Consider the following 144,179-nt stretch of genomic DNA (forward strand, 5'->3'; position numbering starts at 1 on the left):
GCACCTGTGTAGCCCTGCAGTGCTCTCTCTACTACTTTTCCATCAGGGAGCCAGCCATTCTCTGGCCATAGCCATTTGTACAGCTGCTTTCCCAGGCCACAACATCGACACAGCTCGTCATCAGTGCCCATATCCTGACTATCCTCTCTGTTCTCTGCATTATAATGAAAACTTCAAAAGTTTAGTTCCAGAAGTATGCTGACCAAAGTGACTGAAGTCCAGCAACGTAAACTCATTTTTCTGGATTTTTTTGCCACATATCAGATATAGAAATATTTAAGTCGTTTTGATTTTATATAACATCGCACAGAAATGTTGCATTCCTATAGAAATCTTCTTTCAATAATTCACATTGCTAATTCTGTTCTTCATAAAATTTAACTATCTGTTCTGGCAGAGAGAAAATTTTGGCTAACACCTGTCCCTGTGATAGCCAACGCACTTTAGAATGATAAGGCAAATCCACACTGTATACTCATCGTTCACCTTTACCATGTTATGAAGCTGATGATATTATGTTGCATTGCACGAATATAGTTAACAATACTTATAACTTGTTGCAAAGTGTCACTTAAAATAGTAGGTTTACCACAGATATTTGCTGATGCAAGATACACTGAAAAGAAATGAGGGCATCTGATCTGGCAATACTTTTTTATCTGTGCAATACACCCTTCCTGTTTTACTGTCATGGAAGATGCATTGTCTGTACATACACTCACTAAATTTACCAAATTCAGTTCAGCTTCATAATATTTATCTTGATAGTTGTTGAAGGTATCTATTCCCTGTGTTCTGTTCCCAAGAATGCCCAAAGAAAGTAATTCTTTGTAGCGAAAAAAAAAAAAAAAATCTTCTGTTACAACCTGATTGAATAAAATCTGCAAGGAGTCAGTCTATCAGTTGATTCATCCAAAGTGATTGAACAATATATATTTTCCTTTTGAAGCATTGTATGAATTTGTTCTCTTAAGTGAAAGGCTAATTAATCCACACTGCTGGTCCATTATGGTCCTTGAGAGAGGTAGTTGTTCATACTTTGAAATGTTATCAGGACCTAAGCATCCTACAACTTTGACAATGCATTGTTTCATAGCTTCTACATCAGTGAATGGCTTCCCGTTTTTCCCAAGTATATAAGCAACTTTATAAGTTGCTTCAGTGGCATTATTTCCAGATCTTATTGCTTCTTGAAAGAATTGTCTTTGCTTTTGCTTTTCATCTTTTAATTTCTGCAATACAACCTTTCAGGCCTCTCCCTCTAATTTAAAATATTTGTGGTCCTTATGAGAGTTACAATGTTGACGAGCATTGAATTTCTTTAATGTTGATATTGCAGCATCAGAAAATAAGCCAATCATCTTATCTTTGGCAGAAACAAGATAATATTACAATTCCCAATCCTAATTTTAAAAAATCTGTTTTATTCCTTCAGTGTTCTCTTGGTCTTCTTTGACATGATGGGCTATTAAGCAGATAGAATTTTAAAATACTGTCCAGTTGTGCAACTATTCACAAATTCAACTTCAAACAGAAACACAGTGCACCATTGTCAAAAGCTGATAACAGACTGGTATACTTGACCCCCATAAACTCTTGCCAACCAGCCTGGTGCAGTAGTGGTGCCAGTCAGGTGGAGGAAGTTCAAACTAAATCATGGGTGTAGCAGCCATCAATTTAGCCCTTATGGCTTTCTAATGTTCTAATTGTGCCGGTCAATCTGGTAGGATTAGTTCATTGAAACCTATTTTATTCTTTGGTATTTTAAATACATTCATGTTAAAATAAAAAATATATATATAAAAAAGATGAACAAAAATGTATTAATATTAATAAAAATAAAAGGATTTGTTCTGTAAAATTTGGATTCAGTATTAAGGCCACATTTAAGGACCCTGAAAGCCACATGTGGCCTGAAGGCCACAGGTTCCCCACCCCTGAGCTAGTAAAATCCTTGCCAAAATTCCTCAGACTCATGATTGCAGAAGTTGTGACACTATTAATCAATATATTCATGTCTCGACTAGGGGTCAGTGCTGTGAAACTTCGGCAAAATGATTTAGGTTAATTCCAGCCCTGGTGGAATTAAACCTTACAGCACACAATCCCACACCCAGTTACCAGAAGTCATGGTGCAGTGTACATCAAATCAGCCTCTAAAAATGCCCGTTAATGTGGCCCTAACTCATGATTTCACATTTTCCGTGTATAGTCATGCAACACTGAATGATGAGGATATGATCTGAGAAATTCATCCTTAAGCAATTTTGTTGTGTCATTGTGCAAACATCATAACAAACCTAGATGGCACAGCATGCTACACACTTATGCTATATGGTGTATGTAGCGTGCTGCTCATAGGCTACAAACCCGTGCCGCGTATTACTATACTGAATACTGTAGGCAGCTGTAACACAACAGTATTTGTTCATCTAAAGATATCTGACCATAGAAAAGGACAGTAAAAATATAGTATAAGAGACTTTTTTAAAAGGGTACACCTATACCCTTACAGGACTGGAAGTTGCTCTGGGTGAGTCAGCGAGTGAGTGGTGAGTGACTGTGAAGCCCTAGGATGTCATTGTACACTATCACAGATTTTATAAACACTGTACACTTAGGCTACAGTAAATTTATTTTTTTTAATTTTTTCATTCTTCAATAATAAACTAACCTTAACTTGCTATAACTTTTTTACTTTATAAACTTTTTAATTTTTTTATCTTTTTAACTTTTTTGTAATAACATTTAGCTTAAAACACATTGTACAGCTGCACAAAAATATTTTCTTTATATCCTCCTATATTTTTTTTCCTACTTTTAATGGTTTTTTTTTTTTTTTTTACTTTTTAAACTTTTTTATTAAAACCTCGTACACCAGCACACACATTAGCCTAGGCCTACACAGGGTCAGGGTAGTCTATATCACTGTCTTCCACCTCTACATCTTGTTTCACTCAGAGGTCTTAGGGGCAAAAACAGGCATGGAGTTGTCATCTCCTGTGATAACAATGCCTTCTTCTGGAATATCTCCTGAAGGACCTGCTTGAGGCTGTTTTACAGTTAACTTTTTTTTTATATAAGTAGAGGGAGTACACTCTAAAATAACAATAATAAGCATATAGCATAGTAAATACCCAAGCCAGTAACATAGTCATTTATTACCATTATCAAGTATTAAGTACTGTACATAATTGTATGTGCTAGACTTTTATACAACTGGCAGTGCAGTAGGTTTGTTTGCACTGGCATCACCACCAACATGTGAGTAATGCATTGTGCTACCACGTTATGATAGCTACTCGTCACTAGACAATAGGAACTTTTCAGCACCATTATAGTCTTACGGGACCACCATCTTATATGCAGTCTTTAGTTGACCAAAACTTTACTATGTAGCACACGACTTTTGTCTAAAATAATAGCAAAGAGAAGCTTTTGCCAGCTAAGACCATTTTGCAAATTAGCTCTACATTCACTGGGCCCTAGTACCTAAAAGGAAAATGTATTCTTAGGGATAGGGAGAGGACAGAGCTTGGAAACTGTTAATTCTCTTGGTCTCCCTCCCAAAGGGCCTGGATATTTTTCAAATTGTGGGTAATCCATGCTTGCTTGCCTAAGGCAGACCCACCCTCCTGAGGGATTTACAGACAAGACCATTAAGTGGTTCTGGTACTAAGACCTTTCGAACTGGGATAGGTAATTCCAGATGAGACTTCACATGTCCCCTAAAAGAGGCTCTAAAGTTATTAACACATAAAAGGACTTCTGGCCAGGACACCCTACCCCAACATGTCAATGCGTATCTAATGAAGCTGCCCACCCAATCCTGTTCTGGTATCCTGCAGCATAAATCCCAGCACTCCTTTTATTCTCAGATAGCCCATCCACCTCCCAGCCCAGCCCGGCCCAGAATAGCACAAATCAAAAAAATGTGGGATAGTTGTGAATCTTTGAACACCAGACATAGCGAATAACGCTTCAGGCCAAAAGTCAAATATTAATACAAAAAGACTAATAACTAACATGCTGAAAGTAAGCTACTAGGATATATTTTTAAAAAGAGGTTTGGGCATAAGAGTACATCTGGTTATAGATTACTAAAGTCCATTTGGTTATAAATTCTGGAAGCATAACCACTAACTCTGTCAGACCTTATCTTATTTTTAGGAAAAGGCAAGGAGTAGGGTCATTTATCTTTTAAGAAATGTAATGACTCAGGCAAGAGATGTGGGGAGCCATGTGTTCTACCCTGTTTTGTCTTCAAAGCGTCTTTCAGAAGAGCTGCGCATCGTCGCAGAATCAGGGGCTATGTGAAATCATGCCAGCAAGCAGAAATGAGCAAACACAGCTTCTTATGTTAGCTACTTTGTCTCACAAAAGTCAGAGAGATCATATCAAATGACCACATCCTAGATCTGGATGTTTAAGTGCTCCAAGGCCGATTCACTGGTTTCATCATTATGTTGAAGATGACTTATGAATAACCCATCAGAGAAAAAAATGCATGTAAGTTCAGTGGCTTAGAGCAATGGATCCATCGCTGTGGACCTCTCTGTCCACCATCCCAAGTATTGCTAGCCAAGAAAAAAGGTCCTAACAGTGGCTGCCTGAGAATGAGCCAATACCAGAGCAGAAGGACTTTCATATATAGTCTTTATCAGTCCATACAGCATGAGATTGAGTTGTTGCTGTCACAATAAGTCTTCAAAACCTGGAAAAAGGACACAGGGGCACAAAGGATAAGGACTGCAAAGAGCAACTAAAATCCACATATATGGTACACAGAGCAAGTGATGACCACTACTGTCCCAAACTCACTGTGTTCCAACCTTCTTTCCAGCTTTGCTGGTCACGAGTGCAAGCATCACACAGCACTTCTCATCAAGTCCAAATCTCTTTGCTATCTTTTCTGGGAAGGAAAGGAACAAGGATGAGCAGCAAAGCCAGCAAAGCACCCCTAAGCAGCAAAGCTAGTTTTTTCCAATAAGAATAGTAGATGGCAGCCATTGCCAGACTCTTTCCATCTAGGTTTCAACTGGTTGATGATTAAAGGCAGATACCATTTTTTGTGAAAGGGAAAAACCTGAGGTAAATAACCATGTGAGGCCCCATCTTGGAGAACCATCAGTCATGAGCCCTTTATAGGTAAAACCCAGATACTTTTAGGTGAAGCCAATCTTTTAGGTGAAGCCAATGGGTTTTTAAGAGCCTTCTCATGTCAAATTCCTTAAGAATCAAGATGAAGAAGAAAGACCCTGTAGAGCTAACTTTGCTCTCAGGGGCATGAGTTCTGCCTGAAGGCATTAACAAAATAGAGAAGGAGTGGTCCTGGGAGAGGTCAAGACTGAGGAAATGCCACCCTAAGCAGAGTTCTGTGACCTCTCAGAACCAGTTCAGAGATGGAGCAGCACACTACTAGGGTTGCCTACTTCCTCTCACCATCCTGAGCTTCTCAGGTACAGGACAGAGCATGGCCAAGGCTTAGTACTCAATGAAATTCAGAGAGGCTCATCCTTATTTGTATGTGCAGGGTAATAATAGATGACCCACTTGAGGAAAGAATATCTGAAAATGGTTGGGTATGTTGACTTCTTGCAAAGAAGCCCAAGAACTGGAGGCCAAATCTATTAGAGCTTGGAGAAATCAGACATATATAAACATCCTGATGAAATCATTTGCCACAATCTAGCATCTTCCTCTAGGAAACCAAGGAGAACTCCCTGGAATGACCCATTGGATCTTAGTTGGGGGAAACTTTTCCCAAGATGACAGAAAGTTATACCAACTAGTGTAACTGCTTCTTGATCCCTGAATACAGCTCGAATATCTGTTATTTGCCAGAAGAAGCTAAAGAGATAATGGATGAATTCTCACAGAAAGGCCCCCCCTATCCCTATTGATAAAGGGAGGGATTGGGTTAGGGGAATTTTGGTGTGGAATAAGACCCAGGTTCTGGTCTCAGATTGAGAAGTCCCATTAGTGTAATCTAGTGATCCTCATCAGGCACATCTCTCTCCCCAGAAACTGGGGTTGTGCCCTTCTAGCTAAACGGGGCCTAGAAGCACTAGTATATAGAAAGAGGTGGGATAACTCCATATAGGGCAATTTAATGGGGCTGCAAACAGTCCTTATGACAATATGTGGGGTGAGAAAGCTGCAAGATAATGATTCCTTGAGTGAGGAGATTGGCCTTTCTCCAGTTACGCTATTAATAAGCCTACTAAAGAATTCCATTAAGTTCTCCTCAATGAATGTTGACCCATTTTGGGATAAAGGGCTGGAAGCAGCAGGCATTTTTAGACTCCTGAGACTTCGTTTTGGTGCCTTTTTACCAGATCTGATACATCTCTCAAGGGGATTGGAAATTTAAGACCAGGAATTGGGCATTGCCAGCACCAGTCCTGGTAATCCATGTCCCCTTGGATAAGCCAGTGAGTTGCAACACCAAGTACTCTTTGATTTCTTTTTCTGCCCAGTGGGCTTAACTTCTGACAGATCCTTTTCCAGTTCCCCATCTTGAATCTAACCCAGGATTTAGCAGACATTTTATGTAAAGAACAAGATAGTAAGTATTTTTTGCCTTTGCAGACCATACAATGTCAGTGGGAACTCCTCAACTCTGCCATTGTAACATGAAAGAAAACATAGACAATATACAAATGAATATGGCTGTGTTCCAATAAAAGTTTGTTGACAAATAAACACAGATAATGGGCCACATTTGGCCTGTGAGCCATACTTTGCCAACTCCTGATTTTAACTATCCTCACTTCTAGACTCAGACCTGTCTGGGGCAATAATAGGTCTAATGTGGACAGGCCTGCATGGCCTAGCCATATGGGATAGTCTAGAACCCTTCTGAGCCCAAGTTCTCAGCAAGAAAAAGAATGAAGGCAGGTTGGCAAAGAGACATCAACTTCTCTAGCAGTTACCACAAGGCTTATCTTCTAGCCACGATGCTTGAGAATCTTAGAACAAGGTTTTTTCTCCCAATCTAAGACCTCCTGCTGCCCTGTAGATGGCCTCGTTTCTGAAACTACACAGTGAAAGCAACCATCTACTTCAGACAAACAGGTGGCCTAGTTAACCTCACAAGATGATAATCCTTAAACTCTGACATATGGATGCTAGACAAAGTGTGAGATTGTCTTATTTGTCATTTCTTTTAGTTTGAATTTGCCTAAAAGCAAAACCAGAAACAAGGACTAAGCTCTGAAGTCATGCCATTAGTTGATAAGATTATCTCCTGCACAGAGATACAGTAGTCTGGCAAATAACAAGACAATTCCCTGTGCATCAAGAAAAAACCAACCCTTGCAATTTACTAATAACTCCCAGGCCCACTCTCCTACTTGTTTAACTGCTTGCTCATCCAACTTTATTCATTTAAGGCTTGACCACCTAGCTTATTTTTCCCTTCCATCCTAAATCCTTCCATCCTTCTTGAAGGTTTCAACACACAAAATCCTGGTGACTCAATTCTCTGACTTTCTTACTTCCCAAGACTAAATACTTATTTGTCACTCTCATGGCCACATCCTAGACCTCACCACCTAGAACCACATGACTCTCAGAGCCCTGCATTCAGACAGTACCCCAACCCCAGCATCCAGTTCTTCCCACTTGCTCAGGTGAAAGGAGGGGCTACCATGGGCTGCAAGAGCCCCAGGGCAGGGATTCCTTCTCAGAGCCCATGCAAACCCCTTTTTATCCACGGATTCACTTTTACTCTTTAAAACACCCTTGGATATTTCTTTGAAAGCTGACAACACAGAGGAGGAAGGAGATTCTCTTAACTTTTGCTTTTGTTTGTTAATTTTGGGGTAGGGAGGGAATCCCAGTTGGCTTTTCCCTCAGGGCCACCTCTCCTAGGGTTGAAGGTGAAATCTGAGGAAAACTTTTTCAAAGTCTCTCTCCCAGGGAAAGGCTCTGGTCTTAGTCCTAGTCCCCAGGGGATGACTTTACCTACCTAGGTAGCCAAATGGAAAACACTGAAGGAGTTTAAAAAAATAAATAAATAAACACAACAAATACAGCTCACTTTATTCTTTCTCACACCTTTGTTTAGGGCAGACATAAATCATTCTTCTGCCCCTACTCCTTCCATTTTAAGACCGGTGTTGGCTGTGTCAGGCCTGTGCAACTCCAGCTCTGCACCTAAGAGGAACAATGAGCAGCCTAAGCCATGAGTTGTGTTCTGGCTATTCACAGAGATGTCTGCGCCTGTGCTCTGGAACATTCGTAAATACCCAGGGGACACAGACACCTAGCAGGGGACTAACTGGATGGAGAACATAGGAACTTAGACAAGATAATGGTTCACATATACAGTCATGTCTCAGCATCTGTGGGGGACTGGTTCCAGACTTCACCACCCAGTGCCAAAATCTGCAAATGCTCAAGTCCCTTATATAAAATGATGTCGTATTTGCACATGACCTATACACATCCTCCCACATATTTGAAATAATCTCTAGATTACTTATAAGGCCTAACACAATGGAAATACTATATAAATAATGATTGTACCGTACTGGGCTTTTTATTTGTGGATTCTTTTATTTCCCAAATATTTTCAATCTAAAGTTGGTTGAATCACCATTGATTGAATCCATAGATACAGAATCTGGAATCCACAGATTTGGAGGGCTGACTGCATTCTAAAGAAATGTATGTCTGTTTATATGCTTATTCTTGTGGAATTAAAAGTTTAATTCAAGCACTGTCTTCTAGACAACAGAAGATTAAATAAAGTACTTAATTTTCAGATCATCAACTGCTTTGATATTTTTATTTATGGCAGTAAATGTTTACCTCTTATAAGTCTGGCAGGTTTTTGGAGTCCTATTTTGAGATGTCTATGGAGTTTTTTAAAAAATGTCTTTTTGTGATAAAATTAGCATCCAAGTGTGAAGTTACAGTTTTATTAAAGACAAAAATTAAATTATTTCAAATGTGTTTCTAAGAAACTTAAAAGAAACCAAAGTTTTCATTATTCCATTTGTTTCAGTTTCAGAAGGCTAGCCTTGCTGAATTTCAAAATGCTTTGGGCATTAGTGGAAAAATGAAATAGCTCAAGTCTGATTTCCAGCTGTTTAATGCATTAAATTCTTAAGCACCACGTAACAAGTATCTGACTTCTTAAACTCTACTTTTATAGAAAACAAAAAGCATGACTATATTAAACGTATAATACTAAGAACAATGAAATGAAAATAGCTTTTTATATGCTTTGATATTCCCAATTTTTCTCATTTCTGTTTCTCAAAGCTTTTCTAGTTATGCTTGTTTATTTGAATTGAAAGCACAGGTCCTATGAACCTCTTACATCATACCTTGGATAGTGAACAACAACTATGAGCTTGATGCAAGTCTGATTTAGGCTGATTTTAATAGGCAATAAAGTCTTGGTTTTGTTTTCATCTACCTAACTATCTCCTGCTATTACATCAACATATGGCTTTCCAAACTCTTTCTTTATAACATCACAGAAAATCTATTTCAGAACCAACATAAGGATTGATTTCCCCTTACTTATAAGAAGATTCTCTGCACAATGACACAATGAGGACAGATGGCTAGAAATAGATCGAGGCAAGGCCAGCCATATATGAGCCTACATACTGCCTGCCCCACCCAGCTATGTCAGCAAAATGGACAGGGTTGAGAAGACCTGTGTTCAAATTCCAGTTCCTGTATGCATAAGTGGGATTGCTGTGGTTATATGACGGATTCGACTGTCTTCATCAGAAAAATGAGAACACCAAGTTCACAGGATTTTCGGACTACAGGAGATCCATGAATAATATTTAGCACAGCGTGAGATGCAAAGTAAACACTAAATGTTAGCTATGATGGAATATGCATAATTATGTATATGTGGATAAGTTATGTAAAATTAGAATAAGCTGTTTTCTTCTGACTATTCCCCAGCTCTAAACAAGTATTATCAATATGCCCTTCAACAAGGTTATAACAATGTACATTACAACAAAAGGATGAGTAAGCCCATTTCCCAGCTTCCCCGTATATAAACACTGAGCAGTGTTACCTCATGTAAATGCTGACGTTAGGTCTTAATTATCATGATGATTTATGAAATAATTTCATGTTTATTGACCACTTATGTCAACTGCTGTTCATACATTTTCCTATTTTATAAGGATGTTCTTTTCTTAGATTTTAGGATGCATCCTATATAAGGATAGAATCTGTCACTTGTTAAAATACTTTTTTTAGTTTCTCTCTTGTCTCTAATTTTGCTTATGATGTTTGGGGTGTATAAAAGCTTTAAATATTCAACTAATCAAATGAAATCTTTCTGCCTTTGAAATAAAAAGATTAACTCATATATTTGCCACATATTACTTTTGTTTTTTTAAATATATTTAATCAATCTGGAATTAATTTTTTTTTGAGACAGTTCCTCATTCTGTCACTGGGCTAGAGAGCAGTGATGTCATTATAGTTCATTACAACCTCAAACTTCTGCCTCAGCCTCCTGAGTAGCTGAGATTACAGGTACATGCCTGGCTAATTTTTCTATTTTTGGTAGATATAATCTCTCTTACTCAGGCTGTTCTTCAACTCCTGACCTCAAGCAATCCTCCCACCTCTGCCTTCCAGAGTGCTAGGATTACAGGTGAAACCCACTGCACCTGACCTGGAATTAATTTTTACACAATAAGATGTTCCTTTTTATGTTCAAATTTGTAGTCATTTTTCCCATTACCATTTATCCATCTGTCTCTTCTCCCACTGATATAAAACTCTAGTTTCCCATATTCTATATTACATATTTTTTTATCAATAGGATTCCTATTCTAATGAACTTTCTGTTTTCCTCATTATAATTTTTAATTGTCTAGCTTTATTGTAGTAGGCAGAATTCTAAGATGGCCTCCAAGATTTCTAGCACCTGATATGCACACACTTTCTCCCAGTTATTCAATTAAATACTAATCTATATACTGCTGTGAAGAGACATTACAGATGAAATGAGGGTCCCAAATCAGTTTACTCAGGTGGGCTGACCTAATCACATTAGCCCCTTAAAAGCAGCCAGTTTTCTCTGGCTGTTCTGGCTAGTCACAGAGGTGGAAGTTAGAGAGATGTGTTCTCGTTGGTGTGGAAGAAAGCAAATATCCCTCTATCAACCATGAAGCTTGTATTGTCTCAAAATCCTCCCCTACCCCCAGGGCGCATTGCTCATTAAGATAAGTGGGCTTTTCTACCTGCCACCTGTAGAATTTTTCCCACTAAACCCTATTTCCCATCTGCCAGGGAGGTGATGTGTGTCAGCAATACCTTTGTCCTCTTCACACACTGTTCCTGCATCGCCAAACCACTCTTGGTTCTCGCACCCATTACTCAACGTCATACAGCTGGGCTCCTTTGCATCGAGTCTTCCATTCAAAGTTCAGGATGTATGTTGCTATTTAGACTTGTTTATATTTTTCAGTAATGTTACTGAAAAAGTAACATTTTTCAGTAATGTTTCAGTAATGTTTTATAATTATTTTCAAATAGATCATTACTTGTTTTTAGCATACATCTAAGTACTATAGCTTTCAAAGCTCTTATGACTAAGTTAACTTTTTTTCTATTTATAACTAATCTATGCTGGCATAGAGAGAAGCTATTAGATCTGTGTGGTTTTTTTTCCTACAACCAGACACAGAGAGTTTACTGCCAATTAAGGTGTAAATGGATGAAAGAATAAAGCATTCACATCTTAAGCAGAACCATTTTAGCCATGCAAGTCCTCAGAACCTCAAAGAATGACCTATGATGTCATTCACACTATGGGCATATAGCACTGCTACCTTTTATGCCTGCTTCTAAGGCATGTGTGCTTGCTGTTGGGAGAATAGATAGCAAAAAATAAAAGAGAGAAAAAAGAACAGTTGCTCAAATCCCTTAACTTCTCCTAAGGGTCAGGTCACTTCATTTCTGGACATCTGAGGCTCAAAATTATTAACCAAAATATACCTTCTCCTTTGCAATGAGGTTTGAGATCTCTTAAAACTTTTAGAGCTTCTCACAAGGCATTCTGGAAGTCATTGTCCACTGCTGGTCACTCACAAGTCAAATATGTCTTCCCACTCCCAAGCCCCAAAAAATTAAAATCTCTTATTGCTCTCTGGATCTGTCTGTCCCTTAACATCCCAACATTTATTCCCATTCTTCTCTTGCCCTCATTGTTTCCATCATCTCCATAGCCTTTATTTAAGATGAGATAAAAATGTGGAGCTGCTAGACCTTGCAGTATCATAAGGGAGATTGCCTCAGTACAGGCTCAGCAAGGGTTTTAAGGCCCAGAATACAGACAATAGATGTGACTTGCTCAGTAGACTTGTAGATAAATTTGCCTTCTGGTCCCCATATCACTACAGGTATAAAAGGCAAGGAAACCACAGTTCTTTGTTCCTCCAACCTGACAGGCACCTTACTCCACTGCAAAGACACAGAACCTCACTGTGTGTCTGTGGGATGCATAGGAGGTTGTGGGGAACCATGTGTACTCACTGCATCACGTATATCCTGCTCATGATTTATTACTGTTTTGAGAGGATATCAAAGTGAAAACAACCATAAATGATGACCCTATTGTCATTTTTGCATCCCTGAACCAAATTAGAGTCTGTGTTCTGACCTAGCTTAGCCCTATTCTGGGTTCAGCTATCTCACTCTGACATCTATATCCTTTTAGGTCAATCCTCTTCCCACCTCATTTTTCAGCCACTTCTCCCTTCCTTTGTGCATTGGATAGCTGCTGACTCTGGACAAAGTACTTTGCTATTCAAAACTAATTCTTAATTGTTTCCTTTGTCTCTCTTATCAGTAACTGACACTCAGCCTGGCATGTGCCCTGCTGTTCTCTCCTGTGGAATCCTCACCATCCAACTCCTTCCAATTTAAGAGAAAAAGTAGAGAGCACCAGGTTGTGCCTAGAGTACATGTGGACCATGGATACGTCATTCTTTTTCCCCCAGCTTTCATGTGAAGTTCGTACCATTCCTATTGGTTTAATAAGAGTTAAGATACAGGTGTGTTTTAGAATGCAGCTGATCAGGATATACATGTACAGTAAATTTATTACAAATGAGAACAAAACTATTAACCATGATAAAATATGAAAACAGGAAAAACTTTATTTTGGCAGCAAAGTCTTATTACCTATATAATATTGTAGCATCACATAGAAATAGCAAATTTTTTAAACACTGTGTAGTTTATATATTAATCTGTACAAGAGTTATTTCTTGTAATTGTCTTCAACAGAAATTATCTATAGATTATATAATTAGTCATATAAAGTAAATATAGAAATAAATAAAATACTCTCCTCAATTTTCCTGACAACTTACTATGGTTTATATGTTTCAAAGATAAGGTAAAATCCTGTGAAATTACTATACATTTCAGGAAGACAAGTTATAATTCACTTAAGACAAATTTTTTATATATATTGTTAATATAGTTAGTAGTAAAAAGGAACAAGTCATATTTTCTTTTATAAAATGCTAAACAATTGAAGTTTGCTAATTAAACCCATAACATCTAAATGCCATCTATATTTAAACTTTAGTTAAATGTTTGAAACACTAAATAGAAAGACAAACTATATAAAACCTTCAATATAGTATCAAAAATAATTGTGGAAATTCCATTACAATTTAAAATGAGGTTACTTAAAATATGGATTATAAACTCTTCTAATTTTCATTGAAACAGATTTAATCTTGACAGGTGAGTTGTTTTTGGTCCATGTGCCCCATTGAATTCCAGTTGTAAGCAATTTTCCATGGAAGTGATGAATGCCATTTAGATTTGCTAGACCGCACTGGTTGAACCACCAGCCAGTGTTGTTATTGAGGTGACTGCAGCTCTTCGTGGAGTGACCATTGACCAGGCATGCAGGGTGACATCTGTCATTATCAACATCCAGTGTGCTGAAAGGCATTGCATTTTGATTATCTTCTTTTCTGAGGCCCCGGAATGCATCACCTGGGTAAAATATATATATATATTTTTAATGACTGAATTTAAAAGTAATTCCCATTATTTTAATCAACCATTACCAGCACATTAGGCAAAAGCATCGCACCCAGAAATAAGGTTTAAATTATTTTTCTATTGTGTATCATGTTAAAATCTGTCTTGCGGATTTCAATATGCCAAAATCTGGTGATAAATTCCTCAACATGACAGCATCTTTAAATGGATATTTGATATAAAAGTAACAATCCAAAATGGAAGTTTGACTGTGTAGACAAAATCAGATGATTTAGGCCCAAAATTATAATTGTAAGGGCCTGTCATATTTTGGGGAGACCAATATAGTAATTGATAAATTAGGAAAAGAAAATAATAGACACAGAAGTTTGACTGTGTAGACAAAATCAGATGATTTAGGCCCAAAATTATAATTGTAAGGGCCTGTCATATTTTGGGGAGACCAATATAGTAATTGATAAATTAGGAAAAGAAAATAATAGACACAGAGTAGGTTTTGATATCACTACCATTTATATCACTTTAGATAGAGAAGTATGAATGAAAGTAAAACTTCTACCTTTAAGAAACTTAGATTTATAGTTACAAAAGCTATTTGGATTTTTTAGGGGCCGTCAAGTGTATATAGAATACTTAATGGTCCCCCCCAAAAATTCAGCTATACTCCTGAGGTATGCCTTTTTTTCATGGTTCTTCACATGATATATGGACCAAATAAATGGATAGCAGGTAAGACAATACTATTTTTAAAGGGCTTACATTGGATGTTGTATATATGGTATCCTGATACTTACAATATTCCTGCAAAGATTAAGTATCTTTCCCAAGACAACCCAGTTAACTAAGTGGCAGGAGCAGGAGTCCTATTTTGTTTTATAAAGCTCCATAAAATTAAAAGAGTCTAGGTAAACCTAAAATACCACATTTCACCTGTACATGAACTTTGGCTAATATGATTGAAACACTAACTAAAAGAGAAGCTGCGTAAAATCTGTGGAGAAACCAAGGCCTGTGTTTGTTTCATATGCTTCTGAATGTTTGGCATCTCTTGTGATAAATCTTTCGAGGAGCCTGAAGAACTTCACTAGCAGTAGCAGCCTATCTTATATCCCAGCTCTGAGGATTATTAAAGTCTTTGACACTGCACTGCATGGGAAACAAAACACACACATTGCAGGGATTTGCAGAGCGTATATAATTTTTGACGTCCCACACAGTGTAATACCTTTCAAAAGTTGATATGAGAGAGACAAAACCTATGAGCATTGCCTAAATTGTGTGATCAGTCCACAGATACTCTCCAGCTTCAGAAGGATCAAACATCATATGGGCTCCTTAATGGCTTATATTTAACAACTCATGTTAAAATATATGCATAGTGCTATTTCCTAAAAAGAACAGTCTGCTAAATCTCAACCACCATGTTTTCTATGAGAGTATAGATGAAGAACATGACATTTCGTTTTCTCTGACTGAGAACCCAGAGAAATTTCTCTCGAGTTTTATAATCAGAAATATTTGCGTTTCTCACTAAACAACTGTGTTGCTCAAATGCTCAAATTTATATTTCTATTTTTGCTTCAAGCTCAAAAGTTCACCGGGCACAGTGGCTCACACCTGTAATCCTAGCACTCTGGGAGGCTGAGGCAGGAGGATCGCTCAAGGTCAGGAGTTCGAAACCAGCCTGAGGAAGAGCAAGACTCCATCTCTACTAAAAATAAAAAGAAATTAATTGGCCAACTAAAAATATATATAGAAAAAATTAGCCGGGCATGGTGGCACATGCCTATAGTCCTAGCTACTCAGGAGGCTGAGACAGCAGGATTGCTTGATCCCAGGAGTTGGAGGTTGCTGTGAGCTAGGCTGATGCCACAGCACTCTAGCAGGGACAACAGAGTGAGACTCTGTCTCAAAAAAAAAAAAAAATTCGTGGCCCACCTCTGCCACACACCCGACCACACTTAACCCTCTGGTTTTATTTATGTTTCTATCCTTGCATTCTGATGACAGCTTTTTATTTTATTATTTTGATTATATTATGTGAACAACAGTTAAAAGTTCCTTAACAACCTTGTTGGAAAAATGTAGGGTACACCATAGCAAAATCTGAGAGTTCTGCAATGAAAAAAGGTTTGCCACTATAAATTTTATCCTCCAATTAAATGCTTGTCATCTCTCAGAGAACCCCCACATAAACTTTTCCTAAAATAAAATGTTCCGTATCTTGATAGTTCTTTATACTTTTAGAAATGAAACATTAAAAATTGTATATTGTAACTCTTTAAAATTTTCCATATATATCAAAATTTGAATTTCACATTTTCACCTAATATCCCAAGACTAATCCTCTCAGATGTCACAGACTCCAACCATACCAGACAACTCTCTGCACCCTATAATTTTCCTCCTTCTATGCCTTGAGTCAAGCTGCTCCGTTTGCCAACATTCACATGCCAAATGCCTATCCATTCCTCCAAGCCCAGATCAGTGGTTCTCAACTGTAAGCCTGCTGACACATCCATCTGGCTCAGACTTACTGAATCAGACTCTACAGGAGTATGTACTTTCAAAAAGCTTCCCAGGTTGAATCTTACATTACCTCTTTGTTGAAAAATCTTTTCTGGTTTCAATTAATTAGAATCATTCTCACTCTCTCTTTGACCACCAAAGCTCTATCAATATGTGTTTTCAGTGTTAGTTATCGTCTCCTCTATATTGTGATCAGTTAAAAAGCTGGGAACATATATATATATATATATATATTTTTTTATTTCTAGCACTAAATACACATTTTGAACAAGTACCATGAACAACAACAACAGAGCGGTTGAATTTAGTATCTCTTAACTCAAATGACTAAATTTTAAGCATTAAAGTACAGATTTAATATCAAGTAGTTGGAAGTTCTAACAAATTAAATTTATTTCTAAATGAGTAGATGCATCAAAGTATAGTGAAAAGAATACTAAACTAGTTGTTCTGTCAACTTGGATTCTTGCCCTGGTTCAAGTGTGATAATTTGGGAATCTTGGGCAAGTCTCTTAATCTTTCAGATTTTTTCACCTGTAAAGTAAGAAGAATGGAGATCATCTCTAACATTCTAGGACTTCTAAATGTCAGCCTCTCTCAATTGAAAATGGGAATCATACCTTCCAAGCCTACTCACAGGTTCTCTATCCAAAGAATCCACTAGGATTATAGATGGCAAATTGTTTTAGAGCATTTCAAAATCATGAGGTGGCATAACAATCATAACAGAGTTTCTAAACTCAAGATCTGGCCAGCTTTCCCATTCCTAATCTTGCCTGCTATTAGTTATGTGTCATGTATCAAGAGAAATACATTATTTTTATCCTTATGTAATATCAACACAGTTATATTTCAATCTTCTGAATAATTTTAGAAATAAAAAACTTACCAGCATTTCCTGAATACTGTCCTAAGTGCATTTTAAAAAATCTTGTTTCATCTTCTAGCCAAAAATTATCATATGATGCATAAGCAAATGTGTCATCTTCAGATTTCAAAGCCACATACAGCATAAAACTGGTGTTTTTCTGATTTAGTATGTAAAAAATCTTTTTTAGTCCTAGCCAAAATTCTCCTGTAAAAAAAAATGCTTTATTTTAATATACTTTAATACAAATTAGAATAATCCTTTATTGTTGAATGTTTGGTCTTATTCAGTTATTCAATAACTTTGAGATGGCTTACATAAGTAATGAGAGGAGGGACTGGTTGACCTAGCTCAAATTATCAGTGTTTGACTAATTTACAGAAAAAAAAAAACAACCTTTCTATTTCTACTTCACTAGACTGGAGAAAATCAGGCCCTGTTTTATTTTTAACTCCCCAAATTAAATTCAAAAGTTCATTTAAAGTCTAAATTAAAAGTCAAGTTTTACCTTGAGGCATATCACCATAAAACCAGTGAAAATATTATGGCAGGTAACAAAATGTTAAGTACCAATAAATATTGGAGGCTTAACCTCCAAATCAACATCTCCTAAACAAACATTTTCTGAAAATGCTCAGTTGAAATTATCTTTTTCTGTCTTGGAGAACACTATCTGAACAAATGCTTCTTTGTTATAATGCAGCTTGTCAATTACCTGTGACTGGAGACATAATGTAGCAATACTGGAGTATCTCCAGGTTTAAGGTCAATAGTTCCAAGATGACTGTAGATCCAAGAAGAATTATAAAACTCCCTGATTCAGACAACATACTTCTTACATGCACATTCTAACCAATGGCTTTCTACCTCCCCCTGCCTACTATGGCTCCCTAAATGTATATCCACTCTGCAAGATACCCCTCTATTTGAATTATAAAATTACTGAAGGAATTAAGGGTCTAGTCAAAACAAACTTCAAGGAATTTGGGGAATAATGTGACAGCATTCAAACTCTTCAAACCATAGCTAGGATATTAAGTTCTTCTCCAGGACTCACTGGGGCATTTTAGTTTCACACCCACATAGAACTAAAAAGTATCCTGAAGAGGCACAAGAAGAAAATGGGCACAGTAAGACGGGTCCCTAGGGTCTGGCTAGTCTCATGCAGTCTGTAACACTTCAATTTAATGTCCCTGCCATCTCTCCCCTCCACCCCAACCTCAAATTGAAGATTTAACGATACATTTTCCTTAATCCCAGATATGTTTTTTAAAATACACCAGTACAAGGCATCCTCAGTTTGCATGAAGGATACCTGCCTGAAGACATTATGTCAAAACTCACATTGTTTCCCCATAGAAATAAGCATAAAGTATGGAAAATGACAAGTCAAAGCTCATATGTTGACCTATGACTACTTAAATTCAGGAGGAAGTACTCAGTGGAAAATTAAAGGTAATATTGAGAAAATACAAGTATATTAACTGGACTTCACAGCATGGCACTTATCTTGCTATAAGGCAAATGCCTCCTAAAATCATGGGCATGAGGCAGCATTTTTACCTCCAGAACTAACGCTGCCACTTACTAAATCTTTGGATGACATTATTATGGGAGGTTAAAGATTTTAAATTATAACAGCAGTAACTGTTAAAGTAACATAAAAATTACCAAAATCACCTGCAGAAGTTCTAGCTAACATAAAAATACTGCAGGGTACATAAATACTGGTGTTTCTCTTTACCAGCAGAAGTGATGTTGCATGTGGCAATAATGAATACAGATTTTTGCCATTCACCTGGAGTCATAATTTTCAAATTTGGAGCATAATGATCTTTATTGATGTTTTTATAAAACACTATGCTCAGTTCAAATAATTTGAATTTGCACATACATGTACCATGATTCTTCATTTCATTTGCTAATGTATACACAGCACACATATCAAGAACTGTAAGATCTATGAAAACACTGCCATTCAGTCTTTCATTCTACAAATAGTGTGAGTACCTGCCAGAATTCTGGTGGGTGCATAGTAAATACTTAATAAATACCCAATTTAGGCCGGGCACATTGGCTCACGCCTGTAATCCTAGCACTCTGGGAGGCCGAGGTGGGAGGATCTCTCAAGGTCAGGAGTTCGAAATCAGCCTGAGCAAGAGCGAGACCCCATCTCTACTAAAAATAGAAAGTAATTAATTGGCCAACTAAAAATATATAGACAAAATTAGCCGGGCATGATGGCATATGCCTGTAGTCCCAGCTATTTGGGAGGCTGAGGCAGAAGGATCGCTTGAGCCCAGGAATTGGAGGTTGCTGTGAGCTAGGCTGATGCCACAGCACTCTAGCTCAGGCAACAGAGTGAGACTCTGTCTCAAAAAAAAAATTTTTTTTTAAATACCTAATTTAGAATTTTCTATTAAAGCACATTTTAACAGATATCTAAAATTAAAGATTTCCAGATAATCAACTGAAGACCTACTTATTTAAAATAATTTGACATATGAAAAGAGGTTATTTAAGTCATATTTTGATATTTACAAGGATTTGTTATTTAATATTTTTACTAAAGATCTGACCAACAAAGACACAGTCTATGGATATAATACCAAAAAGAAGAAAAAAGTTAGAGCAGAAATGTATAATATTTGACCTAGAAGGTCGCCAAATCCATCCAGATAATCACACCACAACCTTTGGAAATCAATTATCCCATCAATCCTTTTCTGTATCACAGTCCATCCGCCTCCTCTGTAATCCATGTCGCACATTACCTAAAACAGGTCCAGAAAAGACCAAAATAATACACTATTATTTTTCTTATTTGATATTATAAAATTCATACTTCATCCTTAAGCCTAGAGAAAGAGAAGATACTTCCACTGAGTTTTCAGTGCAATTGTATATGCCATTAATTTATTAATATTTTCATATCTATAGAAATAATACTGTTTATTATAAAACAAACTTATAATTAACCTAATTACAGTCCCTGAATCAATCATTTTTAAAAATACATAAATATTTGCATTTTAAGGTTATCCTCTTATTCCTCAATTCTACAAATATTTTTCAGTTTAGTAATAAGAGTATTGGTCTGATGTGGCCAAGTAATGTTCTTTACAAATTAACTTTTTCTTTGAATTAAAATGCTGGATATTTTTTACAGTGTTAAATATGTTCATGGTATGGTCTTTGATTGCTCTTTTCTCCCACGTGCCTGGAAGGCCTGTGTTCAAACTGGCATTTTCAGACAGAAAGGAACAGTCTACACCCACTCAGCAGGTGCTCATAGGTGTTAACTGCCCAGAAGAGGACTCCTGGAGGGGAAGTCATAGAAGTGACACAGGGAAGAAATCAGAGCAATTCTCCATCAGGAACTTCCCACATGGAGACAGAGAAAGGCAGTGTGGAGGAGGAAGTTAGGGAACCAACACTTTCTCACAAAAGAGGTAATTATACAACCCACTCTTCACAAAATGTGAAGCTTTCCTTTTCCACATCCAGTTTGAAATCTGTAGGTGAAATAATTTAAGTAATTTTAAAATTATTTCCCACCTAATTTCCAATTTTGTGACACCTTGTCAATAGATTTTAAAAAAATAATGGTAGTAACTCTAAGAAGAGAAACTGGTAATACCTACTTAGAAAAAAGTTATTTTGTTGTGTAATAAATACTATAAATAAGGTATAATAAAAGTATCATAAACTTCTCTATGTACAAAGAAGTATTCAGAAAAATATATATTACAAATACACACACACATATATCACATCATTGTGCATAACCTCTAGTAGAAATTTCTACTAAATATCCTAGGATAAAACAACTAAAGATAGACATAAAAGTAATTGATTTCATCCATTTTAAGAATGCATCATCTTTTCAATCTGTCTTGCATGCCAATGAAAGGTTTTTCTAAATTATTAATTTCTCATATAATCACATAACATCATTTATCATCAAAAGAAGTTATACCTGTATATAGAAAGGGAAATCAAAATTATTTTTAGTAAACTCCAAGGCAAAGCACATCAATATTTTCTAATATTCATTAGCTAATTAAAGCAAGTATTTATATTTCATAATTCTATCTACTATATACTTCTATCTAGTATTAAAATAATATAAGATCTTGCACCAAATGACTTACTTTACCTTTTTCTTTTTTTAATAAATCCATTCTAACATTCTATAAATTATTTACTTTAAAGAGTATAACCATAGAAACTCAAATAGAAAAGTGAAAGATAGACTCTAGTTCTTTTATTGGTTCATGATTTGGGCATTAGAATTCTAGAAACGAAAATTTTGAAACTGGAAATTTTCCTAATTTATTTAAAATTTTCAGGAAAAATTTAAACATTAAAACAAAATTTTAATATAGATTAAATCAGTTGGATATTTATCTTATTTCACATAATAAGAGAAAACTTTACCTCAAATGGGTAACTAGATCCTTCTGGGTGGATTATATATAAACCACTTGGTGTTTTGGTGACAGAACCAATGGTATCTTTAATATCAGTGCAATCTAAACCTAGAAAAGTAAAATTAGTTATTTAGGATATTTTCAAGTGTATATTTAAGATTTAATCATTTTACTGTAGAGAATTGATAGTACTATCTGAAATTATCATGATTTCCATTAATAATATTATGATTTTAACTTCTTAGAAATGAAAAATGGTCACAATTTTAGAAATAAGTAGAAAATATAAGAAAGAACAGAGATTAAAGAATTTATGCTGCAATAAACCCTCACTAATAATAGATCACTGGTAGTGATTAGTGTTCTAAACTGTTTAAAAGTTTCATTTGGTATCAATACTTATTTAATATATTTTTAAATTATGCATTCTCTTCCCCAATAAATAATGCCCTTTGGGGAATCTAGGTTCATTGTAGACACCATAATGTGTAAAGAAAATCTATATGAATGAGGAGAAAACTGAAAGAAATAAATGGATTAACTACTATTAACACATCCTTGTCTACTCTAATCCAGACTTCAGAGACTGATGTATTGGGGACCGCTATTACCACAACCAAAGAGGGAAAGGAGAAATAATTTTCTTTACCAAGAAGAAATTATGCATGAGGCTATAGCTTACTTTGTTTACAATAATTAGAACTATAGCGCCCCATAATCACCTTCTAAGAAGCATCCATCTCCTCTGGATTGTAAACTTATGTATGTGAATATGGATATTCCATTTTCTGGGAGATACTCCACTCTGTAGCATCTTTTATAAATGTAACAAAATAAATCCAGCCCTTAGTGTCAATTATCCAAATGCCTAGCTTAGAATCCTAGTTCTACTCCTAACTACCTGAGAACCATGAACTAAGTTGCTTAACCCCTCAAAGCTTTATTTTCTTCATGTACTATCAGAATAATAATAATGCAACCTACTTCATAGTGTTATTCTGACAATTTACATGGTAAGCTATCACATAAAGCCTTTAGCACAGTGCCTAGCAACACAGATATGCAGACAATATTATCTACAAAAAGTCAGCTGTAAAAAATTATTTACTTTCCCCTTAATTTCCAGAAGACATAGATTGGTTCTGAATTGTTAAGAGACATTTTTATAATGGCTTTATGCTCACAGATAGGATAGAAGTTCACAGTGAAGAACTGATCTGGGTTGAAGTGTCTGCTTTGTCATTACCATCCATATAAATGTGAACAGATTTTCAATTTTCTGAGCTGGACATTCCTCATCTAATGATGACCATTATCATAACAAGCCTTTATATTGCTCTTCCTATGCATCAAGCAGTATTTTAAGAGTTTTTCTTTGTATTTGCCCATTTAATCCTCACATCAACTATATGAAGAAGGTACTATGAGTTTACTGATGAGGAAACTGACATCAAGGAAGCAGCAGATCAGAGATTTGAAGCCAGGCAGTCTGACATCAAAGTCTGTGCTCTTAATTAACTACCATGTTACACTACCTATATAGAGGTAGTTATAGGGAATAAATGAGATGCAATAACATAATTTTAAAACAACAAAATAACACGTGCCTGTCTTCCTACCTAGTATATAGAAGATTTTCAGGCACTGTTTATTTTCTTGCCTTTCTAAGAAAAACATAAATATCATATACTAGGGCCTCAATAACCTTTATTTGCTTGCAACATTTTGGTATGAATTCATATTTATAAGATGTATAGGGCATTTTTCTTAGAAGCCCAGGCCTCTATGAATTAATATGCTGTCCCTTAGAAAGTACAAAAAATGCTAACTTTTACTTTATTTTTGTCTTAAATTTCTTTTTCTCTTCAAACTTTATGTCCCAATTTGAAACCTTTCAAACATGTCAAAAAAACAAATTTATATAGGTGGGAGGAACTATGAAAGTTTCTTTTCTTCTACCTGAAGATGAATTATTAATAAAATATAAAGAATAAAGCTGCATAAAACTGTGCTATTTTCAACAGATTCAGGATATCTTTATATAGCCATGGCTTTTAAATGGTCAAAAATGTTTCCCATTTTAGGAAAGTACACATTATCTGTGGTATAATTTGCTTAATGCCAGGTATGAGTCCTCCAGTCTGTTAGAGAATAGTGAGCTGTATTTTTTCTACAAAACTTTTAAATGCACCAATCTGTCCAGGAAAATTTTAAGCAATAAAAGACTAATATGAAAAGGCTGAAATACCAATGTTCTCACCATGTGACTGAACTGGTCTGTGAGGAAAGGGATCCAGCTGTTTTCTAAAAACTTCTGAAGTCAGAAGGAGAACTCGATTCATGAGCTCATTAACCTAAACACACATATAACACACATGCACATTTAAGTAAATTTTATATTTGAACAAACCTCCTTTAGCTAAATTCTATAACTGTTTTCTCTAAGCCTCTTAAAAACCCGGCTCTGAAATGCATAAGGATGCCCATTTTGCTAGATTGAATCTGACTGCTTTAACAAAGAGTAAAGGCATAGCTAAAGAGCAATCATTAAATTCAATAGTGTCTGCCTCCCTATCATTAATTTTATCTGCCCCTGTTTCTGCATTTGGCAGCTGCTGCAAGGCTGATCTTCATACTTTGCCTGAACCATTGCTATAGTTTCTTATCTCCCCCTGTGGCTCTTCCTCAAGCCATCCTCCACACCAGCTGTCAATTGGATCATGGCATTTCCTTACTCAAACAAACACTTCAGTCTTCTTGGTGAGCCATGATTTAGCACCTGACTATCCTTTTAATTAGTTTTCCTTATAAACTCGCAACTTCATCAGCCATTCCACCCTTGCACCAGCTCCAAAAAGTTCCCCCCAAATGGAATGCCCTCCCCTCTTTACCCAACCTTTGTGAGTTTTAAAGAATTTATTCATTTTTCATGACTAGGTTAACAGGCCCTGTCATCTGGGAAGCTTTCTTGGACCTTAGGTTTCTCTTTTGTGTCATTCCAACAACCTCTACATTTTTTCTACATTTTTCCTCTCCACTAGACTGTATGCCCTTTGAGTGAAGGTCCATTGTTTTTATTACTTTTTGTTTGCCCTCAGGCAAACTAAATATGCACTAAATATGACTAATGAAGACGTTTAAATCACTTAAATCAAGTGATTTAATTGAAAAAAGGTTATACCTTCAGCTAACTACAGGTCAACATGCACATGCAATAGCAATACAATACTCGAAAATCCATACCTGATTAGATAAATAATCCAAGGAAGCTTGTTGTTCATCCATCATATTTCTTAGTAGTTTTTTGGTACTTCGTGTGTAGGAAACAATAGAATTTTGCAAATTTCCTTAACCATAATAAAAAGTGGCTGCTAAATATTATATTGTTATAAAAAAACAATTACAGTGAAAAATAATCAATGTTACATGATTTTGTATAAACATGTAAACAATAATATCTCAATTTAACTTAATTCTCAGAATTATATATTCTACAGATAGTATGTATTTTAACTCAGGATTAACCAAGAAACAATTGTTTCAATACTTTTTAATGAAAGTATGCTTCTTAATAATATAGATTACCCAAAATAATCTGTTATAATTAAGAGACATTATTCTGAGTGGAAATTCTCACTTTAAAAGGTGAAAAGTATAGACACAGGAGGTATAGGATTCATCAATTCTTACTATATAATAAAGTAAAAGGTAACAATTTCGTATCAGGTAAGTTAATTTTAAAAATAAATCTTTGTTTTAATCCTTTCTATTAACTATACATTTTTATATAATTAAGTTACTAACACATACATACACATACACATAATAAATCTTAGTCAAAGGTTTTAGTTAGTTGGTTTCTGACTGAACTTTTACTATACATTTTCCTTCATAAAAATGTTGTATTTTAATATAATATTTCTTATGGAAAATTTGTAAGAACAGTACAAAGAACGTTTTTTCCTGGGGCATTCGAGACCATGTTTCCATAATGTCCCATCGTCCCTACTATTTCAGTGTGTATTTCGTATACCAAACACATTCCCAACAACATGATCACCAAAATCAGGAAACATTGGCTACCTATATTCTCAGACCCTATACAAGTTTTACCCATAATAGCGATGACGTTCCCTACAACAAAAGGACCCACGTATTATTGCGTATGTTAGTCTTTAAAAATTTTATTTCTAAGTTTCTCTCCCGTGGCAGTGGAATCACATTAATAATTCTTGATATTTTAAATTCTACTTCACCCAGCTTCATTTCTCCTTTTTACTTTCAGTCTCTCACTTTCTATTCGCTTTTTCCTGGAGTAAGACATCTGTCGTAATGGGCCTAAAGCTGCACTACATTGGTTTGAGAAGCCTGAAATACTTGTGTTCCACATAGAGTTAATTACATTAAAGTGAGCTTTTTTTTAAATATACTTGCTGACCTAGGAGTAACAGTCCTGTAAGACCTGGAACAGATCATCAACTCCACCCTTTCTGATCCAACTTCTTCACCCATTCCCCACGTACATATATTAGACAATGAAAGTTACTGCAGTTACTAGTGTTTTTTTTTCAATTGAGCTTAAAACTTTTTATGTATTATGCTTAGCTGTATCAATTGGCTGTGAATTTGTTTTATACCTATTGTGTTAGTTATTCTAGTATTCAATACTAACAGTAGTTTTTTAGAATCCCCTCCACCCCCCAGCCCCACCAAAAAAAAAGAAAAAGAAACGAAGGTGAAATTACCTAGTGGCCAAATGAAAGTAAGAAAATAGCCCTAGCTGAATTGATGCGATACTACTATCAGTGTCCTCTGGTTTACCCCTTCTCTCTGTGGTCAGTTGATGTCACAGGGCTATATGGAAGAACGACACATTCATTTATCGAATATTTACTAAACATCCATTACATGCCAAACACACAAAGCTTCTGACCTAGGATGACCAGGATGTATGTAAAACAACTCAAACAAAAGCTGAAGTATATTTCTTCCATGTCTACCCTAGAAACAATAAATTGCATACCTTTATAATTATGGTTATTTTTAATACTTACTACACATGAAATGTTTTTCTTCTCGTGTAATTTTGGTTTTAACATCACATGATATCTCACAGTCTTCCTTATAAACAGTATCATTACTTTTACTTTCATTTTTCACATTAGGTTCATCTTCTACAATGTTAACGGCTGGAGAATCCTTTACGTTAAAAAATAGGAATAAGAAAAAATACTATGAAATACATAATATGGCCTAATATATAAGAAGAAGAAGATTGTAAGGAAAAGGTTAAATTTCAGGATATATGAGGCTGATCATTAGAAAAAATATTGAACTGGTTATTTCCACAAATAAACTTGTTGGATAAATAAAACCAGATGGATAAATTTATTCATTTCCTAGGTAACCGCTCACAGGACTATATTTGAAATATCAAAGTTTATAGAATAGCTTTTTATTTAAAGCAAAGTAATTCTTTTTACTACCAAATCAGATATTTCATTATCAAAGGTAAATTGGAAAATTGTGGGCTAGTTTTTAACGTAGGCCTGAAATTCCTTTAAAATTTTTTCATAAGAAATTTGTTAAGCATCAGTCCTCAGTTTATAGTTTCCTAAGTTTAAAAATAGTAACATTTAAGCAATGTCAATCTTTCTAAATAAACATTTTAATTGTTCCATTAATTTTATTTGGTAGCATAATTAATCACTTCAAACTTCTAATATATATCTCAAAAGCTAATCATGCTTCCCTAGCTAAAACAATATTGCTAAAATTCTTACCGTAGAATGATGCGCACAGTTACTTTGTATAGCTTCTCCACAAATAAAAATATATACATTTAAGAACAAGAGTAAGGCTTGGGGTGGAGACATCATACTTTTCTTGGATAAATGAAAACACTTCTTCAAATATCAGTCAGCTCTCTGTGGAAAGAACTACGGTGCATAGAGTCTTCAGTTAAAAACTTCTGGAAGGTTTACAACAAAAACAGAAGCCAATACTTACTAGTTTCCATGCCCTCGTTTGAAACAACACCCTTCATATAAAAAACAAGGTAGCCTCTAGAGATCCTGTCTTTTTAAAATCATATATATCCTTTTTATCACTTAAAGCCTGCATTATGAATCCAGGCTTTTGCAACATAGGAAATAAATAGATAGATAAATAGATAATAAATAAATAGATAAATAAATGATATAGGTAGATAAATAAAGCATGAATTTATAAATTCATCTAGTTTTTGTGAGTCAGATTTTTTCCCTTGGAAAAAAATACCTTTGATAATCTATACCTCAATAATTATGAACTGAGTTACACAAAAACAGTAAGGAAGTAGAAATGACTAATGGAGTAGGAAGAATATTACATTGGAATTATTTCCATAAAATGCTAAATAGAAATTTGGTCAATGCGGACATTCAAAGCAAATAATTCAGACTTAAAATATGCTTTTAAAATGCCAAATCTTTAGGACTCTAATTAATCTGTATGTTTTACAATTATATTGTTAAAACTGCAAAAATTCTGAACATAAGGGAAATGATGTTACTGAAAATGACAGCTCTCCGAAGGTTAACAGATCAATGTCTGTAATGAGTCTGCAAATTTCCCCTTAACAATGGCTCCTTCTCTTCATTCATGCCTAAGTCTTTATGATCCTGAAATTAACAGACAAAATAAACTTTACTGAGTCTTGCTTTTTATTCGATGTATTATTTTCTCCACCTCTTTCCTAGCCTGAGAACTGCAGGGCAAGGACCACACTATAGCTTTTACAGCAGTAGTATAATAACTGAAACACAATAGGCACTCAAATATTTACTTAATGAAGAACTATCTTAAGTTAATTGTCTATTCTCTAACTTTACTTCCTTACCACCTACCATTTAACCCAAACACTCTTCTCTCTTATTTACCAAATAACTTTCTCAGAGTTTCTCCAGTGAAGCAGTGAGGTGGCTGGGAGTGCTGGTTCTGAGACCAGTCCACCTGGTTTCAAGATTTATTTCACCACTCCCTTACTCTGGAAACTTGGGCAAAGTTACCTAATATTGCTACAGCTCAATTACCTTCTTTGTAGAACAGAAATTGTTTTATAGATTAAAATAATCTAATACATTCTATGTAAACACTTAGCACAGTATGTGAGGAAACAATAAGCATTCAAATGCTAGGTGGTGTCATCATCATTATTATTAATAACATTTCACTTGATCTATATGCAGTTAAACATTGCTGACAATATTGATGATGTGTATAATTTATATTAGGAGTAAATGACTATATATCTTTAATCTTAAATTTCTAATTGAATCTTATGAAATTGAAATGAAGATGGCAGAACTTTAGCAAATTTAAACTAGCCAGATGTTAAAATTCTTTGTTCTTTCACAGCTTGCCCAGAGACAAACTCAGGAAATTCTTATTTGAGCAAGAAAATGACAGAAGATGGAAAAAATAGCCTCAGCCAAGATAAAAGTAAAAGCACAAAAATTGTCCATCATAGGCTGCTATATGATTGCAAGGTTATGTTGAATTAAATAAGCAGGAAGCCATTGCCTAAGGCTGTCTCAGTAGTTTGAGTTCCTTTGTAGCAAACAGTCTAATTTAGGAGTATATGTTTTTTAACAAATAACTAGATTTCAGCCAATCACAGGCAGCCAACAACAGATCAGACCATGCCCGGATAAAGCAAATGCCCAGCTATAGCCAATTAGATGATTCCTCTACTTTGTTTCTGTGTTAGGCTTATAAAAGTTTGCTGCTCACACTGCCGGGTGGAGCTCTCTGAACCCCTTCTAGTTCTGAATGATATCCAATTCATGAATCTTTCTTTGCTCAATAACCTGTTCAATTTGTCTGAAGTATTTTTTAACATAGTATCCAAATTAAATAAGTTATGTGGAACATGCTTTGTAACCATAAAGTAACTGTTATTAGTTTCCTTTGTAAATAAAACATCACTACCAATTTATGAGACCATGTTAATGAAGTTGGGTGTCTAACAGGCATCTTGCATTTAACATGTTTAAAGCCTAACTCTTATTACTTCATCCACTCCTTACCTATTCCTCCCCATATTAATAAATGACAGCACCCTTTATCTAGTTGCTCCAGCTCCAAATTTGAAAGTCATATTTTGACTCTTTTTTTCCCTCACTTACCACAACCATCCATCAACACATCTTATTGGCTCAAAACTCAAGTTTTAAACACTTCTTGCCACCTCCATTGCTACCATCCTAGTCCAAGTCTTTGTCATCTTTCACCCAATCTGCTATGATAGTCTTCTCACTATCCTCATTGTTTCTAGTCTTATCCCTTTTAATCTAGTTTCCCCTGAAGCAGCTAGAGGATCCCTTAGATCATGCTACTCTCCTACTCAAAACTCTCCAATGGCTTTCCTTCCAGAGAAAGTTGGATTTTACATTAAGTCCTTGAATACAGTATGAGCCCCATTGAATCTGGGACATGTACTTCTCCACTTCCCCTACCTGATTCTATTCTAGCCATAGTGGACTTATTGCTATGCTTTCAACACCACAATATGATTCTGCTTTTAGAGCCTTTTGTATTGATAATTCCCTTTGCCTAAAATATTCTTCATCCAGATATTTGAATAGCAATCTCTTTCCTTCATTCAGATCTCTACCCTAGTTTCCCTTCCTCAGAGGCTTTTCCTGAGCACCCTATCTCAAATAGAACTGACATCAGTCTCAACACACTATTCTACTTTTCCCTGTAACACTTTTCACTACCGATTATATTCTAGTGAGGAAGAAAAACAATATAAACTTCATGAGCATAGTGACTTTGAAGTTTCATTCACCTAGAAAGTGCTTGGCATGTAGTAGATGTTCAATATGTATTTTCTTAACAAAAGAATTAATTATTTTATGGTTTTAAAGTATGAAAGGAAAAACACTTAATTCAGATAATATTTCCTAATAAAATATAGATATTTTAATGTAATATTCTTCTTTATTGCTTAAATCATATTTGCTTTTACTGACAAGAGATAACATCTATTAAATTCTCAAATTATCTATTATTCAAATGTTTAATCTTAAAGCCTTCTTTTAGAATGTAGGACTACACAACTTACATAGAATGTGGAAAATCTGCTTAATATTTTGAAGAAAGAAAGAAAGAAAGAATTTAAAGGTCAAAAAAATCCTGTGATAAAAAAATCTGGCAAATTTATGTTTAAAATTTCTTTTCTTCTTGGCCGTCTTTGTATAAAAACATTTTGCATAAAGAATGATTATAAAAGTAGGCATTTGTAGGCAACTGAGAAACAAAATTATGCTTCTTAATGCTAATATACCATGACACAAAGCAGTGAGGTGCCCAGGAGTTACAAGATATCAAACTAAAGCTAGAGTTTCCGGAAGGCTAAACATGCCTAAGTAGTCCAAACAGCAGCCACAATCTTCTCACTTTTATTTGCACTTTGTATTGCCCTACTTTGCTTGGATCAGCCCTGGAGAGACAGACATGTGATGATAGCAGTGGGAATAGAGTCAAGGCCAATGGCTGTGGCTAGCCCAGTTAAAAACTTGCCAAGATAGCAAATTGTCCAATCGTATATATTTAGCCTTTCTTTGTCAGGATTATATATTTTATTCTCTTGGCATGATCCCGAAGAAGACTTTATTATGTGTTTTAGGCTTTAAATCAAAACTGGATTTGTGTGGCACTTTAAAATCTCAGTCCCAAATCCACAGAGCCTTTGTCTCACACACTCCTCTGTCTGCCCAACTTGGACACCTCTTTACTGTTCCTTCTCCTCTGCTCAAGGATGCCCAGGTGACTAGGGCAGCCTCTGTCATCCAGTGACCTTCAGGTATTGAAAGATCGATAGGAAAGATGCCAGGACACCATGGAAGCTGGGAACAGAAATCTCCCAAGGGGGGCGACCAGGAAGGTGGACTAGAAGCAGGCTGCACTCGCCACTCTCAAGGAGAGGGTCAAAGGTTGCGGGTAGATGTTCACCTACAGAGGGACCATCTCAGAGAGAGCATTGTGGATCATCATAGAAGCCCTGAGACACCCAAAGCAGAGGAGAGAGGGGCAGGGTGATCCACTCAGCAACACTGTAAGGTACCTGGAGGAGGCGTCCACATGTGGGGAAAGGTTAGGGGAGATCCCCAGGACTCCACACTCCCCCAGTAGACACTGAAATCTGAGCTGCAGGGGGGCTACCCTGCCACGGCATGCCTCCCAACTGATCAGGGAGCTACTCAGAGCAGCAGCATTGTACCTATCAAAGAGTGGGCACAGTGGGGTCCCACTAGCTTCTGGTTCCAGGTTACTACAATAGATGCCAATCTGCACCCTCAGCCCCAGAGCACCCAGTCTGCAGAGGGGTTGGCTCCACAGCAGCCACCTCCCCATTATCTCTTCCAGGACAGGGAGGGACCGGGGAGTGCCAGCTCTCTCAGGTGCATTGTGACTGAGTGCCATGGATCTCCCCAACACCCCCCCAACCAGCTGCCACCCAGGGATCCAGGCAAAACAAGTGCTCACCAGGCTCCAGCATCTGCCACTGCCATCTGGCCATCTCCACAGTACTGCCAATGTCACCTGAGTAGCTCTGCAGCAGCTTCCATAGTTGGACTTGGTGGAGGGAGAGCTCCAGCCACTGTGGCCCTGCAGTGGGGCACCATGCATCTCCCCAGCCTCACCAGCCACTGGTGGGCCAGCCACTGCAGCCGAAGGAGCCATGCCATTGCTGGCTGCAGTCCCACAACCCACCCAGGTACTGACCAAAACCCCTGATCTGTCCAGGCACTCACCAAGGTCTCATGACTCACAGGCACCAACCAAGTTCCTGCGACCCACCACTGCCTGCAGTCTTGGAACACACCCAGGCACCTGGGAAGGTCTCATGACCTGCCCTGTCATTGGCTGCAGTACTGCAACATGCCCAAGTGCCCTCCAAGATCCCACAGCCCACCCAGGTGCTGGCCAATGTCCCATACCCACCCAGGCACCTGTCAAGGCCCCATAATACACCCAGGCAACTGCCAAGGTCCTGTGACCTGCACAGGGGCCTGCCAAGTTCTCATGACCCACCTATCCATGGGCTACATTCCTGTGACACATCCACCAGGGTCCCACACCTGACCGAGACCCACCAGGGTCCCACAACTTGACAAGTGCCACCCAAAGTAACACCACCCACCCTCATGGAGAGAGAATTGCCAGCCCCCTTTTCAAGCTTTCAACAGCAGCCTGGGAACCAACACACCAATCCAAATGAGTATCCCCCAGGACTGACATGGACTGTGACAACCACATGGAAACAGGGTGATGCAGGAGAACAGCTGCATTACAGGCTCTCAGTAGATCTGCCCCCTCCTCCTGCTGGATCAATCCTCCAGAGTAGGACAGCAAAGCATTAATTAGGGATTTCTCCTTCTTATTATGTTGCCAGCAAGGGAGAATAGGTGCACTGCAAAACTATCAGCCCTGAGCTGAGAGAAGAGTGTTCACATGAGAAGAAACCAGCAAAAGAATTCTAGTGACATGAAAATGTTGGACATCTAGCTAGTTGGACATCCCCAAAGGATTACAATAGATCCATAGCAACTGGCCCCAACCAAAAGGAAATTGCCAAAACGTCAGAAATAGAATTTAGATTATGGATGGCAAATATAATGAATGGAATTGAAGAGAAAGTTGCAAACCAAAACAAAGAAATCAAAAAAGTATTTCAGGACATGAATGAAAAACATCAAAAACTCACTAAAGAGGTACACAATATAAAAAAGGATATAACAGAACTTAAAGAAATGAAAGGGTCATTTAGGAAATTACAAAATACAGCAGAAAGTTTCAACAACAGGCTATATCTAGCAGAAGAAAGAATCCCAGTGCTTGAAGACAAGGCATTCGAACTCAGTCAGTCAGTCAAGGATGCAGGAAAAAGAATGAAGAAGAATTAACAGTAACTCAGAGAAATATGGGACTATGTGAAATGAGCCAATATATGAATTATAGGTCTCCCTTAGGGAGAAGAAGAAAAAACAAAAAGCATGGAAAACCTATTTGAGGGAATTATTGAGCAGAACTTCCCTGGGATTACCAGAGATTCAGATATCCAGATACAAGAAGATAACCAAACACTGGGAAGATTCATAGCAAATAGGACATCCTCAAGACACTTACTCATCAACCTGGTCACAATAAAAATGAGGGAGAAAATTCTACAAGCTGCAAGATGAAAACAACAACTAATTTACAAAGGAAAACTCATCAGATGAACAGCAGACTTCTCAGCAGAGACAATCCAGAAGGGATTGGGGCTCCATTTTTAAGCTTCTTAAACACAACAACTGCTGGCCCAGAAGTTTTTATCCTGCAAAACTAAGTTTCATGAATGAAGGAGAACTGAAGATTTTTCCAGACAAGCAAACACTAAGAGAATTAGTCACTACTAGCCTTCCCTGTAAGAAATGCTCAAAAGTACATTATGTATACAACAGCACAATAGATACTCACCAGAGTAAAAATATTTGAATGTTTTATCTCACAGATCTTATAAACCAATAGTACAAGACAAAAAACAAAACAATAAGGTATCATCAAACATGATGAACAGAACAGCATCCCACATATCAATACTAACACCCAACATGAACAGTTGAATGCCCCACTTAAAAGACACAGACTGGCTGAATGGATGAAAACACACAAATATTTGCTGTCTCCAAGAAACACATCTAAACCACAAGAACTCATAAAGATTCAAGGTGAAGAGATAGAACAAAATATTCCATGCAAATGGAAACCCAAAGCAAGCAGGTGTAGCTATTCTCATGTCAGATAAAATAAACTTAAAATTAAAAATAGTAATAAAAAACACAAATTACTGTACACAAATCAGCAGCATTTCTCTACACCAATAACAGTCAAGCTGAGAATCAAATCAAAGACTCAATATCCTTCACAATAGCTACAAAGAAAATAAAATACCTAGGAATATACTTAACCAAGGAGGTGAAAGATCTCTACAAGGAGAACTATAAAACACTGATGAAAGAAATTGCAGATAACATAAATAGAAAACATCCTCTGTGCATGGATTGGTAGAATCAACATCGTAAAAATTTCCATACTGCCTAAAGTGATTTACATATTCAATCCAATTCCATCAAAAATACCAACATCTTATTTTACAGACCTAAAGAAAAATAACCCTAAGCTTTCTTTGGAACCAAAAAGACCCTGAATAGCCAAAGCAATCCCAAGCAAAAAGAACAAATCTGGAGGCATCATATTACCTGACTTCAAATTACGCTACAAGGCTTTCATACCCAAAACAGCATGGTTCTGATATAAAAGTAGAGCCAGAGACCAATGGAACAGAATAGAGAACCCAGAAATTAAACCATCTACCTATAACCAACTGATCTTTGACAAAGCAGACAGCAACATACACTAGGGAAAGGATGCCCTATTAAATAAATGGTGCTGGGGAAATTGGATAGCCACATGCAGAAGAATGAAACAGGACCCCTATCTCTTGCCACATACAAAAATTAATTCAAAATGGATAAAAGGTTTCAATGTAAGGCACAAAACCATAATAATTCTAGAAGAAAACGTAAGAAAAACTCTTTTAGACATTGGCCTAGGCAAAAAATTTATGACTAAGACCCTACAGGCAAATACAGCAACAACAAAAATAAATAAATGGAACTTGATTAAATTAAAAGGCATCTGCACAGCAAAGGAAGTAATCAACACAGCAAATATACAACATACAGAATGGGAGAAAATATTCACAAACTATATATCTGACAATGGACTAATAACCAGAATCCACAAAGAACTCAAACAAATCAGCAAGAGAAAAAACAAACAATCTCATTAAAAAGTGGGCAAAAGACATGAACAGAAGAATCAGAAGATAGACAAATGGTCTAAAACATATGAAAAAATGCTCAATATCACCAATCATCAGGAAAATGCAAATTAAAACTACAACGAGAGACCACTTTACCCCTATCAGAACGGCTATTATTAAAAAGTCTGAAAACAACAGATGCTGGCGTGGATGCAGAGAGAAAAATCGCTTGTATCCTGTTGGTGGGACTGCAAATTAGTACAACCTATATGGAAAATAGTATGGAGATTACTGAAAGAAATAAATGTAGACCTACCATTCAATCCAGCAATCCTACTGCTTGGTATCTACCCAAAGGAAAGAAAGTCATTTTATCAAAAAGACATCTGCACTTGAATGTTTATCACAGTACACTTCACAATTGCAAAGATGCAGAACTAACCTAAGTGCCCATCAATTTATGAGTGGGTAAAAAAATGTAGTGTATATATACCATACCCAGCCATTAAAATGACTGAAATAATACCGTTTACAGCAACGTGGATGAAACTGGAGACCATTATCCCAAGTATCTCAGGAATGGAAAACCAAACACCATATGTTCTCACCCATAGGTGGGACATAAACTATGGGTAAATATGGCCACAAAGAGATATAAACCAAGAAAGGAGAAGGGCAGGAGGGTAAGTGTGAGATACAAACTTACCTACTGGGTACATGAACACTATTTTGATGATGGACACACCATCAACAGATGGGAAATCAACAGCCCTGATTTCTATGTAACAAAAACATTTGTATCCCCTTAATATTTTGAAAATTAAAAAATAAAAATAAAAAATCAGCCCCCAGAGCACTTTCCAATTTGAGCCATTGCATCCAAGTTTGCGAATATTATTTTAAATAGTTTCAACAGGAAAAGTTTATTATTTGAACTCTAAAAAAAATGAATAAATTGATTCACAAAGACAGAGACATTTAGTGGTGGGTGAATAATCTTTATTTGGTCTGTACATTCTGCCTCCAGGCTGGGAGTTTTTCCATAAAAAAAACTGGCTGAAATACAGTCAGAATTTTTATGTGCTTTTATACTGGGCTCCAACAAAAAATTGCAGACTTTTTCCAAATTTTCACTTGCATAGCCATTAAACCAGTGGCTCAAAAATCCATTTAATTTTCCATATTTCCTGAAACAATTTCAACACAATGATCTCTTTTGGCATATCTTCCGGGAGATTAGTAGGTTTGCTGTGCTGTCCATTTCCAGAATCTGGCAGCAAGGCAAATACCATTAGAAGCCTTTGAAATGTTGACCTTATAAGTAGAGCAAAGGCGAGGAAGTCGACTGCAGAGTGAATGGCAGAACCATCATCGAGGGGGTGCGAGAAAGCAGAAAAGGAAATTTTCCACTTCACAAAACTTTTTTTAAATGACGGTGTTCGGAGACAGTAATGCCCAAACCCCACAACGCGATTCGGTGGTTAAACAGCAAATCCAACTCCAAATTAACCCCCAATCGTTTCAGAATCTGCCCGCTGGCATTTGCCTGTGTCTGGGGACTTTGCATCTCACTATCTTTAGTCAGTCTCAGTACCCCCAGGAAAACACCCTCCTAAAAAGGGAGATAGGAGTGAATCAAATTATAACGCATAATTTTGCTCACTCCATCAAGGACGTAGGTCCCTTGGGACCTGGGTCCCTTGGGAGGCCGGGGTCTCTACCGGCCGGGGGCAGGACAGCTCCCAGAGGGCGGGGCCGCGGGTGCCTCCTATTGGCTGCCTCTGGCCCGGCCCCGCCCCTCCCGGCCCCGCCCCTCCCTCGAGTTTCCGTCGCCAAGGACGCGGCGTCGGTTGGTTGTCAAGATGGCGGTGGCGGGGTATCTGCTGACACCTTTGCTATTGCCAGGCAAGGTCGCCGCTGCCGCAGCTGCCATCACCACTACAGCCACCAGCGCCACAGCGCGGGAGCCAGGGCTGCCGCGGCCAACCCTTCTGTGCCGGTGACGCGAGGCCCGGGAGACGGAGTGTAGGGAGGGGCCGAGGAGGACGACGAACAGGAGGAGGAAGCCAGAGCTGCCATGAGGGAGGCGCTAGGGGCGAGCGGGGAGGCGGCGCTGAGGTGAAGGATGCTGGCGGAGAGGCCCGGAGCCCGGAGCGCGGTCACCGCACTGGGCACTGAATCCTCGGACACCCTCGACAGAGCCCCCCTCAGCCCTCGGGAGAGCGGCGGGCGTCACCGACCTGGCGCTTACCTGTATCCTTCCCAGTCTGTGGCTGCCCAGGTAGCGGAGTTAGAAGCGGGGCCCATCTTTGTTCCCGTTAGGTTTCCCATTACCACTGACGCAAGGTGATCGAAATTAGCAAGTCATCTTAGTGCGAATATTTGCTTTAACAAATGTTGCTCTCCTTAGACCTGAAATTATATCATTTTTCTCCTGATTCCATAGCCGCTTCCCCCACCACCTTGTTATCCCACTCTCATTCTTGGACTTCCTTGTAAAATTTTTGTGAATTGTAAAATACATCAACTGTGTATTCTATGGGGATTTTTTTTTTTTCTGCCTTCTGGAATTATGCCTTTATGTTCTTTGCTTACGTATTAACCACTTCCTGGCTAATCATGCTACTTGGAGAAAGAAATTGCACAAATAAGTAAAATGTTTTGCTGACGAGTCCGTCTTAACAGTTATCCTAGCATAGCCCTAAATCCATTTACCAGAGCTACTAAAGTCTAGCACACTTTGGTAATTTGTTTTGTTTTCCATCTCGTCCTAGTCTGTTGTCAGAGAGACAGCAGAGAGGAAATGAGAAGCAAGGGACCTGGACGCTTCACAATCTGGATTAGCTCTGATTTTTCCCTAAGAATTGGTCGTGCCCTCCTTTCATGTTGCTGTTGGTTGCATTTTAGAAAATTGAAAGACTGAAAGAGTTTTGTTATCAAAATATGTAAACCGTGTTTATTTCTTTAGAAAATGTTATGATAATTGGAATTTAACCTTAGTATTCTCAAAGGACTCGGGTGGTAGTGATGGTGCTATGTAATCATCATCTTCATTTCTGTCAGAGAATGGGGTGTCTTCTCTTTCCAAGTTAACCCCCATTTTCTTATCCCCATTGTCTCCAACTTCTGGGATATTCTTTATACTCGGTTACAATTTTTACAGCAAGTCAATAAACAATTTGTATTGAGTGTCTGCTCTTTGGAAGACACTGTTCTAGGTTCTAGGGATACAAATCTAGTAAGGAAGACAGGTATGTACAGAGCTTCACTAATGTTAAAATATCCCTCCTCAGATCATGCTTTCCTCAGGCTTCTATCCCTTCTTCTGTCTGTCTTTATTTTCTTTGGCCAAGTTATCAAAATAGTAGCCTGCAATAGTAGCTTCTAGTTCTTTCATATATTCATTATTAATCCTGTTCAATTTGGCTTTTGCCCTTGCTCCCCAAAACAGTCCCCCAAAAGATGTACTCTGAAATGAAGAGGGTCATTTTCTGCTTGAATTTAATTCTGCCCCCTTGATATTATATGTTCTTAGACACTGAATTCCTGTTCCACTGACCCTAATTTATCTCCAAATCTGAAAATAGGGAAGCATTGTAAATGCCTCACTGACTAAGTATATCTTTCCATCATTTTCATTATTTTATTTTTTGTAATTTATATGGTATGAAGTTTGATACAAATGGCAAAGAAAATATTTGTAAATAGAATTGAGCAATACATGGAATGAACACACCAAGTAGACTCTATTCCAAAGTTATAATGATGGCCTCCTATAAAGAAATACATTACTAAAAATATACTTAAACACCAAATATATAGTTAAAATTAGGCAAATTATAAATTATCACCTTAATAGATGACCAATAGACTTTAATAAAATCCATCTGCTTCAACTGCTCAATAACTTCTGCTTCAACTGCTCAGTAACTACTGCAGTCCTGCTTCTCTATTCCTTTATGCAAATAATAAAAATGCTGTCAGAGATAAATCACAAAACAATACAGACTGCACCACTAAAGATTGGATTGATGGTTTCCAGCTTCACCTAAACAGCAACCAAATTCTTTTTTGTTCCTCTTTGCCTCTGCCGATCTCTACCACCTCCCACCACACTCATTAAACGATTTTACCACTTCCTAAGACATGAATGCCATGAAATCCCCCCAAGTCCCTCCCAACAAGCAACTTAAACCCACATACTTCCACCCACCTGCCTTTTTTCGCCAGTTCGGTGATGGAATATTACTTTTACTGTAGGAAGTGAATCCATTCACTCGTGCCCTTATTTCCATCACCTCTCTTCTTAGTAACCCTGGATTATAAATCATCCCACCTTTCTTATAATTTACTTTCAATTTCTTTGATTACAAGAACCCTTTTAGCTATATTCTAATATCTACTATCTCCTTATTCTGACCTCTGAAAGAGTGGTCCATATTCACTGTCTCTGCCTTGAGTCACACCTTATACTACATTCCAAAAAAAAATTGAGCTCATAAAAAGGGTAAATATAAAATAAATATAAAATTGTAAAAACTGACAAAATGGAATTTCACATTTTTTGTGTGTTTAAAACTATAGTAACTTTACCTATTTAAGGGAAAGAAGAAATTTCAAAGGAAAAAATATTTGAAAGATAACAATTTAAACCATTAGTGTAAGGAGAAATTGTGTAATTAAATAAAACTTGAAATATCTGGGGAAAATGCTCACATAAACTGTGATAGAGGCTTAATATCTATATTGTTATACCTGTATGAACTTACTGAAATTGATGTTTTTTTAAATCAAGTCCTCAATGGATAAATGGCTAGTGACTCTGAACTAAGCATTCTCCAAGGAGAAAAAAATTAGTAATCAACATAGAAAGTATTCTATTTTGCTAACACATAAATAATAAAAAATAGTTTTCCACCTTGTCTTTCTAAAAGAAAGTACTACCCTGTGCTTATGAGGTTTTATATTTCTAATGGTATATAAACTTGTATAACCCCTTTAGAAACATTTATTTCCATAATGCATTAAGAGATGTAAAATGCATATGCTTTTTGTACTGTTATATCTACCTCAGAATTTTCTTCAAGGGAATCATGCAGCAGGCTTTAATTAAGCCATTACTGTATTCTAAGAACCATGCCAGGCATCAGAGTTATAGAAATGTAGAGGAGACACATGACATGCTCACAAAGTGTTATCAAGTCATCTGATGGAGGTTAGAAAAGGCTTCACAGGGAAGAAGTGCTTGAGGTTGTCCTGAAAGGATGAGTAGTTAGCCAAGCACTTGCCAGGATATAGTGGTATGATACATCATGGCTTGTTGTGTTAATAATTAGTATGGCTGGGCATAGGATTCATATAGAGAAATATGAGAAATAAAGTTGAAAAAACAAACCAGATTATAAAATGTTTTATATACAAGTCCAAGAAATTTGGAATTTTATCATGAAGGTGATAGGAAGCTTTTAGAGAACAATAAAAAATAAGAAACAGGCTGCATGCAGTGGCTCATGCCTATAATCCCATGCTTTGGAAGGCCAAGTGGGAGGATCACTTGAGGCCAGGAGTTCAAGACCAGCCTGGGCAACATAGGGAGATCCTTTCTCTACAAAAAAAAAAAATGTTTTAAAAATTACCTGGACATGATGGCTAGTGCCTATAATCCCTGCTACTAAGAAGACTGAGGTGGGAGGATCGCTTGAGGCCAAGTGGCATTGAGCAATGATTGTACTTCAGCCTGGGTGACAGAGTGAGACCCTTGGGGTGGGGAGTGGGGGCAGGGGATGAGAAACACAATCAAATTTCCATTTAGCTGGCTTTGTGGAGGTTCAAATAGGGGGTGGCCAGTTTAGCAGTGAGGAGCTGAATTAGAAGAGTGCTAAGGTAGTCCAGACAAGTGGATTTAAAGTGCCTGAGCCAAGACAGTGCAAGGTAGTATCGCGGAGGAGAAATAGAATCAAGATAGCTTTAATGGGTTTGGGGAGAAAATGGATTGTATAATGCATAATTATTTGTGGTGGTATTAATAACATATTTTAAACAACCTAATTGGAGAAGACTAAGTGAGGAGAGAAAGAGGTGAGGAGAAAGTAAGGCAGAATAGACTGTGCTTTTAAATTATAATCATTTGTTATTTACCCAATCCTACTTGGTTTAGTTTGGTTTGTTAATGTTAAGTATATAAAAATTACCTTCTTTTGGACAAGTATTTATCAGTGATTCTTAGGGAAATATCTTATCTTTACAATACAGCTCATGTAAGAACCAGAAATTTAACCAGCCATCTAATATTTTTTAAACTTGAACAGCATATTTGAAAAGATGCAAAGGCAGCAGCATTTTTTATAATTCAGCAGGCAAAATTTATACAATACTATTTTATACATATATAACAGGGAGTAATTTGATTAAATTTAAGACTATAGTCATCAGAACATTACAAACATTTGTGATTTTCTTTATGCTCTTGTGATGAGATCTCAAACATGTTGAACAAAGAACAGAATTTTCTCCACCTGCAGCATCGTCCATGCTAATCACAAGAGTCAAAGTAACTTCCCTCCCCACCCCCATGTTGCCCATGCATACCCTGAAAGGAAGTTGTGCTTTCCTTTACTCCTGAATTATGACTTTTAGTAGTAACTAGACATCTTGTTCAAATCTGGATCCTACTAAAGTACTCTATCAGAGAACTACAAGATAAATCTTTTCTTTTTGCTTCATTTTTATAAATTCTTCAAAAGAAAACTTTAAGTAAAAATATCATGTATTAGGATCTTTGTGTTGAAGTAGTCCAAAATTTTACAAAAAGTGAAAGTAAAATGAATTATGGCCTGTGGTATAAAAGTGGTTAAATAGCAACATAATTGAAAACAAATAAGCTTCCATTAGCAAAGATTTAAACAACCAAAAAATTCAAATAAACATGATTATTTTGAAATACATAATAATAGAGTTTCTTTATAATATTGATGCTGAAACACAATAGGATCCCGAAATTAACACATTTTGAATTAACAAATTATGTAAAGCATAATATATTGTTGAATGTATTTCTTGTATTCTGTTTTACCACTATTAATTTATGACATATAAAAAATTTTGACTAAATGCATCTCAAAGAGAATTTTGAATCTATTTTTGGGAAAAAAGTTTTTTAAGAAGTTATTCTAAAAAAGACAAGTAGTTATACCATATAATCCGTAACTTTAGTGGAATCTCATATGAATCTACATCTAATGTAAAATGGTGATTGAATTAACATTTTTTAAAAATTCAAAATTACTAAAAATATACAAATTTGATAAAGATATTCAATAACAATAGTTAAAACATATAAATTGGGAAAATCAATTAATAATATTAATACAAAACTGTTTATGGAAAGTTTCATTTTATATAGTAAATGTCAAATGAATAGATGATGATTAGGTTAAACAAAATATTCTTTTTCTTTTCTGGCAAACTTCTGGATAAATAGGTGACTGACTATGCATGATTTTCCTAGTTTTTTTTTTTTTTCCAACCAACAAGTAAATCACTAATAAGCTATGTTCATGTATATTCCAATTATATTGGTATTTTATTTTTTAAATATCTGAATGCGACTTTCACACTATAAAGGATCTATTGAAATGTTTACTTCATCCACTTTCTATTAGTGAAATATAACCTTCTTATTTCATTTTCTTATACACATGCCTAAGAAGGCAACTCAGATATCTGTGTAATGAATGGCAATATGCAGTCTCCTTATCTGAGCTCATGATTTCTAAAGTAAATGCTTTCCTCCCCGCTCCCTCCAGGGAAAGTGAGATATATCTTAGGTCCTAATACCAAGTCAGAATATTTTTACATAAAACATCTGTTGGTAGTACACCAAAAATGTGTACACATACTAATTGTTCCATAAAAATATCATTACATCATTTGCATGAGGTTGTAATTATATTTATCAGATAGCACTAACACTCATCCACTAAAGATGTAAACCATTGTTCTTAACTTATCATATCATTAGAGATATGAAAATCCACCTAGAGAAGAATTTAGAAGAAGAGCGCCAAATATTACTGCAGCAACAAAAAATATGTCGAAATCGAGCACGTAAATATTTTGTGGAGTCAAATAAGAGAAAAAAGTAAGTAACTATTTTATTCAGAGGTATAGAAATTCAAAGTCGATATACATTAATATTTTCTCTACTTTATAGCACTTTATGAACCTGTCATGACAGTGCTTTATCTGTAAAACACTAATCAAGATTCATGTGGCTTTATAAATTTTATTATTATTTTTCTATCTAAAGCATAAATATGGTGGTATATTGTCTAGTTCACTGACTGTGACCACAACAGCCATTTTTTGGTCACAAAACAGCTTATTACAGCGTCATTTACACTACTTAGGATCACTATAAAATGTGTTATCTTCTTTTTTATCATTTCATAATGAAGTAAAAAATTACCAATTAGTATTTAGTCTCTAATAGAATATAATTTGATTTTGATTTATTATTCACTTCTATATAATTTTTCTGTATGTGCCACCCTTATTAATTCAATCAGAAACATGGGGAAAATATAAATAATGGTAGAAATGTGATAAAAATAATTTTATCAATGACTACTAGAAAAAAGGAGTTTTCTAGTATAAACTAGAAACTATAATAAAGTAAATATACAGACTATTCAATGACTACTTTATATTTTTCAGGGTATTTTTAAATTATTATATTTGTTTTTGAGACAGGGCAGTTATGCCATTTTTTATTGTTGTTGCTACCTTGTCCATATTTCTGCAATACATGTACAGCAGAAAATCTCTAGAGTTTATTAACTACATCATTGGGCATATGTTGCAAATCCCATTTGGGGAATATAAAATTATTTACCTATAATTTTTTTGGCATTATATTTCTCTCTAAATTAACTCTTTTATTGTCTGATGTAGTTGAAATTATCTAAGGAAACTTTGTTTTGTTTTTGTTTTATAGGCATATATTTCTGTTTTTCTTTCACATAGACTTAGAAGTTCAGATGATAAGACAAAAGTCTTATGTAACTAACTGGCAGAATAAGACAGAATGGGGAAAATTGCCCATAGAAGAAGAGGAAGGACTACCAAATAACAGATGAGGGACAAGCACTTGGAAGGGTCACTAAAATCTATGATAAAAGATTCCTTAAATATTCTTAAGGCAGAGAAAATTATCTAGAGAATCAATGAAATAATTACTTCAATGAAATAATAAAGTATGAGCAGCTACATTATCTATTTATGAGAATATTGGAGCTTGGAGTTTCCCATAAAGCATGAAAAAAGTAGAATATACTTTAAACAGTAAGTCATATTTATCAATCCTCCACATACAGATATATACTATAAGTTAAAAAATATAAATAGATTCAAATAATCTATTTATAGATTTAAATATCCATGGAGAATACACTCATACTATATAAAGGAAATTAGAATATTTAGAAGTTATCTTTGACTAGAATGTCATAAAAGACAGTCATTTACTCACCCAACTAACATTTACTAGGAAATTCCAAGGTTTCATATTATGGAGGATAAAAAATAAGGGGTATGATCCCTGCTTTCAAATTACTAATAGTGAAGTAATAAAGGATGGTAATGCTATGTATTATAGTAAATACTACGATAGAGTCCTCTATGAGGTACTGTGGAAGTGCATCCCATAGATTTACAGGACAAGGAAAAATTCCTGGAATAGTACAGTCTTATTAGTTAACCAAGAGTTAGCTAGGGAAGATGAATAGGAAAAGTGTCATATTCAGAGAGAATAATACATGAAAAGGCCTAATATTATGAAATATAAGACAAAGGTTCTATGTGACTGATGCTTGGGCAAATATGGAAGAATATCAGATGTAGCTATAGAGTTGGTAAGAGACATATTATGAAATAACTTTTGTGCCAATCTAAAGAAATCAAACCTATCCTTAGATGCTGTTGAAGGAGTAAAAATCAGAGGAGTGTCAAGATCAGAATTACATTTTAGCTCATAGCAAAGAGGTAGAGGATGAATTAAAAGCACAGGCTGGAGCCAAAGAGTACAGTAGAAAGCTGTTATAATGTTCTAGGCAAGAAAATGGATATGAAGGTGGAGTTAGGATTGAGTAGGTAGAGTCAGGGGGAGTTGAGGATTAATTATAAGTGGTGCATAAAGAGCGTTGTCAGAAATTAAATACTTATACATTATGAAAACTTTGTTTTAACATTGTAATCTAAAGCTTTCTAAAATATAATGCACATTTCTATAATCTTTTATATAGATTATGATCAATGTGGTTTGATTTTTTTCATCATGCCCTGGAATCATTATTATGAACATCCATTCAATATTCTCTCTGTTATATTACTATATTGCCCTGGAGCTATTAAGCTTTAGTTTTCAATAAGTAGCTTCTAACAGGTCAGCTTGGTGAGTTCTTCTATTAAAGATTTTCTATCTTCTCCTTCACTGTTAGCTATAATTTTTCTTTTTTAAAATTAAACTCTTTATTTTGAGATAATTATAGATTCACAGGCAGTTGTAAAAAATAATACAGAGAGATTTCATAGACCCTTTACTCAATTTTCCCCATTGGTAACATCTTGCAAAACTATAGTACAGTATGAAAACCAAGATAATGGCATGTGTACAGTCAAGATACAGAACATTTCCATCACAACGAGGATCCCTTGTGTTGCCCTTTTATAGACACACCCACCTCCCTCCTACCCCTATGCCCTGGAAATCACTAATCCGTTGTTTCTCCATTTCTACAATTTTTTCCATTTCTAGATTGTTATATAAATAGGATTGATTATACCATATATAACCTGAGCTTCATTCAAGTTGTTGTATCAGTAGTTTTTTCTTCCTTGTTTCTGAGTATTATTCCATTATATGGATGCACCAGAGTTTGTTTAAGTATTGACCCATTGAGGACATCTGGGTTATTTCCAGTTTGGGGCTATTATAGAGTTGCTATAAACATCCATGTGTAGGTTTTTGTATGAACATATGTTTTTATTTCTCTGTGATAAATAACCATGAGTATTATGGCTTGGTTATAAGGTAGTTACATGTTTAGTGCTTTAAGAAAATGCCAACTGTTTTTCCGAGTGACTGTACCCACAGCAATGTAAGACTAATCCAGTTTTTCCATATCCTTACTAGCATTTGTTGTTGTCACTATTTTTTACTTTAGCTATTCCAATAGGTATGTATTAATTTGCATTCCCCTAATAGCTAATGATGTGAAATGTCTGTTCATGTGCTTATTTGCAATCTGTCTATCCTCTTTAGTGAAATTTCTCTTCACATTTTTTATCCATTTCTAATTGGATTATTTGCTCTTTTACTGTCGAGTTTTAAGAATTCTACATATATTCTAGATATTAGTGCTTTGTCAGGTATGTTGTTTGTAATTTCCTCTTAACCTGAAGATTGTCTTTTGATCTTCTTAATAGGCTCTTTCCCAGAGCAAAAGTTGTACATTTTCATAAAGTCCAGTTTATCAGTTTTTCTTTTTATGGACTATGCTTTTTAATGCCAGGTCTAAGAATCCTTCGTTTAGACTTAGATCCTGAGAACTTTCTTCTATGTTTTATCCTAAAAGTTTTATAGTTTTATGTTTTATAATTAAGTCTTTGATCAATTTTAAGTAAATTTTTGTATGAAGTGAGAGATGCAGGTCAAGGTTTTGGGGTTTTATTTGATTGTTTTGAGATTTTTTTTGTTTTTGTTTATGTGTTATGTGTGGTATTTTGCCTTTGTCCAATTGGTCCAGCATTCTTTGTTGAAAGGCTATCTTTCCTCCATGAATTGTTTCTGCACTCTTTCAAAAATCAGTTGGGCATATTGGTTTGTGTCTGTTTCTGTGTTCTGTATTCTGTTTGATTATATTTTGTGTCTTATTCCTCCATCAATACTACCCAATTTTGTTTACTATAGCTATTTATTATCTTCAAATCACAGAAGCTGATTCTTCCATTTTTTCTTTTTTAAAAAAATTGTGTTAGGTTTTCTAATATCTTTGTCTTTATATATAAAATTTAGAATAATCTCATCTAAATCTGCAAAAAATATTGCTGGAAGTTTGATAGGAATTGCATTACCTATATATCAATATGGGATGGGGAGAATTGACATCTTTACCATGTTGAGTCTCCTAATTAGTCTACTGAGTTTTGAATTTCAGTTATTTGTTTTTCAATTCTGAAATTTACATTTGATTCTTTATATTGATTCTTTAGATCTTTATTTTCTGAGACTTTCTATTTTTTCATTTGTAAACATGTTCTTAGTTGCTCATTGAAGCAATTTTGTTATGGCTGCTTTAAAATCTTTGTCAGATAATTCGAACATTTCCTTTGTCTTTGTGTTGGCATCTGTTAATTGTCTTTTTTCATTCAGTTTGAGATTTTCCTGGCTCTTAGAATGACAAGTGATTTTCTATTGAAACCTGAACATTTTCATATTATATTATGAGATTCTGCAACTTATTTAAATCTTTCACTTTAGCTAGCTGTTCTTTCTGACACAGCTCCAGCAGGGAAAGGAGGGAGGCAGCCTCACTACAGATAGATGAATGTAGAGGCCTAGGTTCATCCTCAGCTTCTGTGGACACCAGCGGGAAGGAGTAGGAGGATTCCTTATTACTGCTGAGCAGTAGTGGGAGTTCCAGCTTCTCACATGGTCTCCACTGACGCCACAGTGAGAGTGGCCTTATTACTGCTGAAGGCTGATGAAAGTCATGTCTCTCCACAAGCCTCCTCAGACACCACCCAAACCAGGAGAGGTAGGGGCACCTCTTACTGCTGGCTGGGTGAAAGTCAAGACTCCCTACATAGTCTCTCCTAATACCAGGGTGGGGAGAAGGCCTCATTACTACTAGGTGGGGATGAAAGCCCAGCTTTGTACTTAGCTTCTCTGACAGCATCCCTGCAGGAGGGTTGGGAGACCTTGTCTCAAGGGTGGAAAGGGTAGAAATCTAAGCTCCCCACTCAGTCTTTGCTGGCAAGATGGAGAAGGAACCACAGTATTTTTTCTGTGGTGTTTGGATGGAGTAGTAGGTTTATTGTCTAAGTTTTCTGTCTTGCTAACAAGCTGACCTTTCCTGGGGCTAGAGAGAGCAAGCTTTTAGTTGGGGCCATTTTTTGTCCATGCTTGTTGATGTTGTCAGGTTTTTTTCTTCTCCTCCAGTTGGGGATACAGGAAACAAAAAGAAAACCCAGAGAACGTAACCACCATGTCCTTCCTCAGGTCCAAAGTCCCTAGCTTAGACTCTTATAGTTTTATACATCTATATATACACACACAGAGTGAGTCCCTCAGTATCCATTGGGGATTCATTCCAGACCTCTATGGAGACAAAACTCCACAGGAGCTAAAGTCTCTTAAATATTAATAAAATGGTATAGTATTTGCATATAATTTATGTATATCCTACCATATAGTTTAAATTATCGCTAGATTATTTATAATACCTAATATGATATAAATACTATGTAAATAATGGTTATGCTATATTTTTATTTTTTATTGTTTATTGTTATTTTTTATTCTTTTTTTCCACCAAAATATTTTAAATCTGGGGTTGGTTGAAGTTGAATCTGCAGATGCAGAACTCATGGATATAGAAAACCAAAACTATATATATAATGTTCAGGGTTTTTAGTTATACTTAGTGGAAGAATAGCAAAAAGTATGGCTACCTCCATTTTCCCAGAAGCAGAACTTGTTTCTCTTTGTTGTTAGTATTTCTCTTTCTAGAGGCTCCTTCACCTTTTTAAAAAACATTTCTAATACATTATAACTTAGTAAATAGAGGATTTTGTTAAAACTGAATCTAAGATAGGAATAAATGTGAATAAGGACCTAAGGAACTTGCTTTTTTAAATGTATGTGCTTTAGTTACTTGATATTGACATGTTTATTTTGGCTGACACTTCAGTATTTAGAGAAATGCAGTGTTATTATATTTTCCTTGTATACATTACTAATTCTATATGGTAAATCAGAATATGGATCTTTGTTGCTTGAGTGTTTTCCCTTCCAACTGTATGTTAAGGGTCACTTGTGACTTTTCATTTATTTTCTTTTGCAGTCAAGTGAAAGACAATTTATTGTAAAATATTGTTTTTAATATAAACTTTTAAGATTTCAAATAATTTAAAGTCTTGGCAAGCACAGGTTTATAATCTGGCACACATGTTCTTTGCCAAGCAGTGTTTCACACTTGCTTTACTCAGTATTTTCTTGGGTTTAGTTTTATTTATTTATTTTTTTTTATTTTGGCATATTATGGGGGTACAGATTTTAAGGTTTCAATAAATGCCCATTTCCCCCCCTCCCCCCAAAAGTCTAAGTCTCCATCATGACCATCCCCCAGATGGTGCACATCTCACTCATTATGTATGTATATACCCGCCCCCCTCCCCCCTCCCACCTGCCCAATACCCTATTACTGTAGTACCTATGTGTCCACTTAGGTGCTACTCAGTTAATACCAGTTTTCTGGAGAATATATCTGGTGCTTGTTTTTCCATTCTTGGGATACTTCACTTAGTAGTATGGGTTCCAGCTCTAGCCAGGAAAATATAAGATGTGCTATATCACCATTGTTTCTTAGAGCTGAATAGTACTCCATGGTATACATATACCACATTTTATTAATCCATTCTTGGATTGATGGGCACTTGGGCTGTTTCCACAGCCTTGCAATTATGAATTGTGCTGCTATAAACATTCGAGTGCAGGTGTCTTTTTTGTAGAGTGTCACTGGATCATTTGGGTAGATGCCCAGCAATGGGATTGCTGGATCAAATGGTAGATTCACTTGTATCGCTTTAAGGTATCTCCAAATTGCTTTCCACAGAGGTTGAACTAGTTTGCAGTCCCACCAGCAGTGTAGGAGTGTTCCTCTCTCTCCGCAACCACGCCAGCATTTATTGTTTGGAGATTTTTTGATAAAGGCCATTCTCACTGGGGTTAAGTGATATCTCATTGTGGTTTTGATTTGCATTTCCCTGATGATTAGAGATGTTGAGCATTTCTTCATATGTTTGTTGGCCATTCTGTCTTCTTTAGAAAAATTTCTGTTCAAGTCCTTTGCCCACTTTTTAATGGGGTTATTTGATTTTTTCTTCCTAATTTTCGTGAGTTCTAAGTATATTCTAGTTATCAGTCCCTTATCGGATGCATAGGATGCAAAAATTTTCTCCCATTCTGTAGGTTGTCTGTTTACTTTCATGACTATTTCTTTGGCTGTGCAGAAGCTTTGTAGTTTGACCATGTCCCATTTATTTATTTTTGTTGCTGCTGTGATTGCCTTTGGGGACTTCTTCATAAACTCTTTGCCCAGGCCGATGTCTAGGAGAGTGTTTCCAACTTTTTCCTCTAGAGTTCTAATAGTTTCATATCTTAGGTTTAAGTCTGTTATCCAGTGTGAGTTGGTTTTTGTGAGAGGTGAAAGGTGTGGGTCCTGTTTTAGCCTTCTACAGGTGGCTATCCAGTTTTCCCAGCACCATTTATTGAAGAGAGATTCTTTTCCCCAGCGTATGTTTTTGTCTGCTTTGTCAAAGATGAGATGGCTATAAGAGGATGGTTTTATATCAGGATTCCCACATCTGTTCCACTGGTCAATATTCCTGTTTTTGTGCCAATACCATATTGTTTTAATTACTACAGCTTTGTAGTATAGTTTGATATCTGGCATATTAATGCCTCCCATTTTGTTTTTGTTGCCTAGAATTGCTCTTGATATTCGGGGTCTTCTTTGGTTCCATACGAAGCATAAAATTATTTTTTCTATATCTGTGAAGAATGCTGATGGGATTTTAATAGGTATTGCATTGAATCTGTAGATCAGTTTGGGTAGTATAGACATTTTGATGATATTGAGTCTGCCGATCCACGAGCATGGTATGGATTTCCATCTGTTTACATCCTCTGCTATTTCCTTCCTCAGTGTTTCATAGTTCTCCCTGTAGAGGTCTTTTACCTCTTTGGTTAAATATATTCCTAGGTACTTTAATTTCTTTGTTGCTATTGTGAAGGGAATTGAGTCTTTGATTTGGTTCTCAATTAGATTGTTGTTGGCGTATATGAATGCCTCTGATTTCTGTGTATTGTTTTGTATCCTGAGACTTTACTAAATTCATTGATCAGTTCCAGGAGTTTCTTGGTTGAATCCTTGGGGTTTTCTAGATACAATATCATATCATCAGCAAACAGTGAAAGTTTGATCTCTTCTGCCCCTATCTGGATACCTTTGATTCCATTTTCCTGTCTGATTGCTGTAGCCAAGACTTCCAGCACTATGTTGAACAGAAGTGGAGATAGTGGGCAGCCTTGTCTGGTTCCAGTTCTAAGTGGGAATGATTTCAATCTTTCCCCATTCAGTATGATGTTGGCTATGGGTCTGTCATATATGGCTTGTATCATTTTTAGGTATGTCCCTTCTATGCCTATTTTCTTAAGTGTTCATATCATGAAAGGGTGTTGAATTTTGTCAAAAGCTTTTTCTGCATCTATTGAAAGAATCATGTGGTCTTTGTTTTTGCTTCTGTTTATGTGGTGAATTGCATTTATAGATTTACGTATGTTGAACCATCCCTGCATCCCTGGGATGAAGCCCACTTGGTCGTGGTGGATTATTTTTTTGATAAGTGTCTGGATTCGGTTAGCTAAGATTTTGTTGAAAATTTTTGCATCTATATTCATTAGGGATATTGGTCTGTAGTTTTCTTTTTTTGTTGCATCCTTTCCTGGTTTTGGTATCAGAGTAATATTCGCTTCATAAAAGGTGTCGGGGAGGTTTCCGTTCTTCTCGATGTTGTGGAATAGTTTCTGCAAGATAGGTACTAGTTCTTCTTTGTAAGTATGGTAAAATTCAGGTGTGAAGCCATCTGGACCGGGACTTTTCTTTTTAGGGAGATTTTTAATTGCTGTTTCTATTTCAGCTGTTGAGATTGGTCTGTTCAGGGAATCTATTTCTTCCTGGTTGAGCCTAGGGAGGCTGTGTGTTTCTAGAAATTTGTCCATTTCCTCCACATTTTCCAGTTTGTGTGCATAAAGATTTTTGTAGTATTCATAAATTGTATCTTGTATCTCTTTGGGATCAGTTGTGATATCTCCTTTTTTATTCCTGATGGAGCTTATTAGAGATTTCTCTTTTCTGCTTTTCGTTAGCTTAGCCAATGGTGTGTCAATTTTGTTTATTTTTTCAAAGAACCAACTTTTTGTTTTATTAATCTCCTGAATAGCTTTCCTGTTTTCAATTTCGTTTAGTTCTGATTTGATCTTGTTGATTTCACTTCTTCTGCTGGGTTTGGGGTTGGTCTGTTCTTCTTTTTCCAGCTCTTTGTGTCGTTTCATTAGATTGTCTATTTGTGATCTTCTTGTCTTTTGGTTATAGGCATTTATGGAGATAAACTTTCCTCTCAGAACTGCTTTAGCTGTGTCCCAGAGGAGTTGATAACTTGTCTCTCCATTGTCGTTTTCTTCGTAGAAATTTTTTATTTCCGTCTTGATTTCTTCATTTACGAAGTAATCATTTAGTAGGAGGTTGTTTAATTTCCACGTTTTTGTGTAGAAATGTGAGTTTCTGTTAGGGTTGATTTCTAGTTTTATTCCACTGTGATCTGAGAAGGTACATGGTATGATTTCTATTTTTTTAAATTTCTTGAGATTTTCTTTGTGTCCTAGGATATGGTCAATCTTAGAGAATGTCCCGTGAGCTGATGAGAAGAACGTATATTCAGTGGATTTTGGGTAGAATGTTCTGTAGATGTCTGTCAGACCCAATTGTTCTAGAGTTTTGTTTAAGTCCATTATTTCTTTATTAATTTTCTGTTTGGAGGATCTGTCTCGTGCCGTCAGTGGGGTGTTGAAATCTCCGGCGATTATGGAGTTGCTATTAATCCATTTGCTTAGCTCCAGTAAGGTTTGCTTTATGAATCTGGGTGCACCTAAGTTGGGTGCATATATATTTAAAATTGTTATCTCTTCTTGTTGGACTGTGCCCTTCACCATTATATAATGACCCTCTTTGTCTTTTACTACTTTTGTTGGCTTAAAAACTAAATCGTCTGAAATTAGAACTGCCACACCAGCCTTCTTTTGGCTTCTATTTGCTTGGAATATTGATCTCCACCCTTTTATTTTTAGTCTATATGCATCCTTGCAGGTTAGATGTGTTTCCTGAAGACAGCATATACTTGGCCTGTATTTTCTTATCCATTCAGCCAGCCTATGTCTCTTGAGTGGAGAGTTTAAGCCATTCACATTTATTGAGAGAACTGATAGGTAAGGTAGATTACTGATCATTCTGTTGGGTTGGATATTGTTGCTATGATTTCTGTCTTGAGCCATTGTAATATCTGGCCTTTAATATTTTTGGGTTTTGGTTGTTTTTATATTCGTGGGTTATTATTATGATGTTCCGTGCATAACGCTGTTTTAAGCACTTCTTGTAGGGCTGGTCTTGTCTTGGTGAATTCTCTAAGCCTTTGCTTGTCTGAGAATGTTTTTATTTCTCCTTCATATACGAAGCTTAGTTTTGCAGGGAATAAGATTCTAGGCTGGGCATTGTTTTGTTTCAAAAGAGTGAGAATGGGGCCCCAGTCTCTCCTTGCTTGTAAAGTCTCATTAGAGAAGTCTGATGTTATTCGAATTGGCTTTCCCTTGTATGTTACTTGCTTCTTTTGTCTTACAGCTCTTAGAAGGGCCTCTTTAGTTGATACTTTGGTCAGTCTGATGACTGCATGTCGTGACGTCTTCCTGTTTGCGTTGAATCTCCCAGGGGTCCTCTGAGCTTCTTGAACTTGTATATCAAGATTTTGAGCAAGGCCTGGGAAATTTTCCTCTATTATATCTTCAAACAGCTTGTCCAACCCTTGAGTGTTGTCTTCTTCCCCTTCCTGCAACCCTATGACCCTCACATTAGGTTTCTTCACATAATCCCACAGCTCTTGTAGGCTTTGCTCTTTTCTCTTGTTTCTCTGCTCTATTTCTGTGACTGATTTATTTAATTGGAGGGTGTTATCTTCAAGCTCTGAGATTCTTTCTTCTGTTTCATCTACCCTGTTCTTGAGACTTTCCACTGTATTTTGTAGTTCCTTGAATTGATTCTTCATTTCCAGGAGTTCGGTTACACTTTTCTTCAATGTGTCTATTTCTTTTCTCATATCCTGGAGACTTTTTGTGGTTTCTTGGTGTTGGTTATTGAGTTGTTGTTGCAGCTGGGTGAGTGTTCTTATGTTCCACATACGAAATTCCTCTTCTGTCATATTGGTTGCCTGATTTTGGTCGGTGTCCGTTTCTAGGGGGCTGGTGCTCCTCTTTGGGGGTGTGTTTTCCGTTTGGTTCTTCATATTTCCTGAGTTCTTTCGCTGATTTCTTCCCATGTCGATCAGTTGTTGTTTCTTTCCTTAGGTTATTGTTTGGGTATTCACACACCTTGTTTAGTTTCTGAGGCGTTAGGTGGTGCCTGTGGGTGAAATTGGACCACTCCCTGTATATTGAGTCAGTGGGTGCTGTGGAAAGGCCTTGCCGCTGGTCTCCGGGCTGCTCCGGTGGTCTCAGCCTCCAGTTCTCCTCCGCAGCCTCCTCCCGTGGAGTCTCCCGGGGTCTCAGGTACCCCTCCTTCTGGCCCTTGTCCGCTGTATGCTCGTCTTCTTGCTTCTTTCCTCTAGTTTCTGCTAGAATCTGTCTTTTCTGCAGAGACCCTCTGTCTGGCGGTGTTATTCGTCCGCCATCTTCGGTAGTTTTTCGGGTTTAGTTTTATTTAGTATAGGCTGTCAGCATTATTGTTTGTAAAAAAATGGTATATTTTATTCCTAAAAACTATTTTTTCCTCCAATTGCATGTTTTAATTTAAAAGAATGATACTTTATTCCTACTTTTTATTTTTTTAATTTCTAATTATCTCAAAATATATTGAATTTTAAAGTTAAAATATTATCATATCTCTAAAAAGTTATAACTACCTAAATATGAAATATGGTTTCATGCAGAAAAAGAAGTGTATCATAAAAGGCAAACTCTTCAGTTGTACATATGTCTCTCGTGACTTCAGGTACTCTTAATACTAATACTTAGGTTCTATTGTTAAAGAAACCGTTGCTATGGTGGTTATTTGTTCACTTCTTAAAAGTATTTCCAACAGAAGGAAATGATTCCCCATAGCTGCAGACTCCTGGGAAACTATTAATAGAACAGTTTGGCATGTGACCATCATTTGATGAAGGGCTCGCTTTGAGCCAAGGTGTTCTACATGTTTCATGAGGCAGAACTACACATGTTAAACAGATCCTTCAAAAGTTGCTAAGGCAGACTGTGTTTCTTATGTGGAAAAGGCTAATGCCAGGGTTAATGGGAAGCAGCAACATACTCATCCAACTCTGAATTTTATAATGGTAAAGAAACTGTCTTTCTCATTTTTATCACCATTTCCTTCTATTCCCACAGCACTTACCACAGTGCCTGGCACATAACAGTATAAAAGGAACTCAGTAAATAGTCACTGAGTAAAGAAAGAGCTATAGTAATTATTGCTATAATTGCTTATTATAACTTTTTACTATTGGGCCTGTCATTGAGTTCAGGAGTGGAAACGTCTGCTTGTTGGTTACATTCCATACCTGATTTAATTTGACTTAACCTAGTACAGGCTTTATTTTCTGTGGTCCTGAAAAGTACTGAGTGAAATTATTATTACTTTCTGTTTACATTTTAGCCCAGAGAACAGGTCTACTATGGAACAATATGAAATGATAATGATGATAGTTTGTTATCAAAATGATTTTCTGATCATAACAAGGAACATACAACCTCTTAGCTTTGGAAATCCATCATTACTCATTGCCAAATTTTGCTGAATTGGTGGTATTTTCGCAAACATGCTAAGTTTTTTATTTCCAAACTCAAGGTCTTTGCATACTATTTCTTCTGCCTAAAACACTTTTTCCCCATCTTCTTTTACCCTTTACCCCTGTGTATTCTGAAATTTTTAGCTTAAATATTATGTCTCCAGAGAAATACTCCCTTTATCTAATTTAAAATGGGTTCCCCTGGTTCCCTATCTCAGACTAGAGTTTCTTTACTATCTAGCACTTATGACAATTTGTTTACTTGGTTTTGTTAGCTTGCCTCACTAGATAATAAGTAACAGTGTGGGCTATATCTGTTTTACTTAATGTTATATCACCACTAGATAAATTATTAAGTAAAAAAGATAAATAACTGCTTTTAAAAGTGCTTTGATTATATTTGAAGTTGACTAAGATCAAATATTCATTCAACAATTAATTTATTAAGCATTTACCAGGTACAAGGTAGTACCTGGAATTTCATCATATTAATACCAGGAATTCCAGAAATTAAAATTTTAGTCCATATGCTCAGTGAACTTAGAATATAATGGGGGAGACAGTTAAAATGCAATTAATTCTTCCATTCAACAATTTTATTGAGTGCCTGCTATGTTCTTTGTAATTTCAATGTCTAAAATTACAGAAGAAAACAAGAAGACTAACCTGTTTAATGTTTAATCAATCCAACTTGGTGGCCTGTCATTTTCTTGAACTTCACCTGTTCAGTGGCACTTCACCTCAGCTGTTACCAATTACTCCTCCACCTCCAGAATCTCAGTTTCAGGCATCTCAATCTCTGATCTATACCTCCTATCTTTCCATGTCACTTCCTGTAGTACCCTGAATCCAGCAATATTCTAAGACCCCACCAGATTTTGTAATCCATTTATTGTATCACCCTTTTTCTGTTCATCCCATCCCTCATATTCTCACTTCTGTTCAAACTGAGCTTCTTACTCCATGGTCTGTCATTATTTTTCTTTTGCATCTACCCTCAAATCCCTTGTAGTCAACCTCATAGCAACCACTGTTCTAATTTCTGTCATCAGAATTGATTTTGCCTGTTTTTGCATTTTTGTCTCTGACTTCCTTCTCTTAATGTTGAGATTCATCCATGCCATTACATTTGTCAGTAGTTCTTTTTTTTATTGCTGAGTGGTATTCCATTGTAAAAATGTATCATAATTTATTTATCCATTCTCCCATCGATGGACATTGGTTAGTTCTAATTGAGGGCTAGTAATAAAGCTGCTAGCTGAAAGATAATTCAAGCCAAAATGGTAAAACATGAGATTTCCTATGGAGGAAGTCTTTTTGTGGATGTATGTTTTCATTTCTTCTGAGCAAATAACTAAAAGTGGAATTGCTGAGTCTTCAAGTACGTGTATGTTTAACCATGTAAGAAGTAGTCAAACAGTTTTCCAGAAGGGCTGACTTTTTTTCCACAACACCAGCAATGCATGTAAGTTGCAGTGGTCTCATAACCTCCTAGTCAGTCTTAATTTTAGCCATATAGTAAGTATGAAATAGTTTTAATTTGCTTTTTCCTAACTGGCCATTCCTGTAATTTTTATGAAGTATCTTTTTAAATATTTCATCTATTTTTTTAAATTTTAAATTGAGTTGTCTTCTTCTTGTTGAATTGTAATATTTTTATGTATATGTTTTAGATACAAGTCCTTTGTCAGAAACATTAGTATTACGAGTATTGTCTTCTAACCTGTAGCTTGCCTTTCCATTTACTTAATGAAATCTTTAAAAGAGCTATCTTAAATTGTGATGAAGTACAGGTTATCAATTTTTTGTTCTATGGTTAGTGTTTTTTTATGTCTTCACTAAGACATTTTGTCTACCCCAAGGTCATGAATATAGTGTTCTTGTTTTCTTCTGGAAAGTTTATACTTTTAGATTTTAAGGTTTAGTTTTATCATTCATCTCAAATTATATGTGTGTGGTTTGATGTAAAGATTGAGGTTCATTTTTTGTATAAGTTTATCTAGTTGCTCCAACACTATTTGTTGAAAAATTCCTTTCTGCATTTAGAGGCTTTGGCACGTTTTTTGAAAATCAATTGACCATATATGTGAAGGTCTACTGTGCTCCGTGTTGTCTTCCATTGGTCTATTTACCCTTATTTCAATAATACACTGACTTGATTATTGTTGCATTATATCAGGAATTCTCAACAGCCTACTATTGACATTTTACATGATATAATTCTTCATTATGGGGGGCTGCCTTGTGGGAATTTTAGGATAAATTATAGGATGTTTAGCACCATCCTTGCCCTCTACCCACTAGCTACCAGTAGCACTTCCCAGTCCTGACAATTAAAAATGTCTCTAGAAGCCGGGCGCGGTGGCTCACGCCTGTAATCCTAGCACTTTGGGAGGCTGAGGCAGGCGGATTGCTCAAGGTCAGGAGTTCGAAACCAGCCTGAGCAAGAGCAAGACCCCGTCTCTACTATAAATAGAAAGAAATTAATTGGCCAACTAATATATATATATATAAATTAGCCGGGCATGGTGGCGCATGCCTGTAGTCCCAGCTACTCGGGAGGCTGAGGCAGCAGGATTGCTTGAGCCCAGGAGTTTGAGGTTGCTGTGAGCTAGGCTGACGCCACGGCACTCACTCTAGCCTGGGCAACAAGCGAGACTCTGTCTCAAAAAAAAAAAAAAAAAAAAATGTCTCTAGACATTGTCAAAGGTCCACTGAGGGAGAAGGAGCAAAACTTCCCCCAGTTGGGAACCACTTTTTTATAGTGAAATAAGGTACTGTGTTTCCTCCAATTTTGTTTGAATTCAAGATAATGTTGTGGCAGTGTGTACAGCTAGCGTTACAGCTCTTATTCATTTGACTAGGGAAAGAACCGAGCGGCACACGAAGAGTCAGAGAACAGCCTTTATTCTTCTACAGCAGGCTCAGTGCACCTAGTGTTATAGCTCTCTTCGTGTCTGCCAATGTTCCCTTGATGTTCTCCCCCTTCCTGCCTTTCTGCCCCTGCTTTTATACCCTTGGTAGGGCTCAAGAAGCGTCCAATCAACTATAAGCTTTAACATCCAATCAGCAACAAGCTTTAACATCCAATCAGCAACAAGCTTTAACATCCACCCAAAAACAGTGGGATTCAAAAATTACCCAATCAGGATCACGCCGGGAAACAGGCCAGCACGTGGGCCTGGGGCATTCCGGCATGCGGGGTCCCAGCAGCAGGCGGGTGTCCAGGGCGCAGCACTGGCCCCCGGAGATGCGGAACCACGGGGAGGTGGCAAGCGGCCGCGTCCTGGTGCCCTACATTTTCCACATCAATAATTTTGCCCATTCTAGGTATTTTTTGCTTTTCCATATAGATAAACCTGACTGGTTTTGGGTGGGATTATGTTGAATCTTATATAGATCAGTTTAAATAGAATTGATAATGATTTAAATTCAATTAACAATACTGAATCTTGCAATCCATGAACATAGCATACCTCTCCTTTTGCTCCCCTTTTTTGTTTGGGGTTTGTTTGTTTTGTTTAATTTATCTCAGCAACATTTTCTGGTTTTCAGTGTAGGGGTCTTACATGTCTTTTGTTACATGACTCCTAAATATTTTGTATTTTGTGATGCTATTATAAATGGTTTTGTTTAAATTTTTTTCTCAGCGTTTGTTGCTTAAAAGTTGAAAAACAAATGATGTTTCTGTATTGACCTTCTATTCTGACAACTTATTAAATTTACTCATTAATTCTAGGAGTTATTTGCAGCAGTTTCCTCATATTTCTAGTTTGTTGAGAGGTCTTATAATTAATTGTTCATTGAATATAGTCAAAAATTTTTTCTGCATCTATTTTGATGGTCACATAGCTTTTCTCCTTTTGTGTCAATATGGTGAAATATATTAATTTTGAATTGTTAACTTTACATTTCATGGATAATCCTCATTTGGTAATGATGTACGTTTTTCAATATATTGCTGGATTTTATTTGCTGAGGTTGATTATCCCTTGTCCAAAATGCTTGGGACCAGAAGTGTTTTGGATTTAGTATTTTTTATAATTTTGGAATATTTGCATATACATAACGAGGTTATGTATATGGGATGGGACCCATGTCTAAACATGAAATTCATTTGTGTCATATATACTTTTTACATATAGCCTGAAGATAATTTTATACAATATTTTTAATAATTTTACACATGAAACAAAGTCAGTGTACATTGAGCCATCAGATGTACATTGAGCAAAGATGTCACTACCTTAACCACCTATGTGGACAATCTGTGATTGTTTGGCATCACCATCATTCCTGACTCTGAATTTATTTACCTACTAGAATAAGCAATCATTTTCCTACAGTTATTCATACTTTAAGTACTTAACAGTAAAAAAAATATGACATACTTTTAATATAGTGAAAAAATACTGTGTTCAGGGTAACTAAGCACCACAGTGGCATCACCAAAATACCTGTGTCACCTGTTGAACAAGCAGCAACAACAAACACAGGCTTTCAGTCTCAATGTTGGTGCTTAAAAAGTTTTGAGTTTTGGAGTGTTTTGGATTTCGGATTTTCAAAGTAGGAATGCTGAACCTGTATTTTGTGAAGGACTTTTATGTAAAGTTTATGAGAGATACTGGTCTATAAATTTCTTTTCTTATAATATGTTGTCAGGTTCTAGAGTCATGGTTGTTAAACGTGTCCTTATAAAACATGTAGGGGAGGGTTTCTTCCATCTCTATATTTTTTAAAAGGTTAAATATGATTGTTCTCTTTTTAATATTTGACAAAAAAGAATAATAAAATATCTGAATGTGGAGTTTTCTTTGTGAGAGGCTTATTAACTATAAGTTAAACTTTATTAATAAATATAGAAGTTTTTCATATTTTACTTTACTTTTCTTCTGTGTCAGTTTTGGTAAATTGTTTCTTGTAAGAAGTTGGTCCATTTTTCTATGATGTTGAATTTATTAGCATAAAGTTGTTCTTAATATTTTCCTATCATTCTTTTAAGGTCTGTGGTATTTGTAGTGGTATCCTCTCTTGCATTCATATTATTTTTGTTTGGTCTTTTATTTCATCACTGTTCTTGCTAGGAGTTTATCAAGTTTATTAACATTTTCAAGGCAAGTCGTGTCTGCATTCTTTCTAATTTTTGTTGTTGTTGTTTACTACTTCATTGATTTATTCTGGTTTATTCCTTTATTTTTATTCATTTCTTTTTTCTTACTTTAGGATAAATTTGCTCATCTTCTACCTTCTTAAGCTGGAAACTGACAGAATTGATTTTAAACTTTTCCCCCTTTCTGATATAAGAATTTAAAATTATAAATTTCCCTCTAAACACTGCATTTAACACATTTGATATGCTGCAATTTTTACATAGTTGAAAATGTTTTCTTCTCTTTTGATTTCTTTGACCGTGGTTTATTTAGAACTACGTTTTGGTGGGTTTTTTTCTTTAATTTCCAATTATTCAGAGCTTTTCTAGACATCATAATTGATTTCTAATTTAAATCTGTTTTAATCAGAGAAGCTACTCTGTAAAATTTAAATCTTGTAAAATTCATTGACATTTGTTTTGTGGCTCAATGTAAGATTCTTATGATGTACTTGAAAAGAATTTGTATTACAATTGTTAGGTGTAAATAATTGTTGCTCTATAAATATCAACTAGGTCAAGATAGTTGATAGTATTATTCAAATCTTCTATAGTCTTAGTGATTTTTTTTGTCTTATTGTTCTGTTATTAAGAGAGGGATGTTACAATGTGCACTATGATTATGAATTTATCAATTTCTCCCTTTAGTTCTGTGTTTGTTTCATGTATTTTGAAGCTCTGTTATTAGGTGCATACACCTATATAATGTTTGCGTCTTTCTGATGATTTGAGCTTTCTATAATTATAAAATGTTACTTTTCATCTTTGACAATACTCCTTGTCTTAAAGCCTGATATTAATACAGTCAAATAAATTAATCTGATATAAATATAGTCAAATACTTTGATATCAATGTAGTCAAATAAATTTCTTATGCTTTCATCCTGTGTACATTTTCAGTTAGTTCTTGATTTATAACTGTTCTAGCAAGCGCCAACTCAGAAACTGTGAAAGGTCTGAGATTTTATCCTACTTGCAAGCCAATAATTTAGCTTATCACAATTTAATTCATTATCAATGATATGGTTGTTAATTCATGTTGCCTGTTTTGTAATATTAAACAAATAATTTTTATTTCCTTGTTTTTGCAAATATTTGCTATACTGCATAAATGCTAAGTATCTTGTTTGATGACTCAGATATGAGATATTACTGAACAACTTGAAATACTTGAGTTTAGGAAGGTTTATATAACCATTATTTAACAAATTCCCTTGAGCATCTAGGTAGCTATGGATTCCTCAAACCAACTCTCAGATGTACAATTTTGTCTAGAGTTAGCTCCATGTCAACAATACTAAAGGATAGATCATCAGAGCATTTGCCCAAGAAACAAATCTATAATGATCACTTAAAACATCACTAACATAAATGAGTAATACACACCAGCTGACTAAATAGTCAGCTGGTGTGTATTACTCATTTATGTTAGCTAACTAGATAAATGTAAGTTGTCTAGTTAGCTACATTTAGCTAACTAGATAAATGTAAGTTGTTCTCATTACCAATGAAGTAGGCAGTGCTTCACAAGAAAAATACAATAGTACAAAAAAATCTCTGAAACAGATATCTCTGTTTAAAAAAATCTAGTAGCTGTGAGTTGTTTTGTGCAATTACATGCTGCACTACTGGTGATGAGACATAAAGATGACAGTTGCCTAAGTTGGCAATTATAGTCCACTAATACTCTGAAACTGAATAATGCATGGCATAGTGCTGTTTATTAAGAATATTTTGATATCAAAACACTAATTTCTAATATGGTCATAAAAAGGTTTCTTGGTCAGAAAAGCATATATAATAAACAGAGGTAATAAATCATTTTAAAAACATAAAGAAGTAAACAATTCTTATTAATAAAATTTCTCCTCATCCCTACTAAATAAATGTTAACTAGTTAAAGAAATATTTGTTTAAAGTTTTATTCTGGTCATTTGTTGCTTTGTAACAAACCACCCTAAAATTTAGGAGCTTAAACCAATTTATTATAATTCTATGTGTTATTCAGCTGGTTGATTCTCACCTTGGAAGTCTCATGCTGTTGCACTTAGATTTTGGCTGTGGTTGGAATTATCTAAAGATTCTACTGAGCTGGACATCCTAAATAGCTTCTTCAATCACATGTCTTGACTTGGGCTGAGATGGCTAGAAGTGCTGGAGGCTGGCCAGGCATCTGTCTCCATACTTGCTCCTAAAATGAGCATTCCAGAAGACCAAGTTGGAATCTGCAAAACTTCTAGCCTGGGAAGTCACACAGCATCAGTTCCATAACATTCTATTGGTAATAAGGGAGTCACAGGGCCAGACTGATTAAAAGGAAGAGGCCTGCATAATCATGGTTCATTGGAGACTGGCTACTTCAGGAGTACCTTCATGTTTTAGTCCACTTGACAAATGATTTTAATCTCAAGTGATAGCATATAAATTTAGAATTTTCTGAGTTGACTCAGCTTCTGCTAAGCAAGCCACAGCCTCCTCCTCCCTACAGAAGTAGAAAGTAGAATATTCTATTAACGACTCCATTTAATTGTTTCTTTTTTCTTTATATTTCTTCAAAGACTATTTTAAAGTACATTCATCTGTTGTATGGCAATCACCATTATCCATCTCCAGAACATTTTCATCTTCCCCAACTGAAATTCTGTACCCATTAAATAACTCCCTTTTTTCTACTTCCCATTCTACTTTCTGTCTATGAATTTGACTATTCTAGATACCTCATATAAGTAGAATTATACATTTGTCCTTTAGTGACTGGCTTATTTTACTTAGCAGAATGTCTTTAAGGCTCATTTATATGTCAGAATTTCTTCCCTTTTTAAGATTGAAAAATATTCCATTGAATGTATATGTCACATTTTGTTTGTCCATTCATCTGTTGATGGACAGTTGGGTTGCTTCCACAGTTTGGCTATTATGAATAATGCTGCTATGAAAATAGATATACAAATACCTGTCTGAGCCCCTGCTTTTACTTCTTTTGGATATAGTCCCAGAAGTAGAATTGATTTATCATATGGTAATTCTACATTTAATTTGATGAGCAATCACCATACCATTTTCGACAGAACTGTACCATTTTACATTCCTATCAGTAATGCATAAGGGTTCCAGTTCTCCAAATCCTTGCCAACGGTTCTTATTTTTTGTTTTGTTTTCTTGTAATGGTCATCCTAATGGGTATGGAGTGGCATTTCATTACAGTTTTAGTTTGCATTTTCCTAATGATTAGTGATGTTGAGTATCTTTTCATGTACCTGTTAGCATTTGTATATCTTCTTTGGAGAAATGTCTATTCAAATGTTCTTTGATCATTTTAAAATCAGATTGTTTTCTTGTTGTTGAGTTGTATTTTTTATATATATTCTTGCTATCAATCCTTATCAGATATTTGATTTGAAAATATTTTACCTTATTCCCCAATTTGTCTTTTCACCCTGTTGAGAGTATCCTTTGACCCACACACATTTTTAATTTTTTATGAAATTTAACCTATTGTTTCTTTTGTTGTCTGTGCTTTTGGTGTCAAATCCAAGAAATTATTACCAAATTCAATGTCCTGAAGTTTTCCCCCTATGTTTTCTTCTGACAATTTTATAGTTTTAGCTCTTATATTTAGATCTTCAATCCATTTTGAGTTGTATATATGTTGTAAGGCAAAAGTCCAACTTTATTCTTTTGCAGTATCCAGTTTTCCTAACATCATTTGCTAAAAAGATTGTTCTTTCCTCATTGGAAGTTTTTGGCATCTGGTAGAAAATAATTTGACCATATATGGAAGGTTTTATTTTTGGGCTCTCTAATCTATTCCATTGGTCTATATGTATGTCTTTATGCTAATACCGCACTACTTCACCATAAATTTGTAGTAAGTTTTTAAATCAGGAAGGGTGAAACCTCTAACTATGTTCTTTTTCAATATTATTTTGGCTATTCAGGATCCATTGAGATTTCATATGAATTTTAGGACAGATTTTTCTATTTCGAAAAAAAAGTCATTGGAATTTGGTAGAATCCATAGTATTTACATTTTAACAAATATTAAATCTTCCAATCCATGAACATGGGATGTCTTTCCACCTATTTGTTTCTTTTTAAAATTCTTCCATCAATGTTTTATAGTTTTTGGTTTACAAGTCTTTTGCTTCCTTGGTTAAATTTATGTTTAAGCATTTTAGCACTATTGTAAATGGAATTGTTTTCTTAATTTCCTTTTGGGATTGTTCATTGTTAGTGTATAGAAATGCAACTGATTTTTGTGCATTTATTCTGTATCCTGTAGCTTTGCTGAATTTATATATTAGTGCTGGTTTAGTGTGGAATCTTTAGGAATTTCTATGTATAAGATCATGTCATCTATGAACAGAGACAATTTTACTTTGTTCTTTCCAATTTGGATGCCTTTTATTTCTTTTTCTTGCCTAATTGCTCTGGGCAGAACTTCCAGTACTATATTGATTTGGGTGGTAAAAGCAGCTTCTTATCTTGACCTGGGGGAATTCTTGAAGGGAGTTTATTTGGAGAGCTAAAAAATCTTCTACACTAAATCACTACATCCTACCTACCACAGAGTTGAACTACTTGAAGTTCTATATGCCTATCACCTGGAAGTATAGTTCCCTAAATCTGAATTATTTAGGCTAAAATAATGCTCCAGTCAGGGGAAGTCTTTAGGATGATTAATTGCAACCTATAGCACTAAAAATCTTGAGAGTTCTTACCAACCACCCTTTAACCCCAGGGATTCCAAGGAGGTTTCTTTGGAGGCTTCTCTACCAGTGCTTTGCAGGCTTGCCTTTTCGGTTTTCTCATTTTCCAGTATATAATTATTGAATCACACACATACACACACACATACACACACCTTCCAAGGACAACATTAATTCAGTTAATTAATTTTACAGCTTAAACTAGAGAACATAAATTCAAGTGCATAGAGGTAATCAGAAACAAATGGAACAGGAAAATTAAGAAAAATAGGGAATTGCAAGGATTAGGGGCAGTTATTTGGACCCATGTGTGATTAAGAGTTCAGGTTTGGCCAGGCTCAGGAGCTCATACCTGTAATCCTAGCACTTTGAGAGGCTGAGACGGGAGTGTCACTGAGGTCAGGACTTTGAAAGCAATCCAAACAACATAGCAAGATCTCATCTCTATAAAAAATAGAAAAATTAGCTGGTGTGGTGGTGCATGCCTGTAGTCCTGGCTACTCAAGAAGCTGAGGTGGGAGGATTGCTTGAGCCCAGGAGTTTGAGATTGCAGTGAGCTATGATGACTCCACTGCACTCTAGACCAGGCAACAGAGATCCCATTTCAAAAAAAAAAAAAAAAGAGTCCAGGTTTGCCAAATTTTCAAGAAAAGCTGGAAATCCATTTTTATTTAAATGTTCTGGACTTTTTGCATAGTTCAGATTTAACATGACAGCCAATTTTAAACTTTGGTTTAATAAAAGAAAAAAAAAGAGAAATTTATAGTGTTTTTTAACTATCCCATAATTTGCAAGGCTGCTCCTTTCACCAATGAATTAGTTCTTCACATTACAGAAAATAGTGTAGCTTCTTGGAGAATAACTTTTCCACTGCAGGGCTTAGGAGGTAGGAATGGCTATACAGACAAGGGCCTCATTACAGAGCCTTCTCTTAGTTGCAAAAGACCTGGATAAGGTTCTGAAATTACCATTTACAAAGATATTTAAATTCTTAACCAAGGGGCTGTTTTTAAAAAATCTAAAATCTGTTGTTTCTAAGTAAAATTTTGAAACATGAAAACAATATTATATAATAAATGTATTGTTTTGTATTGTATTGAGATTTTTAAAACTTATTGCCTGTTTCTGTTGCCTACTTTATGTTTTAAACATAGAGCTTTTGAAGAGAAACGAAAAGAACAAGAGGAAAAAGAATACCAAATGAGAGAACAAATACTTCAAGAAAGAAAACAGAAGTTTGAAGAAGTTACTGAAAAATTCCAGCGTGCCCATATTCCTCTTTCACAGCGGAGGAAAACAGGTGACTTAATGTCTAGAAAATATGAACACAAAAATTAAAAGTTTTAATCACATTTGACTTAAGTAGACAATAAAATGGTAAATTAAGAAATGAAGTGGATACTTACCTGGCAGGCAAGATACCATGATCACAAAAGTGGTTTTCATGGGGTGAGGATCATCCATTGTACTCCAGGTGTGCTGACTCCTGCAATTTCCCCTAATTTGTGATAGTGGAGGACTGTATTTGCACTTTACCCTGTGTCATTATTGAGAAGAACAAAAAAAAAAAAACCAAAAAAAAGGAAATTAAGTGAAAACTCAAACTAAAAAGACCAGTATGCCAATTGAGTAATAGGACTTTAACCAAATGAAAAATAGTAATTTGATTTAGATTTAATTTGGAGAATATTTTGTTCGCTCTATTAGTAATACTGAAAATTCACAAGTTTGATTCAACTTAAAACTGGCTTACAATGTTTTGTCTTTTTTAAATTGACTTAGTAGCTTAATAAAAAGAAAATTTAACATTTGGGTTCAGGAAATTAGTGTCACATTCATTCTAGCATTTTATTCACAGTTTGGTTCAAATTCATATTTAACAGACTGGCATAACAAAAAGAAAGTCTACAAAGTAATATGCCAACAATCTAAAGAACTGGAACCAGCCGGGCGTGGTGGCTCATGCCTATAATCCTAGCACTCTGGGAGACTGAGGCAGGTGGATTGCTCAGGGTCAGAAGTTTGAAACCAGCCTGAGCAAGAGCGAGACCCCATCTCTACTATAAATAAAAAGAAATTAATTGGCCAACTAATGTATATATAGAAAAAGTTAACCGGGCATGGTGGTATATGCCTATAGTCCCAGCTACTCAGGAGGCTGAGGCAACAGGATTGCTTGAGCCCAAGAGTTTGAGGTTGCTGTGAGTTAGGCTGACGCCACGGCACTCACTCTAGCCTGGGCAACAAACAAAGTGAGACTCTGTCTCAAAAAAAAAACTGGAACCAATCAAGAATTTAAATATGATTTTGGTTGGTTCTTTGGTATCACATCTATATTTTTATACCATAATAGTAAGACAGAATTAAGAACAATATGTAAAGCTTTATAAAGAAAAAGCATAAGCAGAGTCATTATGTTTTCAGTAAACATATGCTGTTCCGTGTTGTACTTAGCCCCTGGGCTAAGCTGAGATACAGAGAAATAAAATTGTATTCTGCCATTAAAGATCTCACAATCTATTTCGGAAATAAGAGTAATATGAACAATTAATGTCAATAATGTAATAATAATTGCTATGGTAGCAGAATGTGTAAAGTACTATGAAAGCACAAAGAAAAGAAACACTAAACTTATGTAGGGACATCAAGGACATCATTCCTGGAAAAATGACATAAGTTGGGTCTTGAAGAATGAGCAGTTTGCCAAGCAAAGAGAAAATAAAAAGGACATTGCAGACAGAAGGAACAGCTTGTGCAAGTAAATTACACATTTCAGTGTATCTGAAACATGGAATGGGAAAAAATAGAAGAAAATGGATATGAGGCTAGAAAAAATAAGTTGGAGCCAATTCTCAAAGAATTTTTGTGTGCCATGCTAGGAATTTCATCTTTATTCAAATTCAGTCCACTTACAGTTTTTTAAGTGGAAAGCAAGCCATTACAGTGTCAGTAACAGATTTTCCTATTAACAAGGGGAGCTAGTAAAACTGCCCAAATAACAGTAGCTTAAACATGATAGGGGTTTATTTTTCTCATATAATATGAAGTCCTGAGGTAGGCAGTCAAGAGCTGATTTGATGGTTATGCAGTATCCATGGGCACCAGACAGCTCCTGTCTCTCTCAGCTCAGCCATCTTTACTACATGGTTTATATCTTCACTCTCATGGTCACATGGTAGCTGCTAGAGCTCTAGCGATTATGTCAGTGTTCTAGACAGGAATTAGGAAGAACAGGAAAAGATAAACAGGTATATCTCTGAGCTCCCTTTAAATTTTTTTCCTAGATGTCCCCACCTGTTTTTGTTTAAATTAACTCCACCTTCAAGGGAATCTGCAAAATATAATTTTTATAATGTTGGGTATATTGTCACCCCTAACAATATAGAGTCTGTTACCAGGAAGAAAGGGAAAATGGAGACTAGGTATGAAGCTAGGGCGTCTCTGCTATAATTAGATTCACTTGTTAGAAAGATAATTACAGTAAAACATGGAATGCAGATTAAAATAGAGACCTACTAAAGTAGATAGACTAGTAGGAGACTATTTAAATAATTGTAGAAAGAGATATTAAGCTCCTAAATTAAAGAAGTGCACTGGATATAGAGATATTCAGGAGATAGAACCAATAGAATTCAGTTACTAATTTATCAAGAGTGGTGGAAGAAAGGCTAGGAAGAGAATAGTGCATCTAGTTCTTAGCAGAGAGCCTCATACATTTTAAACACTCCAATACTTTTTAAATGAATTAATTATTTTGGTGGATGATGGTAATATTAGTCAAGGTTAAAAATAAAGGAGGAGAATTAGGTTAGAGGTAAAAAAGATCATTTAAGTTTTAAATGCATTGATTTTGAGCTACCCATGGCTCATCTAAATGGGGAAATTAAATCAGCAACTAGAAATATGGGTCAGAAACTCAAGAGAAAGATACAGAATAGAAATGTATATTTAAGATTCATTAATGAATATAGTTGATAAATAAAGCTAAATAAATAACAGGGTATAGACCATGGATTGAGGATTGGGCCCAACATAGAACCTTAAAGTACACTAACATTTGCTATAGGTAGAGCATGAAGAACAAAAAATGGATTTTGAGGAGTGGTTATCAAGAAGGCAGGAGGGAAAACAAAAGCAAACAAAGAAAACAATGTGTAAGAAAGCAAAAGAGAAGGTAGTTTTAAAAGAGGGAATATGATCAGTTGTGTTAAATGCCTCAGAAAAGTAATCACCCCTCATGAGCACTGTGTGCCTCAGAGAGGGTACTGACTACCTAAGGATCATGTACAAAAAGTCAAGAGTTTTAGCAAAAACGAATGACGTACACATCCACGCAATGGAACAGTATGCAACCATTTAAAAAATAATAGGGAAACTCACTGTGAAGTGACATGGAAAGAGCTCCAGCAAAGACAGATTTACCATTGAAGTTAATGAGGATTGAATTTCAGGACCCCTCACTGTCATGGCCCCTACATTTAATTTTATATTGGTAATTTTGCATTATTTGTTCTTATGTAAGCCTTACACCATAATAAAACTGCATAAGCCTTATACCCTAATAAAACCTGGATCTGTCCCTGATCTCCAGGATATAATGTTAAGTGTGTAAAAATAATAAAAATAATAATAATAATCCAGAACAAAATATATAATATTCTGCCTTCTGTGTAAGAAAAGGGAAAAATTCAAATATACATTTCTATTTCCTTATGTTTGCACAAAGAAATAGTGCAGGAATACACAAATGACTAGTGAGAGCAAGATTTCCAAATGTATATCTTTTATATCCATATATAAATAGGTATGGATATGATATATAAATAGAGGTCCTTTTATTTCTGAACCATATAATTTTATTAACTATACAAAATATTAAGTTAATATTTTAATAAAATTCAATGCTATTAATGAAGAGCAAGAAAAAAGCTGTGAAACAACTATTCATTTAGTTGTCTATCAGTTAAGTTTATTTCCAAATTAAGAGCATTAACCAAAGGATCACCAAGTATACATGATATCTGACTCTTTCCCTTGCTAACAAAGATGGGCAGTGGATTGGGGATTTCAATGAGGTCAGAAAATTTGGGGGAAGAAAATATTAGAGTAAAAGAATTAAAAAGATTAGAGGTAGTAGATTAAATGAAATAATAAAGCCCTAATACACCATCAGTACTCAAAAAAATATAGGCTTAATTTATCATCAGTGGGTGACAGATAGTGACTGAGAGATCATTTGATAACAGCAACAAGAAGCAGTATATAATGGCTAGTTGTGAATTGACCTATTAGTTTTATCATACATAACTTTAAAGTTCTTTTTGATAGACAATAGCGAGGGTTAATGAAGGCAAGTCTCAGACTATAATCTAGCACAAATACATATTCATTAGCAAAGCAGACATGAAACAATTCATACAACCTGTAAGCTCAATAAAGTCCCAGATCTCTGTCCTTTTAGGTGCTCTGACTACACCTTGCATAAGGACCACTGAGGCCTACATACCATATTCCAGGATAGAATTCTGTGCCTTCTGGCATTGGAAAGTCAGAAATTTTTCTATATTAATGGCTAGACACAAGACTGCTAGGGATTAAGCCTCAAATGCTATTCATAGGGATAAAGGGTACAAATCTTCCTGGATTCTTATTCTATGCTCATGCAAAGGTAGGGAGATGATTAAAATATGTTTTGGAAAGTCCCCTTGAATACCTTTAATTTCAACAAAGAAAGCTCATTTTTAACATTCATCAGGCTATTCAACAAGCTATTATTTTCACCAATGAAAAACTCTTTGGATATTAAGCACGCTAATTTGAAAAACAGTCAATATTTGCTATGGTTTAAATGTCTGTGGCCCCCACAAAATTTATATGTTGAAATTCTAACCCCCATGGTGATGGCATTAGGAGGTGGGGCCTTTGGGAGGTGATTAGGTAATGAGGGCAGAACTCTCCTGATTAGGATTAACAGTTATAAAAGTGACTACAGGAAACTAGCAAGCCCCTTCCATTCAGCTGTGAGGAGGTGTACCATCCCCAGATACCACTGGCACCTTGATCTTGGACTTCCCAGCCTCCTGAACTGTGAGAAATAAATTTCTGTTGTTTATAAATTACTAGTCTAAGGTATTCGTTATAGCAGCCTAAAGGTATTAATATCTAAAGCTTCATAGTATCTAGATAGTATCTACTTCAAGAGTATTGGTCTTCTGTGATTATAATATCAGCAGACCATTCCATAACTTCATTCTTCACTAGCATTTATGTCATCACCAATTGGTTAGGAAAATGGATTGTATCTAGATCATAATAATATACTACTGTTTTTGCTTAAACATTTTAAGGTAAATTGCAAACATAAAGGAAATTCTGATGACATATAGGTGTTTTAAAGGAGAAAAGAGGAAAGATAGTTTGGAGGTGTCAATGAAGAGCTAGAGCCAGAAAATCACCTACCTAGGCCTTCAGTTATTTATAGTATATCTTGGGAGGAAAATAATGTCTCCATTTGAAAGGACAGCAAGAAAAGCAATGTCCATAAAATACAGCTATGTTTCAATTCCAACAAGAAGGAGAAAAGAATATTTAGAGCGAAATAGGAGAAATAAAGTATGTTGACTACCAAAGTCAGTGCTCAGTGGAAGGCTTTGGGAAAGTGGATATATACAGGAGGTAAGGTTGGAAGGAGGTTATGCAGAGCAATATGTATATGAGTGTTCATAATAAGGTATGACCCTGAACAAGTTATTTGCCTTCTTTATGCCTTCGTTTCCTTGATTATAAAATTCAAATAGCAACTGCCTCATGGGCTGTAGTGAGAATTAAGTTAGTTAATACATAAAATGTGCTTAAAAATAAGGTCTACAATGGTAAGTGCTTAATAAATGTTAGTTGGTATTTTTATATCTTTCCCTTTTCTTCATAGGAATATTTCTAAATTTTGTCAGAAATTTATGGGACTATGAGATCAAATATAGAAGGGTTTGCATGCCAAAATAAAGAGCCTGGACATTTCTCAAAGTTTCTTTTTTCCAGATAAATATTCTAATTTTAAGTGATGAAAATTTTGAGAAACAGTTTCTCTTTGGGAAATTGGATGTCAACATTTACAGTATTTACACTATTCTAAAAAATATTTTATTTTTACAAAAGTTTTAAAGCAATATTTTATCAATGACCAATTAAATTATATATAAAGAGACCATTGAAGATAAAGTGCTTCTGTACTATTTGACCTTTCTTTATTATCCCCTTAGTTTTTCAAAAACCAGTTCCTCCATTAGAAGAGGCCCTCAAACAAATACAGGAATCTAATTTAAAATCAGAAACAAACCTTCCCTTTTCCTATAGACCACCAGTAAACTGGAGGTAAGTAATTTATGATTATCATATATAATTCTTAATGTATATGATTACATAGCTTTCTTATCACTGAGTGTAGGACTTTTCATCAGTTACTCCCCACCTCTGTTTTAGAGTTTATTATTTGAGGTAGAGTGGAAAGTATATTGCTCCAAGTATAAGTCAGAATTTCAATTTGTTGTCTTAAAGTCTTTGGTATTATAAATACTGCATATGTTGGATAATCTTTTGTGGAAAGTATCATCGAAACTATTTTAAAATATTGATATTGGTTATTATTCATCTTTACTGAGGAGAGAAAATTATATTGAATTATAGTAATATAAATTTAGGTAAAAAGAATAACTCAGTGGTAGAAAGGTGTTTTTCTTCACCAAAAATCTTTGCTGGATGTCTTGAAAAAGCTACAGTATCTCCTGGTTCTACATGGTGGCATAAGTGAATCATCTAGAAGGGATAGGATGGACAAACCAACCACTAGGTACCCTCTGACATCCTGTATTTTTCATTTATTTATTCCAAATCTTTATTGATGTTACTACATGTATAGAAGATCAGTCATTTAAAGGGAATATGGAGAAGTATACTGTTATAATCCTTAGCATATAACCTAAAAGAGAAGTGAAATAATGCTTCAAAAATACAGAATAGTACCATATAGGTAATAATAATAATATTTAACATTTATTTAAAGACATCTACAATTCAGACAATAAATTGTGTTAATATTTTACTTGTGCATAATGTTATTCTATTTTTAGAATACCTGTGGTCAATAGTTCCCTTGATCAGGACTAAAAACAAATAAATTCATCCTCTCAGTTTTTATTAGAGTTCAGGAAAGACCACATGGAACAGACAACTCTTCAGCAAAGCTTTGAAGAAAATAGGAGTTAATCATAGAACAAGTGGGTGGATGGCATTCCAGACAGAAGGGTGAGCATACGCAAAGGTCAAGAGTGACAGAAGGCATGATGTGTTCTAGAAGTAAGGGTATGGCTGAATCATAGATACAAAATGCTCATAGCTTGGCTAGATATGAGATTGGAGGGGTAACTGCATCTGTATGTTAAGGAATATAAACTTTATTCTGAGAGTTTACGAGAAGTCAATGAATATTTTAAGGAGATAGATGATAAGATCAAATTTTCTTTTTAAACATATTATTCCAATCAACTGTGAACAACTGTGGCTAATGAATTGAAAGAGAAGGCTATATCAATAAATGTAAAAATTATATGGTTTACAGCTCAAAAGAAAGATTTATGCTAAAGGTATTTAAAGCCAAGGCAATGAATGTCAGCCATGGAGAATATGTGCTGTGACAAACAATGAAGAACAGCAATATTTAAAGAAGTGGAAAAAGAAAAGAAGCCTGCAAATAGACCAGCTAGAATGGCTGGTATAGGACTAGTAGAGGGGTGGTACCATGGAAACTAAGGAGCGATAGAGTTTCATGAGAAAAAAAAAATAGTTTACAGAGATCGAATGGCTTTTAAGGAATCAGCCATAAAAAGTTATAACAGTCAGAATCCTGACAGGAGACAGGAGGCACATTAAAAGGGGTGACTGAGAGGTTAAAGAGGGACTAGGAAACCAACAATGTATGGTAAAGCACCCCTAGACCTGACAACAAAGTCAATACTATCAGCACAGTCCTGAACTGAAAAAGAGCTATAGATGTAGAAGAGAGAGCCTGAGCATGACTTGTGGTCCTAGATAGAGGAACACAGTACTGCTAAACCAAGCCCGAAAAACTTCTTTCTTTTGTCACCCTCTTTTCTCCTGCTAGTGCCTTCCATTGGCCAAACTCAGTCATAAATCAAAGAACAAGGGATTATTCAGTCTTTTGGAGCTCAGAGTCAAGTGGAGACCAGAGAGGAAATTATTGCAGTAATCCAAGGGATAGAGAATTAGTGCCTAAACTAGAACAGTACTTTTTTGTATAGTGAAGAAAGGATGGATCTTATTAAAGAGTAAAAAGATTTTGAGTGGTTAGAAAGAAAGGATGGGAGAGAAGAAAGAATGAAAGTAATGCTTTTTCACAATGCAGAAAAGTGACATAAAGAAATACGAGTTTAAGGATATTGATCAAATAGAAGTATATGACTTGAAGTATAGAGAGAATAGCAGCAGGAAAACCAGGAGATATCTAGCCATGAGTTAAAAGAATATATGATAGAAGGGTAGTAATAAAGCAGGAAAGAAAAAAAGAAAGAAAATATATTTCATGAAAAGAATAGATTAATTCCATTTGCATCTTCTGAATCGAGGGGATAAACATCCATGTAAAAATGTGTGAAAACAGTTTGACCAAAGATCAGGTTAAGAGGTCAAGACTATAGAAAAATAGATTTGACAGTTATGATTGTATATAGTATTGCTTAATTTTTATGTGTACTTTTTATCCCACAAATCAGTTTGTAATATTCTAGAGGACAATACCTAAATCCTACATATGCAGCTATTCCCCGTAGTACTTAGTTTATCACTATGCATGTTGGAAGTATTCAATAAATACTTTTGATAGAGAAACATCACCAACAGAAGTGAATACTTCTGAGAGGGTGTAAATATGGCCTGAGGTTTAATAGATGAGGAGGATATTCATCAAGACATACACTGAGAAATAACTTCAAACAAAAGGAATATTAATGTGTTAAAAGACATAGAGGTGGCCGGGCGTGGTGGCTCACGCCTGTAATCCTAGCACTTTGGGAGGCCGAGGCGGGCGGATTGCTCAAGGTCAGGAGTTCAAAACCAGCCTGAGCGAGACCCCGTCTCTACCAAAAATAGAAATAAATTAATTGACCAACTAAAAATATATATACAAAAAATTAGCCGGGCATGGTGGCGCATGCCTGTAGTCCCAACTACTCGGGAGGCTGAGGCAGTAGGATCACTGAGCCCCGGAGATTGAGGTTGCTGTGAGCCAGGCTGACGCCACGGCACTCACTCTAGCCTGGGCAACAAAGTGAGACTCTGTCTCAAAAAAAAAAAAAAAAAAAAAAAAGACATAGAGGCATGAAAGGCATATTGTATTAAGGGACCTACAAGTAATTCAATTTGGCTAGTGTATACAGTGAGAAGAAAGTGGTAGATCAGTTGGAAAGAAATCAATAAGTTAAATCATAAAGAACTTTGTTAAGAAGTTTGTTCTAAAACAATTACTAAAAGATTTGGAGCAAGCACACAACATTTATGTTTTAGAAATATTGCCAGAATGGAAAAGAATAGGGTAAAACTAAAGGTGAGAAAACCAGGTACACGTGGCACTTGAGTTAATCAAAAGGATAACTTCTTGAGAGCTATGTGGGAGGTAGATTCAACATGTTTTGGTAACTATTTAAGACCTGGAAGGTAGATTCAACATGTTTTGGTAACTATTTAAGACCTGGAAGGTGATTGGGAGGAGTCAAGGATGACTCATGAGCTTAGATTTGGTCAGTGAATAGATAGTGAAACCATTTATCAAAATAAGGACTATAAGGTTAAGAGGGTAGATCTCAAGCTGAGTGTTCTTAACAGAATTAAAAAAATTTTTAATGACTATGAGGGAGGAATAAATATGTTTAGGGGAGGAAATAATTGGAAGGAAGATGATAAGTTGTAAGCTTGAAATATTTATGGAATATTCAAGAGCCAATCTCTCATGGTAAGAAATCTGGGCCATGAATGTAGATATAACAGTCATCAATGAATGAATGAAGTTAAAGCCATGGCTCAATATCCACCAGTGATGATCTTAGATTCAGCTAAACAATCAAACTCCCATGACTACAACAGGTCATATTTGGTTTCAATTAGAGAAGGACAGAAAACACTGCATGCCAACAAGGGAACATTCTTCAATAGGTGGAAATCCTTATAGCAGACCACAAAGCAGTTGAGGGGGCTAGTCTTTGCTATATCCCTACCCGCAACAAGTGACAGCTCAGCTGTAAGTATCACAATGTAAGATCACAATGGTAGGCAGGTGGATTAGAAGCCCCATGTTCCAAAGAGGAACCAGTATTTCTTGTAATGGCTCCTTATGAATATCTTCCAGGACCATGCAAGAGACATGTCTAGTAATAAGAATTACCAAACTCAGGGAAACCCAAAACTATAGCTTCTTATCAGGTATCTATGGTTTATTCACAGTCCTCTTAGACCAGATTCAGTTTACCAATGATGAGTCATTTTTACCATAATCAATGTACCTTGTGATACAGCTCAAATCCTTCTAATTATCCAAGAAAACAGACTTAGAAACTTAACCCAAAGTTGAATTGGTCCATAAAGGAGAACGGATTTTGTTAACCCTTTACTGACATATAGATATAGATAAGATCACACAGACAGTGTAAGAAAGATTACACAGAGAGTATAGGCATAGTAAGAAAAGAAGAGTGTCATATAAACTCTCAAAAATTCCAGCATATAAAGGACAGGCAAAGAAAGAAGCTTGAGGAAGAGCTTGAGAAGGAACTTAGAGAAGTAAGAAAATAACCAAGAGAACATGATGATATGGAAACCAAGGAAATTAAAGTTAGGAAAGATGGTGGTCAAGAAGTTTCTATTTTTGCAATTATTAGGTCAATTATTAATAGTTCATCACAAACGATGCAATACATTGATGTGGGAGAAGTAGAAGCCAGATAGCAGTGGATTAAGGAACAGAATGGAAGTTGTTGCAGTGAAGGCAATATAATTTTAGAGTACTCTATGGAAAAGCTTACCTGAAAAGAGAAGGTGACAGACAATTAGAGGGGGTCCTAGGATTTGGGGAATTTAGACTAATAAAAAAATGTCTAAACTATTTAGTATAGAAGTGATGTGCATTTTTTAAATACAGGACTTTACTTTCAGGTTTCTTTTTCTGTCTATCAGTTGTTATCTTTATGTTAATCAGATATTTTCAATTAAATAATCTCTTTTGTATCATGAACAAAAGCATAGACATTTCTCTTGTTCAACAGTGTGTAGTTACTTAAAGTCTTAGAAGAGTTAAACTGGAAGAACAATTTTGATTTCCTTCTAGCAAATATGTAGTTATGATTACAGCAATTGTGTGCTAGGATCATTAAATAACATATATCATCTTTGTTTTATGAGTAATGATCTTCATTTGTATTAGAATACCCAGTTAGTTTTCATGTTATTATTGCAATGTACTATTATGACTGTGATTTCATGATATCTATATATATGTGTGTGTATGTTTATATATCACATAGATGTTGTGTATTTGGAGTACAAATGAGTACAATGTATAGAGAGAACACTATGGTTTACTTATTAAAAAATTAGACTTATTTCTACAGATAATCAACAATATTAACTGATATATATGAAAGTACTTCATAAACTATACAATGCTGTACAAATATGAGATATTGAAATATTAAGAATCAGGTGTTAGGTTAATGGGAATATGTAATTTATTGAAAGTATAATTAAGCTACAAATATTGATAAACTATTATCACATTAAAAATACATTTTCAGTGGGCTATAAACCTAAAATGTGTTAAGGAATAAGGTAATGCCAAGAAACAGGGAGCTTCCAAAGAAGCAGAGCATATTAGTATTCATGAAAGATTGTTCTAATGTGGAAAATGTTAGTGGTAGAGAAAAATAATTTAAGGTGTTGGTAATGTAATAATCTAAAATTAAAATATATATATGTGAAAAAGTTCAGGGCATTTAATGCTTAAGTCTCAAGAAAAATCAGAGAATAAATTCTTGTGAACATAGAAGCTGCTTCAGCAAATAATGAAATATAAAATATTAACAAGGGACTAAAGTTAAAAATGTAAGAAGTAATCAGCCTTCTATCACAACCAAATCCTTATCATAAAGCTAATATACTTGACCTTTCTGGTAGGTGTAGAGTAAAAGAGAGTATATTCTCTCTCTCTTATATTAAATACTTATACTTTAATAAAATGATATGGTTAGATATCTATCTCCAATATCCATGTATTTGTGGTGAGATAGTTGATCCTGAAACACTTGATACAATAAGAAGTCTGGCCAGAGCTAAGCAGTTGTCTCTGACTTCTATTTGCCCTTTGTACTAGTGCTTTAAACCAGATTTTCAGCCCATACTTGTGTATCTGTATGACTAACAGTCTTCTGAGAAGTGAAAATACTCTAAGAACAAAGAATGAGACAAGGGGAGCTCAAATAAACCATGTACATTTTTCTGACCATGTGAGAGGACACTAGTCGATCAAAGGAAGATGATCATGGACCCTAGGGACAAAAAAATAATATGAATCAGAAACCTAGAGGCAGACCAATAAACCAAAAAAGCCATCTTAATAAGGCTGTCTTTCTACCTGCCTATCCAAATGCTTTTCCACTTGTGCAGATCCATTCCTGCCTGTCCAGCTGTCTCCACACCTGATCACTACTTATCTGATCAGCTGTCTCCTTCACGAGCCCCATTACTATCCCACAATTCCCAAATTCTTCCTAGCTACCCAATTGTTTCTCCTACCCGCCACCCCCATACCCTGCCTATCCACCCATCTGTTCCCTCTACTCTTCCAAAGACCTTTTTACCAGCCCCATTACTGTCTTACCCAATTAAATATCTTCCTCGTCCTCCAGCCCCAGTTACTTCCAGAATTTCTAACAGTTTCCCTCGTCTACCAGCCCCAATTCCTTCTGGCCCACCTGACTATCTACCTCACCCACCCCGAAGTTCTCCAGTCATTCCTGATCCTGAGTCACAGAACAAGTTATTTTACAAAACATTCAGACCCAAACATTTCCTTCCAGCACAGCGTTCTACCCCAGCCACTCTAACACCTGCCCTTGTTCGTCGTTCCCTTCCAGCCCGACTGGTTGTTTCCCCAACCCCCTTGGAAGCTCTCCCTGTTTTGAAGCCTTCCTGTTTATCCAGTCGTCCCCCTCATCAACCAGTCCCCACTCTTTCTTATGTCACTCCATTGCCTGAACATCCTGCTAGCTTGGATCCTTTTCAGTCAGTTCAGCAATCTGTTCCACATACCACCACATTGTCAAATCAACCCCAGGCCTTTGTAGGCCATCCATCCACCTCAGTTCTCTCCCATCCACCTCCCCGTCATTCTTCACCTTCTTTGTCTTCATCTCCTTCTAGTTCCACATCCTCTTCTTCCCCCTCTATACCAGTTTCTTCCTCATCCTCCATTCTTCCCTCTCATTCAACTTCCTCTTCTACTTCTTCACCTTTACCTCCTTCATCTATCCCTCTTTTTTCTTCTCCTTCGCATTCATCTCCCTCTCCATGTTTTCCTCCAACTTATTTAGCATTTCCCTCTCCAGTTTCTCCAGTTTCTTCTTCCTTTATGATTTCTTCTTCCTTTCCCCCCATGCTTCACTCTCCCTCTACTTCTACCTCCCCATCTCCTTTTATTCCTATCCATCCCTTCAATGCTCCTCACTGGGGGAAGAAAGTAGAGAAGAAAAGAGAAGAAAGTGGAGTAGAGAAGAAAGGAATAGAGAAGAAAAAGTTGAGAGACGACAACTTTAAAGGTAAATAAATTGAGTTTATTAGATATTTTGTAGATTTAGCAATATTTTGTTCGGGAAGGGTGACTGAAGGGGAAGGATCATGTAAGAGTAGGAAAGTGTAAAAGGAAGAGACAGACACATACTCTCAATGTTCAGGATCTTGTATTAAATACCTTTTTGCTCTCCCTGATTTCCCCGTGATCTCAAAGAGATAGTTAAGAATCTAGTAATCATTGACCTTGACTATTCCAGTCTGTTCAAATAAAGATATATATGGGTATTGGAGATAGGTATATGTTACATGTGGCCATGTGTCACCTTCAAAAACATTTTTATTCCTATTTAACTGGGAATAATTTAATTTAATTGGGAATAAATGCCCTTGGAGTTTTCACTACCAGCCCCAGTGCAGCAGTCAGCTATATGATAATTTAATTTCCATTGCATCCTCCCCAAAAACCTTCCATAGTTTTTTTGGTTTCACTTTGTATATATGCTGAAATGGAACATGCAATAGGTTTCCAGAAGATACAAAATTCTAATAGAAGATGATGTCATGCACTGATATTTTGGGGTGGCACGTTGACACACTAAAAGTAGACTCTATATTAAAGGTACCCTTTCTGTAACATGAAAACTATGCTAATATTCCTGAAACAACTGAAAACAAGTGTGTACATTTTTCACCATTAAGTAAGAACCAAGCTCCAAAACCTACTTAAGTAGGGAAGACATTCACGCCTACCCTGACAAGCAGTTTTCATATTTTCTATCTGCTTCAAGCCTCAGTCATCTCTATTAGGGTTATGGAAATACCTACCAGCCATGACATCAACTCAGAATGAAGGGTAATATAGCATATTTTTATCCATGTAGGAATGCTGTTAAATAACAGAGGACTAACTCTATACATCAACTGGAATTACTTCTACTCCATCCTAAATAATAGAGGAATAGAATATAATAAAGCCACGAATAATTGGGCATTCCTACATGAAGATAGAGTTCTTTATTGGTACTATAATTTCACAGCCATGTTTATTCTACTATTGATAACCTTAAATTCTTATCTTAATGTCTATATATTTCTCCAATATCCTTATATGTGGTTATCTGGACAAACACACACATACTACACAAATGTTTCATTGTATATACTTATAGAAAGAAATTAACTGTATTTACATGCATTAAACTTTTTTTATGTCTGTTTCACAGAACTATAGATTCTGCCTTGCCTTCAGCATTGTCAAAAAGTGATCACAACCATCAGAAACAACTCTTATCCAAAATCAATTGTGATAAAGAAATGAAGGAAAACATCAGGGCAAACTTGACTACTAACAAAAATGTGTTCCAGCTTAAACTTGAGGAAACTCAGAAACTCCTAGAAGATCAGCATCTAAGCACTTTGCAAGTATGAAACTGTAAATATGTTATTAATATTTTAATCCCTAGTGCTAATTCTGCTCCACTTTTTCAGTGTTCTCCACTAAAGAAATGTATGTCATTAGCCAATAGTAGGCCATGAAAGAGTGTGGATGAATCAGCATAAATTCATCATAGATATTGTAGAAATATTTTTTTATTTTTTTCCTTACCTTTGAAAGTACAGTGTAATATAAGTATACAGTGTAATATAACTGTTAGAGGTTCTATTATAAAAAAAGCAACCTGAAAATTATAATAGATGTAGATATTAGTTTCTTAATAGAAATATGGCAGAATTAGCTAGAGAAATGATATTGGTAACCTATCCCTACTAGGGAATTCACATTGTTATTTTTTCCACAAAGAAATATAGATTTCTACTGATTTTCCTACATATCCATGCTATTTTTATGAATAATTACATGTATTTATGAGATTCTTAATAGGCTAATATCAAGATTAAATTCATAACCTTGGCCCGATTCATCCAACAACTAATCAATAGTATCAAGGCTAAGAAAGCAAAGCAGGAAATTTCTGCCAGCTATGATGATGTCTTCCTGCCATAAACAACTGTAATTCTGAATTAAATATATAAAACAACTGCTTTTAGACATCAGACAACAGTTAGTATACGATGTGATACTGAAAAAGGGAAACAAATGAGGTAAGCCTTATGATCACCAAGGCTTCCTACTTAGACATATTCTCTGGATAAGCCTCAAAAAACTCTGTAGGTAGTCTAGCTGCCTGTCAAAAAAAACTTAACACTCTCTTAAAGAAGACTATAAAATCTAAACATGCAAAAACATAATGCTCAAAATGTCAGTAATCAAAACTTACCAGACATATGAATAAGCAGGAAAATATGACCTATAACCAGGAGAAAATTAGTCAATATAATCAGACAGAAATAACAAAGATAATGGAATTAACAGACAAGGAATTTAAAACCATTTTTATAAATATTTTCAAGGAATTTAGATAAAAATTAACAGAATGAAAGAAAGATAGTTTAAAAATAACCAGATATTGGGAGGCCGAGGCGGGCGGATCGCTCAAGGTCAGGAGTTCGAAACCAGCCTGAGCGAGACCCCGTCTCTACCAAAAATAGAAAGAAATTAATTGACCAACTAAAAATATATATACAAAAAATTAGCCGGGCATGGTGGCGCATGCCTGTAGTCCCAGCTACTCAGGAGGCTGAGGCAGTAGGATCGCTGAGCCCAGGAGATTGAGGTTGCTGTGAGCCAGGCTGACGCCACAGCACTCACTCTAGCCTGGGCAACAAAGTGAGACTCTGTCTCAAAAAAAAAAAAAAACAAAAAAAAAAAAACCAGATAGACCACCTAGATCTGAAAACTATAATATCTGAAATGAAAAATTTATAGGATGGACTTAACAGTGCATTGTAGAAAAAAAGATCATTGGACTTGAAGACATAGAAATAGAAATTATCCAAACTGAAGCATTAGGAGAAAAAAGGCTGGGCAAACAAAGAACAGATTATTAATGAACTGTGAGACAATATCAGTCAACAAATTTAAAATCTGACAAAGGGGGAGAGGAAATATTTAAGGAAACCATGGCTGAAAATATTTCTAATTTGATTAAAATTATGAATCCACAGATCCAAGAAGGTCAATGATCTCCAAGAAGGATAAGTGTGTGTGCACACACACACATAGACACACCATACAAAGGCACATCAAAATCAAATTAAGCCTGAGGATAAAAAGATATGTTACATGCAAGAGAACAAAGAGAAGATGGACGACTAATAGAACTTACAAACAAAACTTGAAGCTGATCATAATGTTTCATTGTTTAGTAAGGGGGAAAATTCAGGAGGAAAAAAGTATAGTTTATGAAATCAGAAGTTGCCAAACTTCTTTTGAGGTGCTGTGGGAGATGAAGCAATCACAGACCTATGCAAACAGAAATGTTAGAGCTATGGACATCATACTTATATCTAGAAGGAACTTCTAACCCAGATTTTTATGTCTCATTTGATGCAATCTCAAAGGAAGCCTCCAGGCCTGGTTTCCTTATCATTATCAATTAAAATAACTCAATTCCAAGAATAGGCATTGAAGTAGATGTGCTTTGTTTTGTTCTCCTAACTGGGTTGAGTGAACATCACTTTAAGAAGAATGCCAAAAGATATGATAAATAGGGAGTAAATACTAGAAATATAAAACTCTCATGAATCATTTTCAAGGCTTATTTCACAATAATATGTCAATTAGAATTTGCTATATAAGCTTATTTCCTTGCTCTTGGTTTACTTCCTGGGCTAGAAAAAGAATGTATTTTTGTCTATATCATATTTAAATTGTCTAAAATTTGTGCTGAATCTTAAGGAACACTAATTTTCTTTGAGTTTATTCAACTTTTTGACTAGATTTACAATTTTAATGTCTTCTTAAAATGTATTTCTATATATATGATACAGATTAATACATTCTAGATATGTGTGAGAAATTAAAAATATCTTAAAACATTTACTATACTTCAAAGTGATCATGAAATTTTATTAAAGATTGATAAATTCCATGGGAATTTCAGTGAAATAGTGATGAGAATGTCCATGGAATTTATGGAAATTATTACTGTGCTGTATCTTCAAATAGGAGTCCTTAAAGTCAATAGTTGACCTTAAATTCCTACTTGAATTACTTGGAAATTTAAATAATAATACCAATATATGAGCCCTACGCATATATTGTATTAAATCAGCAGGACCTGGGCATACATTTTCTTTTATTTTGAATCCCCTTTCAAGAAAAATGGCATACATATGGTTTACAAAGGTCCTTATGTAATTCTAACATGCATCTAGAAAGGGTTACTTATTAAACTCAACCTTACTATAGTCAAAAAATTAACTTTTATAAAAAGATGTAGCCCAGCTGGACACGGTGGCTCACACCTGTAATCTTAGCATTTGGGAGGCTGAGATGGGAGCATCACTTGAGGCCATGAGTTCAAGATCAGCCTGAACAAGAGCTAGACCCTGTCTCTATAAAAAATAGAAAAACTAGCTGGGCATGGTGGCTCATGCCAATAGACCCAGCTACTCAGGAGGCTGAGGCAGGAGGATCGCATGAGCCCAGGAGTTTGAGGTTTGCAGTGAGCTATGATGATGCCACTGCTCAAAAAAAAAAAAAAAAAAGATGTACCTCCTACCAACAAGAAGTTCACATTGGGATCCCAGAGCTTTTAGGAGCCTCATTCAAGTACAGGAAATGTTTCAGGAAAAAATACAATTTATAAATAACTATTTTTTAGAATTTCTCTTACTGTTCTGAAACCTTCAAGAAAACTTCATACTCTAAGTGGAATAGCAGTAACAAAATTATTTTCTAAGATATAGCTGTGGCTAGAATAAGTGGGTAGTTATTTTAGGAGTTAAAATTAAAGCATGTATGCTATAAGTCTTTGTTACCTCCTTATTTTTTACCCTGAGGATTGCTGCAATAAGGATTATTTATATACCTACACTGTTTATAGTCTTGTTACTCTATTTTATATGCCAAGACGAACTGGGTTCAGTAACAAATGGTATGTTGAATCATTAATTTTGCAATTTAAAAATTTGTGAGCTATAAAACAATGTTCTCTGTTTTCCAGAAATTTTGGGATGAAGTTAATCAGATAACCAATTCTGAAACCCTCTCAAGTATAGATAGTCTTGAAGCTGGAGAGCGTGAAGAAATATATTTAACACTTATTAAGGAGCCTTCTACATCAATCCAGCAGAATACCATTTCCCTCAAATCAGCAAATTTGCAATCAACTAATCTGAGCTGCCTTGATGAAGATAAACTGTCCTTCTCTAAAACTCAACGTATAAATAACTGGCTTACCAATTTAGATGCTCCAAATACCCAGACTGTCACACCTTCCTCAGATGTTTTGAGTAAATCCAATGTTCCATCTGCATGGGACTGTTTTAATTGCAAAGAACAAAATCTATCTACTTTGAGTAGAACTGTAGAAAGAGCCACAAATACTGCTGATAATTCAGCAGCTTTTGTGTATAGTCCACCCATATTTGTACTAGATAAAAAAAGTGAAAAGACCTCTGAAACTAGCACTATGAGGCCAATTGACTCCACTTCTGGAGCATTCAAAAGAGAGAGGCCATTAGTTACTGAGAACCCAATATTTAAATTCAGCAAAGCCTGGAGCACTTCAGATCCTCTAAACCAGGAAGTGGCTACATTTTCGGACCAAGAGAAATATTCTGAATTAACTCAAGAAAATAGAACCACTTCAGTTCCTACTTTGTGCGTGCCAGCAGCAACACCTTTAGTTTTGCCATCTAATACACAATCAGCTAGACCTTTAGCAAAGAATAGTATATACATAAAAGCAATCAACCCAGTGCAGTGTTCTGATAAGTTAGATGAATTGAAAGATGCTAAATATGAAAAGATAAAATATTTTAATTGTAATAAGGAAGAGTTGCCTTTATTTTCAGACAGTTTTCAAGCTGCCTATATACCTCACAATCCTGATTCAAAAGATGAAAAACAAAAATTAGCTGAAACATCATCTTTGTCTAATGTAATTCCTAATTATGACTTAGTTGGCCAGCACAAGAAAATGAAATACAACATTCATGAGAGAAATGGTGTGAGATTTCTTAAAAGTATTTTAAAGAAAGACTCTAAATATGAGCATGATTATCTTAAGGCACTTATTATAAATCAAGGCTTGAAGTTTGGAAATCAAAAAGCAGCAGCTATCAGAGATAGTATTGAGTTAACAAAGGAAAAAGAAAAAGGTGCGGAAATCACAAAGACTATTAAAAAACTGAGGTGGTTTGATGAGACTGGCAATATAGAAAACAGTGCTGAAGACAATCATTCACTGAAGAATAAAACAGGAGTAACTCAACAATGGTCTCAACAATTCCACATTAAAAGTGGTGCTGGCAGCAACATAATTAATGTTCCTGTTAGTGCTGGAAATTCTGCTGATAAAAAGAAGTCTGAGGATGATTATTTCTCAGAAAATGTCACTGTTTTAGGAGGATCTGAAACAGACCATGTCTCTTTGAACTGTTTTATACCTTCAGGTTGTAACTTTGCTAAACAAGCCTGGCCAGCCTCAAATAAAGAAGAAAGTAAAATCCCTGTCCATGATGGTAATTCTAAAACCCAGAAAGGTAATTCACAAAGAGGTGGAGCAAAAGTAATTAGAAGAAAAGGATCTGCAAAAGTCCAATCAGGCTATATATATACAAACAGAAGAGGCACTGTCATTCATCCACAGTCTGCAAGCAAAGTCAACACATTTATACAAGCTCAGGGTAAACTAATTATGCCTCATCCTCCTCCTAAATCTACATCGAATATTAGAAGTGGTAAAAAGATACAAGTGTCTCAGTGTCAATCAGTAATACCTGAAAATTTTCAAAACATTATTACACATAACTATTTTAATTCAAAACATGTGCTTCCAACAGAACACAATTTGAATCAGTGGAATCAAGAAAGTAGTACTCCATTCTCAAATGCTTGTTCTGACCTAGTCACTGTGATACCATCTTTACCATCTTATTATTCTTCTGAGTGCCAAACTTTAGCAAAAATAAATGATTCAAATGGCACTCAAATGGTTGCCCAGCAAAATGGGACATTATATTGTATACAAAGAACTCCTGTTTATGAAGAAAGTTATCAGTCTGCGACTCTTAGAACTACTGAAGAAGAATCAGTTCCCTTGAGGAAAAGAGGGCATAATATCCTGCATCAAAATGAGAGGGCTACTGGTAAGAATAAATTTATATCTTTTTTTAGATAAAATGTACAACTTTTTAAATTAATATGAAATTGTCTTTATTAAGGCATGGCAATATATACTATATGGATATTAATATTAAATAACTTAGATTTATAGGAATAACTTACCTCCTTGAATATTGTAACTTTTTCTGCTTAGTAGCTGAAGTTTTTAAGAGAATGACCCAACATTTGCTCAACTAAAATTAGAAAACTTTCCCAGTTTCCATTTTTCCCATGAGGGAGGATAAGGAATAGGATCCAATTCTTGTCCCATATTATTCTATCTTTACTATTGTAGTCAAATTTTCTGTCAAGGTAAGCACAATGAAAAATATTGCTTAAATTTATTCTAAACAAGTGAATACATGTAGTATCATATTCCTTTATTTTTCTTTAAAATGTCTGTTAAATTGAATTGCTATAAGCTGATAATAGATATACCTAATTCTCCCGTTCCTTTTTCAAAAGTACAGCAGCTCTGCTCTATCTGCTATGCATATTGGTCTTCATGTGGAGAAAAAAAAAACGATACCATTGCCTTAAAATTTTTTGAAAGTAAATTCTCTATAAAATACCATTGCCCTTAGTAGCTGGTTGACTCCTCATGAAGCTACTTTTCTCCTTTGTAAGAATGGACTAGTAGGAATCCATCTGACAAGTAGGAATCAGTTGCCTATTGAAAAATAGTTAGGACTGGGGCAAGGAGGCATTCAGAAAAGGCAACTCTCCTTTTTCCAAAGATATGAATAAATATTAATATATAAAGAGACAGTTTAAAATTTAATATTCTGAGCCTTCAATTAGATCATGAGCTTTTAAGGACAGAGGACATTTTTGTAATTCATCACTGTATCCCCAAGTCAAAGTGTCTCGCACTTAGTAGTCACCCAGACTTTTCTTGAATTGAACAGATAGAAGCCACGTTAGCAGATGGGGAAGCTAAATGCAAAGGCTGTAATCTAAAAATCTTCAGTACTTGTCTATAAAAATCTAGATTTAAACACATTATTTTTCTCACTGAAAGCTTCATTCTCGTCATTCATTTCACAATGTAACTTTAATTTTCTCAATACTTTCAAAAAATAAAGGTATCATACAGATTAGATATTCTAAAATAAACAATGGTAAATACTAATGGTGACCTTTTTTGAGTTTCTACTCTTTAGCAGTCGTAGTACTAAGTGCCTAACATTTGTTTCATTTAAACCTTATGACAACACTGAGAAATAAGTATTTTTTAAAACCCTATTTTGCAAAGAAGGAAACAGAATTGCCTAAGGTCAAGAGCTAGTAAATAGCAGAATTGGTATTTTGAGCCAAATCTCTATGGCTCCAAGTCTTGTATTTTTTTCTACTAAAAGTATATTAAAAATATAGTTATTAAGCAAATATCATATATCAAACTTTGTGTTAATCAGGAAAAATACTAGGAAACATGTACAAAATAGCTTATGTACAAAAGGGTACCACATTAAAGTTATCTCATTCTCTGATAAAAGAATGGGATGTATATGTTAAACTGGAGAAATTATTATTTTCCTAACATTTAATCAAAGGAGGTAGTTCTCACAGGGATCTTTATATAAGAGACATTGGGAAATGTAATGAATTTGAACATTTTTAGCCATGTTTTTAAAGAGACAGAAATTTTTAAACTGTTGTATATATCTATATCTCTTAATATAATTATTATACTTAGAAAATCTAATACTAAAATACTACTTTATATGTTCAGTCATTTAAGCTTTTTTCAAACTAAGTACCACATATTTCAAGTGAACCCTTTGCTAATACTGGATTATAGTTCAGTGAGCATTTGTTTTTGTTTCTCCTATTTGCCAGGTCATTTTATTCTCACACTCTTATGTGCTCAGAGTTGACAACTGTGGAGGGCATCTTGCTGTCTATTAGCATTCCCAGAACATTCTAGGAGAACTCTCTAGAAAAAACACTATTCCCATGAAGTCTAAGCCATTCAGCTATACCCCTACCTGGTTTCTCAAGTCATTCCCCACCCCGCCAAAAGATGACTTTGGCATCTGGTTCAGTCTTCATTTCTGTGCAGAGTGTTTGTCATCATACTGGATAAATCAGCATTTACGTGTATGAGCAACACAACACACTGATCTCTCTGAATCCTTTTTCATCTTTAATGACTCTATACCATTCTGCCTCAACTACCCATTCCCTTTGTCATATAATGGACCTTGTCAACATTCATATCTCTGCTTCTAAAATCAGTAACTCAAGCACATTCTCCTCTCTTACTACATCTCCTGTTTTCTCTATCCTTACTCCTACCGTTCTTCTACCTCACTGGGATCTTTAGTCCATTATTTTCTCTGCTTTCTTATTTCAATTCATCAGCTCTATTTTTATCTTTTAATCCTTATCCAGCTTAGATTTAATAGCTTATAATTTCAATAAATTTTATGCCAGTATCCTTAACTCTTTGCCCCTTGGTCTTTTTTGTCACACCAGTCAAGCAACCCTCCCTCCCCCAGACACAAGGAACAAATTATCTACTTTCTCTCTGACTGCTCCTAAGTAGCAGAGAGAAGTCACACAATGTGGCAGGCGTATAGATTATACTGTAGATTCATGATCATCAACCTCTGAGGACCAACATTACCGATCATTCCTACTGTTTCTCTGTTAAATCCACTCTCCATTCTTTGCAATAACTATTTCAGGCATTTCTTCTCCCTAAATATCCAATCTCTCCACTTCTCCTTTCCTATCTAATACTTTTACCTACTCATTTTTCCCAGGCCATATTTCAATGGGAATAAATATTGAAAATGAGAAGAAAGTTGTAGAATGTATGTTAAAATAATTATAAAAATAACTTCCAGTATTTAATAATGCAGTAGGGAAATTACAGTTAACAATAATTCATTGTATATTTCAAAAATAGCTAAAAGGAAAGAATTGTAGTGTTCTAAACACAAAGGAAAGATAAATATTTGAGGTGATGAATATCCCAATTACCCTATTTGGTCATTACACATTGTACACATGTATCCTAAAAATATGTACAACTGTGAAATATTAATTAAAAATATAAAAAGGCACAAATCAATAATATTTAAATCAAAAAGAGGGACATGATCTCAGAACCGTAGTTTTGTAAAAATATAAGATGATCATATGAATCAAATGCTAATAGATTTAAAAATGTAGATTAGTTGGATAAATTTCTACAGAAATCATTAATTATCAAAATTGCCATAAGAAGAAATAGCTTTTTATAATAAATGAATAAAAAATATTATGTATTAACAATGTATATAATACTTTTGCTCTCATATATTGTTAGTAATGCTCTGAATGCTTGATTTTCAAATGTCTCATCAATTATGAGGACTTCATTCCATAGATCATTAGCTAATATCTCACAGAATAATATACATTTAAGGTAAAATTTATTGTTAGTTTTTTTTGATAATTCTTGAATTTATGATACTTTGTTGCAGATATACTGTCATTGTCATTATATGGCAAAAAGTTTGTAATGAAAATAAGAAATGTGTCAGCTCTGCTATTTTTTTAACCTATCCCTGCAACATTGTTATTTTTGATCTATGATTTTATAGGAATGTTTTTATTTAAATAGTCATATAAAAGGCATAGAATGTTTTTAATTAAATAATCGTACAAAAAGCATAGAAAAATAATATAATAAACATCCATGTACCCACCACTCACCTTAAATAATACATTATACATACATCTTACAAAAGTTTTTTCAGCCACTTTCCTCTTTTGTGAGAACTCGTTAAGATACTACTAGATATGCATAAATCCACTTCCCTGGACACATATAAATTTTAGAAGCATTGCAGGAAGCCAAGAGCACTAATGAATGATGTCAGTATGATGATGGCAATGAGAACACTGCCATCCTCACACTTGAAACTTCTCTCCTTTGAAGATAACTGAGTTTACTGCATACAATATATAACCATCTTCCTTGCAAATTAACAAGGGTGTCAGTGTCAACCATATATGACATAAGTTTAATTTCTAATTTTTAAATACTAAATATAAATTGGAATTCTAATATGTTCTTTCACCACACCTGTGGATTATCTTACATAACCTTCTGGTGTTCCAGCACCATGCTCTGGAGGTCACTGTTCTAAACTATCAACCCCTCAAAAGTAAGGATCTAATTGAATTCATCATGGTAACTATGCTATGCATAGAACATGTAAGAAGAGCTCAATAAAATCTGCTGACTGAGTGAAACTTATAGAATTTTCTGTAATGTTTGAAGGTAACGTGAAAGTTTGCAGTGGATATATATTATCTACTCAACTTGCATAATTTTTGATATTGTGCTGGCATTTGTTTAAGATTCTACTGTTATGAGAAGAAAACGAATTGTCGAAAATAAACGGCAAAGTCTTTTGGAGAAGAAAAGCCAAAACCCTGGATCTGTAGGACAGAAGTACGATAAGCAAATGAATGTAAGTACAGTATTAATAAAAATCTCTATTCAATTGTGAAGAATTGCTTGGAAAACAGAATGTTCTTACAGGACTGTGCTGTAAAGTGCATACCACAACATAAATATAAATATATGTGAAGCAGTCTTGGAATTTTTATGCTAAGAGTTTATTGCACTATACCTATTTACTACATTCTGTAATTAGTATATAATGAGTTACTAATGAAGATTTTTAAACCAACTTGAAGAAATCACTATTATTTTCTTTGTTATTATTAATAGCCAATGCTAGACAAAAAGATCCTTTACAACAAAATTCAACAAAGTTATTTTAATATACATTTAAAAAGAAAGGTAAATTGGAGGCATACATAGAGGAAGCAAGTATGCTAATCATAAAGACTAATATAATTCCATGTGATTGAATATCCTATTTGGATCTGAGCTTCCTGGAAGACATGACAAAAAGAAAAATTGGATGACATAATTCTCAATGGGTATTGATAATGATGTTGTTGTTTTGGATATAATATTTTAAAAGATTTTTTCATTAAAAAAATTGTCATTGAGGACCTTTTATAGGGGACTTTGAAGTAAATAATGAATATGTTCCCAGTAACAGTTCAACAACAAATGAATAGAGTTTCACATGGCTGTTTGTGATAGGGATCTTCAAAAAGGCCAAAAGCATAATAACAATTTAAAAATAAGTAGAGGCAATTCTATGAGAGCTAAGTAAATATGGTCCAAATATGACATCTTCTAGATATCTAACTTGATCCAAGGATTGATTTAAGAATATTAAGTCTTAGGCCGGGCGCAGTGGCTCACGCCTGTAATCCTAGCACTCTGGGAGGCCGAGGCGGGCGGATTGCTCGAGTTCAGGAGTTCGAAACCACCCTGAGCAAGAGCGAGACCCCGTCTCTACTATAAATAGAAAGAAATTAATTGGCCAACTAATATATATACAAAAAATTAGCTGGGCATGGTGGTGCATGCCTGTAGTCCCAGCTACTTGGGAGGCTGAGGCAGAAGGATCGCTTGAGCCCAGGAGTTTGAGGTTGCTGTGAGCTAGGCTGATGCCATGGCACTCACTCTAGCCTGGGCAACAAAGTGAGACTCTGTCTCAAAAAAAAAAAAAAAAAAAAAAAAAAGAATATTAAGTCTTTATGGATAAGTAAATAACATTTCACTTGGAGTTTCCACTTGAAACATCACTTCTGTTTTTTTAAATATAACTTGAATATGGTGTCTTATGAAGAATTTATATTCTAAGTTATAGGTTGAGGGTCCTATCATTTGTATATCATAGGAAGTAGTGATTTTTATATATATGGATAAGATTATTATATAATATGGAGAATAATCAACCCAGATCTAATCTTATTAGCAAAACAAGTCATTTAGTTATATATTTATGAAAATAAAGTTAGTCACATTACCAACATAGTCTTATTGCTTAATAACATAGTACTTAATTACAAAAATAACTTCCTAATTACAAATACAATAGTACCTAAGTCCTTCTATTTTAACTTCCTTATTGTTTCCATTAAACATCTCAAAATCCATAAAGTGAAAACATCTTTTACCCTTATTTTTTTATTTTTATTAACATTTTTTAAATTTAGTACTATGTAGTTGCTATAAGCAAAAAAAAATGCACAAACTAAATTCCAAATGCCTGTTATTAGTGCCCTCTCTAAATTAATTCTTATTTTACTAGATCTTATTTCATTCTATCTCTTGCTCCTTTGCATTCTATCTTACTATCTTCAAAGTCCACTTTTGTCCTCTTTTCCAGAAGCCTCAATTCCACTTTCACATACACATCTTCCACTCACACATCTGCTTACATATCTTCCAAAGTCTTATTAGCCTTAGAATAGGTCAGTGTTCCTGAATCAAAATTTTTCATTCTTATTATTTTGTTTTGCTTTGTTTTTTACCAAATGACCATTATGCCACGTATTATTTTGTTTTGTTTTTATTTCATTTTTTATTACAGAGCCTAACCAAGGGTCCAGTTATTACAGTAGTGGGCCCTTGTCACCTTGGATTGGGAAATGTATATATTTCATCATACTGGATTTTCTCCAGCCCACTACTTCTATGTGGAGAAAATCTAAGGAAAGGTGGAAAAAGCACAATTGCCACTTTGCACCAGGGTTTCAGTCTAAGGTATCTAATGTCTATAGTGGAGATCAGCCAAGACTATGAAAGTTATTGAAGGAGAGGTGTTGCAAAATCTGCAGTTACTCTTCAGATCAGACTGAACAAAGGTTAAGTATAATCATAGCCAGGCAGTTTTATCTGAGAGAAAACAATCATTTCTTAAAGTGAAACAGAATAGAAATAAAGAAAGAAAGTAGGTCATATTCAGGGAAGAAGAGATGGTATATCTCAGAAAGTGTTGAATAGGTGCACTTATTGCCAGTGCTCTGAGATTTCCCTTTTCCAGGTTCTGTGCAGCATTGGGTCAGCTATTTGTATTTTAAGTTTTATCAAATAAGATACTTATCTATCCTTGGCATTAGCCAAAGTCAGAAGCTTTTGTCTAGTGATTCACCCTTACAATGATAAACCAAGTAGGTTATAAACTTTAAAGTGATTTTTACCTTTCCTTTAATTAGCATTTTTGATTGCCACCCAACTTATTTTACCTCTTCAAATATCCAAGACAACATCAGAACCTGAAATTTTTTTGGTGGACATAAAAAAAAATTTTTTTAAATATTCAGTTATGATAAAATGGTTTCATTTCAGTAATTCTTGATTTCAGCTTCATATGAAAAAAGAAAATATACAAACTACATAAATAATGATAGCTGAAAATATATACAGTAACTAAAAGTTTTTTAAAAGTCCATGTATATATTATAAATTTTAAATATGGAATTATGTTTTAATTCAATATTCTATTTTTATAGAATTTTAGACAAGGTATACAGCTAAGTTCAAGTGAGCCAAAACAAACTACAAGGGGTACTTCTAATATTGAAGAAGGTATGTTTTAGTTTGAACGTTTTCCTCCAATCTTGTTCCCAGTGATTTTGTTTTTCCATATATGTGTATTCTCAGGTGCTTACTTATTATGTGATTGTTAAGCCTCTATTTAGAACCTGAACTTTCCTCACCCCTGCACATTCAGGTCAATGCCAGAGTTTCTTTATTCTAAGTAATAATATATTGAACATCTTTCTATATCAAGCTATTTCCTGACTTTTCAATTATTTCTGTAGGATAGAGTACCAAAATTAAAATTAAAGTAACTTGCATATAATTGGGACCCAGTAAATATTTGTTGAATGATACTCTGTGTATTACATGAATACTGGATAAAAGGAAATAAGCATTGATATGGGTTTTCATACATATTGCTAAAGTATTTGCCTGAAAAGCATTCATTCAGAATTCTTCTGGTGGTGTATGTCCAGTGGTATATGTCAACTTGAGGTAGGATCTTCTAATACTTGTTTATATGATAAGCAAAGAAATTGTATTTTATTAGTTTCAATTTTTATTAATAATATGCTTAATTTTTATATGTATTTTTTGGTAAATAGTCTCTTCATGTCCTTTTCCTTAAATTCTAGAGTTTTGAAATTTTCTTACTGATTTCTACAAATTCTTTAAATATCAAGGATTCTAATTGTTATATTAGTTGCAAATGTTTTCTCTATTTTATTATTTGCATCTTGTTCCACTTATGTTATATTTTTACATACATAAGTTTTAATTTTTATTTGTTTGTCCAATAAATGATTGTTGAGAGCTACATATTGGATATACAAGTTGAACATCCCTAATCCAAAAGTCCAAAATCCAGAACTTTTTGAGCACTGACTTAATGCCACACCTGACCTTATGTGATGGATCACAGTCAAAGCACACACACAACATACAGTTTATTCAGCGTTACCAAGGGAAAAAAGACCTTCCCAACTCCCTTCATCTGTGATATATCTTTTCCATGCATGCCCAGATTTCTGCACACAAGCATTCCCACAAAGAGTAATGAAATAGCACATGTGCAGGCCATGTGTGCCAACAACAAGCAGGTTCCTTACAAGACCTCACATGGGACCAAGACCTATATGCATTACTCACTGTATTTTTTGCTTATTCTCTGCTTTATAATATAAAGACATTGTTGAAAATGTCAAAAAGGCCTACAGATACCCCTATGGGTGACAGTGATAAGAAAAGAAGAAGACTTTATATTTACAGCATAGAAAATCAAGCTGTTGGAGAAACTGGACAGCAGTATAAGTGTGAAACATCTTACAGAAGAGTATGGTATTGGAATGACCACCATATGTGACCTGAAGAAACAGAAGGATAAACTGTTGAAGTTCTATGCTAAAAGTTATGAACAGAAGTTAATGAAAAATAGAAAAATACTGCATGAAGCTAAAAATAAAGCTCTCAATCATGTATTGAAAGAGTACATCTCTTGGCATCACATGCCACTTAATATGGTATGCTGACCATGAAACAAGCAAAGATCTATCATGAAGAACTGAAAATTGAAGGGAATGTGAATATTACACAGGCAAGGTTACAGAAATTTAAGAAAAGATACACCATTAAATTTTTAAAGATTTGTGGTGATAAAGCATCTGCTGATTGCAAAGCAGTGGAGAAATTCATTGAAGATTTGCCAAGGTTGTTGCTGATGAAAATCTGACACCAAAACAAGTATACAGTGCTCGTGAAGTATCAAAGTTTTGGCATTATTGTCCCAGAAAGACACTGACTATAGCTGATGAGACAACCCCTATAAAAATTACGACTACCAAGGACTGGATAACTATGCTGGGATGTGCTAATGCAGCAAGCACACATAAGTGTAAACTTGCTGTAATAGGCAAAAGCTTGCATCCTTGCTGTTTTTAAGAAGTGAATTTCTTACGAGTTCATTACATACTGACAAAAAGGCATGCATCACCAGAGACATCTTTTCTGATTGGTTTCATAAACATTTTGTACCAGAGAAGCTGCACTGAATGAATGACAACTGAAATATTTTGTTATTCCTTGACAACTTTTCTGCTCATTCTCCTGCTGAAATTCTTATCAAAAATAATGTTTATGCCATGTACTTTCCCCAAAATATGACTTCGTTAATTCAGCCAGTTGACCAGGGTATCCTTAGATCAATGAAGAGTAAATATAAAACCACTTTCTTAAACAGAATGCTAGCAGCAGTGAAAAAAGGCATGGATGTAGAAGGTTTTTAAAAGGAGGTTAGCATGAAGGATGAAGTATTTACTGTTGCCAACACTTGGAACACAGTGACTAAAGACACAGTTGTTCATGTCTTGCACAACCTCTGGCAGGCGACTATGTTTAGTGATGATGATGAACAAAGTAGTGACTTTGAAGAATTCCATATGTCAAGTGAGAAAAAATGATGTCTGACCTACAGAGTCCATCATTAAGCTGGAAGAAGGGGATGTCAAAGAAGGTTTTAGGCTGGGCGCAGTGGCTCATGCCTGTAATCGTAGCACTCTGGGAGGCTGAGGCGGGCGGATTGCTCGAGATCAGATGTTCAAGACCAGCCTGAGCAAGAGCGAGACCCCGTCTCTACTATAAATAGAAAGAAATTAATTGGCCAACTCATATATATAGAAAAAAAATAGCCTGGCATGGTGGTGCATGCCTGTAGTCCCAGCTACTCGGGAAGCTGAGGCAAGAGGATTGCTTGAGCCCAGGAGATTGAGGTTGCTGTGAGCTAGGCTGATGCCATGGCACTCACTCTAGCCAGGGCAACAGAGCAAGACTCTGTCTCAAAAAAAAAGAAGAAGTTTTTAACTTCTTCATTTTTCATTCATTGACGGATGGTGAAATAGCTGAAATGGTTCTAAATCAAGGTGATCATGATAATGGTGATGATGTAGATGACATTGTTAACACTGCAAGAAAAAGTACCTATTGACAACATGGTGAAAATGTGTGATGGACTAGAGCCCCTTGTATTAATAACAACAGGAAATCTTGTCAGTTTTTAAAATCAAAGATAGGCTTCTAAGACAAAAAAAAAAAAATTGTTAATGAAACAGATGATTCTGAAGGAAACATTTAGAAAAGTCATCCAGTAGAATGTCTCTTCATCCCTAGAAAACCCACTCCTGGTCCATGAAATGCTTCTAATGTTTCTTCTCACCAAAAAAAAAAAAAAAAAAAAAGACAGTATACAGTAACCTTTTAATCAAACAAAAGCCTGCTATTATTTGTTGTTGCTGCTGTTTAACAGCTAATTCTAGTGATGCTACCGTGCTGCTTAGTTGTTATCCTGAACACATATTTTTGGCATATCATATTTTTTACTGTTAAGTACATAAGTTTTGAATAAATGTGAAAAAAATGATTGCTCATCAGTAGCATACGAATTGAGTCAGGAATGGTGGTGATGCCAAACAACCACAGATTGTCCACATGGGTGACTGAGATAGTGATACCTTTGCTTTCCTATGATTCAATGTACACTAACTTTATTAAATGCACAAAATTATTTAAAAGTATTATATAAAATTACCTTTAGGCTATGTATAATGTACATATGAAACAAATGAATTTCATGTTTAAACTTGGGTCCTATCCCCAAGATATCTCATTAGGTATATGAAAATATACCAAAATTCTAAAAAATCCAAACTCTGAAACATTTCTGGTCTAAAGAATTTCAAATAAGGGATACTTAATCTGTACAATAATGAACAAAACATACAAAAGTATTTGCCCTTCAGAAATTTAAAGTCTGTTAGGGAAGGCTGACCTTAAGTAAGCACGTTTTAGTCTTTTCTTAGTGATTTCTCCATTACTTTTAAGTTCAAAGAACTTTCTCAATACAGAAATTTGGAAATGTTTGTTTCTTTTTTCTTTTACGTTGCTGTAGTTATTAGGTTGATTTCTTAAATTTAACTCTTTAATTTCTTTAGAATTTGTTTAAATAGACAGTATGAAACTCCAAATTGATTCTTTTATAAGCAACAAACTATTGAATCTTTTCCTTCTCTAAGATTTTGAAGCTTTTTTGATCATATATTCTTATATCTAATTGAGTTTACTTCTAGTTTGTCAGTTCTGTTCAGCTGATCCTCACATTTTCTAATCTTTCCTTAAGTTCCTTTTCACTTATTGTTTTATTTAGAGTTCATTATAACTGCTATAATAAAGACAATCTTCATCTTCTTTTTGTACCACCAGTGAGTAACAAACACACAACACTAAAAACATATTACCTAAACTTAATGTATTTTTTCTTTAGTTCAGGTAACACTTTAAGAATTTTTATTAACTCACTGCCAACATTTTGAATATCCTTTTTTTAATTAAGCACGGGAAAATGCTAAATAGAGGGTCCTGATAAATACAATCCAAAGTAACAGAATATTTACTGGGTCTCTGTTTGTGAAATGAATGCATACAGACATACATCGGTTAAGTATGTATCGGGGCTGCTCTCAAAGACAAAAAAGAATCAAAGAATGATTGATGTAAACTTTCTGTAGTTTCAGATAGTACCTCTGAGTTTTTGATGGCTGAAAACCTAGTGAATGCATCAGTGCCTGAGGATGAAATTCTAACTATCATGAATAGCAAGCAGCTACAGAAGCCAAATATGGATTTAAATAAGACACAGCAACTCAACATCTGCACACTATCAGCTGAAGAACAGAAGATTCTACAGTCCCTTAATCATCTCAATGAAAGGTTACACTGTAAGTATGGAAGAACAACTTCTGTAAGAAATGTTGTAATTTTTACTTAGACAATTTTAATTTAAACTTTAATTTAAAAATTAAAAATTAAAATACAAAATATATCCATATTATAACCTAGTTAATTTAGTACATATAATTGAGAATATATTTGAATATGCCATACTATTTCAAGTATACCATCTCATTTATGATAACATTTATGATGATGCCAATTTCTTTGCCAAGCTTAACTGTCTTTTAGGAATATATGAATACACTTCTGTTTCAGCAATGGACAGGCTACGTATCTATCTTAACCATCCATCAAAACAACCATAAATTATTACTTATTTTAAAAACTTTAAATATTGTGATGAGCAAGTAAGAATGTAAGGAATTCTTAAGACCAAGAACTAAATATAGATAGGAGCCAAGAATGATAAGAAGAGTGTTGCAGCTAGCTTTTGTCCTAAGGATATTTAACTCATGGAATGAAATTGAACTTTGCTTTGTTTTTCATACCTCACAGAAAAAAAAAGGAAATGGAGACAAAACCCAGGGTCTACTCTCATCATAAATCTGGGCCACCCAAAGAGCTAATGCCCTACATATACATTCACAGAAGAGATGGGAAAGGGTGGGGAGGAGAATTAAAAATAAAGTTTGCATTTCTTGAACTTCAGTATTATGCAGATAATGAAGGAAAAATCATCCCTGAGAATTTGGAACCATAGTCTAGTTAAGTATCACACTAATTTATAGTCATAATTATATTACCTGAGTGGTCCTTAAAACCTCAAGCAAAGAATTTAATTTAGAATGATCCCAAACTGGTAGTATCCCAAAACACCTGGAAAAAGTAAATTTATATCTCTTCCGGAGAAACCTACCTATGTTTCGGTCCTCAAAGAATTATCACAAATGAAATCCAAAGAAAATGAGCAGCCCACAATAAAAAGTTAAAATAAATAATTTAATCCATAAAGAAAAAAGTTACCATTAAAAAAAATCAGAAGAAACCACAAGACAGAATACACAGACTCAAAAAGGATTTAGATAATAAAATTACCAGACATAGACTATAAAATACCATGTTTATATATTTTAAAGGAATCAGAAATAAGTTTAAAGATATAATCATGGAATAAGAAACTATAATGAATGAACAAGCATATTTGAAAAGGGGTCCAAATAGAATGCCTAGAAAGGGAAAATATAATAATTGAAATTTAAAATTCAGAATTAGTAAACTAGAATATATATCAAGGAAACTTATCCAGAATAAAGTCCAGAGAGACAAAGAGAAGGAAAATATGAAAGAGAGCTTAAAAGACACAGAGGAGTGAGTAAAAAGGCCTGAAAGGCCAGAGGCAAAATCTAAAATGATAATGGTCTTCTCAATGTAATGAATAATACCAACCCACGGATTCAACAACTCAGCACATTTCAAACAGGATTAAAAAAAAAAAAATCCCCACCAAGATTATATCACAATGAATTTGAATCAGCAACAAAAAAGGCAGAAAACATTGAAAATGTCAAAAGTTATTAAATAATGTATTCAACGTGCTCTGAGAGAAAGTAACTCCCAAATTTAAAATATTTTTAAACTGAAAATGTCTCTAAAGAATGAGAGTGAATTAAAAATATGTTCAGACAAAAACTGAAAGACTTGTTAACAGCAGACTCTTACTAAAGGAAATTCTAACAAATGCATGTCTGTATACAGAATATCTCACATGGCCAGTGTGAGAGGGCAAATTTGAACAAACATTGTATAAAACAATAAATATAATAAAGTAGCATGTGTTTCAAAGAAAAAAGTTAGAATTAAAATACCTACCAACAATAGTACATAAGTTGGGAAGATATAAAAATAGTTAAAGTATAATAGAATTTTTATATTGTTAGGGTATTCAGTAAAGATATAGACTAAATTTGGATGTGGATAATTGAAGTATGCCTGTGGTAATTACTATAGTTACTTCTCAAGAACTAGAAATAGAAATGCAACTTCCAAACTGATAGATAAGGGAAAATGTCACAGAAAAAAATAGCAAATTAATCCAAAATAAGGCAAAAAGGGGGAGAAAAATAAACATAGAAAAGATAGGAAAAATAGAAATACTATTTCCATGAAATTACCAGACATAGACTATAAAATAACCATGTTTATATATTTTAAAAGAATCAGAAATAAGTTTAAAGATACAATCAGGGAATAAGAAACGATGATGAATGAACAAGCATATTTGAAAAGGGGCCCAAATAGAATGCCTAGAAATGGAAAATATAATAATTGAAATTTAAAATTCAGAATTAGTAAATTAGAATATACTAGTTCTATTAGTTCTATTCTAATAGTATTTCTATTTTTCTTATCTTTTCTATGTTTATTTTTCTCCCCTTTTTGCCTTATTTTGGATTAATTTGGTATTTTTAATGAATTCAAACACAATTAAAAACAAAAACCATATAATCATCTCATATAATCATCTCAATCTCAATAGATGCAGAAAAAGTATTTGATAAAATCCAGCAATGTTCATGATAAAAACCCTTAACAAATTAGACATAAAAGGAATATACCTCAAAATAATAAAAGGCATACATGACAAACCCACAGCTAATATCATCCTGAATGGCATAAAGTTGAAAGCCTGCCCCCTAAGAACTGGAACAAGACAAGGATGCCCACTTTTACCACTTCTGTTCAACATAGTACTAGAAGTCCTAACCAGAGCAATCATGCAAGAGAAAGAAATATAAAGGGCATCCAAATTGGTAAAGAGGATGTCTAATTATCCCTGTTTGCCAATGATATGATCTTACATATGGGAAACCTAAAGATCCCACCAAAAGACTCCTAGAATTGATCAATTGAGCAAAGTCTCAGATCACAAAATCAATGTACACAAACCAGTAGCATTTTATATACTAAAAACAGTCAAGCTGAACATCAAATAAAGGAATCAATACCATTCACAGACTATGCTACACACATCATCATGGATGAATCTAAAAATATATAATTTTAAGCAAACAAAGGCAACTCACAGGAAAAGAAAGATGGTATAATTCCATTTATGTGAAGTCCCAAATCAGGTAAAACTAAATAATATTATTTTGCAGGGATGTATGTGCTAGAATGACAAAGAAATAAAGTCAATATAGTGGGTCAATAACCTCCATGGGTGAGGGAAGAGAATGTAATCTGTAGGGCATGGTAGAGGCAGGGAGCTCTAGGAAGCTTCTAGGAGAGTGATAATGTTCAAATTTCTTAATCTAGGTGATTACACAGACATTAGCCTTAAAATATGCATATATGTTTTATACATTATTTGTATGTGATGTTAATTTTAAAATTAAAATTAAATTTTAAAATAATATATTAATCAAAAACAGGAAGCTACAACCACAAAAGCTACATAAAACTATAGCTATAAGATATATAATTATGCAGATAAAGAATAAAAAACTCAAGTCAATAATTAGAGGATTTTTACTTCTATATGATACTTCTACTTATTTAAATGCTTCATATAAAAGATGTTGCCTGAATTATTTTTATTTTGCTCAGATGCTTACTATTGTATGAACAAAAACCTAAAAATGGAAAAGGAAGCATTGGCCGGACGCGGTGGCTCGCGCCTGTAACATTAGCACTCTGGGAGGCCGAGGCGGGCGGATTGCTCGAGGTCAGAAGTTCGAAGCCAGCCTGAGCAAGAGCGAGACCCAGTCTCTGCTATGAATAGAAAGAAATTAACTGGCCAACTAATACATATAGAAAAAATTAGCCGGGCATGGTGGCGCATCCCTGTAGTGCCAGCTACTAGAGAGGCTGAGGCGGCAGGATTCCTTGAGCCCAGGAGTTTGAGGTTGCTGTGAGCTAGGCTGACGTCACAGCACTCACTCTAGGCTGGACAACAAAGAGACTCTGTCTCAAAAAAAAAAAAAAAAAAAGGCAAGCATTGACTAAATTATGCAATTTCTTATACCTTAATAGCTAAATAAACATCTCTTTTTTCCTGAGAGGCTACAAGGATGAAATTCATTTTGGGGTTTAAAAAAAAGGAAAAAGAAAACATAACATTTAAATAAATATAGTTATATAATAGTCAAAGTACTAGGGATTCTCTTATTAACATAAGTTTTATATAATTGTTTCTATCAAATTGCTCTATTTTTGGACCTAATATAAAAACTATTTCTGGGGTTGATGGGAAAAAAAAGCCTCGTACTCAATTTTGAATATTTTGACACATCAGAATTTAATATTTGATTCTTTAGTCATTCTTCTCTTTCAATATATATAACTAAATTTTTTTTTGTATTGTGGTATTATTTCAGATATACAAGAAAACATTTGCAAAAATCCGTCCATCAAAAATACTTTACAAATAATACCACTTCTGGTAAGTATTTGAAGAATTTCTTTTTTCCTTATTTTAGGAAACTTCATGATTTTATGTACATATCAGTACAGGTATAAAAGATGTTGCCTGAATTATTTTTATTTTGCTCAGATGCTTACTATTGTATGAACAAAAACCTAAAAATGGAAAAGAAAGCATTGGCCGTGCGCGGTGGCTCGCGCCTGTAACATTAGCACTCTGGGAGGCCGAGGCGGGCGGATTGCTCAAGGTCAGGAGTTCGAAGCCAGCCTGAGCAAGAGCGAGACCCAGTCTCGAGACCCGCCCGCCTCGGCCTTTCTTGACAAGAAAAATAGATTATGCAAGAATTTCTTACCCATGTTTCAGGGTCTTGCTATATCTGGGTATAACAGTAAATAATATTAGGTAAGAAAGAGGCTGTTTCTGCCCTCATGAAGCTTATTATTTACATCTGGGTATGTGATTCCAAGAACAAAAGTGGCCTTTGGCATTCCTAATGCTGTAATTTTTAGACATAACTCTTTTGGCATTGGTGACTTTAATTCCTGATAGATTTTTTTCATGGCTACTTTTTAGATACTAGATTGACTTTTCTCTCAATTTTTCATCTCTACCAATTCAGCAAGTAAAGTACTTTTTACAGTGATGCTTTTTCTGTGCCTGAAATTTGAATGTGACAGTTTTCTGTCAGTTATATTTATGACATTTATTATTCATTATGATTCTTATTTCACTTTAGTGAGATAATACCTATAATGACTAAGATCATTCTATACACTTCAGTTCAACTTGAATACCTATAAGTGACCAATATCACTGTTCTGTATACTTCAACTCAGCTTGAAAACAGTATACTAACCATAAACAACTGAGCATGAATAGTAAATACTACTCAGTATAGAAAGCCATCTCATCAAGAAATTACACTGTTGTCCACATTGGTGCATTGGTGCACTGTGCTAAAGTATATAGCTAGAGTAACAAATAACTAAAAAGTTAATAGTGTTGATTGGGGACCGCTGGTAGGCTTGAAATCATTTTTATCTTACAACTTTTTTATACTTTATAACGGTAAACATTAGCTTTCTCCAGTCTCTATTTCCAAACATATTATTCTCTCTCATTTTTAACAGCATCGCTAACATAAGTCAGAACCTTCAATTTATTTTCAGGGCAAATGGTATAAAATCAAAGAATTATTAACTGACTGTTTAAACAACTGCCATCAAAATTGCTTTGTTTATACCATGGAGTACTATTCAGCTCTAAGAAACAATGGTGATATAGCACATCTTATATTTTCCTGGTTAGAGCTGGAACCCATACTACTAAGTGAAGTATCCCAAGAATGGAAAAACAAGCACCAGATATATTCCCCAGCAAACTGGTATTAACTGAGTAGCACCTAAGTGGACACATAGGTACTACAGTAATAGGGTATTGGCCAGGTGGGAGGGGGGAGGGGGTGGGTATATACATACATAATGAGTGAGATGTGCACCATCTAGGGGATGGTCATGATGGAGACTCAGACTTTTGAGGGGAGGGGGGGAAATGGGCATTTATTGAAACCTTAAAATCTGTACCCCCATAATATGCCGAAATAAAAAAAAAATAAATTGCTTTGTTCACCATACCCTGCATGGAGATTTAGATATTTTATTTTCATGTCTTTTTATGTCATTTTTATTTTATGTTATTTTAATCTTTACTTGGGTTCACCATTTGTTGACATTTTGCCATGTTTGCTTTATCTGATGGATGGAGGGATGGATGGATGGAATAGAGATATATTCATATACACACAGAAACAGACATTTTTCTGAACTATTTGAAGGTAAATTACAAACATCATGACATTTCCCATATACTTCAACATACATGTTCTCCTATGGACAAAGACCTTCTCCCTATATAATCACAATACCAAGAAATTTAATACTGATACAATATTGTCATCTGACACACATTCCATATTCAAAGTTCCCCAGTTGTCTGAAAAAAAAACGTCTTCTATGGCTATTTCATTTCTCTGATCTAGGATCAAACCCAGAATTATCCATCACCATCCCAACACATGCACACTTTTTTTTCCTTTGATTATTTCCCTTATCCTATTGTCCTTTGTGTTTCTCTTCCTCTCCAGCACATGGTTGTGTTGATTTGGGCTTCTCTCAGTCTGGGAAATGAGCTGATGTATTCATTCCTGCTAAAATGTTCATCATTAACTTTTATAAATGATAAATCACTTAAAACATTTAAAACCTTTAAATCATTTAAAATCAGTATCTGGAAAGAACAATAATGAACTTCTAATAGAATTTCAGATACTTTAACACTTGGGTGAGAGAAATATTTTGGGGCAGGAGAATCTTCTCAGTGTCTCTCAGAGCTCAGGCAATCGACTGTTCTACCACTGCTTAAAGCAAGTGCAAGTCTTTGATTTCAGAAGAATTTAAAGAAAAGACTGCAACTCACCCTTTCCCATAACCCTTCATTGGGCATCATCTACCTCATAGAGTAAGATTATGTAAGATAATCTTACATAAGGTAAGGTTATGTAAGATAATCATCCATGTAAAGATCTTAAAACAGTGCCTGTAACATAGTACATGCTAAATACATGTTAGGTTACATTATCATTATTGCCACTATTCTGATCATCTTATTTGTTTAAATTGTCTCCAAAAATTTAACATTCCCAAAAGTATATGAATGAAATTTACATGCAAAGCATAACTTTCCCTTTTAAAAATTAGAAGGGAATTTGTAATCCCACCTTCCTTTCCTCTTACTTCTCACTACACAATGAATCTTCCATTCAGCCAAGCATGTTTGCTATATTGCCCATCAAGTTTGCAACATTCTATTCTTCCTCCATGTTTTTCAGGATTTGCTTATGTTCATGCCTAATTCCTAAGTGCACATTAATGTTTTAGGTTTTGTTTGATCTACTTGCCAAATCCAACACATTTAAGCACCAACTTAATGTCACTTACTGCATGCTCTCACCCTCCTCTGCACTTAATACTGTAGTATCTCGGGTTTTGTACTTATAGTCCACAGACATTTTTGTTGTATGTCTTTCTAAGTGAGTAATCTTCTTTGCAACTACTATTGACCCTTGAACAATGTGGGGGTCAGGGGTGCCAACTCCCTATGTAGTCGAAAATTCACGTATAAGTTTTGACTCCTCAAAAGCTTAACTAATAATAACCTACTATTGACTAGAAGTCTTATCGATAACATAATCAGTCAATTAATATATATTTTGTATGTTATATATATTATATACTGTATTCTTACAATAAAGTAAGCTAGAGAAAAGAAAATGTTATTAAGAAAATCATAAGGAAGAGAAAATATATTTGCTATTTATTAAGTGGAAGTAGATCATCATAAAGGTCTTTATCCTCATCATCTTCATGTTGAGTATGCAGAGGAGGAGGAGGAGGAGAAGGACGTGAAGGGGTTGGTCTTGCTCCCTCCGAGGTGGCAGGGGTGGAGAAGGTGGAAGGGGAGGCAGGAGATGCAGGTACATTCAGTGTAATGTTTATTGAAAAAAAAGTGAACCTGTGCATATAAATGAAACTGTGTAGTTCAAACCTATGTTGTTCAAGTATCTACTGTATATTCTTGAGGCCTAAATTGTTTTTTACTTACCTATCTGCTTCATAGAAACTAGTGCATACTAAATACTTATAAATTATTTGACATTTTTATAATTGGTCTTTGGATAGATAAATTATCTATCTTTTTCAGACTGCAATACAAATGCAGTGATTTATTTGAACCTGAAACTTTTTTTCTAATGTATCAAAGCATGGCTTTATACTCCACAAAAAAAATGCCACTGTTCCTGGAGTTCTTCCAAAGCCCTTTAATGAGTGTTAATATTTAATAAATTAGTACTCTTTAATGGCAAGTGAACATTATTTAAATATAGTTAGAAAGAAGAAAGGAAACTTACTGGGTTCCTGCTATTAAAAAGTACACTACCAAATGATTTCTCACTTATTCTCTCTTATTTAATCTTCTTAAACTAGAGACATCAAGTAACTTTTTCCCAAAGTTTCAGAGTTGTTCATTGGAGAACCAGGATTTACACTTTCCCCTACAAAATCTCTTTTACCTTTTATTATTCTTTCTCAATTAATGGCATCATCATTCACCAAATTTTTCATACAGAAATATTTGTCTATCCAGGCTTCTCATTCTCCCATACTTCTACTCAACAAATCTTCCTAAGTGTACTTACTAAGTACATCTCAACTTCATCTACTTCTCTCCATTCCTACTGATAGTGTCTTAGTTTAAGAATGTATCATGTCTCTTACAACTGATACCACAAAAATACAAATCATCATCCAATACTACTAAAACATCTCTATGTACACAAACGAGAAAATCTAGAGGAAATAGATACATTTTTGGAAACACACAACCTCTCAAGCTTGAATCAGAATGAGAGAGAAATCCTGAACAGCCCAATAATGAGTAGCAAGATTAAATCAGTAATAAAAAATCTCCAAACAAGAAAAAAAAAGCCCAGGACCAGATGGATTCACAGCCAGATTCTACCAGACCCACAAGGAAGAAGTGACACCTATCCTACTGAAACTATTCCATAACACTGAGGAGGGAATCTTCTTCCCTAACTCATTCTATGAAGCAAGTATCACCCTGATACCAAAGCCAGGAAAAGACACAACAGAAAAATCAAACTACAGACCAATATCCCTCATGAACATAGATGCAAAAATCATCAACAAAATACTAGCAAAATGAATCCAACAGCACATCGAAAATATAATTCAGGCCTGGTGTGGTGGCTCACACCTGTAATCCTAGCACTCTGGGAGGCTGAGATGGGTGGATCACTCGATGTCAGGAGTTCCAGACCAGCCTGAGCAAGAGCGAGACCCTGTCTCTACTAAAAATAGAAAGAAATTAGCTGGACAACTAAAAATATATATAGAAAAAATTAGCCAGGCATGGTGACACATGCCTGTAGTCCCAGCTACTCAGGAGGCTGAGGCAGGTGGATTGCTTGAGCCCAGGAGTTTGAGGTTGCTGTAAGCTAGGCTGATGCCACAGCACTCTAGCCCGGACAACAGAGCAAGACTCTGTCTCAAATATATATATATATATATATATATGTGTGTGTGTGTGTGTGTGTGTGTGTGTGTGTGTGTGTGTGTGTGTGTGTATAATTCACCATGATCAAGTGGGTTTCATCCCAGGGATGCAAGGATGGTTCAGCATATGCACATCAATAAATGTGATTCACCACATAAACAGAATTAAAAACAAAAACCATATACCATCCCAATAGATGCAGAAAAAGTATTTGATAAAATCCAGCAATGTTCATGATAAAAACCCTTAACAAATTAGACATAAAAGGAATATACCTCAAAATAATAAAAGGCATACATGACAAACCCACAGCTAATATCATCCTGAATGGCATAAAGTTGAAAGCCTGCCCCCTAAGAACTGGAACAAGACAAGGATGCCCACTTTTACCACTTCTGTTCAACATAGTACTAGAAGTCCTAACCAGAGCAATCATGCAAGAGAAAGAAATATAAAGGGCATCCAAATTGGTAAAGAGGATGTCTAATTATCCCTGTTTGCCAATGATATGATCTTACATATGGGAAACCCTAAAGATCCCACTAAAAGACTCCTAGAATTGATCAACTGAGCAAAGTCTCAGATCACAAAATCAATGTACACAAACCAGTAGCATTTATATATACTAAAAACAGTCAAGCTGAACATCAAATAAAGGAATCAATACCGTTCACAGCAGCTACAAAGAAAATAAAATACCTACGAATATACTTAACCAAGAAGTGAAAGATCTCTACAAGCAGAACTATAAAACACTGATTAAATAAATCACAAATGACACAAACAAATGGAAAAACATCCCTTGCTCATGGATTGGCAGAATCAATATTGTTAAAATGTCCATACTGCAATTCCCATCAAAATACCCATGTCTTATTTCACAGACCTAGAAAAAAATAGCCCTAAACTTCATTTGGAACCAAAAACACCCTGAATAGCCAAAGCAATCCTAAGCAAAAAAAAAAAAAAAGAATCTGGAGGTATCACATTATCCAACTTCAAATTATACTACTAACTATAGAATTTAAACAGTATGCTACTGTTATAAAAGTAGACACATAGATCAATGGAACAGAATGAAGAACTCAGAAATAAAACTATATAGCTACAACCAACTGATCTTTGACAAAGCAGATAAAAACATACACTGAAAAAATAACCTATTCAAGAAGTGGTGCTTGGAAAATTGGAGAGCTACATGCAGAAGAATGAAACTAGATCCCTCTCTCTCATCATTCACAAAAATTAATTCAAGATAGATTAAAGACTTAAATGTAAGACCTGACACCATACAAATTCTAGAAGAAAATTTATGAAAAACTCTTCTGGCAGGGCAAAGGCAATATAGGTAACCTAAACATTTGTGCCCCCATAATATTTTGAAATTAAAAAAAAAACTCTTCTGGACATTAGCCTGGACAAAGAATATATGACTAAGACCCCAAAAACAAAGATAACAAAAACAAACATAACTAAATAGGACTTAATTAAACTAAAAAGTTTCTTCACAGCAAAAGTAATAACAGAGCAAATGGAGAACCTACAGAATAGGAGAAAATATATCTGATGAAGAATTAATATCCAGAATCTACAAGGTACTCAAACAAATTAGCAAGAAAAAAAAATAACCCCATTAAAAAGTAGGCAAAAGACATGAACATTCATTTTTCCAAAAGAAGAGATATAACATATGGCCAACAAACGTGAAAAAATGTTCTACATCACTAATCATCAGGGACGTGCAAATTAAAACCACAATGAGATACCACCTTACCCCTGTCAGAATGGCCATTATTAAAAAGTCAAAAAACAACAGATGTTGGCACAGAAGCACTGAAAAGGGAATGCTTATTCACTGTTGGTGAGAATGTAAATTACTTCAACCTGTATGGAAAACAGTATGGAGATTCTTTTGTAGACCTACTATTCAATCCAGTAATCCCACCACTGGGTATCTACCCAAGGAAAAGAAGTCATTATATCAAAAAGGCACATGCAGTCATATGTTTATCACAGCACAATTCATAATTGCAAAGATATGGAATCAACCTAAGTGCTCATCAACTGATGAGTGGTTAAAGCAAATGTAGTATATACCATGGAATACTACTCAGCCATAAAAAAGAATGAAAAACTGTCTTTTGCAGCAACTTGGATAGAACTGAAAGCCATTATTCTAAGTGAAGTATCTCAGGAATGGAAAAACAAACACTGCATGTACTTACTTACAAGTGGGAGCTTAACCAGACATACACATGGTCATACACAGTGGTTTAATAGACTTTGGAGATTCAGAAGGGTATGGTAGGAGGGGGGCAAGGGGCCAAAAATTACCTATCATGTACAATGTATACCATTCAGGTAATGGGTACACTAAAAGCCCTGACTTTGCTACTGTATAATTCATCCATGTATCCAAAAACCACTTCTACCTCCTAAATCTATTGAAATTTTTTTTTAAAAAAAGTTTCATGTCTCATCTGGACCATTTCTAAGCATCTAGGTTTGCTCTTTCCAGGGCATCTTTCACACCACCATTGCCAGAATGATCTCTTTAAAACCCAAATATGAACATATCACATTCCTGCTTAAAAACCCAACTTTAGTATTTACCTATCACCTAACAGATAAACTTAAAACTTGAAACAGCTGCATTTCCAGACTCACCTTCAGTTGTTCCCCAGCTCATAACTTACACACTTGAGTAGCTGGCAGGGCTGCATGCTTCCAAGGGCCCATGCCGCTCCCACTGTCCCACAGGACTTCCTCCCTTATCTGCCTGTCTCACGTTTATTCTTCAGAACTTGTCTCCAGTGTCATCCTTCTGAAAAACAAGCTTTGTGCTGCCCCAAATTTAGAATTTCCCCCTTTTGGCAACCATATAGTCTAACTTTTTCTTTCTGAAGAAGTTATCATATTGCTCTCTTTATTCATTGAATAGGCATTGCTTGAGTTCTTCCCATGTATCAGGCACTCTGTTAGGATTGCAACTAAAACGAGGAGAAGTAATTTGCATTCTAATAGAGACAACATGCAAACATTACAACATCATAGGGTAGCTGCAGTACATCCTCAAGAAACTTGCCATTGCTTAGATTATGCTTTTCAGTGTAAACACTCTGACTCTTAGAAGCAGAATTTTCATTTTAGAGTATTTTATTTCTTTTTAAAGCAAAATAAATTTAATGACTTTTTTATAATTACCCTGCCAAGCAACTTACTTCTTTAGCCCAAAATATGTTGTTAAAGTACCCATAGGGTATTATATGGGTTCCAAGTGCTTACTGTAGAAAATAATACTATTAAATTTTGACCATTTACACAGTAGATTATAATAGAAAGCACTTCTAGAGCATATTTCACCAATAGCAAGAAGTGAAGGTCATGAATTATTAGTATGATGCTGTACATAGAGTGGTACTCAGTTTTGTTGAGATTGATGTATAGGTAACATTTGAGAATTTGAATTATGAGTTTAGTCTTATTAAAAATCTATAACCCATACGGAGATCTATCTGTTCAAGTCTGTGAATACTATAGTAAAAGAATATTTTGCAACTATGTTACAGAACACCCAGCCAAGGACCAGTCTATATCCTGATGTTGGATCCACATTCCTAAGAAAATATTGATGAAGTATAACAGTAACTATTAAATAGAATCATTATTTTTCAAATCTCCTATAAATCATATTTCTGTATTTGTTAACAATTTAAAACGCTATAACTGTAAAACAAAGGTAAATTATAACATAGATAATAGAGATAAAATGACTAGTTTACATTTATGCTATAAATTATACTTTATTATGTATTTTATTGATAAATATATTTTAATGAATGGAAATGGTTTTGATGGTTTTCAATAAGCATGCTACTAGATATAAGTTTATTCTATTTAAAAACAAAAAATATTTTGTTATTCAAATTATGTATTAGCTATAGTTGTAAAGCTTTGTTTTCTGAAATTCCTAATAAATTCTATTAAATTTTTATACAGTGGCATAAGAAGTTTATTATTAATAACAGCCCACAAAATTGCAAAGTTATTTAAGACTTTGCAGGAACTCTGTACTCTAGAAATGTTACCAATGGGTCTTGTTATGAACTCTGCATGTTCTGAAATTAATGGTATCACTTTATCCAGGAACGAGGAACTGAAAGGTAAAAATAAAAAATAAACTGCAATTCTAATTGTATTACTTGAGTCACCTGATCAGTATGTTCTTTTTCTTATAGGAATGTCTACTTGAAAAACCAGATATATATTAGAAGTCTGCTTTTTAAAGTGTAGAAGCAAGCTAAAAGTTGTATTATTTAAAATTTTTTTCATAGAATTATGATAGCCTTATGCATCCTTTTATTTTCCCCCAAATACTTTTACTTCAGGCTCTTATCCAAGACTATTTTAAGCTGAATTTCTCACTTCCGATGGCATATCTGAAGTGCGAATGAAATGCCCGGAGTGAAAATCTATCATATTAATCCCATCTCAAAAGTTTTCAGAACCTCCCCTTTAGCTACTGGAGAAAATCTGCGGTCCTTAGCATGGTATATAAGGCTCTTCATATTTTGAGTCCTCCTTGCCTACCTAGCATCATCTTTATCACCTTCCCCACCATACCAGTTATTCCAATGCACAAAACTTCTTATAATTCTCCAAATAAAATGTGCTACTTCATACCTGTTTGCCTGTGCCTGCACCATATCCTTACCTTGGAAGAGCTCCCCCACCCCACACTTTATTTACATCTGCTTGATATACTTTTATTCATTCTTTTATTTTTTATTTTTTTTTTTTTTCATGATTAGGGTATCCTTAGATATTCATTCTTTTAAATCCTGTTCAGGTAGAACTTCCCCCCCCCTTTTTTTTTTAAATAATCCTATATACTACCTCTTCTATACAAATTATGTTCTTTGTACCTGAACTGAATTTATTTGTATGCATATATGCCCTCTTCCTCTATATCAAGAGCTCCTGGAAAGTAGAGATAGTCATTAATTTCTGTGCCCTTAGGAATTAAAATAGGGCACACAGTGGCATATCAAAATAATGAATAAAAGAGAAAATATTCAGTCATTCAATGTATCAAACCTGTGTTGTGTGTTTGGTACTACTCTATGTGTTGGGAATAAAAACAAATTAATTGCCATCATAAAGCTTATATTTTAGTAGATAATATATATGTATATTCTATGATGAACTAATGAAAACTAGAGCATGGTAGAGGGATAGAGAGTGATGAGAGTACTATTTTAGATAGAGAGGTAGAGTAGTCAGAGAAGGTGTCTGAGAAGGAGTCATTTGAGCAGAGATCTGAGTGAAGTAAGGGAGCTAACTTTGGTGGTAGTAAGAGACTAGCATTCTACATAGAGGGAATAAGTGCAAAGGACCTGATACAAGAGTATGCTTGATCCTTTTTAAAAAATGACTCTGTCTAGTGTCCAGAGAATACATCAGAGAAGGTAAGGAGGTGGCCAGTATTTAGGGAGGGAGACCAATTAAAGAGCTTTTGCAATAGTGTGAGAGTTTATGGCATGAACCAGATTAGTAATGGTGGTGATAACAGGAAGTGGGGAAATATAGAATACATTTTGAAATCCTTATTTTCTGATGGATTGAATATAAAGTATTTTAAAAAAGGAGGAACCAAGGATGATTTCAAAGTTTTTTGGCCTGAGTAGCTGTGTGAATGATGAAACCACTTACTGAGATGGAGTATACAAGGTGAGAAACAGGTGGGTGTTGGAAATCAATTCTTAGATTCTGACAAGTCTGGAATTCAGTGGGGAGGTCCTGGCTGCACATATAACTTGAAAACTGTCAGTATAGAGATGGCATTTATAGCCATGAGATTGAATGAGATCTCCTGTAAAGAGAATGTAGCTGAAGAAGAGTTCTAAAAAGTCAAGCATGAAATCGTTTCAAGAAGGTAGGAGAAATCAGTTGGGTCAAAAGCTAATAATAAGTTTGAGTTAGATGAAGACTGAGAAACATCTGTTGGATTTAGCTACCTTGAGGTCATTGATGGCTTTGACAAAAATGGAGTCAGTGGAATATTGGGGCAAAAATCTGATTGTACTAGGCTCAAAAAAAGAGTAGAAAAAGATAATAAGATAAAAGGAATTTATTGGTAACTTTATGGTAATATACTTAAAAGTTAGGCAAAATGCAATTAGTAGACAGAATAATGGTCCCTCAAGATGTCCACATTTTCCTCCTTGGAATCTGTGAATATGTGACTTTACAAAGCAAAAGGAATTTTGTGGAAATGGCTAAGTTAAGGATATTGAGATGGGGATATTATCCAAATATATTATAACATAATATATTTGAGTTGCTTTAGGCCAAAAAATTTGTAGTAAGTTGTTATAGCAGAAATAAGAAACTAATATATTATTTAACATAATATATTCATGGGTTAGGAGGATTAAGAGGTGAACATTTTGGGGCACTATATTTTATCTACCATTATCCACCCTCTGGTCCCCAAAGATACATGTCAATCCTACATACAAAATACATTCACTCCATCCCAAGGACTCTGAAGGCCTTATGCCATTATACCATCAACTCTAAGTCAAAAATTTCATCTAAATATCATCAGATCAAGTGCCAGATATGGTGGCTCATGCCTTTAATCCCAGCACTTTGGGGGAGACCAAGGTGAGAGTATCACTTGAAACCAGAAGTAGGTAACATAGTGAAACCCCATCCCTACAAAAAATGTTTTAAAAATTTAACCAGGTATGGTGGTACACACCTGTAGTCCCAGCTACTGGAGAGACTGAGGCAGGAGCATGACTTGAGCCCAGGAGTTTGAGTTTACAGTAAGCTGTGATTGGGCCACTGCACTCTACCCTGATTGACAAAGCGAGACCCTTCTCTAAATTAATAATAATAATAAATAATTAAAAAATAAATATCAACAGATCAAAAGTCCTAAATCTCATCATCTAAACTGGGTATGGGCTGGGCACAGTGCCTCATGCCCATAATCCTAGCACTCTAGGAAGCCAAGGCTAGAGGATCACTTGAGCTTAGGAGTTTGAGACCAGCCTGAGCAAGACCACAACCCTGTCTCTACTAAAAATAGAAAAATATTAGCCAGGTGTGGTGATGCACACCTGTAGTCCCAACTACTAAGGAGGCTGAGGCAGGAGGATCACTTGAGCCCAGGAGTTTGAGGTTGCAGTGAGCTCTGATGATACCACCACACTCTAGCCAGGGAGACAGAGCAAGACTCTGTCTCAAATAAATAAACAAACAAACAAACCAAGAATGGGTGAGGTTCTGGATATAATCCATCCAGGGGCACAGTTCTTCTCTATCTGTGAACCTGTGAAACTCAAGAACCTGACAGTGAATTTCAATTTTAGCATCTTTTGCAATGTTTTTAGGCAGGGAATTTCTTATAAATCATCAAGTCATATTTCCTTTTACAGTTCCCTCAATCCATCTCTTTTCCTTGGTGTTTTACTGTAAGCAGCAAGAAGGAACCAGGCTGTACCTTCAACACTTTGCTTGGAAATATCCTCAGCTAAATGTCCAATTTCATTGTTTATAAGTTCCAGTTATTAACATGTTCCTCATTTCCTTCTGAGCTTCGGCAGCAGCACCTTTTACATCCATATTTCTAACAACAGTCTATTCGTGATGACTTAAGTAGTCTCCAAAATGATATATGGTTTCTCTACCTTGCTCTACACTACTTCTGAGTTCTCACTAGCGGAGTTATTAACATCCATATTTCTACTAAAAGTTTGTTGGAGACAATCTAGATTTTTCCTACCATGCTCCTCAAAATTCTTTCAGCCTCTGCCCACTGCCTAATTCCAAAGCCGCATTCACACATTTAGGTATTTATTACAGGAGCACCCTATTTCAAGTACAACATCTATATAAATTTCCTTTTGCTTTATAAAAATAACCACAAACTTAATTGCTTTTAAAAATCACAAATTTATTGTCTTAAAATTCTGGATTTTAGAAGTCTGACACTGGTCTCACTGGACTAAAATCAAGGTGTCGGTGAGTCTATGCTCCTTTCTGAAAGTTCTAGGGAGGGAAGGATCTGTTTCCTTGCCTCTCCTAGCTTTTAGAGGCCACCCACATTTCTTGGTTCAAGGCTAATTTCCTTTACCTTTAAAACCACAATTGTGGCTGAAATCCTCACAACACATTTCTTTGATATCCTCTTCTGCTTCTCTTCCACTTTTGAGGACCCTTATGATTACATTAATTCCCCCTGGATAATCCTGGACATTTGTTTTAAGATCAGCTGATTAGAAAACTTGATTCAATTGGCAACCTTAATTCCCCTTTGCCATGTAACTGAACATATCCACAGGTTCTGAGATTAGGAAATGGACATCCTGGTGGGGGGGGGGGATGTGCGGGCGTTATTCTACCTACCATAGGGATGTAGAGACAAGGGAAGACCTGGAGAACAGAGACTGCTGGTTGTCCTATAATATTCATTCTCCTCCTTTTTCCTTAGTAACAAAATCTGTTTTAGAGGTACCTAGCCACCAAAATAAAAGCAATGTTACCCAGGCAATCTTTCAGCTAAAAATAGCTATATGACTGAGTTTGGAATTGTGCCCTTGAAGAGAAGGAGAAAGCCCTTCTTTTCCTTTTTTACCTTCTCCTCCTCCGAGCTGGCTGGAGCGCAGACTTACGGTGTATCACTGTACCGTGTAGTCACAGCTCGTAGCTGGGACTGGTGGAGAAGAAAGCCAGCTGAAACCTGAGCCCCTGATGACATTATAGAGCAGAATCACCACATCGGCTAGAAGTTTTATGTGAACAAAAGATAAACTACCTTGTTTAAGCCACTTTTATTTTTAATTTCTGTTGAAACAATCTAACTTAAATACTGGCTAATATATTTTTTAAGGTAAGAGATATTATAATGTTGTAACCATTCTTCAGAAGCAGGTGGACCCCTACCCAAAATTTGGTTCCAATGTGGAGACTGATGATACCACACACAAGAAGGTATGAAAATTTTATTACTAACGTAACATAATTGGAGTTTCTGGGCACAGCCGGTCAGGCCTCCCAAGCAGGGCTGAAATGGCTTGCGAGACCTGGAAAAAGAAAGGAAACTAGCCCGGGGTTTTTATTATGGTTGGGAGGCGGAGGCAGGTTGTGAGATTCTTTGTGCAAGTTGGGGCTTGAATCTCCTGATTTGAATCTCCTACTAGAGACAATGAAAAAGCACCTGGGCTTTCTTATTTGCAGGCCAGATATGGAGGAAAAGAGAGAGGGGTGACGTTAAAAGCTGTCAGCAGTCAAACATCAGAAAAATGGAGTCATATCCTTTATTACACATAGCACAAATGCATGCAGTTAAGAATGATTCAGGAGCAAGAACCATGTCTACAGGAGCAAAGTCCTTGTGCAGGTAATGAAGATTAGACTCTAGTGCAAGGGGAGAAGTTGGCCTTACATAGAACTGTGCAGAGAAGATACATATATGAGTATAGAAGCAGGTAGATTTGGAGATACGGCAGCAGAAATATGCGGCAGTTCTCTTCTACTAGCTTTTATTCTCTGTTAAATAAGAAGCAAAGTCATCAACTGAATGAGGAGAGGGAAGAAAAGTAGAAGATTCGAGGAGAGAGAAATGATCTCACAGAGCTGGAGAATGAATTGTAAGAGAGACACTTGAGATATCTTAGTTGTGTTTTGTACTAGCCTTTGCCAGTTCATCTTAAATAGTGGTTGGATTTGGCCAGGGTTGAGTTTCTACCAAGCATCTCAGCCTACATTTCCCAGAAAGCAGCCTGAAATAAAGGACTTATAAACTATTAATATTATTGGAGTGACAAGGATATGAAGCAGGGAAGGAAGAAAAGCCAGTATGAAGATCACTGATGCCAAGAAACTGAATTGCCAAGGTATTGGATGGATTGTCCGTGTGGATGTTAAAATCACCAGAAATGAAAATAAGCACAGTAGGGAAAGAGAAATAAGCCATATGCTAAAATCTTCAATGAATTGTGAGGAGCTTCTTGAATCAAGGTTAATGAATCTAAACAGAGCAGTGAGAAAGTATAATAGAATATTCTCATGTCATATATTTCAAAGGGTTTGGGGCTTTTCGGGAATAAAAAAGGAACAATGATCTGGAACAGCATTTCTCAAACTTTAGTATGCTTCCTAATACCTACAGCTCTTGGTCAATATATTTTCTAATCCAGTAGGTCTCAGGTGGGACCCAAGTAATACCAATGCTACCACTCCATGGACCACACTTTGAAAAACAAAGTTCTAGAAATACAAACTTTGCTGTACATTGAGATCACATGGGGAGCTTTAAAAAAATACTGATACCATGATCATATGCGAGTGCAGCTTGGGATTTTAGATTTTAAAGCTTCCCCAGAGAATTCTAATGGGCAGCCAAGGTTGAGAAACATAGGTCTAGAAAAAGTGATGAGGAACAAGAAGATCACCTACCCTGCTTGATCACCTACCCTTCGTCCAAGTCCAAGTTCATGGGGAAGGGGATCACAATCTATCCTGCATTGTCAAGGAATGCCAGTGAAGCTGTCAGTCCACATACCTCTCCCATTGATGGTACTGGAAATACACTGAGAAATTCTTCTTTCGATATTCTTTTTCTGGACTTCACTTGGTCACCAATCTATAAATAAAAGAGTAGTACTATATAAATGTTTAATTAACTATTAGTTATAGTCAAGTATACCGAAAGAGATTTATGAAATTCATATCTCAGGAATAAATGTTACTTTGCTTCTCATTTGCAACATATAAATGTTCTTGCCATTCTTCTTTCACTTATTAAATATTAAGTACTGTCTATGTACCAAAAACTTTGCTATACTCTAAGAACACTTCATGAGCATAAAATTAGCTGGGTGTGGTGGCACACACCTGTAGTCCCAGTTACTTGGGAGGCTGAGGTAGGAGGATCGCTTGAGCCTAGGAGTTCAAGGCTGCAGTGAGCTATCATGAGTCCACTCACTGCACTCCAGCCTGAGCAACAGAGTGAGACCCTGTAACAAAAACAAAGTTACGGCCGGGCGCGGTGGCTCATGCCTGTAATCCTAGCACTCTGGGAGGCCGAGGCAGGAGGATCACTCAAGGTCAGAAGTTTGAAACCAACCTGAGCAAGAGCAAGATCCCGTCTCTACTAAAAATAGAAAGAAATTAATTGGCCAACTAAATATATATAGAAAAAATTAGCCGGGCATGGTGGCGCATGCCTGTAGTCCCAGCTACTCCAGAGGCTGAGGCAGAAGGATTGCTTGAGTCCAGGAGTTTGAGGTTGCTGTGAGCTAGGCTGATGCCACAGCACTCTAGCAGGGACAACAGAGTGAGACTCTGTCTCAAAAAACAAACAAAACAAAACAAAGTTGCTAAGGTCAGCTCCTTTCCTCTTCACCCCCTTCAGTGTGATGCAGTCACAATCTGCATTCCATGTTGCATTCCTCCAACATCCTGGTTGACATTTTTCAACCATATAGTAAAATTCACTCTTTGTGGAAAACAACTCTATAGATGGTGACAAGTGCACAGAATTGTGTATCCACCACTACTGTACCATGCAGAGCAGCCCTATCATGCCAAAAATTCCCTCATACAGACCTGAGCAACCACTGATCCGGTTTTTCTTTCCACAGTTTCACCTTTCCCAGAAAGGGAGAATGCTAGAATAAAATTTCTGTGGTGCTGGATTAAAGTTGGAGGTACGTGGAGAATTCTTATAATTTTATGTTGCTGTTGCTCAGCATCCATTTTGAACACAAGTTTAACTTTCTCATGCCAGAAGCAGGGCTCAGTCCCCTTGACACAGTTTCCAGTTCTGCATCATACCAAAGGGCTCAAGCCAGTGGCCAAAGATAAGAGCTTAGGGGTATCTCTCCCATCCAGCTGACTGGGCTGCCAGCTTTCCCCTGCCTCTTCCTTTAAACGCACCAGTTAGGCATTTGCCTGTGAGCTTAAATTGTCCCACACTCTATTCCTTCATATGTCCTGCTAGTCACCCAGCACACTTTCTCTCTTTGCCTGACTCTTCATTCCTGCCTCAAGAGACGTGGTGACAGAGGACTGCCCTCCTCATTCAGTATGCCCTCCTTGCCCAAGATCTGTAAGTAAAAATCTTTGAACGTAATCGTTGCTGTGGCACTATATTGAATTTGCACCTTCCATCTGAAGAACCAGGGGCTGCCCCAGACATGATTTTCCCCAGAACACCGGAGAAAGCACAGGGTTGAACTCCCAGCACCAAAGTGATAGGCAGACACAAACTGGACATGGGTCAAACAAGAGCCACAAGGGCAGCTGCCAGTATAAACAAGTGTCCTGTGTGAAGGACCCCAGGCACGGGTCAGACAACTAGACGTTAGTTTACCTCCAAGTAAAAGAAGTATCCTGTGAGAGGCACAGTGTAAACACCCACATCACACTCCCCTTCATTTCCCATTAAAGGAGGGTTGCTAAGCTGCTCTGGCATCAGAACCCCAATTTAGCTGAAGGCTCTCAAGACAAGTCATTAGCATAAGTTCATGCTTTTTAAAATATAAATACAGATAGATGGATAAAGAAATATAGTTGCGTGTATACATGGGTAATTACGTATACATATATTTCTTTGCTAAGAGGACCTATACCACCCAGATCTTGGTTTCTAAATACCATTCTCTAATGAAAGGAACAAGGACTTGTAGAGACTTCAGGGCTGGGGCAGGGAAAGTACGAGATAGACCTAGGGTAAGGATGTATTAAGTAAAAAATAAATAAAATGGAGACATTCCAAAAGGACACAGGAGCCAACTAGAAAGAACTCCCAATGGCCAAAGTTGGAACAATGTGAGCAACAAAATAAATAATGATAATATTGGATTATAACCCAAAGAATAAAATAAATATATGTATATGTGCCCATACTGATATAAATAAATGATTGAATAAATATATGAGGAAGAAGTAACAACTCTTCTGCACAGAGTTCCAATTTGTAAATGTAAAAAAAATGAAGGAAATATAAAAATCACCATTAGAAAACCACAGAATTAATTGTTGAAAGCAAGATCCATGAATGAATACTAACATTAGTTAGAAAGTTCAAGGAGAAGCAGGATACTTTGAGGATAAATAGCCTCAAAGTATCTCCCACAAAAATATTTATTAACTACAAAGGGGAAAAAGTAATCGAAACCTGGCAGATATCAACTGAACCAGTGATCAAGGTTAAAATTACCAATAAAAAGACATATCAATATCATATTGTATCCTGATATAATGTACCAAGAAGGTAACATCACCTCTGCGGCATTTTTCCCAAAACTCCATAACCTCAATTTAATCAAAGGAAAAACATCACACAAACTTGAATTGAGGGATGTTCCACAAGTGTCAAGTTTATAAAAGAAAGGGAAAGACAAGACATTGTCACAGATCAGAGGAAACTAAAGGACGTAACCACAAAATTTAACAGATTAGAGTCTGAAACAGAATAAGGACATTTAGGGGGAAAAAACTGTCGAAATCGGCCGGGCGCTGTGGCTCACGCCTGTAATCCTAGCTCTTGGGAGGCCGAGGCGGGCGGATTGCTCAAGGTCAGGAGTTCAAAACCAGCCTGAGCAAGAGCGAGACCCCGTCTCTACTATAAATAGAAAGAAATTAATTGGCCAACTGATATATATATAAAAAATTAGCCGGGCATGGTGGCGCATGCCTGTAGTCCCAGCTACTCGGGAGGCTGAGGCAGAAGGATCACTCAAGCCCAGGAGTTTGAGGTTGCTGTGAGCTAGGCTGACGCCACGGCACTCACTCTAGCCTGGACAACAAAGTGAGACTCTGTCTCAAAAAAAAAAAAAAAAAACTGTCGAAATCCTAATAAAGTCTGTAGTTTGTTAATAATATTATACAAATGTCCGTTTCTTAGTTTTGGTAACTGTACCATGGCTATGTACATGTTAGCTTTAGGGAAGACTGAGTAATGGATATACAGGAACTCTGTATCATTATGGCAACTCTTTTATGAGTCTAAAGTTATTTCAAAATAAAAAGTTAAAATTTTAAAAATTATCAAAATGTTCAAAATCTTTTTTGTGCCATATTTTTGGTTCAGAACAAATGTTACTATAATTATATAAAACATACATTTAATAGTTTGCTTTAAAAGGTATTAAGGATGGACACGGTGGCTCACACCTATTATTCCAGCACTTTGGGAGGCTGAGGTAAGGAGGTCACTGAAGCTAGGTGTTTGAGACCAGCCTGAGCAACATAGAGAGACCCTATCTCTATAAAAAATTTAAAAATTAGTCAGATGTGGTAGCATATGCCTGCAGTCCCAGCTACTCTTCTGGGAGGCTGAAGCAGTTGGATCCCTTGAGCCCAGGAGTTTGAGGTGGCAGTGAGCTATGATGATGCCACTGCACTCCAGTCTGGGCAACAGAGTCTCAAAAAATAAAATAAAATAAATATATATACATATATATGTGTGTGTGTGTGTATAAAGCACTTATATATATATATATGTCATTTGATATGGATTATACAGAGTAATGTTCTTGCCCACAGGAATTAATAATTTAGACAGTCTGTTTCAAAGCTGCATTCCAAGCCCAATATCAGTGATACCAAAAAGAAATTTCACTCATGCCCCAAGGTGCTTGATAACAAGGCTACTTTCCCTACTGTACCTGCAGCAAAGGTAAGAACTCTGTGGATGGGGAAACAGTGTGAGACAGACTTTCTGAGGCCCACAGAGTTCTCCCTGGGATGCTATAGGTTTTCATGGTCATAAGCACTCATTTGCTTATAGCAGGGGTCCTCAAACTTTTAAACAGGGGGCCAGTTCACTGTCCCTCAGACCGTTGGAGGGCCAGACTATAGTTTTAAAAAAAACTATGAACAAATTCCTATGCACACTGCACATATCTTATTTTGAAGTAAAATAACAAACGGGCAAAAACACCCACATGTGGCCCGCGGGCCGTAGTTTGAGGATGCCTGGCTTATAGTATAAGTCTTATCAAAATAACAAAAATACTCCTCTTTGCTGCCATAGTGGAGAAAATGATCCATTAAATTCTGATTATTTGAAAGAAAAAAGTCTATATTTCAAGAAAAGAAATTATTTTATCTCGCAATAAAGAACTTTTCCTGTAACAACAACTAACATTTATTGAAAGCTTATAATATGCCAAGTCCCTTTTGCAAAGCTCTTTCCTTGCAAGATCTCATCTAATCCCCCTAGCAACCCAATGAGGAATTACTGTTGTGTCCATGTGTCAAATGAGAGAACTCTGGTGTTGGAAGAAGGTCAAATAATGACCTAGGTCACAAAGCTAGGAAAAGAAAAAAACTAAAGTCTGTCGTACTTTAAAGCTGACTTAACCCCTATAATGGACAACCAGATTTCTTTACAGAACAGAGTTTTCTAGCTGATTATGAGTATAGGCTTATTTTTGAGATTTAGAATGAGCTAAAAATATTTTTTTAATTTCTACAAACATGACTAAGGTAAACATTTTATACAAAAACTTTTATAAACAAATGCATATACCACTTGGATGGAGAATTATTTAATTTGCAATGTAAGTATTAATACTTAGGACATGTTGAAACCTGACTAAATCCTTTAAGCTTTTGTAGACCACTAGTGGAATGTATTAGGCACTCTGTCTTCTTAACAACAAAGATGTCAGGGCCATTACCTGCTAGCCAAATGGTAAACAAAACTTCTTTACCTACTTGGCCTAGCAAATACTGCTAGTATAAGGGAGGGGTGGAAAAACAAGGGTTATTTACCCTTAGGTCTTGTATTTCTAAAGTGAATATTGTCCTCCAAAGCATCAAGGGATAAATATTAGGGAAACCTAGATTATCCTCCAAAATTCTCTTTCCCTTTCATATTTAACAAAGCCTAACTCTCCGTCACCATCAGTAAGTCAGTCTGTCTTTGGTTTGCTTTGAAGGTTGGGTAGCTGCTTTTTAGTGATATATACAAAATGAGAGGGTAGACAGATCAATGGAGATATTATGTAGGAAATGATCTTGTTATAACATCTGTTCATAGCACTTTTATTTGCTCATTGACTAAATATGTATTTTAAGTACTGTCTATGTGCCAGGCACTGTACCACAGCTAGAGGGGGAAAAAAAAGAACGACATGTATCCTGTTCACCAGTAATTCAGTTTCCCAAGGAAAAGAGACATAAGTAATCAACTATAATAGGCTGGACTCTCAAAATAGTGAAGTGGGAAAAGCACATACTTGCTATGTCTGGGAAAGTCAGGATATGGGGCTCAAGGTATAAAACTGGAGCTCACCACGCAAAGAGGAACACAAACAATATTCCAGGAAGGGAGAATTGTGTGTGCAAAACAACTACAAGTAGCTCAGCAGGACTGCATTTCAGCTTGCAAGCTGGGGAGTGGCAGGATATGAGACTGGAAAGGCAAACATAAGCCAAAACGACACAGACGACTGCCTGATGTCATCGTACTTACCTTCTTATGAAATCATAGAACATGTCTTATTCATCGATGTATATATCCCTAACTCAGTGTGTACCACATAATAGGCCCTCAAGTAACAGTAAATAACAACCCGACAGTCATTCTAAATGTAATTTTATGTCTTTCATAATCAGCTATAAAACTAGGTCAACTTGTATTAAACTCTTAGTTGCCTGAGATTTAAAAAAAAAAAAAAAAAAAACGTATATACTGCCCTCTAGTGGTTATAAAGCAATAAACTTTTCTATCTCAGTCAACGTCTGTAGCTTTCACACATTTTAGTAACAAAGTTACCCAAGAGATGCACTCTGATATTTTTCCATTCTACCATATTTTATTTTAAAAACAATGTTCTTTACAAGCAATAAGATACATTCACCCACTAATAACTTGCCACCCAGTTTGACATCAGTGGTCCCTGACAACACTTGTTTTATTTTAACATATTGTTATAAATATGTCACGTAAACTATGGTTCATGATTTAATTCATTCTGAAAGTAGATATGGTCTAACTTTTTCTCAAATATTAGGTTGTTTAAGTTTAATAATACAAATAATATTAATAATACAAATAAAATTTCCCATACACTAGTATTAATAATTATACCTAGCAAATATATTACTTTTTCTACTTTATATACATTTTACATGTATTACCTCAAGTCTTTGCTACAACCCTCTGTTTACTTTTATTCTTCAGAGTTAAATACCAAATTTCCTTAGGCATAATAAGACTTAAAGACATTTAATTATCTTTAATGTTTATTGTTATAATAGGTAAAAATTTAATAAAAGATTCTACATGACAATAGAGAAATCGTTAAATTATGGTGCAGTCATATGATTATTATGGAAACATTAAAATAATGTTTTTGAAGAATATGTAATGAAATAAAATATCAATGATTCATTGCTAAGTGGAAAAAGGGATATGGAGCTATACTTACAGTGTTCCAACTATAAGAGGAAACAAATATACAACAGAAAGAAAAGTGGCTGAGTGTGGTGACTCATACCTGTGATCCTAGCACTATGGAAGGCTGAGGCAGGAGAATCACTTGAGGCCAGGAGTTCAAGATCAGCTTGAGCAAGAGTGAGACCCCCATCTCTACAAAAAATATATATATATATTAATAATAATAGAAAAATTATCTGGGCATGGTGGCACATGCCTGTAGTCCCAGCTACTCAGGAGGCTGAGGCAGGAGGATCCTTGAGCCTAAGAGTTTGAGGCTGCAGGGAGCTATGATGATGCCATTGCACTTTAGCCTGGGCAACAGAGTAAGACCCTCTCTCAGAAAGAAAAAAAAAAAGAAAAGAATAAAACAGAAGAGAAAAGGCAGGAAATTAATACAACGGACTATCAGCAGTGGTGTTTTCTCAGTACATCTTATATGTACAACTTTTTAAATTAGATAAGTCAGAAAAAATTAATAACAAATGAGATTGTCTCCTTTGATGGAAGTGTACACATGAAAGAAGAAAGAATGCCCCTCAAAGTCTGACTTTCCAGGTTTCCTATGAAAAAAATCCTATTATAAAAAAAAATCCTATTAACAGATTTTCTATACTGGAGGATAAGTTTGCTTGTCACAAAAGCGTCTTCCAGGGCATTCCTTATCCACAAATATTCTTGAAAGGGGCTGCTAGACCTTCAGAATAAGAAGATGAGTAACTAAGCATAACTTTGCTTTATTTCCTCTTATATATGAATATCAGTGAAAACAAACTTTCCAAGAACTTTCCCTTGGAAAGATTACATCAGCCTGACTTTTGTTCCACTGGCTGGTGCTTCTCACAGCAAAGTATGAAAGCGCTGTTAACAGTACTGCACTACAGAATGGTAAACTAGGTACTCAAAAATATATACAAAAATGCCTTAGTAATTGTTATTGCTTATATTTCCTAAAATTTTGATTATGACCTAAACAACATTTATGAAACACCTAAAGTATTCATTAAAATCTTTCCATTTTTAATATTTTACCCTCATATTTTATTGTGTATGCAGTAGTTGTCATAATGCCTTTCTTCTAAAGATTTTACAATGTCTAAATTTTCTTTAAAATTTTAAGCAGTAAACTTTCCAAGAATTTTAAAGAACTTTACACATTACATACTCCAAACTCACCATATTAAGAATGAAATTCAAGTACTTTTTAAATGGCCTTGGTTAAAGCTTCAAATGTCCATGGAAACAAAACTAGTCTTTTGCCTTTTGGGTTTCTACAACCTAGCAAAGAAAGGAAAGGAAAAAAAGAATCTTTACAGAAAAATGAGAGCTTTATAAATTACCACATTCATTGGAAATCAATTCAAAGCTATGTGATTTATTTATGTATTCACTCAACATAACTTTATTGAGCAAATCATCTCTGTGCTTGGGACTGGGGGCTCCGATAGGGATTAAATACTGTCCCACTAATCAAGAAATTTATTGCCCATGAGATCTTAAAGGCTGGTAAATAGGCAATTACAATAAAATGTGACAAACATTACAAAAGGAGTAAACGCAGATTATAATGAGGTCATATAAAGGAGCCATCTAATCCAGACTTGGGCATGAAGGTCAGCTTCCTAGAAAATGCGACTACTAAACTGAGACCTAAATGATGGCTTAGACAAGCAAAGATGGACATGGAAGTAATTTCAGGCATTAGAAACAGCATGTGTCAAACTCAGCCCACTTTACCCTTACTTCATAAATCTCCAATTCAAAGAGTACTGAGAGAGCTTTCAGTCAAAGAAAGCAATTGAAAACGCACTTTTACTTCTACTCCTCCCAGAAACCCCACTTAAATGACAATTAAGGATTAAAAAGGAGAGAGTACAAGAACAAAGAGAAACAGGGAAGATTGCACCACTGACTTTGAAAGTTAGAAAGTATGTGGTCAAGTAGCAACTGATTTAGCTAATCAAAGAAAGCTAAAACCTATACTGGCAGCGGGTGAAGCCTAAAGCAAGTCTGTCCTGCAGAAGCCCAGAAAGGCTCAGGTTTGAAAGATATCAGGTAGTTCTGAAAACTGGAGGTAAAGGTAAGATTGAAACAGGATTAGCTGAAAGTCTGTTTAAAAAACGGGCCTCATGGGCCGGGCGCGGTGGCTCACGCCTGTAATCCTAGCTCTCTGGGAGGCCGAGGCGGGCGGATTGCTCGAGGTCAGGAGTTCAAAACCAGCCTGAGCAAGAGCGAGACCCCGTCTCTACTATAAATAGAAAGAAATTAATTGGCCAACTGATATATATATAAAAAATTAGCCGGGCATGGTGGCGCATGCCTGTAGTCCCAGCTACTCGGGAGGCTGAGGCAGAAGGATCGCTCCAGCCCAGGAGTTTGAGGTTGCTGTGAGCTAGGCTGACGCCACGGCACTCACTCTAGCCTGGACAACAAAGCGAGACTCTGTCTCAAAAAAAAAAAAAAAAAAAAAAAACGGGCCTCAGATCCAAACCCTATACCACACAGCTGGACCACTCCTCCTCTTTAACCAAAGCAAGAACATTTAACTTTAAAACTGAAAATAAAAGAAGGCTTCTTTAACCTGTTAAAAGGCATTTTATCGGTTGCCAAGGTGCACTCTGTTGAAATTTCCCCTTCAGGACTGAGGAGTCTTTGCCCAGCTGATGGGAATGTTGGCAGCTGACAGCTCTCAGCTGAATCACTCTCCAGGCATTTCCCCAGAGCCAAAAGACACCTCACACAGGGTCATGCTCAGTCCCCCAGGGCAGCCCTTATCCAATGCCTGGTTAATGTGGGGTATAAAGTCCTGGCCCCTTTGCCTCAAGGTAGGAAAATTTTGAAAGGTATGACTGCACGCCAGCAAGAAAGAAAAAATGTAACTTTTTAAAAGAAAAAAATTTTTTTAAATACCATCGATGAATCTTTAAAAAGCTATGCAAGCCTTTTCTGGGGGAAAAAATGTTGAAGGCATTTTAAAAGACTTATAGGGAAGTATATACCACATCTTTGGATTTGAAGACTGAATATCATAAAGATGTCGGTTCTTCCTGTTGATCTTAAACATTCAATGCAATTGCAACCAAAACACTAAAGGGCTGTTTGTGGAACTTGGCAAGCTGATCTGAAAAGTTATATGAAAGAGGAAAAGAACAAGAATAGCCCAGATACACCTGTGTTAAGTAAAACAACATGGAGGTATTTGCCTTATCAAATAACAAGACCTAACAGAAAGCTTTTGTAAGTAAGATAATGTTGTATCGTCATAGGGATACATAAAAAAATCAATACCATAGTATAGAGAATCCAAAATAAACTCATGCAAATAAAAACACCTGACATGACAAAGCAGGCATAGCAAATCAATAGGGAAACAATAGACATGCACCACCCATTTCCCTTCAAGAGATAACCTGTGTCAAAGAGGATGTTGACTGACAGCCTCTACTAGCTGTACCTTCCGCAATCCACCACAGTGCTCTCACCAATGCCATGCTCCCCCTGGGCTGCTCCCAGTGATTGAAGATTGGGGGTGTACTAGAAACGGACCATTCTTGCCCAGTAGGGGACTTCTCTAGTGGGCAGTCATTGCACGGAGGTTCCTCACTGGCCTGGGGAAGACTTTCTCAGAGCCACTACTTCCTTCCCACTCTCTTTTCGCAGGTGTCAGACCCACAGCTTGATATCAAGGCTTTCCTAGCCAACTTCTTCTCCTCCACTTTATCCTTCCCAGGTGTTTCCTACCAGTAAATCTCATGCACTTCTAATACCATCTTGGTATCTGCTTCTCAGAGGAACTGCACTGACATAGTTGGTACCAGGAATGGTCCAAGAAAGCAAACTGTTAGGTGGAGACTAGTGATTCGATCGATCCCTGGCTGGCAAGGAGAACCTCATAATGAATGGAATATTGGCCACAGACTGTCCCTGGCACAAGGTGGTGGCCCAATTGCTATTTCATAGGTGATGAAGTTCAAAAACATTCCAGTGGAGAAAAACAGGCTTGCCAATGCAAGAATTCAGGTGTTTAAAAGATACAAGTGGACAATACCTGCAAAGACATTGGCTGGTTATTACTAAGTTGAATTGAAGCCTTTCAGAGTGCTAATGAGAAACTGAGAGCAGTTAACAAACAGTTAAAGACTAAATGTGAGAGCCAGCATTCACTTGTGGAGGTACTGCTTATCATCTACAACCAAAAGAAGGTAAGAATAGAGGAGGAGGTTGCTGAGGACAGTGGTCCCAATAAAAAGTCACAATGCCTTGCTCGGTTTCCAGACCTGAGCTAATTTTTAAATCTGGAACCCATTAAATAAAGAGATGGCCTGCTTCCCCAGAAGAAAGACCTGCAATACCCCCAACAAATATATCCTGCAAAGATTCCTTCAGGCCTTGTCTAAAGGCCCCATGGCCATTTCAGCGAGTGTACACTAAGGAAAGGGGAATATTTAAGGATTATTGGACACAGAATCTTAGTCCACAATGTCCTTTAGCTACTCCAGGATGTGATCTACCAAAACAAGGGAGTAAACCAAGAAAACAAAAATAAGAAACCTAAAAAACAAGAGAGCTGTGGCGGCCATGAGAATGCATTTTGTAGCCCTCCAGCTATGGGAGCATAATGTCCAAGAACCTAGCTGATATGATCTGAGATCCATCCCAGCCCAGAGAACAGGTTCTTTGAAGGACCCAGAGCTAATACAGGAAAAGGAAAAAAAAACAAAAAACAAGAATCTCCAGGATGATGGTAAAGGAAAACTGCAACGAGCCAAGAAAGTGACCAATCAAGACAAGTGCAGAGGGAATGGCCACAAGAAGATAAAATTGATAGAAAATCTACTATATTTAAATGTTATTAGGAGGATATTTGCACTCTAGAAGAGAAAAATTAGTGATAAATTACACAGAAAATTAAACAGAAAAATCATAATTTTTAATGATAGCCAAAACAAAAATTGGAATAAGAAATAATATATATTCATAGTATACTACATGACAACAGCAAAAATCGTATTTATTTAATTATAATGCAAATGTTCAATATTAATCTAAAAAATATAATGTATTGGTAAGTATTTTAGTAGGCTAGGAGAAAGGGAAGTGTGATGGAGAAGGGCAGAGAATGCTGTAAGGAAATATTGTAAGAGGATAATAGGTCATATGAAACAAATATCAAGAATGTTTAGAAATATGGAGGTGAAAACCAAAAGAAAAAGCTAAAAGAATTAAAAATTATCTGGGGAGAGAATAGAGAAATACTGCTAATTATTTCATAGTAAAAGTTATAGAAGTATTTTTAAGCTATAACCTTGGTAAAGTTTAAATTCAAAATAATTATTAAAAAGCAATAAAAATGTTTTTAAAAGCAATGAAATTGTGACAATTTCCCAATCCTATGTGATTATATAATGAGTTCTTTGCTCTGCATAATCAGCGCTAAAAATAATAATAAAAAGTTTAAAATATTTAGAAAAAGAAAAAAAGAGTTCTTAGAAATCAATAAAAGAAATACACCACAACTAAATAAACAGGTGGTTCATAAAAGAACTAAAATGTGAATAACAATGTAAAAACATTTCATCTCAGAATTAAAAAAATGAAAGTTTAAAAAAGAACAATGAGACCAGGTGCAGAGGCTCAAGCCTGTAATCCTAGTACTCTTAGATACTGAGGTGGAAGGATCTCTGGAGTCCAGGAGTTTGAGGTTGCAGTGAACTATGATGACACCACTGCACTCTAGCTGGGGTGACAGAGCAAGACTGTCTCAAAAAAAACAATGAAGGCCGGGCATGGTGGCTCACGCCTGTAATCCTAGCACTTTGGGAGGCCGAGGCGGGCGGATTGCTCAAGGTCAGGAGTTCGAAACCAGCCTGAGCGAGACCCCGTCTCTACCAAAAATAGAAATAAATTAATTGACCAACTAAAAATATATATACAAAAAAAATTAGCCGGGCATGGTGGTGCATGCCTGTAGTCCCAGCTACTCGGGAGGCTGAGGCAGTAGGATCGCTGAGCCCCGGAGATTGAGGTTGCTGTGAGCCAGGCTGACGCCACGGCACTCACTCTAGCCTGGGCAACAAAGTGAGACTCTGTCTCAAAAAAAAAAAAAAAACAATGAGACCAACTTCTAGATCTATATATACTTAAGAGAAAACATATGTCCACACATAAACTTGTACATGAATGTTCATAGCAGCATTATTTATTAAACCTAAAAAGAAGAAATAATGCAAATGTTTATCAGCTGATAAATGTGGTATATCTATACAATGGAATATGATTCAGCAACAAAAAAGAATAAAGTTCTGATACATGCTACAACATGGATGAATCTTTGAAATATTATGCTAAGTGAAAGAAGCCAGTTGTGAAAGGTCACATATCATATGATTTCATTTATATGAAATGTCCAAAATAGGCAAATCCACAGAAGCAGAAAATAGATTAGTGGTTGCCAAGGGCTGGAAGGAGAAATAGGGAAGGACTGCTAATGGATATGGAGTTTCTATTTGAGGTTATGAAAATATTCTAAAATTAGTTAGTGGTGATGGTTGCACAACTCCACTAAATTTTGTATACTTTATAAGGGTGATATTATGGTTTGTGAATTATATCTCAATACAGCTGTCATAAAAAAACCCACAAAAGACATTAAAAATATTAAAAAATAGTAATGAGAAATGTAGGGTGGAAAAACTAGTAAGATTACAAGAGAAGGAAAACAAAAGCAAAGGAAGAAAAACTCAATTCAAGCAAATGTATGTCATGGCTAAATAAATGAATGATAAAATTATAGAGATTTTTTTTGTTTATGGCTGGAGGTCACACACTAAAGTTCATGTCTCAAATTACAACACAGTAAGTATAAGGGCCATATTCCTTTTGTTGTGTTATTTCTGTATACAAAATATTGCATTTTACATACCAATTACCAACAAAAAAAATGTTCAAATAGCTCAAGATAATGATATATAGTAGTATATAACTTTTTTAAGGGCTAGAGATTAGAATAAAAACCTATCACAAAATCTATTTCATCAACACAGAGAAGACTGTTTTCTCCTTGGTTTGAGGAAAAACAACAAAATGGGATTTTAGGAAAAAAAACTATTAAAGCCATGCACTCAGCAAGCAGATACAGTATTTTTAGGAGAATCTAGCTAATCTACCCTAATGCAAAATATACTGTTTGTCATTTATTTAGATTGCTTTCTAAATGTATGTACTACCTGAAATAAGACAGGTTTTCAAATGACTTTTTGCCAAATGGATTGGGAGGGCAAAAATAGCATCAAAGACCCAGAGAAGCTATAAGAGCATTACAAGAAAAAACTTGGAAGGTGTGCTTGGCTAGGAAGCCAAGAAGACCTTTAATCCAAACAAATCATGAGCCAAAAGTATCGTTTTAAATGGGAGAGAATGAAATCAGCCTCTTTCATAAAGCCAACTCATGGCCTTCCAGTTTATTTCCATAACAAACCAGCTACAAATTACATGAGATTTCATTGACAGCATTCGTTTTTTCATCATTTTTGAGTCAATTTTATAAGTCAGATATAAACAAAAGGTAATCTCTTCCCAGAAACATCTGCTAGAATATTTATCCTAAATAGTGTTTTCATTGACACATATTCATTCTCGGTCAAAGCAATTTTTAAAGAGTTCTTTTAACTTTTAAATAATTCATATAATTTCACCTTTCAGCATGGATACCTAAAGAAATACCAAATAAAACACTCCAAATTTTTTCAAAGAAAATAGAAACAAAAACAAAAAGGGATTGTTTTAAGGAATAGGATATTCGAGCACCATATTTCAGAGACTCAGGAGGCAAGAGTGCATGTAAGCCTTCAAACCCTAATATATCTGTCTTCTAAGTCAATTTTTTATTTGTAATGAATCAGAACCCTTATAGTGATATTAAAACCTACATATTATATCCATACTTTTGTTAAGATAATCTTAAGAATAATTTTAAACGTTTCTATTCAGTTATGCTATTTTGAGGATATTTCACTTTCAAAAAGAATGATCATTTTTATGTCACACAATTTCCAGAATATATTTAATTTTAAGGTAAAATTCAAACTTCCTAATGAATTATTTTGATATACTATTTTTTACATTAAAACAATCAAATAAAAATAACTTAAGTGACAGTTAATTTAACACATCAGATCCAACAATAGATTCAAATAGATTTTCCCATAAGGAGAAAGGTAAAAAAAAAAGCTCCAGCTAATTTTTCAGTCAGCTTCTAGTGAGGACCCACTTTGTGACAAGCCCTCATAAATTAAGCTACTCTAGATGATTTTCCAGAAGTTCATTTTCCAGAGGTGTCATAGCAGCTTTTGAATGAGTTACGGTAGTAAAAATAATAACGACAATTGAGTACTTACGATGTGTCAGGCACTCTGCTAGGCACAGTACATGAAAATTCCATTTAATGTTCCCAAAGCCTTAAAATGTAGGTAGAATATTTTTTTCCCTTTTAGCAGAAGAGAGCAGTGAAGCAAAAAGTGACTAAGAAACTTGCCCAAAGCCACACAGTTAGAAAGTGTAGCAAGCCGGAATTCTAAACCAGGTAATCTGACCCCAGAACACACACTCTCAGAATGAATTTTCTTTTGGAACCATATTGTAACTGTAATTAGTTTTACAAGATAGTACATAAAAGCCTATAGACAACAGACTATACATACACAACTGAACTCTAGAGACTAATGAGCTGATTCAGACACAGAAGGAATTAGTAGGATGATGAGTGCTTTATCTCTGTTTTTAACAATGGCCATTATCTTGAAAAAAGGTTTTCAACTATTGTAAAGCCAAAGAATCCTCTTGGCAAGTGAAATCTAACCCAACAATTCAACTTCTAAAACAGATGAGATTCTCTGCCATAGAACTTGCAAAAAAAAAAAAAAAAAAAAGAATAAAACAGAAAAGAGTAGGAGTAGAGCTCTGATTGAAGTGGGAAAGGAAAAGCCAGACTTTCCTTCCTCCATTATGCAAAATACACCCTGAGATACTTCCAAAACACTCTGGATTTTAAGGAAGACAGCCTGAAAATCACTGAAGTAGACAGAAGGATTACTGTAGACCCAGTAGATCTTATTTTCCAAAAATCACTAGACGAAGTATCTTATGATGTTCTTGTAGACAAAATAGATAAATACCGGTTGGAAGATAGTACAGTTACATGTAACAATAGATCTGTCCATCTAATGGAAGGCTTTTGGTGTCATGCCAGAGGACTTTGTATCTGTCCAACCCCATTCAACATTTCTCATCAATAACTTGGATGAAGTCCTTCCTACAAAGTATGCCTATGGAAAACAATTTAAAATTATCATCCAACATAATCAAGAAAAGCGTGAACTGCAAGCATTCGAGGAATATACATTTTTAAATGCTGAATATTTTTCACAGAAATCCTTTTTGGTGAGACCTAGTATGTAGAAGTAGACCCTCAAAGGAGACAAGGCGTTCAAGACTTCATCTTAAACTTAGTTAAGTCCAAAAGTTAACTCATCTCCATCCCTGCTCAGTTAACTTTGTGAGTATGAATGCCCCACTCCCCCACTCCCACCAGACTGCAGTAATGGATTGCTCACAAGACCACAGGAATGCCAAAACCAAAAGAACAGAAACTAAACTTAAAAAAGCCAAAGTGAACTCCAGGTTAAATGGTCTAGAAACACATATTAGCAACAGTGCAAGGAGCCACAGTGAAAGCAAAAACCAGAGAGAGAGGTGATAACTGATCCGTGGATCACAAGGAATGATCTGAGTCTTATCTTGCTCTTTTGTTTTGCTTATGTAAACTTTACTTGATCAGCCAAGTTTAAAGGTCCAGAGTTGAAATAGACACAATTCTTTCCAAGGTAGAATGGAATCAGTATTTTCCTGGTTAACACAATGGGAAGTTGTAATGAGTTCCAGGCTATTCTTAAAGTGAATGCATAATCACACGACTTCTCTTTCAACACCGAAGCACTCTTTCAAATACATTAAGTACTTGAACTGATGTTGATATCCAAATCAATCTAACTTTTCCACTCTGTTCTCCATCTCAGACTAACAGAACCAGATATGTGTGTCAGGTAGAGGGCATGGTTTTAGCTGGCCAGGTGAAGCAAGGAAGTGGTGGAAGATGGGGTAATAACCATAGAAGAGAGTAATTATAGTGGAAACATGCTGTGATTCAAATGTGTCCCCAAAAGTTCACGTGCTGAAAACGTAATTGCCAATGCAACGGTGTTGAGAGGTGGGCCCTTTAAGAAGTAATTAGATCATGATGGCTCTGCCCTCAAGAATGGATCAATGCTGATCTCAGGAATGGGTTCCTGAAAAAAGGATGAGTTTGGTCCTCTTCCTTCCCCCCACCCCCAACATGTACTCTTTTGCCTTTTCTCCCTTCCACCATGGGAAAATACAGCAAGAAGGCTCTTGCCATATCCCGGCTCTAGAACTGCAAAAAATAAAGTTCTTTGCTTTGTGAATTATCCAGTCTGTGGTATTCCTTTATAGAAGCACAAAACTAAGCCAGAACATCATAGGGTTAGTGAATTCCACAAAGATGAAAAACCCAATATCCAGTTGTTGCTGTCTTTTGTTGTTGTTTTCCTGGGAAAGCAATGCATATATATTGGAAGGAAAAATAAATGGTACCTCCCTCATTTCCCAGTAACAGTAGGTCTATGCTTTGTACTATTAGTAATATTCACATAACAGTTTTCGAGAGAATTAAATGAAAATCCATGGAAAATATTTAGAATAATGTCTGGTAAAATAGTACATGCTCAAAAATATTAGCCAGAATTTTATTATTATACTATCATCATCATCATCATCCTGGCATTATCATCTTGAAACCTATTAGTCCTCTTGAGCAGCCTACAAATCTTCCAGGTCAGCTCCAGGGCAGCTGGAGTGGTGGTATAGAGAAATGATAGTACCATGAGATGGGAGTGTTTCAGCCCAGATTTACGATAAGAACAAGGCTAAGTCGAGAGAGTATATGAATGACATCTTAAAAACTGAGTTCAAATTGTTTAAAGTACGTCTTCTGTTAATTATCCTCTCTGGACCAAATGAGTAGTGATGCTTCCTATAAGCTTAGGCTCTCAGGAGTTTGGCTAGGTTAGAGATCAGAATAAGAAAAAGCAGAAAATGATCTAGGATGCTCATTAAACTGGTGCGTCAGTAATGGCAACACAAAAAGAACACAAGGGAGGTAAGAGTCTGATGCAATCTCTACAAGCCTGCAGCTATGTAAGTATAGAGAAGCTTGATTTTGGACTTTGACACAGCTCAAACCCTTGCCACCAGTTCTGTCTTAAAATGGCCCCAATTTAGGGATCTCTTTCATCTCCCAGGAAAAATCTGAAAATATCCTGTCAAGTAATCTTTGTTCAGGATTCAAGGCCCACATGGGAATGAAAGCTAGGTTGGAGAAGGAAATTGTATGATAGTTTGTGGGGATCATAATGCTGTTGGCAGAATTCAGAGGTAAAAGAAGTATAGGGTATAGATTTCCAGGCAAGAGAGATTAAGAGCTAGAGAAAAACATGTATAATTTATACCTCAATAATATAATACAATAAAATTCCCCAACCTTTAAGTCTAAAATTTGATTAATTTAATGAATGTGTATCATCATGTAATTAACAACACAATCATAATGTAAAACTTTTTTTCCTTTTTCTTTTCTGTTTTTCAAATAAAGTCTGGTTTTATTGCTTTTGGCCAAAGCTGTTACAGAGCTTACACAGCAAAAGTCTGCTGCAACTTCATCTTCCAGGTAAGTGGTAGCTTGGGAGTGTGCACCTAAGAATGTTTTTTGAGTAGAGCATTGATCTTGAATAAATATTAGTTGAAATTTATTTGAAAAACATCTGATGGGGATCTAGGCAGATTAAGTGAGGAAAATAAGTATATATAACTGCTCTTGGCTGGGTGCAGTGGCTCAAGTTTGTAATCCTAGAACTTTGGGAGGCTGAGGTGGGAAGATCGCTTAAGTCCAGGAGTTTGAGACCAGCCTGAGCAAGATCAAAATCCCCATCTCTATAAAATATAGAAAATTAGCCTGACATGGTCCAGTAGTCCCAGCTGCTAGGGAGGGTGAGGCTGGAGGGTCATTTGAGCCCAGGAGATTGAGGTTGCAGTGAGCTTTGTGCCCTCCAGCCTATGCGACAGAACAACCATGCTTGACTAATTTTTTCTATATATTTTTAGTTGTCCAATTAATTTATTTCTATTTTTAGTAGAGATGGGATCTCGCTCTTGCTCAGGCTGGTTTCGAACTTCTGACCTTGAGCGATCCTCCCATCTGGGCCTCCCAGAGTGCTAGGATTACAGGCATGAGCCACCGCACCCGGCCCACATGATGTAAAATGTTTTCATCACTGCAGAAAGTTTCTTCTTGCATCTTTGCAATCAATCCTCTCTCCCCTAACAACCACTGATTTGCTGTTAGTAGAATTTTAACTTTTCTAGAATGTCATATCAATGTCATTATGCAGTCAAGATGGCTACATAATTTTCAAAATAAAAGTGTGGGGTCCCTTGTTAAAAAATTATTAAGAATTTCAAGGAAGCAAAAGCAGAATATTAAACTGAGCACAGAAGCTTTCTGAATATGGGACATTGTGTGATGGCATCGGCCACATGCTCATGAAGCCATGTTGTTGCATGTATCTGTCTTTGTTCCTTTTATTGCTGAGTAGAATTCCACTGCATGAATGTACAGCAGTTTATCTCCTTACCAATGGATGAACATTTACATTGTTTTCAGTTTGCACCTGTACAAATAAAACTGCTAATGAACATTCAAATATTAATACAAATCTTTGTTAAACAAATGTGACAACCACTACACCAAAGACAAATACAAATCTTTGATGTCTTTTGAAGAGAAGTTCTTAATTTTGATTAAGTCCAATTTATCAACTTGTTTCTTTCATGGCTCACACTTTTTGTGTCTTATCCAAAAAATCTTTACCCAACCAAAGGTAACAAAGATTTTCTTCCATGTTTTCTTTCAGAAGTTTCATAATTTTAGGATTTACATTATGGTAGCTATGCTCCATTCTGAGTTAGTATGGTATATGGTACAAAGTATGATTCAAAGGCATTTATTTAATTGCTTATTTTGCATATGCGTATCCAATTGTTCCAACTCCATTTGTTGAAAAAGGCCTTTCTTCCTCTGGTGAATTGCTTATGTGCTTACACTTAGGTCTATGATCCATTAAAGGCCTTTAACCAGAGGAGTGACAAGATCCTTTAACAAGACCATGTAGCTACTATCAGGAGAATGGATCATAATGAAGCAAAGAGGAAGAAGACAGATCAGTTAGAAGACTATAGTTCTGGTGAGATAGGTTGGAAACTTGGACTGGTATTAAGCTGAGGAATGATGAGATCTCCGTGTAGTTTTAATTGGCATTTCCCTAATGACTAATGATGGAGAGCATTATGCATGTGCTTAGTTGCCATCCATGTATCATCTTTGGTGAAGTGTCTATTCAAACCCTACCCCCCCCTTTTTTTTGACATTTAGATCTAATACCCACTGGACAATTTTAAGCAAAGGAGTGGCAAGATCCCATTGTGGTTTTGTTGTTTTAATTGGGATTTCCTGAATGTCTAATGATGTTGAGCTCTTTAATGTGCTTACTTTCCATCAACTTTACAAGTGTCTATTCAAATCATGTGTCTATTTTTTTTTTTTTTTGCACTGAGTTCTGTGATTCATTGGAGGGTTTTAAGCAGAAGAGTGGCAAGATCTTTTAACAAGATTGTGCAGCTGCTATGAGAAGAATGGATAATAATGAAGCAAAAGTGGAATCAGAGAGATCAATTAGGAGATTATTTGTAGTCCAAGTGAGAGACAATGGGGGCTTGTACTGCAGTTTGAGTGGGAGATATGTAAAGCGATTCACAGGTTTGGAATATGTTCTAGAAGTACAGTTGATAGAAGCTCTGGTGGATTAGCTGTAGAGGATAGAGAATGATGGGAATCTAGGGTCATTCTTGTATTTTGGGATCGAACTGTAAAGAAGATTGGGGAGGCTGTTGACTAGGATAGAAAAGACTAGAAAGTGGTGGAAAAAGCAGGAGTGGGAGGTGGTCTGTTTTGGCCGTGTGATAGCCAGTGCTGGTTAGATGCCCATCAAGGTGTTATGGAGGCATTTGGAGATACAAGTCTGGAGATTCTGAGAAAGGTCAAAGCCAGGGATTGAAAAGATTGGTATGTAGATGGTCTTTATATTCTTCTAGTAATTTTATGGTTTCATTATTTAGATATATGTCTTTCATCCACTGAAAACTGTAATACAGTGTGTAGTATAGATTTGATTTTTCCCACATGGGCAGCCACTTGCCTCAGCGCAGTTCTGATCTGTAATTCTCTCAATACTATCAATATTCTCCCTCCCCCCCATCCCTCACCTCCAGAATAACATCAAGATTTCCTGTCTGGATATTCTTTCCTTCTCTATTTCATTCACTTTATGGTTTTTTCAAATTGTACTCTGATGAACCTTCGGGAGTAAATAAAGCCCTCTCAGTGCCATCCTGGCATGAGATAAGGGAGCAAACAGGCAAGGACTCTATTACTCACCCTGACTTCAAACACTAGAACTCTACTTTCACCCAATTTACATGTTGATGCTTCCAAACAAGAATTTTTATTGAAGAGATTCAGTTGCTTAAAAAAAAAAATCTTCTGGTGTGGTGGCTCACAGCTGTAATCCCAGCACTTTGCTAGGCTGAGGCAGAAGGATCACTTGGGCTACCAGTTTGAGTCCAGCCTGGGCAACATAGCAAGACCCCTTCTCCACAAAACATCAAAAAATTAGCCAGGTGTGGTGAGCCTGTTTGTCGTAGATTGGATTCCACTGGAAATAGACTTTGAGACAGAGATCTGTACACAAGAGGTTTATCAAGGCATTCTCTTCTGTAAAGGAAATGAATGAATTAAGATTAAGTAGGAGAGGAGATATTGGAACTATGAAGTAGTTACAATAGAGAATTCATGAATCCTAGATGTCCCAGGATCGGGCACAGTGGCTCATGCCTGTAATCCTAGCACTCTGGGAGGCTGAGGCAGGAGAATCACTTGAGGTCAGGAATTCCAGATCAGCTTGAGCAAGAGCGAGACCTATCTCTACTAAAATTAGAAAAAATTAGCCAGGCATGCCGGTGCACATCTATAGTCCCAGCTATTTGAAAGGGAGGCTGAGGCAGGAGGATCACTTGAGCCCAGGGGTTTGACATTGCTGTGAGCTAGGCTGACACCATGGCACTCTAGCCTGGGTGACAGAACGAGTCTCTCTCTCTCTCTCTCTCTCTCTCTCTCTCTCTCTCTATATATATATATATATATATATAATATAATTATATATTATATAATTAAAAAAATAAATTGAAACTAAGATTAAAAAGAAAATACTAGATGTCTCAGATTGAGGCAAGGGGGCAAGTGTTGTCCAGTCAATGTATTCTGGCTGCCTTGGGAAGCTAATGTGAAATTGGATGAGAAAGCTTGCTTTAGGATGGATGGAGTTTCATGGAAGACAATTTTCCATGGACCAGCAGCAGGGGGGTGGGGGGTGGGGTGAGGCCTGGTGGAGCTCAGGCAGTAATGCCCACCCAGTTCCTATAGGCCATGGACTTATCAGGCCAGTTCCTGGAGGGGGGGGTTGGGGACCCCAGTTGTAGGCAGTTCCTGGAGAGGGACTTAGACATAAGCCATTAACAGGCCACAATCCATCAGTGCCTCAGTTCTGAAGGGGGTTTTTGGTTGGCACACCACAGCATCTACACTACTTCTTTGCATTTGCTCAGCCTATTTATTTTGTCAAGGACATTTCTTATCACCTCCAAATCCTACCCATCCATTAAGCCCAGTTCAAATACTATACCTCCATTAAACATTCCCTGATTCTTTGTCACTGTACTTAATATCTTACTCCTCTAAATATCAAGCACTTTATATTCCTCTTATGGCACTGTGGCATTTATTTTGTTTGACCTTCCATAAGAACTATTTTTCACTTTAATAAATTGATAGCTTTCTATCTATAACCCCAGCAATAAACTAGGACCTGAGGATATAAAGTGATCAAAACAGATATGATCCTCTCCATGCTTTAAATAAATAATTGGAAGATAAAGAGTTCACAGTAGTAGAAGATACGTAGGATGAAAATTTAATTCCAGGGAGGGTGTCAGGGAATGACTCCCTAAAGAAGTGATATTGAACTCAGGCCAAAAGGATAAGTAGAGAGTATCTCAGTGAAGGAGGATCTTGGAGATAAGGAGTGGGGTGTATGCAACTAAGAGAGAGCAGTAAATGCTACAGGTGACATATGTGGATCCCTTCCTATGTGCCAGACATTATCTTAGGTGCTAAGGCTCCATCACAAAACAAAAACAAGAAGAAAAGTTCTTCCTCCAAGGAGCTTCCATTCTAGAAAA

The 144,179-nt window shown here is 35.6% G+C and overlaps 2 protein-coding genes and 1 pseudogene across 3 annotated transcripts; 2 read left to right on the forward strand and 1 right to left on the reverse strand.

The window, feature by feature from the left end:
- Nucleotides 1–13,074: 13,074 nt before the first annotated feature.
- ANGPTL5 (angiopoietin like 5) lies at nt 13,075–39,209 on the reverse strand. The gene is made up of 9 exons (XM_012770547.2): nt 38,585–39,209; nt 27,636–27,820; nt 26,907–27,051; nt 25,096–25,199; nt 24,113–24,206; nt 21,860–21,960; nt 20,073–20,193; nt 17,441–17,626; nt 13,075–14,013 (listed from the first exon to the last, which is right to left on the reverse strand). Exons 2-9 carry the CDS (start codon nt 27,729–27,731, stop codon nt 13,694–13,696), a joined length of 1,167 nt encoding a protein of 388 aa, XP_012626001.2. The 5' UTR covers nt 27,732–27,820; nt 38,585–39,209; the 3' UTR covers nt 13,075–13,693.
- On the forward strand, nt 37,551–113,988 carry CEP126 (centrosomal protein 126). Of its 2 annotated transcripts, XM_012770540.3 has the most exons (11): nt 37,551–37,963; nt 43,731–43,850; nt 67,612–67,757; nt 73,717–73,828; nt 82,528–82,726; nt 86,374–88,522; nt 92,895–93,007; nt 95,919–95,994; nt 100,506–100,715; nt 105,048–105,112; nt 113,800–113,988. In XM_012770540.3, exons 1-11 carry the CDS (start codon nt 37,836–37,838, stop codon nt 113,860–113,862), a joined length of 3,381 nt encoding a protein of 1,126 aa, XP_012625994.2. In that variant the 5' UTR covers nt 37,551–37,835; the 3' UTR covers nt 113,863–113,988. The 2 variants fall into 2 exon arrangements, with proteins under 2 accessions (XP_012625994.2, XP_012625999.2); XM_012770545.3 differs by lacking the exons at nt 37,551–37,963; nt 43,731–43,850; nt 67,612–67,757; nt 73,717–73,828 and adding an exon at nt 81,040–81,330.
- LOC142870678 (uncharacterized) lies at nt 67,856–67,997 on the forward strand (annotated as a pseudogene).
- Nucleotides 113,989–144,179: the final 30,191 nt, after the last annotated feature.

The sequence above is a fragment of the Microcebus murinus genome, chromosome 4, assembly GCF_040939455.1.
Source record: "Microcebus murinus isolate Inina chromosome 4, M.murinus_Inina_mat1.0, whole genome shotgun sequence".
Classification (NCBI taxonomy): domain Eukaryota; kingdom Metazoa; phylum Chordata; class Mammalia; order Primates; family Cheirogaleidae; genus Microcebus; species Microcebus murinus.

Bases quoted from the DNA above. Each gene is read 5' to 3' on its own strand.
- ANGPTL5 (XM_012770547.2), bottom strand. From the start codon at position 27,731: ATGATGTCTCCACCCCAAGCCTTACTCTTGTTCTTAAATGTATATATT. The intron at 27,052-27,635 runs GTAAGAATTTTA...TTTAACGTAAAG, and splicing joins ACTGTGCGCATCATTCTACG to GATTCTCCAGCCGTTAACAT. The intron at 17,627-20,072 runs GTCAAATATTAT...TTTTTTTTACAG, and splicing joins TGGATTTGGCGACCTTCTAG to GAGAATTTTGGCTAGGACTA.
- CEP126 (XM_012770540.3), top strand. From the start codon at position 37,836: ATGCTGGCGGAGAGGCCCGGAGCCCGGAGCGCGGTCACCGCACTGGGC. The intron at 82,727-86,373 runs GTATGAAACTGT...TCTGTTTTCCAG, and splicing joins AGCATCTAAGCACTTTGCAA to AAATTTTGGGATGAAGTTAA. The intron at 93,008-95,918 runs GTAAGTACAGTA...CTATTTTTATAG, and splicing joins AGTACGATAAGCAAATGAAT to AATTTTAGACAAGGTATACA.